We start from the raw sequence: 117402 nt of genomic DNA, 5'->3' as shown, positions 1-117402 counted from the left end.
ACATGGGCACTATTGGTTGTTACTCAAAATAATTTGCAGCATAAAACCCCACTTGGTAATGAGTAATGGGGAGATGTTGATAGTATAAAACAGTGTGAGAACCGGCTCCCTCTGAGATGAAGTAGTTTTCGAGAAAGAAGTAATTTTCCACAAATTTGATTTTGAGACCTCAGTTTGCGAATTGTAGGTCTCGAAATCAAGCATCTGAAAGCACACAACTTTGTGTGACAAGGGTGTTTTTTCTTTCCTAGTAATCTTACAACTTTTCACAGGTTTGTAATTGTATGCATATGTTGAGATACACCAAGTGAGAAGACTGGTCTTTGACAATACATGTATTACCAATAGTGTCCAGAGTCTTTAAAGAAAACAAAAACTAATACTGAACAAAAAATACTATTTATTGCAATAAATAATTTCCCAGTTAAAAAGCAATGCAACAAAAGATGCACAATATACATGTAGATACTTTTTTATTTGAGAAACATTTGCAAAAGAATATTTATTGTAAAGATTGAATATCATCCTGTAGATACCAAATAATTTATATATATACTATTTAAATGTGTTTACTAACAAGAAATACCAATTGCAATAAATTATTTATTATTAAAATAATATGAGATTTACATTGATGGATGTTCAATTTAACGAGAATACTGGTTTAAATTTATCATTTGATTAAAACCACACATTTTGCTTACAGAAGGTTTAGTTTTCATACATAAATCTGCTTTCACTCATGTGGTCCAAAAATCATATCCTAACCATTCCACTGCACAAGGCAAAATCAGGAAACACTTCATTTGTCTCCAACAAGATACATGTAAATGCATACCAAAATGCTAATTTGTTTATGTTGAAATCAAACCTTATTTTCAAAGACCTTGTAGAAATACTTTCAGTTTTTGTTTGGTATACTACCATAGTGAAAGTATTTTTTTTAAATATGTTTTTTCTCTAATGCGGAAGCATGCATGACTAATGCTGTATAAATGTATTTATCTTCAAGTACCACTAAGCCTCCAATCAGATTCGCAGAATGGAGTGGCGATAAAAACCTATGTTGCACGGCTAGTATCACTATCTGCGTCTTGTGTGTTCTATGTCACGCGCCAAGTTTTCTTGAAGATAAATAGTTATCACACGCGCGCTCGTGGAAATACGGAAAATATAGCGCATTTGCGTCCCATATCCAACTTGGCCTTCGGCCTTGTTGGATATGGGACGCAGAAGCGTTATATTTTTCCACATTCAACTCACGCTTGTGTGATAATATAAGTAGTTTGAGCATCTGATTGGTGGTTTAGCACGTACTGACAGATAACTTATAATATTGTATGGGTACTATAATATGTACATAGTTGCCGAGTGAATGTACCAGTAGTAAAAATAAATGTAAATTTGGTTGATATTTAACATTGTAACTGCCTGCATTATTAACAACTAAATCATTTCGGAACAAGGACGCTTTGCAGATTAACTAGCACACCACATAATGTAAACACATGATCGACAATGTCGCTTCGGAGTAATGGAAAATCTCCTTTCAAAATTTGAAACTCCTTCATCCTCCCGATGACCCTTTCAATGTGTATTCGTGAATTAGATACAGCAGCATTAGTTATGTTTGCCTCCTCAGTAAAAACCTTTCCCTTCTTACTAAACAGTGGTATCACCAGTTTACACCCGTGAAGGAGAAAGTCTGACTTGTCTTTGAAACCTTTGTCTGCCAAGACTACATCGCCGTTCTCCAATAAATCAAGCATACCACTCTTTCGTACAATTTCAATATCAGACATGTTTCCCCCTGCAGTTGGTGATAAAAAAGATACTGATCCTCCTGGGGTACATGCTACCAATACTTTGTATGTATGTCGTTGCTTATAGCTCGAGTACAATTTTGAATTGACATCACTTTGGGATGGCCTCTGTGTTTGAACTTCAAAACAATCAATTATTGCTCTAACCTGTCCATGTTTCTTGAAGCATGAAGGAAAGTGATTCTGAACAGCAGAACGACTTGGCCAGTAGATTAAACTTTTGAGCTCGTTAGCAAGAAATGGGAGAAGAGTTGAAATTATGTTTGAAATGACTGACGTACTGACACAGAACCTGACTGCTAGATCTTCATCATTTAGGTTTAGACGAAGTTTCATTAGTGTCAGTAGGAGTTCATGCGCATGAATGCGCATGAATGCGCATGAATGCTGTTCGTCGTGAAATAACGTTCTGAAATTTTAAACTTTGCACGTTGCACGTGAGACTGGAAGATAAATTTGTTATCACACGCACATTTGTTGAAACACATATTGAAAAAATATACATAGCGCGTCTGCGTCCAATATCCAACTCGGCCTTCGGCCTCGTTGGATATGGGACGCGCTATATTTTTTCGTATTCAACTCGCGCTTGTGTGATAATTTATAACATTGCAAATCCACCTACCTATTGATAAGTCTTGTCCATTTTGACTGAAACTGAAGCTTACATTTATAAAACTTTACTCGGTAAGTCTGACCCATACATGTATGTTGATACACGTTGGGCATCACCTTCATCCTGAAAAATGAATAACGGGTTACAAATTGAGCAAAATTGTACCCTACATGTTCTGTTCTTTTCTTCACCAAAGCTTGAACTAAGAGTTGTGTAATGCAGTGTACTAATTTCATCCAACATTTAGGACTACAACCGTTCATTATGACCGTCAGTCTATTTTCTTAATTGCCCTCCATCCCCCTCCCAACCCTATCCAAACATATTTTATCGGGCAATCAAGACTTGGCAATGGCAGCAAGCGCGACGCATTTTATGGACAAAAGGTAGAGTACAAGTTGCACTAAAAATACGCAGTTGTACATGGTACATGGACTAAATATACATGTACACTGTACGTGTATGGTGTATGCGTGTATGTACATGTTATGCGTGAGAGTGTATTTCCTCAACTATTATTACGTCGAAGTACGCATGTGCATGGGAAAATGTATAGTTAACTACGCCCATTTTATGTAAATTGCCCACGTTCGTCCGAGGAAAAAAATACTCTTACGGGGCTCCCACGCCTGACGTCCCTGACGTCACACGGATTTTGACGAGATGGGTGAATCTTACCGAGCAGCTCAGCTGAGTCGTGGTCAGAACAAAACAAAATTCAATTTCGATTGTTTTTTTTCGATGGATTAAGCTAATTACTACAAACTTTTTTTTTCTCGTTCAGATCAGTTAGGTCTTTACAACCTGCACCCGACATTGAAATTCTTTTCAGAGACCTCTGAACTACCAAATCACCTTTCTCGATCTCAACATCTACACAGGCGAACGTTTTCAAAAAGAGGGGTGCGATTTGATACTCGAGTAGCAACGAAAAACGGAGACATTCCAAACGAGATACAAACGGGGTACACACCGAGAAGATTGATAGCAGAAATGACAAAACAGAATTGACCCGTTTCACAGAATCTAATGTTGACCACAGTAATTCAATATTGAGTGCACCACCTAACATCAAGAACGAAGCAAATCCACCACCTCTGGTTTTTATTTTGCCAATTTTCCATCAGATAAAACACTCGAATCTCATACGTGCAAAGGCTGTTCAGTGAATTCCTTCACAACATATTCCAAACCTCCTAAACCTGTTGGCCTATACAAACACAAAATAGCACAAATAACCAACTAATTCGGGCTAGATTGCAATTTGCAAGTTTCAACCAAAGAAAACATAGTCAAAGAAATGGACGAAACGACCTTGCAAATCCTGCTTGACCTACTACAGGAACAAGAGTTTGGGACACAACATTAAACAAATCAGGGCTTGGATCAAGACTAGAATACGTAAATGTTACACAAACAAAAGGATCTCGCTGGATCCTACTCTATTTGCCTAAAAATAAACTAGATTTGATCACCCTTGTTTGATAAAAGCCAAACCCCCCCCCCTCCCCCATCTCTCTTTCTTCCGTGTAGATGCATTAAAACATCAACCATTGGTCTGTTCTAAACATTGCTTTGATTCATTGGGAAAAGGACACATTTTGTCAGGGGGTGGTTTATCACCAGATATCACACCAACATGTGTTTTTCTTTTCAACTTGTTTATTTTGGGCAGTTTCTCTTTCCCGCACACCGTCCCTCATATTCAACACCAAACCCGTACCAACGCCTATTATTTTTGCTTCATACACAAATACGTTTGTGTAAAGCTTTTGTTTCCATACAGTGATTCTATAGGCCAGGGTTGTCAATATGTCTTGAAAGATTGGGAGGGGGACCTCAATAGTCATAACATTTACGGCGTGGGGTCCGGGGCCCGCTTTAGGGCCCGGGAAAATTAAACCGTAGATGCTCTTTAATGCAATTTAGGGAGTCTGAGGGTGATGTGCCCCCCCCCCCCCTCTCAGATGTTGGAATTTAATGCCTATTTGAAGCTATGATCCACCATTTTTTTTTTTTTTTTTGCTATCAAAGTTATTGTACCTAAAAAACAACTCAATTACATAGCTTCGTATCCATATTATTTCTGCATATTTTATAATGCTCAGACGGCGTTTCATCCCTATCATCGGCAGCATCGTCAAGGTGACAAGACAAGAAATGTTAGGGGGGATGTTGGTGGGGCAAATCTATTGAAGATGGAGCATGCTATGAAGCGGAACGCGGGGCCTTTTTATACGGCCTGGGGTCCGGGAAAATTTTGCATTCAAGATGCTCTGTGGTGCAATCTTATGCTAATAAGAGGCATAAAGAATGGGACAGAACATAAAGCCTTTAAAATGTGTGCAGCAGTTGAACATTTTCGGTTAACAGCATCTTTAAGTGCGGATATCTATGACACAAGTTTTAGGGGGCAAATTCTGCCAAAGAGTGAGCACACGCGAGTGTGAAACATTTACGGCATGGGTCCGGGCCCTCTTATAAGGGCCCGGGAAAATTGTGCATTCCATAGATGCTCTGTGGTGCAATTGTGCATTCCATAGATGCTCTGTGGTGCAATTGTGCATTTCATAGATGCTCTGTGGTGCAATTGTGCATTCCATAGATGCTCTGTGATGCAATGTTAGGCCAGTAAGAGGCACACAAATGGAACAGAACATAAACCCTGTAATAAGCAGTAGTAGAACCTTTTGGGTTTAATAACAGCATCTTTAGGTGCGGATATCTATGACACAAGTTTTAGGGGGCAAATCTGTCAAAGGGTGAGTAAGCGAGTGTGAAGCCTTTACATGATTTGCCCCCTAAAACTTGTGTCATAGATATCCGCACCTAAAGATGGCAAACCTGTCAAAAGTGAGCATGCGAGTGTGAAGCCTTTACGGCAGGGGTCCGGGCCCGCTTCAAAGACAGTGGACACTATTGGTAATTGTCAAAGACTACTCTTCACAGTTGGTGTATCTCAAGATAGGCATAAAGTAACAAAGCTGTGAAAATTTGAGCTCAATCGGTCGTCGAAGTTGTGAGATAATAATGAAAGAAAAAACACCATTGTCACACGAAGTTGTGTGCTTTCAGATGCTTGATTTCGAGACCTTTAGTTCTAAATCTGAGATCTTGAAATCAAATTCGCGGAAAATTACTTCTTTCTCGAAAACTACATTACTTCAGAGGGAGCCGTTTCTCACAATGTTTTATACTATCAACCTCTCCCCCTGGTGAGGACTAGGGGCAACGTCCTGGTGTCCAGGGTGGGGGACTAGGGGCGACGTCCTGGTGTCCCTTATGGGGGACTAGGGATGTCCTGGGGTCCAGGGTGGGGGAATAGGGGCGATGTCCTGGGGTCAAGGGTGGGGGACTAGGGGCCAACGTCCTGGTGCCCCTGGTGAGGACTAGGGGCGACGTACTGGTGCCCCTGGTGGGGGACTAGGGGGCGACGTCCTGATGCCCCTGGTGAGGACTAGGGGCATCATGTTGCCCCTGGTGAGGACTAGGGGCAACGTCCTGATGCCCCTGGTGAGGACTAGGGCAACGTCCTGATGTCGAGGGTGGGGACTAGGGGCGACGTCCTGATGCCCCTGGTGAGGACTAGGGGCAACGTCCTGGTGTCCAGGGTGGGGGACTAGGGGCGACGTCCTGGTAGCCCTGGGGGGGACTAGGGGCGATGTCCTGGGGTCCAGGGTGGGGGACTATGGGCAACGTCCTTGTGCCCCTGGTGAGAACTAGGGGCAACGTCCTTGTGTCCAGAGTGAGGGACTATGGGCGACGTCCTGGTGCCCAGGTGGGGGACTAGGGGCGACGGCCCGGTGCCCCAGGTGGGGGACTAGGGGCAACGTCCTGGTGCCCCTGGTGAGGTTAGGGGCAACGTCCTGGTGCCCCTGGTGGGGAACTAGGGGCGACGTCCTGGTGTCCAGAACCGTGATGCATGGACCGCCCCACCCCTACAATTGTGTATTGTGTATTTCTGTATTGGATGATTGATGTGTACTGTGGATTATTTTATGTTTTTGTCGCCACTTTGCATTCTTTCTGCTTCGGTGTATTGCAACTAGTTTTTAGACCTATACAAGGGCGTTTTTATATCCTCAACTCCTCTTCAACACGATGGAGAATCTATTGAAACTCCCCAAAACATCAAAATGTAGAATGTAGCTGCCGTTGTACGATCTTTGATCTCTCAATAGGCCTTTACTGACGGTAGAGATCAGTACTAAATACACACACTTCCTCTTCAGATTTGGCAAGTATACAGTATACACTTACCTCACAAACGGACATTATTGCTTGTAATAAATACGTAGTATCCGGATCTGCGAAAGTGATATGAATTTGTTTCAAGGCACTTGGTACGTTTGTATTTTTGCAGCAACAGTTACTTTGCAGTGAACTACCGTCGAGTGTAACAGCAACGGAAGTTTGGCGTAGCAGAACGAACCACCATAGGAAACCTTTTTACTAGGTTTGCACACAGGTCGACGGTCTCAAAAGGTAAATGCAATATTCCTTCATTTTTCCAGTTTCAAGTAAGCCCTAATTCAGTATAGCAACTTGAAGTTTAATGGGTCGGATGCCAAGTTATTATTATAATAATAATTGTTATTATCATTATGCAGTATCCATTTCTGGAACGTAAAAAAGACATGGGGTGGGACCTCAATATTTTGCAGACACAAGCTTCCAAAAGTAGAACAATGGTGAATCATAAAAGCCTTGGAAGACCTCCGTGGGTCAAGAAAGCAACAATAATGTAGCAACAAACATGTACTGTAATCAAAAGGGTTTTTTTCAGTCAAGTATATAAGCCCTAGCTCAGTCGCCAAGTCTGCGTATTAAATTGAGGCCTTTGAACATGGGTGTGATTGGATATACATCTCAAACTAAGTAGGAAGAAACTATGAATAAATAGTAATTAACTTGCGGGTACAACCATGTGTTATCCCTTTAGTGTGAGTGTTGGCTCTGAAAAGAGCCGGTTGGGTCTCAACGTTTCGAACAGTATATACTCTGCTCGTCCTCGCTCGTACATACAACAACTGAACAGGAAACAAACTGTATTTTAATTAAAAACTAACCTTCCAAAGCATCTACGAACCACTGAGCAGAGATGTCAAGGCCTTGGAAGGTCACAGCTCACCACCGTTTGCCATCGTGGAAAAGATATTTTCTACGCCTGCTTGTATGACGTATCACAGAAGAAACTGTAAATCAAAGGGTTAAATACATTCACCATTTGTTGGATAACACCGAAAAGGGTTAAATCATTAATAAAATCGTCGCCTAATTAGTGGGTTATTGATAATGTATTCAATACCCAGAAAATGGGTAAACAAAAAATTACCCAACTGTTGGTTACCAAAATATACCCAACTATTGATGAGGAAATATTACCCAATTATTTGGCAATCAGAGTGCCTAACTTTGATGGGTAATATTTTGCCCAAAAGTTGGAGGAGTTCACTATTCGCCCTTAATTGGGTAAAAAGTTTAGAATTTTTTACCCAATTTGTTTACAGTGTATGTTCGAAACGGCAAAACTACACCGGCTCTTTTCAGAGAAAGTTATGCATTTATTTATAGTTTCTACCAATCCACACCATGCAAAGCTTCAAACAATACTTAATAATAGTAACGAAAACTTATTTGGCACCAAAGGGCGCCTAAAATACGCTCAAAAAGGCGCTTCACAGAGAAACAATTTAAAAAGCAAAGGCTAAAAAACACAATCTAAGTAATTCAAAAACAGCATAACAATTATAGTTATAAAAACACACTAAAAATGTAAAAATTAATTATTCCCAAAACCTGGACCAGCCAAAAGCAGTTTTAAGCAAACAAATTGCAACTTAAACTTAAAGTCACCTGGAAGTGGTATTTTGTCAAAATAAAGCTTTTGTCACTAAAATATGTGTTTGATGAGTGGAATAAAATAAACAATTAACTAAGGTTTAAAAAAATAAGTTTTCATGTTATTTACAAATTTGAAAATAAGCCCGACCCGAGAGAGCGCTGTTCGTGACGTCAATCGAGGCGCGATGAATCGCATGCAGTGCCAACACAAGATAGTGACGCTTGGCGCAAGCAAAACACATGCCCTCAAAGTTGAAACAATACATGATTTTTTTCAGGTTAGCAAATACTCCTGTTTTGCTGCATCCAGCAGCAATACACCTAGCCGACATTGCTGGAAAAATGTAAAAAAACAAACTTTTTCGAAACGTACAAACTCACGACTAGGACTTGAGTGTACTTGCACGTACGTGTGTTCGATGTTCGATCGAGGCAAAGTCTGCCTCGATTGACTTCACAAAAGGGGTAGGCGGAGTCACCCCACACAACTTTATTTATTTTGTTAAACAAATAAATCGTTAAAAACAATTACTAAAAAAACTATTGTTCAGAAACATATACTCTAATCTTGTTTGAAAAAAAAAAATCTTTTTCCCGGTGACTTTAAACCAAACAGAACTGAACTAATATCAGACTACTTTGACACAGTTTGGTAAACTCCATGAGGGCTATAGGGGTATTGCTTGATCACCCTTTTTGGATAGCCCATCGGATGACCCAAGATTTTGCCAAATTGTGAAAAAAAAAGATTCCTAATCGACTTAATATTCTTCAAGTACAAAATGAAACGAACTCGGTCGACTCGTCTCATATTTTAAAAGAATCAAGTTAAATAAGCTAATGCATTATCGGACTGAATTTTGTTAGCCATGTGGTCAAGGAAGTTGATCACAATCTTGGTTAGTTTATTTTGGCGAAACTTCAGATGTTGTACAAATGAACGTGTACTTGGAACCTTTTATTGTTCTCTTATGGACCTCTACTGCCCGTGCACTAACGGCAGAGATATTGTCCTTGGGCTGGATATCTGCTAGTCTTGAAGTCAACGGTAATTGTTAAGCGCGGTGTGTAGTTACAGCGCGGTGTAGCTGCGGGGACGATACACACACCCTCGATCCCAGACGATACACACACCCTCGATCCCAGTATGTGTGTGTGAGTCAGTCGCAATTAGTTAGAGCTGCCTCGCGCTACCTACGACTGTTGCATGTGTAACATCGCACTGGACAGTGACTGTTGCATGAAAGGCAGACAAATAGGCAGCGCCTAACGACTTGTCATCAAGTCTAGATATCTGCCCGTGCAACGGCAGAGATAGTACATGTATGTATACGGGTGCATTTACAGCGGCGTCTTTTCGTAATGAATAATGCGACTGCCTTTTATTACTTGAGTGAGAAATTACCTCTTTCTCAAAAACTACGTTATACTCAGTTTCTCACAATGTTTTATACTATCAGCAGCTCTCCATTGCTCTTACCAAGGAAGTTTTTATGCTAATAAATTGTTTTAGTATATTTAACCAATAGTGTCCAGTACCTTTCACTAGATAACCGTTTAGTTTGATATGAAAGCAAAAGCAATCACTCGTAACAGGCACCAGAAACAAACGGAATAGACCGCGGAAGTCTAGCGGCGATAAGATCACCATTGAACTTCCGGGGCAGATAAACTTTCTTGAACCCCTACAAAATATATTGGAGGAATGACTACATTTGAACATGGAGGAAGGTTTCTTCATGATTTGAATGACTATAACAGTTTAAAACATAAAACGAAATAAAATCCGGAAGAGATTTAAGAAATAGTACTCGCCCTGGTACAACTGGCTTGAAGTGTCCAATTGCGAATTTACGCCGACCGTGTTGCACTAATAGTTGTACCGATTCGAAGTTATTAAAGGGACACACCGGCTGACCGTTTACGCAATTTGAATGCGAATCTTACGTTAGATTTTTCACCATTATTTACATTTTGTAGCGATAATTTGAATACATGATCTTTTTAGTCAATTACTCGTTAATAATTTTGTATAAAAAAAAAATTAAATTGGTTTGGTAAGTTACTTTTAGACGGCTGGAAGTAAAACTAGCCCGGAAGGTGACGTGATTGTTTGTACCACTTTTTGGTTAGAATAATCACGCGACCTTCGTTTTTTGTTTTAAAATGCTCAAAAACGGCCAAATTTGAAGATTTTTTTTAGGTACTGTTCTTCTTCATTCCTGAAAGACCGTTGAATTCATTTGTAAGTCTATTTAGTAGCCCAAATAGCTCAATTCGGCCGGTGTGTCCCTTTAAGCGACAACGACGTAGTTTCGCGTGGTTTGGGTACCGTGCTACTTCAATAGCCCCGTATAGGGGTTGTTCTAAACAAAACCTCGACCCCCTCGACCCCACGACACACGGCCCCCTCGACCATCGACTTTTGTGCGACTTGTCGTGCGGAAGCGGAGAGTAAATACTCCCAATTATGTGTGGCTGATGCAGATAAATATAACCGCAGTCTCAGACTTGAAGTCAAGCCTAGTCGTGGAAGGAAGTTGCGTCGCGGATCACACACTGTGAATTCTAAATCGGGGACTTAATTCTTACTCGGCCGTAAAGCGACATTTTATGAATTCGGAATTGGGACATTCTTCGAACACGGGGCGGACGTTGGAGGGTCGTGGGTCGTGGGTCGTGGGGGTCGAGGGGGTCGAGGGGGTCGGGGGTCGAGGGGGTTTTAGAACAACCCCCAATATAGAAGGTGAGTTTTGGAGATTCATATTTTAATAAGTGATGTTCGTTCGTAAATTCCGCAGCAAGAGTTGCCCTTGGTACTCTCGTTCATAACCTCGCTTAACGTGGATGCATGGACTCGACATTGTAGGCTAAAAACACTGTGAGGGTTTTGTGTTTTTTTATTGAGTTGCCATAAAACATACAAACCTCATGGCTTTGTTATAATTATATACAGGCGCTGACGTGGCCGAAGAAGGAAATACAGAAAACCAACGAGCAGAGATGGCAACAAACCACCCTGTAAGTTTCATGGAGGTATGGATTGGTGAGGTTGGGGGTTCGTGTGTTTTAAAAGGGGTTGGGTGGGTTGAGGGGTTGGGTGGGTGGGGGTTGGGTAGGCTTAAGGTTAATGGGTGGATGGGGGTTGAGTGTGTTTAGGGGTATATGGTGGGTTTAAGGGGTTGAGTGGGTTAAGGGGTTGGGTGGGTTAAGGGGTTGGGTGGGTTGATGGGTTGGGTGGGTTGATGGGTTGGATGGGTTGATGGGTTGGGTGGGTTGATGGGTTGGGTGGGTTAAGGGGTTGGGTGGGTTGATGGGTTGGGTGGGTTAAGGGGTTGGGTGGGTTGATGGGTTGGGTGGGTTGATGGGTTGGGTGGGTTGATGGGTTGGGTGGGTTAAGGGGTTGGGTGGGTTGATGGGTTGGGTGGGTTAAGGGGTTGGGTGGGTTGATGGGTTGGGTGGGTTGATGGGTTGGATGGGTTGGGTGGGTTGATGGGTTGGGTGGGTTGATGGTTTGGGTGAGTTGATGGGTTGGGTGGGTTGATGGGTTGGGTGGGTTAAGGGGTTGGGTGGGTTGATGGGTTGGGTGGGTTAAGGGGTTGGGTGGGTTGATGGGTTGGGTGGGTTGATGGGTTGGGTGGGTGGTGGCTGGGTGGGTTTTTAAGGGGTATTGGGTGGTTAAGGGGGTGGGTTGGTTAAGGGGTTTGGGTGGGTCAGTGGATGGGTGTGGTGTGTGTTGAGTTGGGTAATGGATTGGGTTTGAGGGAAAGTGGACGATATTTGAATGGTTTGATGTGCGATGAACACGCAACGTATAGTTTTTAGAGTGTTTGCCCGCCATGCTATCCCTTTCTGCCGTGTTCTTAACCAACAGGAGAACATCAGCGATGAAGGACGCAAAGTGTTCCTCCACAATCCGGACGATAAGGAAAATGATGGTGTGTACTTTGGGGTGAACCTCCAGCTACAAGACGGCCGGTTTGTGTTTAAGGACTTCCTTAAGGGTGGACTCGCTTACAAAACTGGCTTCCGGTGAGTTTGATTGTACACGGTTTTATAGGTTGGTGGTTATTTATAGGCATTTGACACTTACTGGTTACTCAAAATAACTGTTGGCATAAAACTTTACTTGCGTAACGAGCACAAGAGAGCTATTTTTATAATAGATTGTGAGAAACGGCTCCCTCTGAAGAAATGATTTTGAGAAAGAGGTAATTATTTCTCACTCAAAATAATAAAAGATCGAGCTGAAGCCTTTATTGGGCATCTGAACAAATTTTGTTGTAAATGAGTGCTGCAATAATTGACAGTTAAACGCATTTTGAGAAACAAACCCCTTATAAGGAGTTGTTTACCCGAGGGCGGCGGAGGGCTTCACCATTGAAAGAAATCATTGAACAATTTGCATTCATTTTACTTTTTGACCAAAAGTGTTGATGTTTTTATACCGAAAAGGTATTTATGATGGGAATCAAAGTGTGTTGAATCGGTTTTCAACTAGTGGTTTAAACCCGCCGAGGCCTGGTTCTTGATAGTTTACCACGACTTCGTATCGGTAAAATTATCAAGAACCAGGCCTCCATTGGGGTTAAACCACTAGTTGAAAACCTCTTCACCACACTTTAATTCCCTTAGTTAATTCGTTATTGTTGTAGGACCAAACCAACAATGTTTCTCCAAATCCGATGCAATTATTACATCAAACGTATTTGGAAACATTTCTTCTTAATTGTTGTTTTACATCAGATCTGGTGATTTGTTAGTCTCGGCAAATTCCATCGACATTGGCAAAGTGGACTTGATGCAGCTGCTGAAAGAGCTTCTTGGCTACAAAGAGTTTAACTACATCATTGTAAGTCAACTATTCTTCACATGGCAATTTTTATTCTGGAGTTTGTAGAAAACCGCGAATTCCCAAAGAGTGTCCAGCGTGTACGCCATTTGAGATTATAAATCCCGATCATCTATAAAGGGAGGTTTAATTAACAATATAATTAATACACTCTAAAACACACAATGTGAATTTTCTTTAATATGATGTTTTTGGCAGGGAATTGAAAGGAAGTTAGACGACGGGACAAACACCTTCATTTGGAAGATTTTCAAAATCACCACAAAGGGTGAGAAAGAGTTTTCGAATATACCCCCCCAAAAAAAAAAAAAAAAAATTAAATAGTAATAGAAATCGTATGCAAAATGTCACTAACATGGTTACATTAAATTCTTGATGTAATTGGGTTTCCCGGCAAGTTTCAGCTTTTGTTTAAACGTTGAATCATTCAACTCATTCGGAAACAAACGCTCCAATAAATTTGTAAGTTGTATGTTACATATTGAGTACATTCACGTTGGACGTGTTACAGCATTCAGTCGAAGGGGTGAAAACAAGCTAAGAGAAAGAACCATAACAACAACAGCAAATAGAGAATCCACCACTCGATGTCAAAAGGTTAACAAAAAACACTTCTAAGCCAGTCATCAAGGGCCTAGCCTATGCCACCCTCTAGTTTGTCACTGTCTCTCCGCTGAGCTTGCTAAATTAAAGCCCATTGATATAGCTACTTTGAACTTGACTATTTTGCATGATGTTTTATTCTTTTCTCAGACGGTGTTCCAGATGTTGCTGTTCTGGAGACCCTCGAAAATGATACAGATTTAATGCCAGATGCCAGCTTCACCCCCTCTACACCAACATATGATTTTATAAGGGTTACTGGCCAACCGTACAACATTTATATTGAAGACGGTCAAGCTCCCACCAAGTATCTGACGATTACTGGCAACAAGCAACTGGTTTTCCAGGATTACGACGAATCCAGTAAGTTTAGCGCCCGTGTACGTCATCATGCGTTGACGTCATCAGGCCGTCATAAACGACGGCTAACAATGGGTCCCCTAAAAATAATTAAGTTATATAAACAAAGATTGTAATGTTTGTAATATCTTCTGAAACCGTTTTCCAATCTCTGTCCGGTTTATATCATCTTATTAAATTTCTTAAGAGTCAATGATGATTCACTCAATTTTAAAATTAAACGATCCCAGCAGAACGGTGTTCGCGGGCTAGAATGATCCAAATATATATTTAAAAAAAACATTCTCTAACTGTTGTGGCGCCCTGGCCTAGCGGCGCACCTTGTGTTGTGCTACATTCCAAGCCCAACATGGGCTATGCATACCAAATTATTTACAAGCTTACGCGCTTGCTAGTGCCCAACACACAATATTTGGCTGCTATACGCTGTAACGCAGGAAAATACATTAATGTGTCTAGCGTGAAAGTTCATCTGTGTTGGTATTTAGATACAATTTGGTTTAACTCTTGATCACAACCCTGAAAATATTTTCAAACCTGAGATTTTCGACCGATACTTCGGTCTTCATCAGCAGGATGACGCGGATGTTGAACCCGTGACCTTGCGGACACGTGATCCCAAGACCGCGTCATAGACTCCTGGGAGCATCCAGATTTTACCGGCTGATAAATGTAGACTTGTAGTTGTTTTGGATACTCTGATGAATATCAACATAAATGTGAAACTTTAATCAATGACAAGGCTACATATAGGAAACTAGGTACCAAAGACCCAACACATCAATACAAGAAAGAACTGGTAGCCATTCTACAAAATATGGAAAAGAAAAAGAGAATTAATTGGATTGATTATCGACAGCTATACCTCACCACACAGACACCGCCAAAATGTTATTGTTTGCCGAAGATACACAAACAAAACATTCCACTCAGGCCTATAGTTAGCAGCATAGGAACCATCAAGTGCATTATACAACCTTGCCAAGCTCCTAGCAGGGACATTGTCACCACTAGTAGGAGACACAGAACATCACATGGTCAACTCAAAACACTTTGCAGGCATCATTAAGAACTACAGAGTGGATGAAGATGAAGAGCTGAGGTCATTATGATGTTCACCCAGCAGTTTACGCTGACGACACACAGCTTTACGTCATACTCAAGCAGAGTGAGCACACTGAGTCCATGAAGCAGCTATCAGGTCAAGCCAGAACGGTCTGCAGCTAAACTCATCTAAGACAAGTACTCCATGTCACCTCACAGTTCCGAACAACACAACCGAACAACACATATCCGTTGTCCACGACAACATCACCCCATCAAAGACGGTTAGAGATCTTGGAGTCACCCTTAACCACCAATTAACCCTACAACAACACATCAAGAAAACATGTCGCTCCGCTGCCTTTGGAATTCACAAGATCGGAAAGCTTAGACGCTACTTGGACCAAAGTACCACTGAACGACTGGTTCATGCTTTCACTACATCTCACATCGATTACTTCAACAGTCTCTACATCAACCTTACTCAATCCCACATTGCTCCCCTCCAACGTATACAGAATTCAGCAGCTTGTCTAGTTTCTCGCACAAAGAAATCAGATCACATCACTCCTGTTCTGCGCTCCTTACACTGGCTCCCTGTGTCTCAAAGGATCCAATTTAAAGTTCTCACTCTTGCCTACAAAGTTAAACATGGTCTAGCCCCTAAATATATCTCAGAATTACTTATTCCCAAAAAGCAACCTACATGTACAACTCGTGTTCTCCGATCATCATCTACCGCCCACCTGGAGTTCAACTCTGGTCCTATCCCCCGCACTCGCTGGGGAAATCGCTCCTTCTCAATCGCCACTCCCACTCTTTGGAACAATCTTCACATCCGTGCCTCAACTACACTGGACTCATTTAAAACCGCTCTAAAGACACACTTATTTAAATCCATCTAGTCTATTCAGTTGCTGCTATTTCATCCCACTTTTAATTGTAATTTTTTGTTTTCTTACACTTCCTGTTCAGCGCTTAGAAACCTTGTATTAAGCGCTATATAAATGCATGTTATTATTATTATTATGACGTCACAGCTCTGTTCACTTCCGTTCCAGTTGACAAAGCACTCCCTGTCAATCAAATTAATTTTGAACAAGATACAAGATTGAGTGAAAGAACATGCCTTTCACCTTGTCAGGTTGTCCAACTCCTCAAAGCATGCCTGTGTTGTACCAGGTTGTCCAACTCCTCAAAGCATGCCTGTCTTGTACCAGGTTGTCCAACTCCTCAAAGCATGCCTGTGTTGTACCAGGTTGTCCAACTCCTCAAAGCATGCCTGTGTTGTACCAGGTTGTCCAACTCCTCAAAGCATGCCTGTGTTGTACCAGGTTGTCCAACTCCTCAAAGCATGCCTGTGTTGTACCAGGTTGTCCAACTCCTCAAAGCATGCCTGTGTTGTACCGATTTTGTGTACAATGGTACGTATCTACGAACAATTACATGGTGTGGCCATGGGATTGCCAGTGTCACCCATCATATGCAAATTCTACATGGAACAGCTAGAACAGTCAGCCATTTCCACAGCCCCCCACCCACCAACCTGGTGGTATAGGTACGTAGACGACATCTTCACCAAACTGAAAAAGCAACACGCTGAGGAATTCAGCATAGAGCATCTCAATTCTCTGGATTCTGACATCAAATTCACCACCGAAACATCAAATTCACCATCGAAAGAGAGGAAAACAAATCTCTTGCATTCCTAGACACACTGACCAAGATTCATGAGGATGGCAGTTAAGAAATACAAATCTACCGCAAACCTACTCACACAGACCAGTATCTACATTTTGGTTCCAACCACCCAGTACAGTTGAACATAAATTGGGTGTCGTCAGAACACTTAATCATGGGGCTGATTCCATCGTCACCAACGAGATCGAGAAGGACAACGAACAGCGTCACATCCACCGATCTCTACAGAAGGATGGTATCCTAAGTGGGCCTTTAAGAGGGTCACCAACCCGAAGAACACTAAAACTAAGAACATCCAACAACCTGTCAAGAAAGAATAAACCACTGGTGGTCCTCCCATACATCAAAGGGACATCAGAAGCCCTTATAAGAATCTTTGCTTCATACAATATTAAAGTCACCTGGAAATAGAATTTGTTTTTCTTCAAACATTAGAGTATATGTTACTGAACAATAAATTGAACTTTTGAGTAATTGTTTTTAACGATTGATATGTTTTAAAAAAAATAGATAAAGTTGTGTGGAGGGTGACTCCGCCTACCCCTTTTGTGACCTCAATCGAGGCAGAATTTGCCTCGATCGAACATCGAATACACGTACGTGCAAGTACATTCAAGTCTAGTCGTGAGTTTGTACGTTTCGAAAAAGGTTTTTCTTGCATTTTTCCGGCAATGTCGACCAGGTGTATTGCTGCTGGATGCAGCAAACAAACTAAGCCGTCGTGCTTCGAGAATCCGGAATACACTACACATTTTGACATGAAGAGAAAAGTTCTTTTCTAAAACATAACGCCATCTTATCTATTTCGAAGAAGGTACCTGAAAGACGTAAAACGAACCTTCAGGGCCATTTGCCTAACCTGAAAAAATCAAGTATTGTTTCAACTTTGAGGGCATGTTTTTAGCTTGCACCAAGCGTCACTATCTTGTGTTTGCACTGCATGCGATTCATCGCGCCTCGATTGACGTCACGAACAGCGCCCTCTCGGGTCGAGCTTATTTTCAAATATGTAAATAACATGGAAACTAATTTTTTTTAAACCTTAGTTAATTGTTTATTCATATTCCACTCATCGAAACACATATTTTAGTGACAAAAGCTTTATTTTGACAAAATACCACTTCCAGGTGACTTTAAAACGTGTTTCCAACCCACAACTACCTTAAGACAACTCCTCGTATCACCTAAGGACAAAACAGCCAAGAAGTGGTCTACGGAAGTGGTCTACCAAATTCCTTGTCAAGGACAGACCAAACAGGGCCAATGTACGGAAACCTACATCGGAGAATTAGAAACCGAGAGATCGCTCAAGAAGAACTGCCGCCCAGTTCGTCCTCTTCGGAGGTTTCCCAACACATATCCATAGGGTCACCTGGCCATCATGTAGACATTTCCAAAGTAACTATTTTAGACAGAGACGCAAGATACTTCCAAATGGGAGTTAAGGAGGCAACCTATACATCAGAGCCTACAAACCCTCCCTGAACCGAGACGGGGGCCGATACAAGCTACCAGGAGTCTATGACGCGGTCTTGGGATCACGTGTCCGCAAGGTCATAGGTTCAACATCCGCGTCAACCTGCTGATGAAGACCGAAGTGTCGGTCGAAAATTTCAGGTATCAAAATATTTTCAGTGTTGTGACCAAATTGTACATTAATGTGTACGTGTGGTGCATATGACGTCACACGCCCCAAAGCGCCCTCAATAAGGTCAAACAGCGTCCTCATTGTAACCCCTGAATGTGCGACTTGGAAGTATCCAAATCAATGATCTCTAATATATAAAACAGCCATTAAAGGATGATCTCAAATATATAGATATTACAGTTTTCTAATAGCTGGAGTCCATAGGAAACATACAAAAAATACAATGAGTCTCTTACCTCACGTTAAAACATGGTAACAATGGGTTTTTCTCTAGAACACTCCAAGCCAAATTTCTGAAAAACGCGGGGTCAAACAAACCCGCGCGACAAAGGAATCGTAACGTCAGTGGCGGCTATTCGATGTAGAAAATAGCGCCCTCAGTTTGCCAAAGCTGGAGAACTGTGTTCAAACCAAAGAGTTACATATAAGAACTAGAGGGCGCACTGGCCTATATACGCGCTCCGGCATGCGCGCAGGCGGCCATTTTCTCAGTTGACAAAAGTGTCATCTCACAGCGTGTGTTTGTGCGGCCATTTTGTAAGTTGAACAAACAGCATCGCGTGAGCGTTCGATAAAAACAAAAATCAAACGTGTATTTCATATTCAATGCGCGTGCAGAATGACGCGCTTGTCATATTGCGGTCCTGTGCACGAAGCATCACTCGTGCACCTAGTTCTTACCCAATTAGGAGAAAATCGTAACTGGCGTCAAGGGGTCATTATAATAGATAAGCTGTTTTTTACTCTCGGCTGAAAAAGCCGCGCGGCCGAGTGCATTTTTGACTCGAGCTATTTATTACTAAATGCAAATTTTGAGAGTAAAATGGTTATTAACGTTTGTATCTACGATGTCTATTTGGCCATAAAAAGGTAACAGTTGAAATATTGAGATCATCCTTTATTGGCTGTTTAAAATGTGTTTTCTGCCTACTGGGCACAGTTTCATCCGTAAAGTTTCGCAGTCAGTTCACACGTACCGCTAGTGAACAAAACAACACCGCATCGAGTATGCAAATGATCGATTGTATACGTTGCGTGCAGCGGTCGAAAGCGCAAGTCGATACAACTCCACCTCGGACCACTCAAAGCACTGATCAAAAAAGGCTAACGTCACAGCATGTTTCCATTTAAATCATTGGGCAGGGGACCAGTCTAGGTAGGGGCCAACTAGCCTGAATAGTTGATGTCACACATCGAGGCTCTTGAATAACGCCACAGAGAGTGGCCGCTAGCGTAGGTCAATCCCCGTCCATCTTCACCTTTCACCTACATTCATTTCACGCAGTCGACTCCTACGTGGCAACAATACATACAAGTACGTGTACTGTACATAGGGTGCGTTCGTTTAGCTTCCCTGGGTCTACCCCGCGGTGCTCACCCGGGTGAGCCCCTGACAAGAGCTAACCGAACGATCACACTCGCCCTCTCGTGGTGACGGCCTGACCTCAGGTCACCCCAAGTGACCCACTCCACAAGCAGGGCACTGGGGGCTGACCCAGGTGAGCCCCGTCAAAGCTATTCGAACATACCGGGGCAGACCGGGGTCGACCCAGGGAAGCTAAACGTACACCCATTGACAGGGGCCCTGTCTAGGGGTGAGTAGACTGGGCCCCTGTCTTTCCGCAAGGATAAAGACAGGTCCATGTCGCTAGATCCAATGATTCCATTGGATACAATGATATGATTAAACGTGCAGTGACATAATGCCCAAATAGTCACTGCGGTCAAGTCCGCAATAGAATTTGACTGCATATATCTGGATGCGTTCGTTTAGCTTCCCTGGGTCTACCCCGCGGTGCTCACTCGGGTGAGCTCCTGACAAGAGCTAAACGAATGACCACTCACCGCTCTCTTTAGTGACGTCTTTTGCCTGGGGTCAGCCCCAAAGTGACCAACTCCACAAGCAGGGCACTTGGGGCTGACCTGGGTGAGCCCCTGAAATGACGTCAAAAGCTATTTGAACGCACCGGGGCAGACCGGGGATGACCCAGGGAAGCTAAACGAACGCACCCCCTATGTGAAATGAATGAAATCGAAGGTTAAACCACACGCAGTTTTTGATGCCGGTCTCTGGCGTTGTTCTCGAGCCTTGAAGAATGACGTCAGACGTTCAGGCTATTGGGGTACGCGAAATGATCTGCCTTCCTTGCCTCGGTGCAAGAGGGCACTGTTTAAGAGTGTGGCGTCATGTGCAGAGAGACTTGAATATTCTTCCTTTCAACTATAATGGAACAGTCCAGAGTTCACCTCGTTATTATTATGCTGTTTGTCTATCATTTCAAATAACCCAACTGAGACAATCGTCGGTTTTCACTAATTTTTTATAATCTCCTATTTATTAAAGAGCTGCGAATTTTTTGCTTTCTGATTGTCCCCCAGGCAAGTTTTTTCGTTACAGCTACACGGATCCAGCAGTCGATCCGAAAAAAGGAGCTGTTATGGCATTATCTTTATATGATTCTTGGCAACAAGGTGTGGTAAGTGGTACTAAAACACGCATGCGTACTACAAGACGCTAGGTGGCAGCATATAGCCTACTTGCCTCTAGTGTTTCTGACAGTGGCTGTTGAATTTGCACCATGCAGTAAGCAATCTTTTAAAGGCAGTGGACACTATTAGTAATTACTCAAAATAATTAGCATAAAACTTTACTTGGTAACGAGTAATGGGGAGAGGTTGATAGTATAAAACATTGTGAGAAACGGCTCCCTATGAAGTTACGTAGTTTTCGAGAAAGAATTAATTTTCAACGAATTTGATTTCGAGACCTCAGAATTAGATTTTGAGGTCTCGAAATCATTCATCTGAAAGCACACAATTTCGTGTGACAAGGGTGTTTTTTCTTTCATTTTTCTCTCGCAATTTCGACGACCAAATGAGCACAAACTTGTTACAGGTTTGTTATTTGATGCATATGTTGAGATAAACCAAGTGAGAATACTGGTCTTTGGCAACTATACCAATATTGTCCAGTGTGCTATGTTGTCTCATAAATCTAATTATAAGGTGCTTCTTGTTGAAAATCAAATAGTGATAAAGTTCTGTACAATAACTCTTTATTATTGCCGTACACTGACTGCCTGCTCACCTTGATGGTGGCATCACAGCCCTTCACCTGGCTGGGGACCTAGCTATTAACTGGCAACGGACTTCAGAACGAGATCAGTTTAGCCTAGGACATTGTCATTGTTATATAAAGCTCTAATCAAAGAGCCAAAGATCTGCATGGCTTTTGAAATTAACGCATTTTTTAAAACTTATTCTTTACAGGAGTCTTCTCCAGCTTCATCTGAAAACTGGACAGATACGGAAGTGCTAGTGAGTCTACAATACCTTGCCCGTTATCAGTTAAAGCCAGAATGTTAAGACTTAAGGGACATTCAGAATGATAGTCATTGATATAATTTTATAATATTGTTGTGTAGTAATAGTAAATTGTACCTGTCAATGGCAGTGTCATGCAAGTACACTACACCGAATCGTAACACTGCAAAACCGCTTTGGTTCCTTCGGGCAAATACTGTAATTAGTTTTTACACGGAGATAGAAATGTTTTTATAACCAGAAATTCCGTTTGAGATTTCCACAAAATATATTGTGAAGTCTTACCTTTTAGGCAATGACTCACAATGTCAATACCGCCCTCTTTAAAATCAACCTCGTTCAGTTCTTGTTATTTCCTATTGGGGGACAACAATTTCAGCGTGACAGACCATGGAGGTAGACTTTCCAAAGACAAAAGGTGACAGTCGAAGAATCTGATGATTGTCCAAACAAAAAACAGTTGTCTTCACTGTTCCTTACAGCAATTTCCACAGTATATGACGGGAAACAACATCCCACCAGATGCTCGCTTTTGGTACACACTGGTTTATCAAGGAGGATTTTCAATGCAAAGCATGATTGCACCAGGTAGGTATATCTTTGTATTTTGGTTTGAGTTATTGAAATTGTTCACCTTGTGTACATTGTGTACATAACATACCTACCTCGGCCCAATCTTTGACTTCCACCTCTGGGCCAAAGTTCCAGGCCCACCGGGGCAATGTGGATTGGGTTTTCAGTCCCTATGTGTGATTTGTATGGCCTACCCTCCGAGGACATTTTTCAATAGGGACAATGGGTCCTCACAAGTCGGTGCTTTGTTTTCATGGGTACTCACTAGTCATTTGTGTACAAAACCAACAGGGATTGCTTCAATACATGAACAACAGAAAGTAAAATAGGTGTCCTCTAACGTAATGGTCAAACACGACTGTGTGTGGGGGTGCTGGGTGGGTGTGTGTGCAGGCAAACACAGAGTTGAGGGGACTTTTACAATGAAAGAATGTCACCCAAAACCTATTTTCTTTGACTGTGTCCCTACATCAGGATTACTATTATTATTATTATTATTATTATTATTATTATTATTATTATTATTATTTAGAAAAGGGAACAATATCAATCAAAGAAAGTCACTGTGTGCACAAAGACGGTGTGGTTTTTTCCGGTTTTTTTCCTGTGTATATAATACGATTGTGTGATTCGATAGGTTTTGACAGGAAATGTGTTCTCGGATGATAAGAAATGTTTCCTCCTGTTTAATATAAACTTTTGATAACAAAAGTTGATCATTAAACGAATTAATTGATCTTTAACGAAATTGGAATTGTTGTTGTAGGAAAATATCTTGGAATTGGGTCTGGCGACAAGGCGATACTGACAACGACTGCAACGCCGCTCCTAATTAGTCGGGATGAAGAAGTTGCCAAGCCAAAACCCGTTGAGTAGGCAAAACAACAAACATCCGTTTCAGACATGCGCACAAGAGTCACGCCGAACCGGGTTATACGATAAGGAGTAAATGGACGCTCTAGCAGTCGAAAAAATTACTCTTGCAGTCGTTGGGAACGACTCTTGAGCGCCTTGGTTCCATACATCGATATTGTCATGAGCCGAACAATGTGTTATGATAAGTTCGCCTGTCTGAACCCAACATTTTATTTGGGTCAACCTCGAGTCGGTTCTAATCTCCTGGTTCGGAGCGACTCTGGCGCGCATGTCTGAAACGGGCCTAAGATTCTTTAAACAATACACACAAAATGTTGCCATGGGTCTATATTCCCCGGCATGACAGTTTTTTTTTTATAGCATGTGTATCCCGACTTGATGTATTAATTGCAAAATAAGTCTTGTTAAACTTTGACAATGTGCGTCAATATTTTTGCTCGTAAGTTAATTTGTTTAGTTTCAAACTAGTTTAATTAGGAGCATATTCATTACTTCACTAAAATGTGTCATTCTGATCGTTTCATTTTCAAAATAGTAATGGGTTAACATTATTTGTTAAATATTCATGATGAAAAGTGCTGTGTGTATACCCGCTACCATACATTGGCAACCGTATCGCCCGCTAGCTTTGTGTAAGTAGTATAGGAAAATGGCGAATTTTCTTCTCTCTTCTTTTTTTTACTTTTTTACATTTTTTTATAAGAAATGTTTAAATGATACAAAGTTTTTTTTTAAGTCAGAATTATTTGCTGTGTAGTTGAAGGCACTAAGACCAGTCTTCTCACTTGGTGTATCTTTGCATAAACTAACAAACCTGTGAAAATTTGAGCTCAATTGGCCGATGAAGTTGCAAAAGATTAATTTGAAGAAGAAATACCCTTGTCGCACGAAGTTGTGTGCTTTCAGGTGCTTGATTTCGAGTTCTCAAATTCAATTCAAATATTTTAGTGAGAAATTAGTTCTTTCTAAAATAAATTACGTTTTATACTATCAACACAATATAATGTTTTATACTATCAACAGGCATCGATTGCTGGTTACCAAGTATTTAACAATAGTGTCCAGTGCCTTTAATTAATAGGAATTAATTTGTCAAAGAAGAGACTCTGGTATTAGTATTTCCAAATCATTCTTAATCTGAGCTGTGAAAGCTAACCAACAAACTGTATGGGTTTACGTTGTAAGAAATAAACATTATATTATTACTGTATTGTAAAACAATTATGTTACAATTCTAAACCACATTATTATAGCATTTAAAAACAGCTATGGAGAGAAACGGACATTCTAATTAAACTTAATATCCCTTGTGGTTTATATTGATAAACTTAATATCATCAAAGTTTGTTATCATTAACGTTTAATTTTGTGTATTTTGTGCACACTGCTGAATTATCGATCAAAAGAATTAGGCCCAAACCTCAAGGTTTAAAAAAACTAGAAACACTTGTTCCCTCGGTTCTTTGTGTTAAAGAACACACACTATTAAAATGAGATAATGTTCACATTGATGTACCGCGAACCTCTCTTGGTGTTACTTCCGCGCAGCAAAGTTTCAAATCATATTGGAAACACTTCTACCCGATTGAAGGCGTGTGTCAAAATGGCAATACTGTGACGTCATTAGCAGGTTGCTTTCATCCGTGTTGCAACATCAAAGCAGCTTTCCAAAACGGAGCTCCCACATAAAAATATGCCGTATGACGTAATATGGCTTTTCGCGAATCTTTTTGGAAAAGCACCGGAGAAGAGTATTCAAAACTATTGCTTTTTACATTTAAATAAAATCTGTTAAATCTCACGTGAACTCTTAACTGATTTTCAGCAAAGGTTCTTCTGCAATTTGATGAGTACTGTAGACACTTAATTCGCTGTTGTATTTTTGTAATTGTAACTTTGTAACTTTTATCTAAAAATGTACATTGAATCTTGACCTTTGGCCATCTGTTTCAATTTGAATGTAAAATAAAATTATTTGAAATAAAAAAATCCTTGTTGCCGTATTTGTTCAAGAGGTATTCATTTACGAAAAGATGTATCGAAGCGACAGAATAAAGTAATGGAGAACCTGGAAAGATCTTTGCAAATTTTGCATTAGGGGTTGCTGCAGTGTTGGTTTTTTTTTAATCAAACGATTAAACATGACTTTTTAAACCTGAATTTTTTTTATTTATTTTTTATTTAATGTGCAAGTATTTTAAAAGTGGTTTTCAAGAGATTAGGGGAACCCACCCCGCCCCTAAAAGGGAGCCTTCATGTGACGTCATGTCGGGAACCCGAGCCGTCGGGCCCCCTGGCTGTGTGCATATAGAGACGTGTGCACTGTGTGGCCTGGTACCTAGGCGCGTGTAGTTAGGGACCAGCTCTTTTTGCCGACGATATGTTTGAATTCCCGACGTGACGTCGATGGTAGGGGGGCGGTAACAATCCACAAAAGGGGGGGATGACTTATTCGCTAATTACGCAAGTGAGATATGTCGGGGGAAAAAACAAAACACATTTTATTGAAGTTCAATACATACATCAGAAATAAATGACAGCAAAATTAACTGTTTTATTTTAATTCACTGCAGCATCCCTTTAACCTTTTCATCAAAGCTAAATACACGCAATGATACAGCTACCTCACTGCGCTGTATGTCAGCATATTAGTGTACGTTTCATAAACGTCCCCGGCTATTACTCAAACTCAAAAATCAAGACTTGCAATATAGAAAGCTAATTCATTAAAGAAGAAGACAACTTCTATTACCAATTTCATCATTCCCGAAAAAAAATACCTTTTCGCAATCACCGAATCATGGTTATCTGGAGATGATCGCGACAGTTGTCCACATGCTGATGTGAAGAGACCATTGCCTCATTTTAATGTCTACCATCAACCTGGTAAACACGGGAAAGGAGGTGGACTGTGCCTTTTTTCTTATCAAGCTGCTGCAGACCGTGGAAGAACAGATTAGCAGATGGGAAGAGTATTCAAAGAAACTGTTTGTCTCTGACAGACAACGCCCCCAAATTCAGCCAAACAATGGGGAATACACCCTTCCAACCATTGAAGAAACAGCAAAAGCCATTGCAGATCTCAACAACAACAAGGCGACTGGATGCGACAATGTCACATCTGAGAGCATTAAGATCTCCGCACAAGAACCACAGATCTTAGATATCCTGCATGAAGCAGTATGCGCCATATGGAATGAAGGGAAATGGCCCACGACCATGACAAATTCAATATACATAGCTCTACACAAGAATAAAGATAGACAGGATTGCAGCAATTATAGAACACTGGCACTCATCAGTCATGCGAGTAAAATTGTACTCAACCTCATCCAGGCAAGACTCGCACAGTTTCAAGTCAACGAAACACAGTGCGGTTTCAGTGAAGGAAAGGGTACAACAGATGCCGCATATCTTCTCAAATCAGTATCGGAAGCCTACTACACTGCCAAAACTCCACTCCATCTGGTCTTTGTGGATTACAAAAAAGCCTTTGACTCAGTTAACCACGAGCTCATGTTTGCAAAACTTAGCGAACTCGGTGTTGAGGGTGATGTACTGAGACTCATTGAAGACCTGTACCTGAATGCAAATGGTCAACTCCGATGGAAGGGCCAACTCACACAGGTTTTTGACACCCCAGCTGGTGTGAGACAAGGCTGCCCACTCTCTCCAACGCTTTTCAGCCTCTACGCAGAGTGCTTGATGAGGGAGTGGTACTTCCGTACAGCACATCTCAGAGCCCCCCGACATGAGTGGTCTCAACATCAAAGAGCTGAGATATGCTGACGATCTGGTCCTGATGGCTCTCTCCAGAAAGCATGCTGAGGACATGCTTGCCATTCTTGGAGATATCTCAGAGGAGTATGGCCTTGTAATACATCCGGGTAAGACAGAGTACCTCGTCATCCAGAAGGTTTTAACAGATTCGACAATCACCTTTCGTGGAGCCATTATACCACGTGTCAGCAAGTTTCGCTATCTTGGCACAACAATAACTCACAATCTCAATGACAGCGAAGAAGTCCGGATAAGAATAGGGATCGGAAAGGCAGCACTTCGGAAGTGCAAATACTTGGCATCTTCGCGTGTTTCCCTTGACACAAAGTTACAGCTAGTACAGTCTTTGGTGATTGCCAAAGTGCTGTAACTCCACCACACTCACCTTCAAAGCAGCTGACCTAAAGCGCTTCGATGCTTTTGGCAGAATGATTTGGCGAACCCTGCTGGCCATAAAGTGGTCAGACTTCATCACAAATGAAAGGCTGGCTGAACTGATTGGTGGACGGTGGTGTCTCACGAGTGATGAGGTCTTAGAGCGGAAGGCGAAATGGTGCGCTCATGTTATGAGACAGGGAGGCCTACCCGGCGCAGCTATAGATGGTCTGCCTACAGGCACAATTCGAAGCAGAAGCCGTCCTAAGCTGCGCTGGATAGACAACGTCACAAAGTGGAGTGGAAGAAGCGTCAAAGAACTGAGACGAGAAGCGATTGAAAGACACCAGGTGATGGCGGCAACTCCAGGAGTGCGCCACCATTAGAACCTGAGGACGAGGCGGCCACGGACGCAAGTCTATGCCGAATGATGATGATGATGAATACATGGCTTTAACCACGTTTCACAGCCCACGATTGTCTGGTGTCACAGTGAATTCTTTCCCCCGCACAACAGTCCGGTCAGAATCTCCTGAGGGAATTTTGTCCACCGGCTAGGGTTTTCTGTCCGCCATGGGGAATTGTCCCTATGTCATTTAAGACTGAATTAAATGAAGTTATATTTGTATAACCATTTGTTTTCCTCTGTGCGACTCTTGTAACCTTTTTACACAACAAAATAAGACATTTGTTGTTCCTTTTCATTAAAAATGCTCTACTTTTGGGGAACTGTGCATTGTAGGCTGCTTGCAAATGTGCGCAGTATATTTCGTGTGAGCCTACAATTACCGACTTGATTCCGAGACTGGGAAATAGGCATAGCTACTTCCCATTAGACTTGGAATCAAGTCGGTAGCCGTAGGGATGGCCGACCGGAACTACCTTTAGTTGTGTACCCACCGTCCGCAACTTTTAGATCGTGAAATTATATTGAAAATAATTTTTATTCTCGAGGTAAAGCTGCAACGTTTAATTATTTTACAGGCCAACATGTGATACATTGGTACACGTCTTCGAATAACATGTGTTTTACTGCTCACAAAATTGCTGTGGAGGGTGAAATTGTGTGTAAAACCCAACGAAATGTCCCACTGAAGTTCCGTCGTCGGTGGACGCTAAATGCATGGGGGACACACTCTCCATTTGGGGGACAAAATCTCCGCCGAGCACGGCGGACAGAATAACCTAACAAGCGACAGTTTCTCATAGGAGACGCTATCTGGGGGACGCTGCACCCTAGACAAGCCAGATAAAGTGGTCCGGGGAATTCACCAGATTCTAGGATTCAACTAGACTGCAGAACTTCACATTTCGAGTATATATGTTCTGAAAGTTGATGACCAGGGTGTGTAAATTGTGTGCGTAAAAGGCAGATTTGATGGGACGATTATTGACGGGAGGAGAGGATGAGGCAGTTGGTGAGCCTTATTGGTGAGCCTGGGAGTGGAGTTGAACCTATAATAATTTGCTCATCCTCTCTTGATTTCGATTTTTTTTCGATGGATTAAACCTGCCAATTTCTACAAACTTTTTTTCTCGTTCAGATCAATTAGGTCTATACAACCTGCACCCGACATTGAAATTCACTTAGAGATCTCTGACAACCAAATCACCTTTCTCGATCTCATAATCTACAAAGACGAACGTTTTCAAAAAGAGGGGTGCGGTTTGATACTCGAGTAGCAACGAAAAACGGACACATTCCAAACGAGATACAAAAGGGGTACACACCGAGAAGATTGATAGCAGAATTGACAAAACAGAATTGACCCGTTTCACAGAATTTAATGTTGACCACAGTAATTCAATGTTGACTGCACCACCTAACATCAAGAACGAAACAAAACAGCCACGTCTGGTTTTTGTTTTGCAAATTTTCCCACGGATAAAACACCTTCACGTGCAAAGGCTGTTCTGCAGTGAATTCCTTCGCAACATAGACACAGACAAAATAGCACAAAATAACCAACTAATTCAGGCTAGATTGCAATTTGCAAGTTTCAACCGAAGAAAACATAGTCAAAGAAATGGACGAAACGACCTTGCAAATCCTGCTTGACCTACTACAGGAACAAGAGTTGGGGACACAACATTAAACAAATCAGGGCTTGGATCAAGACGAGAATACGTAAATGTTACACAAACAAAAGATCTCGCTGGATCCTACTCCATTTGCCTAAAACTAAACTAGATTTGATCACACCTTGTACGATAAAATCCACCCCCCCCCCCCCCCCCATCTCTCCTTCTTCCGTGTAGATGAATTAAAACATCGAATCTAACCATTGCTTTAATTATTTGGAAAAAGGAAACATTTAGTCAGGGGGTGGTTTATCACCAGATATCACACCGACATGTGTTTTTCCTTTTTAATAGCGTGGATTTCCACTTCAATTAAGTTTATTTTGGACAGTCTCTCTTTCCCGCACACCCTCCCTCATACACAACACCCAATCCGTACCAACGCCTGTGATTTTTGCCCCATAACAAGTTCGTTTTTTTAAAGCTTTTGTGTTCCATACAGTGATTATATAAGCCAGGGGCGACATACTGTCTTTAAAAGAGGCGGGAGGGGAAAACATCATTAGTCATAATATTAACGGCGTAGGGTCCGGGGCCCGCTTTAGGGCCCCGGGAAAGTTTTAAGCCGTAGATGCTCTCTAATGCAATTTAGGGAGTCTGAGGGGTGATGGTCCCCCCCCCCCCCCTCAGATGTTGGAATTTAATGCCTATTTCAAGCTATGATGCACCATTTTTTGCTATGATGGTTATTGTATCTATAGACGGCGTTTCATCCCTATCAGCAGCATCGTCAAGGTTACAAGACAAAAAATGTTAGAGGGGGAGTTGGTGGGTTGGTGGCAAATCTATTGAAGATGGAGCATGCTATGAAGCGGAACGCGGGGCCTTTTACGGCCTGGGGCCCTGGGAAATTTTGCATTCTAGATGCTCGGTTGTGCAATCTTAGGCCAATAAGAGGCATAAAGAATGGAACAGAACATAAAGCCTTTAAATTATGAGCAGTTACAGTAGAACGTTTTGGGTTAACAGCATCTTAACATGTGGATCTATACGACACAAGTATTGGGCAAATTCTGGCAAAGAGTGAGCACACGCGAGTGTGAAACATTTACGGCATGGATCCGGTGTGGCGGTCTCGGAGCTCCGGCGGTCTCAGAGCTCCAGATAACCAAATACGGTAGTATTACGTCATGCCGTGCCTGTGTACACCAAGCGAAAGTAGTCAATTTTAGCGCCGTGCCGAGTACACTCTCGTAGTAGACTTAGGGACAAGTCGTTTATTGTCCCACGCGGTGAGATAGTCGAGTTGCAGCGGTGCTCTCCGCGCGCGAACTGCTGGTTGCGCAACTAAAGCTCTGCCCGACTCCAGGCAGCTCGTAGTAGTCGCGCAACCAGCAGTTCGCTGCAACTCAACTATCTCACCGCGTGGGACAATAAACGACTTGTCCCCAAGTCTACTCTCGTAGCTGTCATGGCGACGCCCATAGCGTGTGGTGAACGAGTGGAGCGTATGCGACAATATTGTGAAAAAAGTAATCACGTTTATAATAAGTATTTGAGGAGTGGGAATTACAAAGAAGGTTCTTCTGAAAGCCAGAAAAGGGTTTTGGGTGGCCCCTCGGAAAATCACTCGTACGATAACAAAACAGGTCTCGAAGATTAATTATCCGTGGCGGTAGGGGGGACGGGGACTCACGCCCGCAACGACAGCATGCTACGTGTTCCCGGAGAGCTTGGCACGCCAGAGATCTGAGACCGTGATTACTGCGTGCCAAAATCTCCGGTGACGTCACCCGGAGCTCTAAGACCGCCGGAGCGCTGAGGCCGCCACACCGGGCCCTCTGAAGGGGCTGGGAAAATGTTGCATTCCATAGATGCTCTGTGTTGCAATCTTAGGCCAATAAAAGGCGTACACATGGAACAGAACATAAAGCCTGTGAGCAGTAGTAGAACGTTTTTGGGTTAACAGCATCTTTAGGCGCGGGTATCATTTTTTGACACAAGTTTTAGGGGGCAATTATTCTGTCAAAGGGTGAGTAAGCGAATGTGAAGCCTTTACGGCATGGGACAGGGCCCTCTTACACTGCAAAAACGTTGGTCAAATCATTTGTTGGGCAAAGTAACTTCAACAATTATTGGGCGATAATTGCCCAACAAAACCAATTGGTGTTGGACAAACATTTTGTTTGCCAATTTTTTGGGGGGGGCAAGTGTTGGGCAAATAATTCGTAGAATTTATTATAACTGTTGATTACACTTTTGTTTATTTATTGGAGCAACTTTTTTGGTAATTTTAGTTAATTTCGATTGTTGGTTAAAATGATGCACATAAGTTGGTCAAAATCATCCGATCATGCGCACTACGATCAAAGAGTTGCCCAAAAGTTGGGCAAGGTATAAAAAAACATAACGATATTTTCCAACATGGCGAGTGGAGGAGTGGCTGTGACGAGCGGGGTTTTCCAGTAGATATAGATCAAATTTGAAGGTTAATTTTTAACTAAATATGAAGTTGTGTTTTCTATTCAGTCGTACATAGTCGTGACAGTTGCAGAGGGAGCAACAAAGTGACACTACTGTTGAATTAGTTTCAGTTTTTAGTTTCAGTTTTATCATGCCATTATGTGCAACGCCGGTTGTGGCATGTATGCGTGTGCTTGCGCTGCAACTGTCACGACTGTGTACAACAACTGAACAGGAAACAAACTGTATTTTAGTTAAAAACTAACCTTCCAAAGCATCTACGAACCACTGAGCACCCTCTCGATTTTGAGAGAGATGCCAAGGCCTTGGAAGGTCACAGCTCACCACCGTTTGCCATCGTGGAAAATATATTTTCTACGCCTGCTTGTATGACGTATCACAGAAGAAACTGTAAATCAAAGGGTTAAATACATTCACCATTTGTTGGATAACACCGAAAAGGGTTAAATCATTAATAAAATCATCGCCCAATTAGTGGGTTATTGATAATGTATTCAATACCCAGAAAATGGGTAAACAAAAAATTACCCAACTGTTGGTTACCAAAATATACCCAACTATTGATGAGGAAATATTACCCAATTATTTGGCAATCAGAGTGCCTAACTTTGATGGGTAATATTTTGCCCAAAAGTTGGAGGAGTTCACTATTCGCCCTTAATTGGGTAAAAAGTTTGGAATTTTTTACCCAATTTGTTTACAGTGTAAAGACAGTGGACACTATTGGTAATTGTCAAAGACTACTCTTCACAGTTGGTGTATCTCAAGATATGCATTAAGTAACAAAGCTGTGAAAATTTGAGCTCAATCGGTCGTCGAAGTTGCGAGATAATAATGAAAGAAAAAAACACCCTTGTCACACGAAGTTGTGTGCTTTCAGATGCTTGATTTCGAGACCTCAAATTCTAAATCGTAGGTATTGAAATCAAATTCGCGGAAAATTACTTCTTTCTCGAAAACTACATTACTTCAGAGGGAGCCGTTTCTCACAATGTTTTATACTATCAACCTCTCCCCATTACCTGTAGTCAAGTAGGTTTTATGATGATAATTATTTTCAGTAATTACCCATTGTGTCCACTGCCTTTAAGGGGCCGGGGAAATTTTGCTTTCTATCTAAGGCCAATACCAGGCATACTGAATGGAGCAGCAGTTATAGTAGAACCTTTTGGGAAATAACAGCATCTTCAGGTGCGGATCTATGACACATGTTTTAGTAGTCAAATCTGTACAGGAGTGAGCACGCAAAATATGAAAGCCTTTACGGAATGGGTCCGGGCTCGCTTAAGGGCCCGGACAAATTTTGCATTTTAGATGCTCTGTGGTGCAATCATAGGCCATTTAAAGGCCCAATGGTAAACAAAACGGAACAATGAGCCTTCACAATTTGAGCAGTAGAATTTGGGCCTTTTTGGAATTTGGAAATACTTGAAGTTTCATAAGACCAAAGTGAACAAGATGGGTAAGCCTATGTGTAGTTTATTGTTTGCAATTTTTCGGAAAAAGAAACATTCTCAGAGGTGTCTTAATTGAATATGGTGTCAAATGGAACAGAGTTATACAGCCTTGGGCGTGGAGTTACCTTTGGGTAAAACATGACCAATATCGCTCGAACTATAGGTAGCCATAGAGGCTGCAGAACAGCAATGACAGACAAAGACAGCGCGTCACCGTAAAGTAAACACGGTGAATTTGATATTGTGTCCCCCACCCATTTAATATTTAGTTATTTATTTATTTATTTATTTATTGTTTATCCTGGGAAATCCATTCAGTAAGAAAAACTCACTGATCTCCTATGGATCCCAGCTAATAACAATCTACAGAAGTGCACTTAAGATAAAAGATTAAAAATGTACACAGTAAAACACTGCACATACATTTAAAAAACACTAGATCCACTACAAAATAGCCTTTTTTAAATAGGACGAAGAAAATTAAAGGGGAAAAAATACACATCCATTAAAAACACTCAAAAAAGAAACAGATTAACCACAATGGAGTAATAACAAATGTCAGTAAAAAGGGATTAAGAATGTCAGTAAAACTGGGATTAATTTAGCTGTTGCAGCTGATTTAAAAATTGATTGAGTTCTATGGGCTGCAGAGATTTCAGATTATGCGGCAAGTTGTTCCAAGCCTGGGCACCCCTGAAATTAAACGTTCTTCGTCCTCTTTCTATTCTGGGTGTCACATTTTACCAACAGCGCTATTCCTAGTTTGGTGATGGTGTAATTCACTGACTGGAACAAAAACATTGCTAAGATAATTAAGAACAGTGCCTGTTTAAGTCTATTTTGGAGACAGAGGTTAATACATGGTCAATATGTTCTGTCCATTTCATTTTACAATCAATATGAACACCAAGATATTTATAACTGGTTATATTTGTTCCAGGAAATTATCATTCACAAAAGTATCAAGATTGGGATATTCACATCTGGCAAGTCTTTGGGCTGAACCAATCAACATGCTCTTAGACTTGGTAGTATGCAATTTTAATATATTGTCGTTGATGAGCCAGTTAGATATTTTCTGCAGATCATGATAATTGTTTGCAGATCATTGATCCCATGGGCGTCGATCGGGGGGGACACAGGGGGACAATCATGTGTGTTCCCCCCCCCTCTTTTGGAGGGCGGGGGCCACCATATCAAATGCCCCCCCCCCCTCATCTTTTTGACCACCTTTATCATGAAGCCTAACTTTTGCACTGTGTAAGACCAAACCCTGTGTCCCACCATGGGTATTAATCCTGGGGGCAAAGGATGACACAACTTTTTTGAAGGGTGTGGGACACTAGATCAAAGTCCCCCCATCAAAATTGCCCCAGATTGCATCATAGAGCATCTAAAAGGAACAATTATTTTCCCGGGCCCTTAATCGGGCCCTTACCCCAGGCCGCAAAGGCTTCTCACACGTATGCTCCATCGTTGACAGATTTGCACCTCCCCCTTATTGGCCTATGATTGAACCACAGACAATCTAGAATGCAAATTTTTCCCGGGCCCCTGAGCGGGCCCGGACCCATGCCATAAAGGTTTCACACTCTCGTGCTCACTCTTTGACAGATTTGCTCCCTAAAACCTGTGTCACTGGAGATGCTGTTATTACCCAAAAGGTTCTACTACTGCTCACATTTTAAAGGCTTTATGTTCTATTCCATTCTGTGTGCCTCTTATTGGCCCAAGATTGCACCACAGAGCATCTGAAATGCCAAATTTTCCGGGGCACTTATGCGGGCCCGGACCCATTCCGTAAAGGCTTCAGACTCGCATGCTAACTCCTGTACAGAATATTTGCCCCTACAACTTGTGTCATACATCCACACGTGAAGATGCCGTTAACTCAATATGTTCAGCTGCTGCTCACACTTGAAATGCTTATGTTCTGTTCCGTTCTTTTTGCCTCTTATTGGCCTAAGATTGCACCACAGAGCATCTAGAATGCATAAAAATTCCCGGAACTCCCTAGGCAGGCCCGGACCCATGCCGTAAAGCGTAAAGGCTTCGCGTTCTGCTTTAAAGCAGGCTCCACCTTGAATAGATTTGCCACACCCAATAACCCCCCCCCCCCACTAAAACGTCTTGTCTTGACCCACCATTGACGATGCTGTTGATGATAGTGATGAAACGCCGTCTGAGCATTATAAAGGAGAAACAATAATGATATTACGAAGCTATAATTGAGTTGTTTTTTAGATACAATTTCCATGAAACGCCGTCTGAGCATTATAAAGGAGAAACAATATTGATATTACGAAGCTATAATTGAGTTGTTTTTTAGATACAATTTCCATGCAAAAATAAGTGCATCATAGCTTGAAATAGCTTAAAATATAGCCATTAAATTCCAACATCTGAGAGGGGACACATCACCCCCTCAGACTCCCTGGATTGCACCAGAGAGCATCTACGACCTAAACATTTCCCCGGGCCCAAAAGTAGTCCCGGATCCCACGCCGTAAATGTTATGTGTCCCCCCCCCCAAAAAAAAAAAGCCTTCAAGACGGATTGACGCCCCTGCCAACACCCTTCATAAATGTGGGGGGGGGGCACGTCCCTTGCACTCTTTCAAGGGGGGAGGTGCAAATTTGTCAACGATGGAGCATACGTGTGAAAAGCCCTCACTGCGTGGGACGGTGCGAGCCCGATAAGGGCCCGGGAAAATTGTGCCTTTTTAGATGCTCTGTGATGCGATCTGGGGCCAATTTTGATGGGGGGACTTTGATATAGTGTCCCACACCCTTCAAAAAGTTGTGTCATCCTTTGCCCCCAAGATTAATGCCCATGGCGGGACAGGGTTTGGTCTCACCCAGTGCAACACTTGGGTTTCACGGTATAGGTGGTCAAAAAGATGGGGGACATTTATGATGTCCCCCACCATCCAAAGATAGGGAGACCCCGGGGACATGTCCCCCTGTGCCCCCCCCCCCCCCGATTGACGCACATGTTAAATAAGCCATTTTTGAGCTGTTCCGGCTTTACTTTTTTTCTGTGTTTGTCCTCGAAAAAAAATCTCCATGATGTTATACCCATCAACCATTTGTTCGTGGTTGCAATGTTCTCATCTCCTGGTCTACCTCTGTTCGCACACCTGGCTAGATGTATGATTTTGCTTTGACATGTTGAGAACAAGCATGACCCCACCCACCCGAACGCCACCTAGTCTTGGCCCATGACTATTTATAGTGCTCGATATTGGATAGTGTACTACGCACGGTTGTAAATCGCTTAAGTGCGCCCTCCACAGTATGATTTAATTTACTGACGAGCTTGCTGGCGAGCTTGGAATCTAGACTATACTGGCAAGCTCAATATCAAGCACTATAGTCTTGGGATAAGACTAAACGCCACCACCCGGAACCTCTTCTAATAGCCTGCCCTCTAGTGACCGAGAGAGCGATCACGGGAAACCTAGAAAAGCCAGTACACTCCCACTCTCGCTCCGGTGGTTACGTTGTACATTCGACTGCATTGGACGGACTATACATGTACATGTAGCCAGCTGCGGCCATGATGGTATGTAAATACATTGGGTTTTTTTTTACTTTAAATAAAGCTCTCCGATATCCACCTTATTCTTTACGTTTTATTTAACATTGTGGTTATGACTTCTATTACTATTAGTATTCTGGTCAGTGTGGCCAATATAGAATGTGTATTGTAATTGAAGAATTGGTTCAGAACAAGAACAATACATAAGTTATAACATTACATTTACAATATTTTACATTACATTATTTACAATACATGCACAATTTGAACTTACATTTGTTTTACAATTTGAACTTACATTTGTTTTACAATTTGAACTTACATTTGTTTTACAATTTGAACTTACATTTGTTTTACAATTTGAACTTACATTTGTTTTACAATTTGAACTTACATTTGTTTTACAATTTGAACTTACATTTGTTTTACAATTTGAACTTACATTTGTTTTACAATTTGAACTTACATTTGTTTTACAATTTGAACTTACATTTGTTTTACAATTTGAACTTACATTTGTTTTACAATTTGAACTTACATTTGTTTTACAATTTGAACTTACATTTGTTTTACAATTTGAACTTACATTTGTTTTACAATTTGAACTTACATTTGTTTTACAATTTGAACTTACATTTGTTTTACAATTTGAACTTACATTTGTTTTACAATTTGAACTTACATTTGTTTTACAATTTGAACTTACATTTGTTTTACAATTTGAACTTACATTTGTTTTACAATTTGAACTTACATTTGTTTTACAATTTGAACTTACATGTACATTTGTTTTACAATTTGAACTTACATTTGTTTTACAATTTGAATTTGAACATTACATTGCATTTGTTTGGTGAGAGTGAGACGGGTAAAACTAAACATTAACATTTCATGTTCACAGATTTCCACATAGCCACTGTCAGTGTCATCGTGGAAAACTTCCCTTTTGTTCAAATGCTTTTAAAAATTATAATTTATAGTACATCAGTAGGGCCTATTTTTTTTTTTTACCAGTTTTTGAGAAATGAGTAAAATCAAAAAACAGGTTCATCATTCATGGTGATGGTTTCCTACCTTTTTTCAATAACATCATAACACAACTCTGTATCTTTGGCCCAGCACCATTCGATTCTTCATGATTTTGTTATATTGTATTTTTGGGATGTAGTTTGTGGGGTGATTGCGCGAAGTCGAAATGCCGTCTTTGGAAGTCGCAATTTTTTTTAAATATTTGTTTTATGAAACGGACGGGTGTGTTTTGGTCCACCCCGTTATATTCGGGGAAAGTCCTTTTTGTAAGGATGGGTTAAAAATACAAACCAGAACATTGTCTTTTTTACAACAAAAAATAAAATAAAAAACAGTATAAAAAAAGGATGCGGCCCCAAAAAAGGATGCTGGAGGGAACGATCAATTGTGTTTTTATTTTTTTTTATTTGGCCTTACATGACAAACTCATTGTGTGCCCTCTTGGATCTCTAACTGCAATGATCTGAATCAAGAACATCTTGATTCAATAGCAGGCTTGTGCTGCAGAAGAAAACAAATCACCGACCGCAGTTGGTGAATCTGATTCAATTGCCACTTTTTCATTCATGTCATACTGTACAGTAGGGACTACCCCACAAAAATCGTGTTTCTGAAAATTAAGTATTAACCAAAAAATTTCTTTTGAACAACAAATTCCAAAATACTTATTGTTGTCCTTCCCTTGATAAGTACCTAATAAAAACCTTTTTATTGTGACAACTATTTTTTTCAAAGGAAGAATGTTCACTACAGGTAGGATATGGACGGAAGTGTTCCGTCCCAAATGCCGAACTGTAAGACCTACAATAGACCAAGTTACTGGGGTGCTTTTCTCCCTTTTTTTCTAAACCTATTCATTATCGTTTGTACTAGCACCTCAGATACATTTGTAAGTCACCTGCGAAACCACCATTTTCTAAGATTGTCACACACAAGAATGCCCAAAATTACAAAAACACACAACCAAATAGCTTGACAACCGCCTACTGGCCTCTTCATTGTTTAAGATGCAACATCAGGCATGAAATTGTATTCACTGTAATTTTTATGCTCCAAAATGAGGATGTTTAGGACAGTCGCTGAGACCATCCATCACATTGAGTGGTTATAGATGACTCTCTGATTGGACTGGTGCCCTGCCTACCGTGTGAACACAGTGATGATGCAATAGGAAATAGCGGTTTCACAAGTTTTTACAAAAAGTATCTGGGGCGATAGTGTGACTGATACTGACAAATTTCAAGAAAAAAGGGAGTACAGTGCCCCGGTAACTGGGTCTAGACCTACATGATGAACTTACATGAAGCAAAAATTAGGTTTGAAACTATTCAGATGATATATTTTATTTGTTACTTTGTATGTAACTTGAGAACTGGTTTGAATTATCAGGACGGAATGGAAGATAGCCCTGACCTCTTTGCTGAGGACCAAAGCAAGGTTAGTTTGTCCTTGTACATGTTGGATCATGTATTGATTGACTTTTCATTTCACATTTTAAAATACGTACAAAGGAGAGTGGTAGATTAGTGACTTGTAGAAAATCATTGTTTAAAAATCATTTGGAAGGTTGGCTTACAAAAGTATTAATATTTGTATTAGATTTATATGTAGATATTTTCTTATAAGATACAAGTTACAAAACATAAAAATATACACAGGAGATAATGTTTGTTAGACATCAAATACTGGGTTAATGTGTGAACAAATAAGTTGTTGACAACTGAGCTGTATTGTGATTGGCATAATCATGGAGAAAGGTTCATAGCGTTTTAATTGAACTTCCGGTTTGGACAGGAAACAGATGTTGAATAAGGTCACCTCTGTTGTCGTGGAACCAGATGCTAGCACCACTACATGTATATATTCAGACCAATACGGACAGACAAGACAACTAAAAAAACAAGAAACGAATATACTGAGAAAACATATTAGAAAAACCAAAAGAACGTTGTAACAATGCAGTGGCCTCAATCAATATGTCACTCCAAACCAATTGTTTTTGTGTTTGATGGGTTTCAATGCCCATCACTTCCAATTCACTTTCATTTGATGGAGAAGAGTTGATTACGATACTCAAAATAGTTAATTTGACTCTTATTAACAAGGTTTCAATAGAAATACTACAATACAGACTAAGACAAATACCAATGTTTTGTAACCTGAAATGAGAACTTGGTTGTCAAAGTGTTGTCTAAATGTATATTTTGATGTTGGAAAATTATAGCCAACTCATGGTCATTCATGTACACACTACATGTAGGCTATTTTTGGTGTGACAACAGTTTCCCATTTTAGCCGTTTCTTAACAATCCACATCTACAGTTTCCCATATTAATAACATATGGAATATCCTTTTTATTATCATAACTTATTAATACTCTTTCTTCTCCTGTTTTACAGGGAAGGTCAGACACTGTTGATTTGAACACAGATACTTCATTGGTCGTTGACATCTCTGATGCGCTGAGTGAAAAAGAAAAAGTCAAGTTTACTGTGCATACAAAGGTATTGAGAAATTATTATTATTAATTAATTTATTATTATGTGTACATTTTGGGAAATGACTCAATGCAAGATTAGTATGAATGATACTTCCATATTCCACAGTCTGATAGTAGACTGCAAAAACAGTTCCCTGAACTACACGTATTCATATTATTCTGCCATGCCTCAACTGTCTGATCAGTGTTCCAGTACTGGTCTTGACACTTGTGTTCTTGTTTCCTCACTTGACCAAACATTGTAATTGCTTTGTTGTTATAAGGAACATCTAGGGAAAGAACCTGTATCTGTTGTTGTAATGCACATTCAATAATCCAGTTGTGATATGGAAGCTAGCCCTGGTGGTATCTGTCATGGTTGGATGCAGAATACGCCTCAGTACCTTATATAGACCCCCTTGCAATATGACCTTCACACTCTCAAAAAGCCATCCCTGAGCCCAAAAGCAGGTAGATCATTGGACGATAGCTGTTCTTTCTGCATTAAAACGTGCTAGAAATCTTAGCGTGGGGGTCTATTGATTTCTATAGAATCCTTAGGCCGAACAAAAGAATAGTTGTGTTTCCTATTACACTGTGGCAGGAGAATAGGGTAGGTAGGTAGGCAATAACTTTTTTTTTTGCTTAAAGTTTTTATGGCTCTGAAAATTAGGGTAGGCTAATGTTCCGATATTTTTTTTATTTTGCGCACTCAATTGAAAAACTGACCGTGTCAAATTTGTTATGTAAATATCAATAGTCCCTACATGCAGTACTGTCTATTCACTGATTTGTGAATACATGTATCTGACTTAATTAACACCAGTTGAAATTGGATGGTTTGAGTACAAATCATACACAAGAACATGTAACCATTCTTTCAAGAACAAATAACAACATGTTTTTATTGCAGTTTTTATGTAAAAGTAAATGAATAAATATAAATATGTGAGGTTTGTGGAGACACCATGCTAGATCCCTTGCAGCAATGCGAAGACTCCCCCTGTCCCCAGCTGTGCCGCCATGATGCTGCAGCGAAAAACACTATTTATTTTTACATGCGGTGCCGTGACACATACAGTACACGGCATGCACAAACACACGCCGCACGTACACACATAGTACATGTTTGGTTTAGATGTACATGTTTATGTATATGTACATACTCATGTACAGCACATGCATGCAACGAAAGGAGTTGAGAAGTCTCGATCGATTGCGTCTCGGTGGGGCACCATGCTTGTGTTGACCCTTGTCAAACATTTTCAAAAACACTTTCCTCATTTATATTAATGTATTTTTAAGTCATAAAAACAAAATTGCAAAAAATAACTTTTCAGAAATTGCAATGCTTGACCCCCAACTTTATCTGCAAATAAACGGAGTGACAAATTTCTGAAAACACCCCTGCACTTCTTTTTCGACGAGCCCAAGTACGTCACAGAACCGCGCAAAAAAAGTAATCACGCAAGTTCAATGCGCAATGTTGGAAATGTGCACACTCTCGCAGGTAAAATGTTTTAATTTGCGTAGGCACGTCTTCAATTTGCGCAAGTGTTGCAAGCACACTTCTAGAATATATAAACACAACAACTGAATTTGTCGAGAAGGTCCCGGTGCGTGTGGTGTGTGTGTGTGGACGGACGAAATCATAACGATCCGAAGGACGGGACGACACGCGGCGTGCCGGTGGGTACGTACGATTGAAGTGACCAAGGTACGAAATGACAAAGGTTCGAAGTGTCTGACAATCTTGTTTGGATGAATAAAAAATATAGGAAAAAACATAGAAACATACCAGGACGATGTGCACAAAAATGAGGTTTAGGGTCGGCACCATAATATTTTATTTTATACGTTTTTTTTTCAAATAAAAAGATACAGGGTCGGCGTGATTTTCTAGGGACGGTCGGGTAACCGGAAACACAAAAATTATTTTGTTCAGCCTTACACAACGCAGAATGCACGCGCTCCTCTGTACCATTTCCATCACCTTGGGAGTCTGAGTGTGCTGGTTGTCATGCAAGGGTCTAAAACTCGTACCTGTTATGGAACAATGAGCACTATGAAACACCTGATGAAACACAATATAAATATTGTGTTTTGTGTATTATCCTAATAGACTGACTGTACTGTATTTATTATGCATAATTCCAGACTACTCTGCCAACGTTTAGTGACAGTGAGTTTTCAGTACAACGTGAGCATGAGGAGTTTGTATGGCTACACACAATGTATGTGGAGAATGAGGCGTACGGGGGAATTGTGGTAAGTGTCTACATAAATAATCTTCACTGTTATCAAAATTGTTGGGATTTAAATCATGAATCATACTTTACCATGAAGTAATGTTCACTGTTTTTACAAACTCATTTCATAGCATACAATGCAGTATCATATTAGGATAGTTAGCCCTGACTGATATCAACACTTTTAACTCTCCATGTTGGCCCAGACGAGTCATCCAAAAGTTTGAGTCACCCACCATGTTGATAGAGCGCATGAACACATATGTTTGTAATGGGCGTGCCACCTTCAAAACTGTATCCAGTTCAAACAAAATGGTGAACTTACAGTTCGTGAGGAATCCTGTTTTTACAACATTCACCAAATTTGTGAACAAAAGGATTGCTTTTAGACACAAGACAAGATCCAGCATAACACTGCTATGAACTTTCCCTTTTAAACTACTCAGGTAAATTTTCTTTATGAAGCTGTTATTTTTATGACAAGTGGTGAAGAATACCTTAAGAACAACAACAAAGATTGTGCGGTCAAAGTTTACACCTGACCTGCCCCTGCGCACATTTTTAAATCATGCAAGGGAACAAATTTTGCACCCTAAGAAAATGACAGCTTTCTTGGAAGGCCCTCTATCTGCAAAGGTTGTCGATGTTTGAATAGACTTAGTCCATCGCTTTGTATAGTGCACATAATCTGGATGCCTGCAATGTTATTTTGAGCATGAGCTCGGCGTCAGTTTATACGCGCACACAAAATGCATGGGCGCACTCAAAATTGATACATTTTCAGCGCGCGTACGCGTAAGTGCGCGAAGTTGCAATGAAACTAACAGGGATATAGATAAGCGTGCGAAACAGTGCAACGCGCAAGGTTTACACAATGTATGCTGATTTAGTGGCCACTTATTTGCTATTTTCCAAAGCTGGTCTTTATACCACCGTTAACACTCCCACACGTGACCGGGTTTTGACCAATCAGAGACTTGAAACCGTCCAAGGTATTTAATATTGGCCAATCAAAAGTATGTGGACTGTCAGGCCTGTTGGCTAGCATGCACTTTGGACCTGCTGTATTGTACTGAGAAACAATCTGTGTGTAGATTCTACCAGCAGTTCCTCAATCAGGCTGCAACCTTTAGATATGTTATAGTTTTGGGAAGACTAAACTCATCCAAACACACCAAACAAACAACCAGTGAATATTAAATGAAACTATTTGAGTAAACTAGTTTAAAATTTGGTAGGAATTTTGTAGATGTTCTCATCAGGATTCTCAACCTTAATTTGATTGTTGCAATCATAATAGGCAAAGTTAAGTGATTGTGGTTTTCAATGCCATTTTCTTAACTTTGAAATTCTTTTGGTCTGGAGGATTGGTTCGAGTGTAAACTTCATAGAGAGTGAGTGTTCAGCTGAACACTAATCATTGTTGGAATAATGATGAGCTGTTGTTTGTCTTGAAGTATTAACTGAGTTACAATCTTGTACATGTAGATTCCACCAGCTCCTCCTAAGCCAGACTTTGATGCATCACGAGAGAAGCTTCAGAGGCTTGGAGATGGTGAGGGGACAATGACAAAGGAAGAGTTCACCAAAATGAAACAAGAGCTTGAGGCGTAAGTTCAAAACACTACTCAAAGAAATACGCCCATAAATGCATTGGATCATGTTTGAACAAATAAAAATACAATGTATTTTTGGGCAACTTGATAATTGGAGCTGGGCAAAGCATGCTGATAGATTTATTTTCAAATGGTCAGCTCTTGATGCATATCTTATCTGTCATATCACTCACTCTTGATATTTGATACAAATGGCTTTACAGTTTGAGTATGCAACATTCATCTAAAAACTAGTAACCTTGGCACATACTTGACAACAATATGCAACCATGGTTTTGTTTGCACCCTCATTTCAACATGCCTTGATTTCTGTTTTTTAATTTTTTGTAGGCCTTCCTCAACAACTAAATAAACTGCAGCGCGTCAAAATTTCTGCTGCCAGACTTGCAACCCTTACCCAAGAAACAAGTCACATGACGACACCTGTTCTCGAACCCCTTGAATTTAGCTGGCAAATCGGCTAAAGATATAGCGGACTCGTGGCCCGTTCAATGCCCTGGTTTGGACATTCAATCTTGAGATCACGCATGAATAGCTCTTTAACAAGGGCTTCAGTGTCCTCGTCTGGTGCCTCCAGCATTCCAAAAATAAAAATGTGTTATTTCTTTGAGAATAAGCCTCAGTTTTCTCAATCATTTTTGCATGAATTGGAGCATTTCACTCACGTTTTCTTGTCGTCCCTTTTCACTTTCAACCTGAGTTGTTCTGGTTTAAAGGTTTAGAGAGTTCATCCGCCATCTGGTTTAGGTCAAATTGAATACTTTCATGTCGCTCACTTAACTTTCTATTGATGGTCTCATCTAGTGGCCGTCTCAGATCTTTGCAGAGTTTATCCAGCCTCTCTCCAAAACAGTTTTCCACTGCTTCTATTTGGGTTTTGATCTCCTCAACAGCCTTGAAAACTTCTGCAATGTCAGTAACTCTACCTTTGGTGCCTTTATCTTTCTTGACTTTGCCTGACATGTTGACTTTCCCGCAGTGCTCACCTTATATATCCCTCCCCAACCTGCAATTTAGCACATAGTCTCAGAGACAAATAAAAAACACGTCCTACTTTTTCAATGCCATGAGTTGTAATAATAATAGTGGCTTCTGATATAGCGCACATATCCGTCACTCAGTGACGTATTTTCCTGCAAGGTATGTGGGACTGAGTTTGAATTATGAGACCTACTCCTTTTACATAGCACCATGTAATGGTTGACAAGGTGCTGTGGCGCAATATGCAGCCAATCAAACCAGGAACACCAGTGTGAACTCCTTCAGTGCACTGAGTTCTTTTACAGGCGTTACACAACACAAGGGACCAACGACTTTACGTCCCATCCAAAGGATGAAGCATCATGGATAATGTCTTGCTTAATGACACGGGTGTCACGACTGGGACTGGAACCCAGACTCTGCTGATCAGAAACAGAATTTGAATCCGTTGCTCTTAACCCCTAGGCCATGCTGTGCAATGAATTCTTAAAGGAATTGGCCGTTTAAGAACGAGTCACTACTCTTTTATTCCCATACATAAATGCCTTTTTGGTTAAAAGGTGTCATAAAGTAGGGAACTCTGTAAAACTTGTTCGTTTCCGACATGCTTGAGTCGGTGTGTTGCATTGTTAGGACTGAGACGCCCAGTTTCTGGATCATATCGGTTCGTGCGCATTGTAGTCTTGGTGCAAGACTTTCTCTTTTTTTTTTTTCACACACAGCACGGCAAACTATCGCCTGTAACAAGAAATGTCTTGCACCAAGACTAACCGGTTATAAACAGAGTCCAGCTGGTCATTATCAACCATTTAAACACCCCCACATGACGCTCTCTCCACCAATAGGAATAGCGAAACTGTCTGAGGTATTAATGAATAATGGTGAATGCTGTGCGATGGAAAATTATTGCTGCACAAGCGTGAACATGATAAATGGTTTGGGAAAATTTGTTATTCATTGTTGTACCAAAGTTGTACATGTATGTTCAGTCTTTTTCACATGAGTTCATAACATTTAAAGCCAATTTGTTAGCTTTTATTACTGCACTTTTCTCAAGTTTGAGGTTGAACACACTCTTTAAATAATGAGGGTCAAACATTTTTATTAATCACAAGATACTTGTGTTATACTAATTCCACTTATACCTGAATATTTTCTCCACGTGAATGCTTTAGTGAGTATCTTGCCACATTCAAGAAGACAGTGGCTATGCATGAAGTGTTTCTGCAGAGGTTAGCTGCTCATCCAACACTAAGGAATGATCATAACTTCAAGGTCTTCTTGGAGTACAAAGGAGAGGTGAGAGGTAGCCTCATATAGGGCTTGATTCAGACAGTAGCCCAGTTTGCAAAGAAAATAGTGAATAATGATACACTTAGGTCAATTTAGACACCTACCTGTTTGTAATTAAGATACAATGTGGGGTTCAAGATCATGCCATTTATAAAACTTATTTGGGTTGAACAAAGAAAATTTACTAGAGCAGGATTTGAACCATCAGCCTTTTGGTTTATTTTGCATGAGCTATCTTGCCCCATGTTGGCGGTCTCCCTATTTTTCAGTATCTTTGTTTGGGGATGCCAGTCAGAAGCCATGCAACTGTTTGCTGCCTTGTAGCCAGGGATCACACCCAAGTTTATGATACAACCTGGGAAGAGGCAGCCAGGGGATAACCTGAAGGGGACAACAAAAATTACTACATATTCACCAACAATAAGGATCAAAGGTTATTTTAGTGAAATGTATTTAATCTGTTGACGAAGTCTGACATGTTAACTTTTTTAACAGCTGAATGTTCGTGGGAAGAACAAGAAAGAGAAGCTGGGCAGCCTGGTGAAGTTTGTGACAAAATCTGTAGATGAAGTACTAGTCTCTGGTCAAAAGGTTTGTACAGTGTTTGTTGTTTGCTTTGCAAAATAAGATGTCAATATAAAACACCTATTTTGACAGCCCTGTTTTTGGCAGCCCTGTCTTGACAGCTCCGTTTTTGACAGCCGTATATTGACAGCCCTGTTTTTTGCAGCCCTGTATTGACAGCCCTGTATTGGGCAGCCCTGTTTTTTGCAGCCCTGTATTGGGCAGCCCTGTTTGTTGCAGCCCTGTATTGGGCAGCCCTGTATTGGGCAGCCCTGTTTTTTGCAGCCCTGTATTGAGCAGCCCTGTTTTTTGCAGCCCTGTTTTTGGTAGCCCTGTTTTTTGCAGCCCTGTTTTTTTTTTTTAAGTATTGGCAGCCTTCACTTCATTGCTCGCTACTAAGTAAGTTTGCTAACAACTAGTTTGAGTAATTACCAATAGTGTCCAGTTCCTTAAAGAATCACTCTGTGTTTTTGTTGTTTTTCGGGGTGATTTTTGTTTCTGGTTTTTTTTTTTTTCTGTTTTTTTTTTTTATGGGGGGGGGGTGAGCCAAAGGCTACCTATTCAAAATACTTAACACCAATATGTTTTTGTTAACCCTGAAGGATGTTGATCCCTTTTTTGAGCATGAAAAGAACTTCCTGGTGGAATACCATGCAAAGGTGAGGGATGCGACTACCAAAGCAGACAGGATGACCAGATGCCACAAAGGTAAACTTAATCTGAAGATTTTCACTCAAGACTTCAATTGTTGCTTACTGTTTTGAGTAGGTTAGCTTTTCATTGCTCATTTACATAAACTCTAGTTAAGCAGATAATAGTTAGCATGTCGTGGCCTAGCGGATAAAGAGCACCAAGCTCAAGCTCCTGTGTTTCTGGTCAGCAGAGTGTAGGAAATGGAAGTAAATGGGTTTAGGCCTAAAGGTTTTAGGACCAGGCTACAATATTGATCTTTCGGTTTTTGAAAATCTATAATATGTGTCACTTTAAAGAGTATATATATATTGATGCATGCATGGAAATGTTAAACGATTTCAATATTAACATCATAAAACACAACATAATTTGACCTACGGTGATCTGATACATAATAGTACTGGCTTCTTATATAGCACTTTATCACACCCCTAAGGGGATGATCAAAGCGCACAGTATTATTTGCTGCAAGGTATGTGGTGCTACGATTTGAAGTATGAGACCTATTCCTTTAAAGCACCGTGTACCTGTTTGCAAGGTGCTGTGGCACAATATGCTGCCAATCATACAAGGAACACCGGAGCAAACCCCGTTCTCTTTTTCAAGTGCACTTGGTTCTTTTATGTATGTAACACAAAACACGGGACCAATGGCTTAACTTCCCATCCGAAAGCAATGATTAAGTGTCTTGCTCAAGGACACAAGTGTCACCACTGGGGATTCGAACCCACACTCTGCTGATCAGAAACACCAGAGTTTGAATTTGGTGTTCTTATACGACACTTCAACATACATCATAACTTTGTTGTCACGTGGTCATTGTGTAAATCATCATCAAGCAAAATCATCTCAGCTAGCTGGACCTGCACAGAGCGTGGGTTAAGCCCGGTTCATAATTCTTGCAAATGCGAATGCGAAGCGAATTTTGGTGACGCAATAATCGGTATGCCCTCCATTTCCCTTTGTGACGCACTGACATTCGCTTCGCAGGAAGTATGAACCGGGCTTTACACACTATTCATAAATACCCCCGACAGTTTCTCTACTCCTATTGGTGGAGAGCGCGTCACGTGGGGGTGTTTAAACGGTTGATAAAGACACAGCTGAAGCTGTTTAAGACCGGCTGGCTTCTGCATGTCGGGTGTACGTGCGCAAGATTATCACGCGGAACGCAATTCATTAGTAACAGCTCGTGATATATGTAAGCGCGTAATCTATTTCTAACTGTGTGCGTACACACAACCCCTGCGCATCAAACAGATTCTTCACAAAGTTTTTGAAAAACAATATTTCAAACCTCTAATTTTCAATTTCTAAGTGCTCGCGTACACACAACCCCTGCGCATCAAACAGATTCTTCACAAAGTTTTTGAAAAACAATATTTCAAACCTCGAATTTTCAATTGTCAAAGTGTCTATAATTGTATTTTGTTGAACGTTTTTTAACAAAAGGGCATTTATGAATGGGAATAAAAGAGTAGTGACTCGTTCTTAAACGTCCGTTTCAAACCTTGCAGGGTTGTTGCCGTGCGATAAAGGGCCGATCACACGGCAACGACCCTGCCATTTAAGAACTCGTCGCTACACTTTTATTCCCTTAGTAATATTAATATATATCAATAAAAATCGGAATGAAGGAAACAAAGCATCCTACTTGCGATTCACATTGTACAGTTCTTTACAACTACTGGTGTTCTTATTCTTTGTAGATGTTGCTGCTTCTTACATTAAGATTTCTGGTGGATTACTTGGACTTGCCACTGCAGAAAAATCGGATTTGGACAAGTAAGTGTCTTGACTCCAGTTTATACTTAAAGAACCTACAATGTATATATATAGCCTAATGGTGTCTTTTGGATGGAAATCCATGTTTTCCTCAGCCTTGTTTGTGACCTGTCATTTGTTTCTGTCACTTAATGAAGCGTACTTATTGTTAACAGATTATGCAATCCAGGTACATATAAATAGACCTATTTCGCAAATACCCATTGCACAAGCACTAACTGTTGAATGGGGTGCATGCTGGTCTAGCTAACTTGATCGCTAGATAGACCAGCATGCATCTCATTCCACGCCTACCATATTTGTGATAAGGTCTATGGAAGTATGTCTGTTGTCACGCGAACATTACATTTTTACACTGTATGCACAATGAACATGAATTGAAGGCGTTAAGAAAGAGCCTAACTTTTATTGCCCACATTTTTTTCCGGTGTTGAGACTGTGTTTAATTTGTATTAGCGCTACTAACTGGTTTTATTTACATGTATCTAAATGCTTGTTTTGTTGTTATCTTGTGAACAGATTCTTCATAAAGGTGTCAGAAACACTGGAAAAAGTCAGAGTAAGTTTCACAGACTAAAATTATTCATCTATTTCCTAACTAGCCAATATCAATGGCAGCATGCAATATATGCACTAGAAATGATGAATACCGAGCGTCATTCAACCAGGAAAAGTTTGGTACTACATGTATCTTTTCCAAATGTGTGTACCTGCTATACATAATCCCCTTTCACATGAGAACTGAAAACCAACGACAATCATTTTGGGCGCCAGTTGTCTGTCCCAAAGGTTGCATGTGATTTCATGAAAAACAGTCACACGATCACATATATCTTTCCCGACGCCCTCGTTTAAGCGAGATCTCACTGTTGTTTGTTTATCACAGTTCACTGGTGCTCTTTCAGTGTCCCATTTAGTGTAATGTATTTGTGTTAGGTTACCATTGATTGCTTTCTTGGCGCACCATTCTGACTTTAAAGATAAATGTATCCGAGATTTTTATGTCGGAAATGGCAAGTGGAAAGGCCAAATTTAAGGCTTTCTTGATCGGTCACTTCTTGGTCATAGCATGAGGAGTTTGAGTAAAGCAACTTAAAATAATTTGCAAGAGCATCATTTGTGCCGCCGACGCCATTTTGATGGATACCTGGAATAAACAACTGACCTTTCTCCACCGGGTGATGGCATGTACTGCTTAATAGTTTGTGTATGGCCAAAGGAAAACTTCATCATGCGTGATCGTTGTTCAATCGCTCCAGACCATAGGTCAGCCCGTGTACCAATTAACTATTCCTACTTTTTTTAAAGGACCATTTATCATGCCTGATGTACGCTTAAATAACAGACAGGAATTTTGTCATGAAAGAGAAGGGGATTGCTCTTTTTTATACCGACTCTGAACATCAGAGAATAGAATAGAATCTATGTGGTGCACACTGGAACATAAACTATTTTATACGGAATGTGTGTAAATTAATATAAGTGGTTTAGTATTTTAATGTCAAGAGACGATGTAATGAAAGAGAGCCTAAGTTGTTGTCTATTTGTGTATTTGGATAGAAACTGGAGACAAGGGTTGCATCAGATGAAGATCTGAAATTATCTGATCTGTTACGTTATTACATGAGAGACTCGGCAGCTGCTAAGGTAAGTAGCTATGCCTCGTCACATCACTACACATTCCACATCCACAGTTCTTCAGAGTATTCTCAAAAAACAGTTTGTCCAAATTTTTAGGCAAAAATGAATAATAATAAAAATAGATTGTTATCTAGCGCTTTATAGCGCAAGGACACAAGTGTCACGTCCTGGATTCAAATCAACATCCCGATGAACCACCAGAACTTGAGTTCGATGCCCTTATCCGCTCGACCACAACGCCCCCATATTGAGCACTAAATGTTTTTTATTGAGGATATGTTTTTTTATATATACCAACACAGACCATTTACAGGTTGGTTTTGTTGACCTTATTAGATTTTCTTTTATTAAATTCAAGAAAACTGGAAAGGATAAACAAATTCATTTCTGTCAAATGGTCCATGATAAGATGACAACAAAGGGTAATTGTGTATAGAATGTTATACTTTTGAGGCAGTCTCAAAGAGATAATATTATCCAATTTTAAAGGGTCTTGGAGGAGTCAATTAATTCTCATTCATAACTACAGTAGCTTTCAATAAAAACACAGATTGACTTATTTGTGAAAATGGCATCCAGTTTGATGTACATTATCGGGTATAAACAGTCAATGTTATGTTTGTTTGGTTTTTTTTTTTTTTTGGGGGGGGGGGTTTGGGGGGGGTTCAAATGCTATTTCTATGTACTATTTTGCCTTTAACAAATTGTGTATGTGTTGTTAGGACTTGTTGTATCGTAGGATGCGATCACTAGTTGACTACCAGTCTGCTAATAAGGCATTAGAGAAAGCAAGAGCAAAGAATAAAGAGGTCCAGCAGGCAGAGATGAAACAACAAGAATCATGCGACAAGTTTGAAAAAATATCTGAGGTAAATATATTGAAGGGAATATTTATCATGGTTTAACGTTTACACTCATACTCCGTACAAAGCACCTTGATATAAGGGTCATATCAAGTAATTAGGTCAGCAAAGTGCAAAAGTTTGCTAAGCAGAGCAAATTGTTGCTTAGAAGAAATACAACAATTGTATGAAGAGATTGAGTTATGTAATATGAACTAACCAGCAGTGAAACCCAGATAGAAAGCTGTAATGCTGTGTGGAATTGCTTGCACATGTACAGACATTGATTTGACATCAAACATGTTTGTTTACTTCAGATGTGAATTTGAATTTTCAAACACAGACACAATTTTGCTTTGCTACATGGTGCAGCACATTGGTGTTGCATATGTAGTAAAAAATACTCTTTTTCACTTATTTTTTTTTGCATTTCCTGATGAATATCACACATAATTTTACTAAGTTTATTATACTGTGAGATGGCTTTCCTCGTTGAAACCATCAGTTAATGTATGAGAATTCACTCCAGTAATGGATGGTTTCAATGAGGAATGCAATCTCACAGTATTAGACTCTGTGCACAAAGGTCCCTATAAAGCAGATGCTCAACGCGCAGCGCAAATACACGCACACCTCCTGTTCGCCATTTTGTGTGTGTCAAAACAGGCACAAAAACAATGGACTGCCACAAAAAGGCAGAAAAGGTGGACGCGCATTGTTTGAGGTGCGTAAACACCTGTACCATCTTTTAATGCGTTTTTGACACACAAAATGATGGACAGCAGAGGAGCGTTAAAGAGCGCTGAGCGTTTTGCAAGTGGACGTGATCAGCATAGGCTGATGGTTCAATTGGAGTTGTACAGCATTCCTCAAAATGCCTAAGAGCTGAATGGGTTCTGGTCTTTTGATGTGTTATCTTGTATTTCTACCTCCATGATGTGTCAAAAACATGATTGGAAAGAAGTATTGAGCAAAGCTAAGTTTTTGTGCTAGAGTTTTTCCTGAAAACAAAGGAGTGAAAATGAACTTGTTTAGACCCAGAGGTCATGAGGTGATCTGCATAGCCTTTAACCCAACCATTCTAATTTATTTACAAACAAAGACTTCCATCATGAAAATGACCCCTCATAAGTAGGACATCACTGAAGTATTTATGATACGTGAAAGTCCTTCAGTGCTATGTTATCTTGACTTATAGAGTTCTGGGTTTGATAAATGTCCATTATCTTGGAGTGTAACTGTTTTAATGGTTGTCTGTGTCTAAACTTGTGCAGGTGGCTAAAGTAGAGTTGTCTGATTTTAAGACAAGGAGAGTTACTGCATACCGTAAGCATCTTGTGGAACTTGCTGAGCTAGAATTGAAACATGCAAAGGTAAACATTTCCCACTCTCAGACTAAATGATGATTGGAATCAATCAATAACCTCATTATTGGTGTGAAGCACAGCAATGTACCATACCTCGAAGATATTCAAATTGATCCATCAATGCCCACCAGCCCAAGCAGTGATGTTCACTCGGCCTAATGTTCACATAGATTAACATGTATGTCTCCACCCTTTGGTCATCTCACCAGGTCGACTGGCCCAAGTAAACAAAAACATTTCAGCTACACTGTCTATATGAAGGCAAATTTTATACGTTTTCAATGGGATAAAATATCATACTTGTGTCAGGTTTTGGGGTGCCACGTGGTTGTCAATCTGCTTTATCATTTTCTCTTTTCTTCCCCATACCCCGGTTTTGAGTAATCCTCCCTTTTTGCTTAATTTTGTCTGAGCTAGTTTCAATTTGCATGAGTTTATTTTTACTGGCCTATTTTCATCCTTTGTACACCAAAATAAACCAGATTGGCATGTGCACAAAATCCCATACACTATAAGCTTGGGCGGTTCCAGAAATTTGGGGCTCGGTTCCGGTTCCGAAAAAAAGCTCGGTTCTGAGACATACCCGGTTCCAATTCAATATAAAACATAAGCCGCCCGTCCCGAGCTCACACACACACAATTGAGCCGATCTATTTTAACTGGAAATAACCAAGTCAATCAGACATCGGTCCCGAGCTCACACACACACAATTGGAGCCGATCTATTTTAAACGAAAATACCAGAATACCCACCCCAAGTCAATCAGACATCGTGCCACCGAGCACCTATTCTCCCTGCATTTAACCAAGTCTTTGATTTAGCCGGCAGTACGTCAGTTGTGTAGCAGTACGTCCGTAGTGCAGTATGTCCGTAGTGCAGTACATCCGTAGTGCAGTACGTCCGTAGTGCATGCAGTGTGTCGTCTCTGTACATACAAGTGTACATGCCTGTACATGCATACAGTACTGTGTGTTTTGTGCATGGATGGGGCAAGCTTTTATGAATATGGATATATCGGCAGCCAATCACAACGTGCTGTCTATTTGGACTTTGGACTCTGTACATGTACATGTATATGCATGAGATTTACATGTATAGATGCCTATGCATTGGAGGGGACTGTGCACTGTGTATGCAGCCACACGTGATAGTTGATACTCATGTTGGCTTGAAGCCTTTGCACACTGTATCTGCGGTCACCGCTTTCAACATCAAGCCTCAATTTCTAGAGCCGGTTCGTCGCAGGATCGGCTCCACAGTCTTTTATAGTTGGGACTCGGTCTTTTAAAATCCGAACCGACAAAAGCGGGTACCCGGTTCCACAGAAGAGTGGAACTGCCGGTCCGGTTTTCAATTTGGAACCGGGTTGTTGTTTTGCTTGATTTCACAGTTTGGTTGTATGGTGTGTCTATTAAAAACTAAAGGATGGGGATAAATCCACCCTTTCACAAATCAAGAATGTATTTTGCCTTTAATAAAGTGACATTGTTGGATTTTGATTGTTTTCAGGCCCAGGTACAACTGTTAAGGAACTGTTTGTCCACAATGAACGAGGACCAATCTTAAAGAGTTTACATCTTTGTGACTTCAAACTTAACCTTCAAGATGAGAAGGCCTCAGTATCATCAAATCAAACTTAATATAACCAACACAAATGATGTAAAGTACTGAGCATTGGGTATGACTGAAGAGAAATGAAAGAAACCGATCTTTATTTTGTAGATTGTTTATTGGCAGGGACATATTTGGTGACAGATTTTGATGATTATTAGAAAGTTATGGTATGCTTATAATTCAGACAGCTGTTGGATTGATCCATGTTGAAATAATCATAATTTGTTTTATTCACGTTATGTTTGTAGGCAAGGCTTATAGCCCCTACCTGTAGCTAACATGAAGCATACATTGGTAACAATTATCAATTGTGTGATAATTACCAACAATAATAATTTCATGTAGCCTTTTGATTTTATTCATACACAAAAATGCACATACAAACAGACAATTCAATCTGTAAACCTCACCGAGTATAATAGAAAGCATTGCAGCAGCAGGATTGCATCATGTTTGTGTTCAGGGAATCTGTAAATGTGAATAAGGCCAATTATTATATAACATCAACAGAAAAGTCTTAGTGTGATATGCTAATGAGTTTATGTATGCTACAAATACAAACATGTACAGATCTCCAAATCAACAAGCCAATGTCTGTAGTGTTACTAAAACTACAATATATTGATGTTCAACAAATCAAGTAGGTCCTGATTATGAAGATAATTTTTATTCATATTTAGTATTAATTAGTGATGTATAGTGATGCTATTTGCATAACAGCTTTTGTATGTGTTCTACTGTGTTTTATATATTATCCACTCTAAACGGCAATGTTGTCTTAATTTCTTCCACTGAATTATGTTTCGTTACAAGTTTGTGATGAAATTCAAGAAAGCCATCACGAAATGTGTTTCTTTAACTTAATTCTAGCTTGTCCTGTCACAAGATTCCATTGTGTCATGCCCCATAAAAATGTCCAAAATGTTGCCATTACATTACAAAAGGAAATTGACATTCAAGTTTTGATGAATGGGGCAGACAGTGTGATTTATTGTGTTGTACGATTGTGAATACAAATCTGCTTGTCAATGGTGGAAAGATACAAAGTGTTTGAAGCTCAGTTATTCCTGGACCCAGGTCCAATTTGTCACGGCTGTTATTATAAAGTATAAAGCTGATCATTGTTAAGTGATATGAAAAGTTTCATGCACATTTTGGGTTACTTATTCATTTATATAGGAGCCTAGGGCCTGATCAGAAAATGACTGAAGATTGCCAAGTTGGTACACGTATCTGGATCCAGTACACTCTACACCCCTTTAAAGCGTTGGCCAATCACAACAATGACTCACACCTAAATGTCTGATATGTTATATCTCATAAGCATATTGCGTCATACACATTACCCTAGTAGAAAGTGGGAGGGTGCTTGATTGATCTGTATATTGTCAATTGTTTACCTAATGGTACTATAATACACATTCATAAATACCTCAGACAGTTTCGCTACATGCCTGTTTTAAACGACTGTGAAAGAACTAGTAGCTACCCTATTATTCCCTTATTATGCCTATTATGTAATGTTGACGAGTATTCAACACATTTTGCCATCACTTTAAAAACTAATTAGTTGCAAACAGTCAATGAAAAGCAAACTTGATGTCTTAAAAGTGATACAAATGTAGAACTTCCATTATTATCAAAAACTACTCTTGAAGAAAGTCAACAGTATCTAAACCAAATTAAAATATGTTGCTAGCTTCTATCCGTATAGTTCACTCATGCAGTAAGATATATGGCTTCTAATGATGGATATTTGCTACTAGAGTGTAAATATTATGTTGAGCTGTATCTTTGATGTATGAATGAACCAAACCTGCAATCTTAACCATTGTGAATGATGATAAATATTAGTTGGTTCAAACCTGTTCACATGAAATAGACAACCTTTATGATTCTACTTGTTTTAGGCTGTGATGCAACTCACTCAATATCCATACATATATTTTGTGAATACCTGATGAGAATTCTGATTTCACTTTACTTTTATTTTGTGTTTTATATATTTTCAGAACACAGTATCTTTTAAATCTATTTTCTAAATTGTAACGGTTACTAAAATTTGACGAGTCATTAATAAATGAATTGTTATGGTTCAGACTGATCATTCTTTTGACTTAAATTGTTTCTCCAAGTTGGACCCAGTTTCATAAAGCTTTTCAGCAAAAGATATTGCCAAGCGATGGCTCAATTAACAGGGAACCAGTCTACACCAGTGTACCTTACACATTATTTTAGCTGGTATCCAATTTCTGCTAAGCATGACTTGTCTGTGCTTAGCTTCTTGCCTAACAGCTATTAATATGACATGGGGCAGAGGCATGTATATTATATTGTAAAGCAAACAAATCACATTCCTGTTGATCTAAACATTATTTTGTGAGAATAAAGCAGAAGCATTTATTTGATTAAAATAATCTCTTTTCACAAAGCAAATTTTTATTTAACGGTTGTATAACATCGAAACCTTTAAGGGAAAACTGATGATATTAAGCATTTGTGAAATTTTAACACCAGTGGTCGATTTCACAGAGTTAGGACTAGGATATATACAAATTGCATGGATAGTCCTAAGTTAGGACGAGTATTGGTCCTAACTCGAGATAAGACTAGTCCTAACTCTTTGTGAAATCCACCCCTGCTCATATTCTTAACCTACTAATGAAGTTTTTTGCTCACAGTGTGCTTATACAAGTTCACAGAATTTCTTGCACATTTGCATAATTGAAGTCGCTTGCCAGTTTGTGCTTATACACAGCCAGAGCAAAATGGTACAGTAAGCAGGACAATGTGAAGTTGAATATGTGGTTAAAAGTTTGGATCTGAAAGGGTGCACGTAGTGCAGGTCAAACTTCACACTTTATATATGAACAATCATTGTCGAAAGGAAAATCATTCATATGATCACTCTTAAAAACAATTTATATTAAACAAAATATATATAAATAAAAACACTGTATTAAAGTCATAGAAACGTATGTACAAAAAATGTATTATCCATATGAAATAACTCAAATTTCATAAAGTTTCTATTATAAATTTTTACAAATCTCTCTGTTCAAAATTTAAACATCAAATCGGGCATTTTTATACATTTATTTGTACAAGCATATATATTCATTTTTAAAATACACAACAGAAAGAATTGAACATTGTTGCTACATTGTAGAAAAACAATATAGTAGCCTGGGACAGAGTAGCAGACTTTGGTGACTCGCCTTTTAAAAACACTAGACACTATTGGTGATTGTCAAAGACCAGTCTTCTCACTTGGTGTATCTGAACATATGCATCAAATAACAAACCTGTGAAAATTTTGACTCAATTGGTCGTCGAATTTACGAGATAATGAAAGAAAAAAACACCCTTGTCACATGAAGTTGTGTGCTTTCAGACGCTTGATTTCAAGACCTAAAAATCTTAATCTGACGTCTCGAAATCAAATTTGTGGAAAATAACTTCTTTCTTGAAAACTACGTTACTTCAGAGGGAGCCGTTTCTCACCAACCTCTCCCCATTACTCGTTACCAAGTAAAGGTTTTATGCTAATAATTATTTTGAGTAATTATCAATAGTGTCCATTGCCTTTATTGACATGAGTGAATGGTCTATGCTGTATAGACAGTGACATTTGAGATACTAAATCCAGCGTAATGGTATATCACTAGTAATTCAATGCTATGAGGGTTTGGGAGGTTAGGTAAGTATACACCCCTTGCACAACCTGAAACACGACAAAGACACCGAGTTCAAGCGCAAGGAACAGCTATCGTCAAATTACTATGTGCCTCCTTTGATCCCAGTGAGGGCACTTTTCGACCCCAGCGAGGGCGCTTTATGAGCCCAGTGAGGGCGCTTTATGAGCTTGTGACGTCACATGCAAGGGGTCTACACATGTCGAAGTGGGTATAGGATAGTACATGTACTTCAATGCAATGGGTGACCTGGTTTGCTGTAGGATTCCAGATAGTCCCCAAAGCCAGTGGGTCATCTAGATGGGTTTGGGATAGTACTTCAATGCAATGGGTGACCTGGTTTGCTGTAGGATTCCAGATAGTCCTCAAAGCCAGTGGGTCATCTAGATGGGTTTGGGCGAGTACTTCAATGCAACGGGTGACCTGGTTTGCTGTAGGATTCCAGATAGTCTTTAAAGCCAGTGGGTCATCTAGATGGGTTTGGGATAGTACTTCAATGCAACGGGTGACCTGGTTTGGTGTAGGATTCCAGATAGTCCCCAAAGCCAGTGGGTCATCTAGATGGGTTTGGGATAGTACTTCAATGCAATGGGTGACCTGGTTTGCTGTAGGATTCCAGATAGTCCCCAAAGCCAGTGGGTCATCTAGATGGGTTTGGGATAGTACTTCAATGCAATGGGTGACCTGGTTTGCTGTAGGATTCCAGATAGTCCCCAAAGCCAGTGGGTCATCTAGATGGGTTTGGGATAGTACTTCAATGCAACGGGTGACCTGGTTTGGTGTAGGATTCCAGATAGTCCCCAAAGCCAGTGGGTCATCTAGATGGGTTTGGGATAGTACTTCAATACAATGGGTGACCTGGTTTGCTGTAGGATTCCAGATAGTCCTCAAAGCCAGTGGGTCATCTAGATGGGTTTAGGATAGTACTTCAATGCAATGGGTGACCTGGTTCAGTGCAGGATTCCAGATAGTCCTCAATGCCAGTGGGTCATCTAGATGGGTTTAGGATAGTACTTCTATGCAATCGGTGACCTGGTTTGCTGTAGGACTCCAGATAGTCCTCAAAGCCAGTGGGTCATCTAGATGGGTTTGGGATAGTACTTCAATGCAATCGGTGACCTGGTTTACTGTAGGATTCCAGATAGTCCTCAAGAGCCAGTGGGTCATCTAGATGGGTTTGGGATAGTACTTCAATACAATGGTTGGCCTGGTTAGGTGTAGGATTCCAGATAGTCCTCAAAGCCAGTGGGTTGTCTGGATGGGTTTGGGATAGTACTTCAAGGCAATGGGTGACCTGGTTTGCTGTAGGATTCCAGATAGTCCTCAAAGTCCGTGGGTCATCTAGATGGGTTTAGGATAGTACTTCAATGCAATGGGTGACCTGGTTTGGTGTAGGATTCCAGATAGTCCTCAATGTCAGTGGGTCATCTAGATGGGTTTGGGATAGTACTTCAATGCAATCGGTGACCTGGTTAGGTGTAGGATTCCAGATAGTCCTCAATGTCAGTGGGTCATCTAGATGGGTTTAGGATACTACTTCAATGCAATGGGTGACCTGGTTTGGTGTAGGATTCCAGATAGTCCTCAATGTCAGTGGGTCATCTAGATGGGTTTATGATAGTACTTCAATGCAATGGGTGACCTGGTTTGGTGTAGGATTCCAGATAGTCCTCAATGTCAGTGGGTCATCTAGATGGGTTTGGGATAGTACTTCAAGGCAATGGGTGACCTGGTTTGCTGTAGGATTCCAGATAGTCCTCAAAGTCCGTGGGTCATCTAGATGGGTTTAGGATAGTACTTCAATGCAATGGGTGACCTGGTTTGGTGTAGGATTCCAGATAGTCCTCAATGTCAGTGGGTCATCTAGATGGGTTTGGGATAGTACTTCAATGCAATCGGTGACCTGGTTAGGTGTAGGATTCCAGATAGTCCTCAATGTCAGTGGGTCATCTAGATGGGTTTAGGATACTACTTCAATGCAATGGGTGACCTGGTTTGGTGTAGGATTCCAGATAGTCCTCAATGTCAGTGGGTCATCTAGATGGGTTTATGATAGTACTTCAATGCAATGGGTGACCTGGTTTGGTGTAGGATTCCAGATAGTCCTCAATGTCAGTGGGTCATCTAGATGGGTTTAGGATAGTACTTCAATGCAATGGGTGACCTGGTTTGGTGTAGGATTCCAGATAGTCCTCAATGTCAGTGGGTCATCTAGATGGGTTTATGATAGTTCTTCAATGCAATGGGTGACCTGGTTTGCTGTATGATTCCAGATAGTCCTCAAAATCAGTGGGTCATCTAGATGGGTTTATGATAGTACTTCAATGCAATGGGTGACCTGGTTTGGTGTAGGATTCCAGATAGTCTTTCAATACTGTAGGTGGTCTGGGTGTAGGGGGAGGCTTCTGTCCATGTCTCGTATCTTAAAGAAATTCAAAAATAGATCATTAATATTGGTGGGTTAATTTTCACAGACATGGAATGTGGTTTAACAAACATACGGGTTGCATCTTCATTGTTAGATAATGTAGGCAGCAATGCATCAGTGAGGGATTAGGACCAATGACAAGAATTGAAAGCTCTCAAATTTCAGGACAAATATGGAGCATTTTAAAGCCATTATACATTTTTGGTACAGAAAAAGAAAGAAAAAAATTCACAGATGTACAAATAACTTACAGGGTTTACAGAAGGTAATGGTGAAAGACTACTCTTGAAATATTATTCCATGAAATGCGTTACTTTTTGAGAAAACACTAAAACAATATAAATTCTCGATAGCGAGAATTACAAATTTATGTTAAACACATGTAATAACATGGCGAAACGTGCGGAAACAAGAGTGGGTTTTCCTATTATTTTCTTCCGACTCTGACGACCGATTGAGCCTAAATTTTCACAGGTTTGTTATTTTATATATAAGTTGTGATATACGAAGTGTGGGACTTGGACAATACTGTTTACCGAAAGTGTCCAATGGCTTTAAAGTGGAACTGGAATTAAATCTATGGCTTTTTTTATTGTAATCCCTTGACTGCAAGATTGGTCATTATTGAAAGTTGTCACAAACAGTTCTAAATTTAATGCTTTTGGCAATCATCCATAGCAACACAATGCCATCAAGTTTAGTCCAAACCAAATTGATGGAAGTTTAGCACTTCATGTTGCATGACATATTTTATCTGCAAATATGTCTTTACAGACAAACTTACAGGGGGTGTTTTTTAACACCCCAAAATCTTTAGATGTTCCTCAATTTGTTGCAACCAGCCAGCCAGCCAGACGACTGACATGTCTAATCGAACTTTCCATTCTCAAGTAGCATGCACAGGCAGGCACCTACTTTTTGTGATATGCTTTAACCTGAACAAAGAGGCACAACAGGTTATGGCAAACATGCCTTCTAATATCCCGTTGTGTCATTACATTCAGCTCAATCGGAGGCAAGGCTAAGCCTTCAGAGATTCCAGCAATGATTCAGTGATGGTTCACAGGATTTAGCAAATCCCTGTCAGCGCCTACTCAATGTTCCTGGTGCTAATTATAAGAACCTTTGTTGTCTTTTCTTTGGCAAGTCAGAGTTTCATTGTGGAAATGATATTTTCAGAAGAAAAAGATTCCTCAAAACAAGAAGCTTTGAATAGTTCCACAAACTTTTTAGTATTTTCCTGCAAGGTATGTAGGACTCCGTTTGAATTATGAGACCAAATCCTTTTACATTGCACAGAAAACTCCACCCTACAATCTTTGTAATACTGTAGGAGTGTTCAGCACTACTCAACTAACCACTGAATTCCTTATAATGGTGGGAGGTCACCATACCAATCATGGACAGCTCCTTAAAGCCAGGTCATACATGTATAATATATACAAAGAAATTTTGTTGTTTGTCACTCAAACCTGACCACCTAATTTGCTGAAATGTTCACCGATAATTACTCTGTTGAAAACTAGAGGATGGGGATTAATTTACTCTTCTTCAAATTAATCGTGTCTCAATTTCAATTCCAGAATTTCAATTATACTTACTTTGTGGTCTCCTCTGTGCTACATTACTGAGGAACTGAGCAAGCAGCACTAACTCATGATGAAGTTTCTCCGTAATTTCAGCTATTTTTTGCTCTCTGTTGTCAGTGCGTTCCTGTAATTCAGTAATATCATCCAGTAGTAAACGATCACGATCTGAAGAATCTTTCTGCATACTTTTCTCTCTTTGCCATCCAGCAACAAGTTTATCTGGTTAAAACATTCAGAATATTCAATATCAGTACTCTCACATTTCATTCAAAATATTGTTAATAGCTTATGAATGTTTTTATGATTTTGCGCCTTCTTATTTGACAGAGCTGTTAACATTGTACACACCTTCTAGAAATCTTTGTTCTAATAAGAAAAAGTTGTTTGTTATTCCACCAGTGATGACCAAATCATATGGTGAACGCAGCTTTGTTCACACTGCCTCAACCTTATGGAACAATCTCCGGAGCACATAAAAAACATCGACTCCATTATTAAGTTTAAGATTGCTAAGAGATTGTTAAGATTGCTTTAAAGACACTTATTTAACATTTAATTAATTCATTTTGTCTTTGTATTTTGTTGTGTTTTTCTCAAGACCGCTTAGGGACATGTTTTATTACTATGCGTTTTCAAAAATCGGGGGGGGGGGGGGGGGGGGTCAAACAGTCTAAATATCTGCTGTCAATTCAAAAGTGAAGCATTCAAAGCTATACATGCTTTTTTGTTAAAATGACCTCGATAAAATAGGGAGACCAACAACATTAGGGACCCTTTTGCCCAGCCGCAAAATGAAATTGGAAAAATACACAAATAAAATGGTTCTACAACACAAAATTGACACCAGAACTGAACGAGCCTCAACACTCCATATAGTACCCTGGTTGCTAATGATAGAGTACCATGCCTGTTAATGGTATAGTACATCGCTGTTGGTGCAACTTTCTAGTAAAACTAAGACATATCACCTAAACCAATCACAATGCAGAATATTTATAAGGGGTGTTATATAATAATATATTAACTGAATTATTTCTGCCAAAATTACTGTCAATATTCTTACCTCTTTGAAGTACAAGTTTATCTTGAAGAGAGTCCTTCAACACGAGGTTTACGTCACTCTGATGTCCAATAGATTTACAATCTTCATCCAGTTTGCTGATACCCTGGTAATAGTAATGTACAACACCATTATTGTAAATTTAAATACATAAAAATGCGTACATTTATTAAATAACAGCAATGCTGTTGACCGCCCCCCGCCCCCCAGCGCCATTATCCCCCAACCATGTTCCCATACCTGAGGTATTGACCCGTTAACCTTAAAACAATCTCAAGTTGCTTCATCTCCAGTAAACCTCCTGCAAGTTTTGACACAAAATAGCTCTATTGAATGTTGATGCAGAAAAATGAAATAATTCACCACTGTGACCTCAAGGACAACCCCTGACCACTGACCAAAGACCGTGATCATTAGTAAAATAATCTGTAGTCATTAGAAAACAAGTTAAGGTTTCAAAGGAGCTATTATCTGACATTAGTGTATATGGATTTAATCACGCACCAGGGTCGACCATGTTGTCCACACAGATTAGCACAGTGAATAACATGACAGTTAGCATGACATATGACCTAAACTATATGCCTGTATTCTCTGATGTGCAATCAGCCCTCTTCAGGACTGATCAAATTAGATTTTTTTTTTTTTTTTTCTCTCTTTAATTATTAGTCAGTTGTACTGTAACTCAAAAGAGAAAACAAAGTTTGGCTGTCAACTGAATTCTTGAATAATTTCAGTGTTGGGTTGTTTCCTTTGATGGTGAGATTGTGAACCTCCTACATGTGAAAGACAAACCACAGTGAGCTTTAGCCTGCTTCTTAACTACCATTTCCATGGCCACTACCCTGGGGTTTCTGGAGTTGATAATGCATGATAATAGTAGGACTATAATTAGCAACACACCTTCAAGTTTTTTAATGAGCAACTGAACCATGTAATCTTGTAACCTTCACAGGCTGTTCTGTAATTAACTTATTCTCATCATCCCATATTCCTCATTTATTATGTACATTCAAACTATTTCTTCTTTCTCACTCTATTGATGAAAGTGAAGATTAATTTTTTGAATCTACACTCAACTGTAGATTCGTTTTTAATCTACAGTTGAGTGTACCATGGAGTAAGGAAGAGAAGGAGTTCGAACGAAGAGACTTCAAAAGCTGAACCAATGGTAACGCAGCAGTTTAACGACACCTCGTAATCACCCACATACCTTATACAAACAATGGGCAACCTGGCGTCTGTGAGTTTGCGCGTGCGCACTTGGTTCTTCACCAACTATGGCGTCGTATGTTGTATGGATATAATAAAGAAAAAAATACTTTTTTGAGACCTGATAAAATTTTCCGAAGCTTTCGCCCACCAAAATGAAAAACACAATTTAATACAAACCACCCTTGTGTGCTAATACCCAAATTTTGAACCACTGCCAGTGACTGGTAAGTCACAAAAAATGTAAAAATATGCTATGATATTTTCATAAAAACACCACAAACGGTAAATGAAGAAGTCAATCACAACTCATCACCTTCTGCAACTCCGATTTTCTTGTGAAAAAAAAACACACACAAAAACGGAAAAACAACGGAATCTTTTGTACTATGTGCACATCCATGAAAGACAATGAAAACACACTGCGCATGCCAAAACTGTGTATTTTTGCAATTCTTGTCTCCAATGATTCATCTTTGCACGTACATGCAACAATGCAGAGTGGCGGTACCACTCCTTTTGTACAAAGGGATCTTATCCCGCTCTTTAATCAGCCATCCTGCTGGAGGTCTCCTATCTTTTCCCACTGGTTAGACAGTTGCAAGCACTATATAATAATGCTTGTAGATTTTGCAAAATAGTTATAAAGGTGACTAAATGTTGATTCACAAATACAAAGATTGGTGGAAATAGTTTAAGTCAGAGGATAGACTCAAGTGTAGATTCAAGACTACAACGTACACAAGAATCTACACTTTATTGTCCATTCTCCTAAGGTATTATTCTGTAGTTATTTTGCCAAGAAAGACATACAGAGTGCAGAATACCATTGGGTGGTTTTCTGTCTGCCTAGTGAGTACACTTACTACTTGGAATTTCTGATTTTCCATAATGACTGTATTGAGTTTCCTGCCTGCTTGGTAGATGTCTTCTTCAATCCTTTCTAGCTCCTTGGCTTGCTCCTTCATCTTAGACAGTGCTCTTGTTCTTTGCTGTTTCAGTTCCTGCCGTAGTACCACCTGACAACAAACCATCCAAAATTTGATTATTTTTTCAGGTCAAAGCACGAGTTGTGTACAATATGAAGGAAAGAAACTTCAGGGATTGGGTAGTGAATCAAGTAAATTTGAAGTTGCTGAAGGTACCCAGGTAAGCTTTTTCTGGATCCTTGGATTCATTGTTTGAAATTTAAGTGGTAAACAGCTAGGCCAGCTTTGTCCTTATACACAGCTAGGAAACTTGACAGGTATAAGGAAGGTCAACTCTTTTTCTTACTACTGCCTTTTTTTTTCTCTGAATAAAATTAGAATAATTTAGATCAAAAAATGCTTACAAAATGTGTCTATATCTCTGTTTTTAGGCACACAGAAACTATTTTTTACCCCTCAAAACGCCAAAAGCTCATAGCTCAGACCCCAACTAGGGAAATTTGCCTAGTAAAGTTAGAAGATTGATATGGATCTAAATTGTTTGAAAAGTGTGTCTATTTCTCTGCTTAAAGCCGGCCCCTGTGCACCAACCGTTTAATGGACCACTCCCCCCCAACCACTCCTTGATGTGATATCCTGATGTGCCCCTCCCCCCAATTACAAAATCCTGGATCTGCCCCCTGTAATACACTTACATGTAGTACTTAGGTCTACAAATCACGTATTGACCCTTTGAGAAGATGAAGACCATAATACATATACTGATAACAGTTTGACAGTTAAAACAACCACTGCAGTACATTAAGGGTGCTTTTAAAACAGTTCAGATCTTTACAAACTTTAGATCACAGTCAACATACTTTTGTTACTCACACAATTTAAAATAAATAGAATTAACAAAAGTTGTGCTGATGGAATTAGACAATTAAAGACACTGTTAAATTATATTATCAAACGATTTTTCCAATACTATGAGAATCATAGACCTTTCATGCATTGTATATATTATTGTTATGTGAAATTGGGAGCAAAATTAAGAAATGTGCTGAACGGCAAACATGTTGATACATTTTGGTTGATATTGTTAGTTGTTACTTAGTTGATATTGTTAGTTGTTAGTAGGAATCTTTGGGATAGAAACAAGTAAATATGATCAACCTGTGGTGCCAAGGTTGTAGAACTCTTCTTTCCAAGAGGCTGTATTGCATGAAGGGGTTGTACAATACAATCAATACACAGTACAAGTTAATCTCCAAATATACAATCGGTAATCATCAAATACTAAATCACCACTTTAAGCAGCAACATATAGTGTGTACCTCAGTGTGTTTTATATACATGTAGTTCTTTGATAGATTTTAAAGCAGTTAAAGGAGTAGTTAAATTAATTGACATTAACTTGGTTTTTCTTACAATTATACAGTCCACAACCATTTATCTTTAAAATTGTTTAAGTTCAGGTAGATAGTCCAGAGTTTTACAATGTAAACCACCATTTTAATAATTTAGGGATTTTATTCACCCAATATGAAATATAATTTTCTCACAACCCAAAAGCACCTTTTTTAGATTCATTCATGTATTCAGTGTAGAATAATTAAGTAATTAAATCTTACAAAGAGTGTACTCTGAATCATTCCTGCCATTATCCCTTCGTTCATTACTTGTTTTAAAAAAAAATCCAGTTTGCAGAAACAATAAATAAAATGAAAAAAAAGAACAATTAATTACAGTATGAAACAGAAAAGTTGAAAGATGTAAAACACATTATTAAAACTGATTTGGAACTGCGAGATGGAGGCACATCCCTACGTAACCTTAAGCAGATCGTATCATTGTCAGTCGAGGAATTTAGATTGTTACACTTATCATCATCATTTTCATTTTCATTTATTTCCTGTGATGACCCTTATGAGCACCTAAAAAATCTGTAAAACCAACTAATAAGATTCAATTGGCCTCAGTGGTTTACTACTTATTAAAATATTTGAACACCAACAAAAGCCACCCAAACAATTTTAGCCAGCTTGCATCATCTCTAAAATGAATTCCTCAGTTATGTGCATGCAACAAACATATAGAAGCTTCATACATGCACTTGTGCATCTAGAATCAACAATGTTCAATGGGTAATGTTGTATCTAACAAGAGAGATGCTCTCTACTGCACAGTGCATCATTGTGCATCATACTTACAGTGTTTGACACCACTATAGATTCTAAATACTGGAGACAATATTTGTTCTGTTTGTAATCTTACCGATGGATTGCTGAGTTTGACTATCTCCTTTTTACCTCTGGCCGCTGCATCTTCCAAACTGCTCCTCTGGTTCTTCAATTCTAATAAAGAAATAGAAAAAATCAACAATGCCGATCATAGAGTGCCTAAAATAGCTCTATTACCCCGGGCATGATTGTCATGTTCCCTGACTGATAATGACAATGTGAAATCATATCCTAACGGGGAGCAGACCAGAATGTCCTCCAAGCATCAGTTGGGTACATTGAAACATGAAAGCAATCCTTCATAAGTATCACTGATTAAAAATAAGTTTCCCATAAAACAAACTATTTCCATAAAAAATTGCTGTGAGAAATTAGAAAACAGCATATGATTACTCTAAACGTCACTTTGATGAAATAAGCCTGAAATGAACCAGCACACAAATCCCTGATAAAATGAACTTCAACTGTTTTTGGTTGTGTTCAACATTCAATACCAGAGGATTGGAAATACTTTATTCCCATCACGTAATAAGATTTTAAGTTGAATGGAAGTACAAATTACTTGAGTTCCAGAAATAAACATCTACAAGAAAGACATACAACCTACAATTTTGAGAATGATTTGCACTGAGACATGCAATTTTTTCAAGATTCTTTTTATTTTGCTATAACAATTCTTCTACCCACTTTGAGTTTCTTTTGTAAGCACTTGACACTGGGTCCTGTGTATACAAGCAAACTTTTCAAGGACAAAAACTGTTTGTGTAAGGCAGTCAGTTGATTTGATAACATGCCCAGAACATTATGCGTGGTACAAGGTGAATGGCAGGAACCAGTCTGGACATTACATTGCATGCATTGTTGGTGCTCTGCTTCATTTGGTACAAGGTGAATGGCAGGAACCAGTCTGGACATTACATTGCATGCATTGTTGCGTGGTACAAGGTGAATGGCAGGAACCAGTCTGGACATTACATTGCATGCATTGTTGGTGCTCTGCTTCATTTGTCCCTTATGCGTGGTACAAGGTGAATGGCAGGAACCAGTCTGGACATTACATTGCATGCATTGTTGGTGCTCTGCTTCATTTGTCCCTTATGGGTGGTACAAGGTGAATGGCAGGAACCAGTCTGGACATTACATTGCATGCATTGTTGCGTGGTACAAGGTGAATGGCAGGAACCAGTCTGGACATTACATTGCATGCATTGTTGGTGCTCTGCTTCATTTGGTACAAGGTGAATGGCAGGAACCAGTCTGGACATTACATTGCATGCATTGTTGCGTGGTACAAGGTGAATGGCAGGAACCAGTCTGGACATTACATTGCATGCATTGTTGGTGCTCTGCTTCATTTGGTACAAGGTGAATGGCAGGAACCAGTCTGGACATTACATTGCATGCATTGTTGGTGCTCTGCTTCATTTGTCCCTTATGCGTGGTACAAGGTGAATGGCAGGAACCAGTCTGGACATTACATTGCATGCATTGTTGGTGCTCTGCTTCATTTGTCCCTTATGCGTGGTACAAGGTGAATGGCAGGAACCAGTCTGGACATTACATTGCATGCATTGTTGGTGCTCTGCTTCATTTGTCCCTTATGCGTGGTACAAGGTGAATGGCAGGAACCAGTCTGGACATTACATTGCATGCATTGTTGGTGCTCTGCTTCATTTGTCCCTTATGCGTGGTACAAGGTGAATGGCAGGAACCAGTCTGGACATTACATTGCATGCATTGTTGGTGCTCTGCTTCATTTGTCCCTTATGCGTGGTACAAGGTGAATGGCAGGAACCAGTCTGGACATTACATTGCATGCATTGTTGGTGCTCTGCTTCATTTGGTACAAGGTGAATGGCAGGAACCAGTCTGGACATTACATTGCATGCATTGTTGGTGCTCTGCTTCATTTGTCCCTTATGGGTGGTACAAGGTGAATGGCAGGAACCAGTCTGGACATTACATTGCATGCATTGTTGCGTGGTACAAGGTGAATGGCAGGAACCAGTCTGGACATTACATTGCATGCATTGTTGGTGCTCTGCTTCATTTGGTACAAGGTGAATGGCAAGAACCAGTCTGGACATTACATTGCATGCATTGTTGGTGCTCTGCTTCATTTGGTACAAGGTGAATGGCAGGAACCAGTCTGGACATTACATTGCATGCATTGTTGGTGCTCTGCTTCATTTGGTACAAGGTGAATGGCAGGAACCAGTCTGGACATTACATTGCATGCATTGTTGCGTGGTACAAGGTTAATTCCATATCATTCTCAAACCTCTTCAAGGTTTATTGGTTAATTCCATATCCTTCTCAAACCTCTTCAAGGTTTATTGGTTAATTCCATATCCTTCTCAAACCTCTTCAAGGTTTATTGGTTCATTCCATATCATTCTCAAACCTCTTCAAGGTTTATTGGTTAATTCCATATCCTTCTCAAACCTCTTCAAGGTTTATTGGTTAATTCCATATCCTTCTCAAACCTCTTCAAGGTTTATTGGTTAATTCCATATCCTTCTCAAACCTCTTCAAGGTTTATTGGTTAATTCCATATCCTTCTCAAACCTCTTCAAGGTTTATTGGTTAATTCCATATCCTTCTCAAACCTCTTCAAGGTTTATTGGTTAATTCCATATCCTTCTCAAACCTCTTCAAGGTTTATTGGTTAATTCCATATCCTTCTCAAACCTCTTCAAGGTTTATTGGTTAATTCCATATCCTTCTCAAACCTCTTCAAGGTTTATTGGTTAATTCCATATCCTTCTCAAACCTCTTCAAGGTTTATTGGTTAATTCCATATCCTTCTCAAACCTCTTCAAGGTTTATTGGTTCATTCCATATCATTCTCAAACCTCTTCAAGGTTTATTGGTTAATTCCATATCCTTCTCAAACCTCTTCAAGGTTTATTGGTTAATTCCATATCCTTCTCAAACCTCTTCAAGGTTTATTGGTTAATTCCATATCCTTCTCAAACCTCTTCAAGGTTTATTGGTTAATTCCATATCCTTCTCAAACCTCTTCAAGGTTAATTGGTTAATTCCATATCATTCTCAAACCTCTTCAAGGTTTATTGGTTAATTCCATATCCTTCTCAAACCTCTTCAAGGTTTATTGGTTAATTCCATATCCTTCTCAAACCTCTTCAAGGTTAATTGGTTAATTCCATATCATTCTCAAACCTCTTCAAGGTTTATTGGTTAATTCCATATCCTTCTCAAACCTCTTCAAGGTTTATTGGTTAATTCCATATCATTCTCAAATCTCTTCAAGGTTTATTGGTTAATTCCATATCCTTCTCAAACCTCTTCAAGGTTTATTGGTTCATTCCATATCATTCTCAAACCTCTTCAAGGTTTATTGGTTAATTCCATATCCTTCTCAAACCTCTTCAAGGTTTATTGGTTCATTCCATATCCTTCTCAAACCACTTCAAGGTTTATTGGTTAATTCCATATCCTTCTCAAACCTCTTCAAGGTTTATTGGTTAATTCCATATCCTTCTCAAACCTCTTCAAGGTTTATTGGTTCATTCCGTATCATTCTCAAACCTCTTCAAGGTTTATTGGTTAATTCCATATCCTTCTCAAACCTCTTCAAGGTTTATTGGTTCATTCCATATCCTTCTCAAACCTCTTCAAGGTTTATTGGTTAATTCCATATCCTTCTCAAACCTCTTCAAGGTTTATTGGTTAATTCCATATCCTTCTCAAACCTCTTCAAGGTTTATTGGTTAATTCCATATCATTCTCAAACCTCTTCAAGGTTTATTGGTTAATTCCATATCCTTACCAATAATAATAATAATAATATTAAAAAAGACTTGTAATGCGTCGGACAAGAATTACAAGAGATCATCAATAGGCGGCCCTTACTGTTTGTCACTTTTTATGGCATGGGTGGTAAGTCTGATATTCCAGCATGTCATGACCGTAGCTAATGGCCAAAACTCTGCCTGTTTCACGATGTTCAAAATTCACAAATCCTCAAATGAATACAAAAATACAGTGCATATGATTAAAATAATTCTTATCTTTACTTTGTTTAATCTAGTTTCATTGTCACAATGTTTTTTGTAAAGTAGGATTTCAGAACTATCACAAATGTACTTTAAGGGCTAAGAAGGCGACTATAGGACATTAAGACATTCTGCATTGGGATACTGTACTTACGGACAACACTCTTCTTCTTAGCTTCATACTCCTTTGTCTTCTCGTCAAACAGCTTTTCCAGTTCATCATAACCAGGGGTACTTTCTTCAATTTGATGCGTTTTTTCAGATCGATCTTTTTCAAGACCTTCCTGTGTTTTCTGCAAAAATTGAGATATTTATAATATTTAGAAATGATACAGGGTGTATGAACATCATTGATCAATTCACCCTCTTCCCCCTTAGTTATGCCGTTCTACATTTGCATGGGCAACCTCACTACTAATGTTTTTTGTTTTCTATTTCAATTCAATTCAATAGTCTGAGTTGCTTAAGCCTGTATATAGTGGGCTCCAGGCCAATTGGTTAGAGCATAATGTGAATCATTTCAGGGAGACCACCAACTTTAGGGCTAGATAGCTTAGTTGGTAGAGTGCCTGCCTGCTAATCCCAAAGTCACAACACTAGGGCTAGATAGCTTAGTTGGTAGAGTACCTGCCTGCTAATCCCAAAGTCACAACACTAGGGCTAGATAGCTTAGTTGGTAGAGTGCCTGCCTGCTAATCCCAAAGTCACAACACTAGGGCTAGATAGCTTAGTTGGTAGAGTACCTGCCTGCTAATCCCAAAGTCACAACACTAGGGCTAGATAGCTTAGTTGGTAGAGTGCCTGCCTGCTAATCCCATAGTCACAACACTAGGGCTAGATAGCTTAGTTGGTAGAGTGCCTGCCTGCTAATCCCAAAGTCACAACACTAGGGCTAGATAGCTTAGTTGGTAGAGTGCCTGCCTGCTAATCCCATAGTCACAACACTAGGGCTAGATAGCTTAGTTGGTAGAGTACCTGCCTGCTAATCCCAAAGTCACAACACTAGGGCTAGATAGCTTAGTTGGTAGAGTGCCTGCCTGCTAATCCCAAAGTCACAACACTAGGGCTAGATAGCTTAGTTGGTAGAGTGCCTGCCTGCTAATCCCAAAGTCACAACACTAGGGCTAGATAGCTTAGTTGGTAGAGTGCCTGCCTGCTAATCCCAAAGTCACAACACTAGGGCTAGATAGCTTAGTTGGTAGAGTGCCTGCCTGCTAATCCCAAAGTCGCAACAGAAGAGCTAGATAGCTTAGTTGGTAGAGTGCCTGCTAATCCCATAGTCACAATACTAGGGCTAGATAGCTTAGTTGGTAGAGTGCCTGCCTGCTAATCCCAAAGTCACAACACTAGGGCTAGATATCTTAGTTGGTTGAGTGCCTGCCTGCTAATCCCAAAGTCACAACACTAGGGCTAGATAGCTTAGTTGGTAGAGTGCCTGCTAATCCCAAAGTCACGACACTAGGGCTAGATAGCTTAGTTGGTAGAGTGCCTGCCTGCTAATCACAAAGTCACAACACTAGGGCTAGATAGCTTAGTTGGTAGAGTGCCTGCCTGCTAATCCCAAAGTCACAACACTAGGGCTAGATAGCTTAGTTGGTAGAGTGCCTGCCTGCTAATCCCAAAGTCACAACACTAGGGCTAGATAGCTTAGTTGGTAGAGTGCCTGCCTGCTAATCCCAAAGTCACAGGTTCAAGTTCATTCTAGTAAATTTGTCTTGTTCAACCCAAAACTATTCAAAACTTATAAAACATCCTTCTGTTAAAATACCTTTTTTAAATTCTTGATATTAACAGGTACAATCACCAACACACTCTCTTAATGTTCACCTGTAAATCAAGGAATTATCTTTGTCCACAAAATCAAACCAAAGACATCCTTTTTCAAACCAACCAGATGTTGTTACAGTCATTAGTGTCAATTAGATGACACACTCAAACACACGCAGCTAGTCGTTGCATACTCTCTGCCAAAATTCATTTCTTCTCTACAGCATTTGGAGTCCCACCATTTCGTGCCCCATTTTGTTATGCCCATGCTTTAAACATGTAGCACCTAAACTTGTTTGTCAACTCAGTATTAAAACAAGTACTTCTGTGTGCTCATCAATGTTTTACTCTAATTGTCCCCTTTGTGAGTTTTTTAAAGAATCAAATATGACGTCAGTCTGTCAAACCACCCTGTTCCCTTTTATTTCAATCCTAGGTTGAATAGAGAACTACTAACCTGTAAATGCTTAATGGAGTCATCCAACTTGTTCTTCATTTTAGTAAACTTCTCTTTCATTTGTTTTAACTCGCTCTGTAATTGCTGAGTAGCAGCAGAATCGGACTGAAGCTCTTTCTGTAGCTGAACTCCCTGAAACAAGTCAGAGGTTAAACTTGAAGAATAAATATTTATGCATTTGTTTTACAAAATCTTCAATTCTAAATTGGAAAAAGCGGGAAAAAAGAACAATGACAAATTAAGCACATCTGTAGGAATCGCTACAGGTAAAAAGTGTCACCAGATTTGGAAAACAATTAATGGATTCCCATTCTAGATGTTTCAATATTTTCTATTAACAAACCTTACAACCAACTTTCAAACATTTCATTTCATCTTTTCAAAGGGGAAAAAAACATTTTAAAAAGTGTATATTTTCAGGTTTGTTTTACCTGTCACCTGTCCTAAATTTAGATTGTGGAAATCAAAGTATGAAGCAAGCGTTGAGAAGCAACCTTTGCACATGGCAGAGTTTCAGATGGATATACTTCCCAGGACAATTGTTGTTGGTGTCAAGTCTTGAAAAAGGTAATATTTCAGGTTTTTAATTTCAATAAGAGCATTTATCTTAATCCTCTCATTGTCTAGAATCAAACTATGGAATTAAACCCAATAAATTTTAATTAAATTGGGTGCCTTTCAGCCTGAAATGGACAAATGTCTTTTTGAAAGATGCATAGAAGTTTACTTTGAGAAGCTACATTTTGAGCATTATCAACACTCATTATGAACATCCCTACAACGGAAGGTTAAACTGGGAAAGCATTCACAAAATAGGGTTGTAAATAGCAGACATTGATGCTACTAAAAAGCCACAGAGTTTCAATTTCTTCAGGCCTCACAGTGTACACAGCTAAGTAGAAATAAACACAAAATCTTATATTAAAAGGTGATCACAGAGATGTGCCCCATTTCTTAATATACAAATTATTAAAACAACTTTTATATGAAGAAAGGGGGCACATCTCAAAAGTTGTTTTTGTTATATAAATTTTGAGTTTATGTTGAAAATAAATGCTAAATAAAAAAAATTGTGCATTTTCTTGCCTGCCAGGAAATGCCCTGGAATGCACTAAGTTGCTCCTTTTGTAAACAAGTTGACATTGTCTAGAGGGACAGCCTTAATGGTCAATGCACAGTGTAGTTAATCAATCATATCTTACTTCATTTGACAGATCCGTCTGTTCCTGTTTGGCTTTATTTATTCTCAGATTCATATCAAACATAAACTTGCTGAATGCCAGTTTGAAGTCATCGATTTCCCGAGTCAACTTGTCTCGTTTCTCCTGAAGATCAAAACGCTCCTTCCGCTCCCTTGTCAGGATACTCCTGAAATCAGTGATCTGTTTGCCCAGTAACTGAACAGTCACTCTGATATATAACAATATAAAATAGATACATTAAGGGCATGGTACAGTCATCTCGTTCATATAGCTTTCAATAAACACGAACTTCAAACATCCTTTAAAAATATGTCCAAGTAAGGTGGTCTTGTTTTTGAGGAAACACAGAAAGATAAGGGGTTTGGGTCCAATTGTGTACACAATTATAATTAGGTGTTTATTTTGATTTGGCAAGTAATAATAAAAACTGAGATTTAGTTGACAGTTAAGTTTTCTTGCCTTTAAAAGAATTTTCAGAACTAATTTTATACCTTGTGATGCTTTTCTTTAAAGGCACTAGACACTATTGGTAATTGTCAAAGACCAGTCTTCTCACTTGGTGTATCTCAAAATATGCATAATATAACAAACCAGTGAAAACTTGAACTCAATTGGTCATCAAAGTTGCGTGAGATTTATGGAAGAAAAAACACCCTTGTCGCACTGTGTGCTTGCAGATGCTTGACTTCCAGACCTCAGCTGAGGTCTCAAAATCAATTCAAATATTTGAGTGAGATATTACTTCTTTCTCAAAAACTACGTTACTTCAGAGGGAGCCGTTTGCTATCAACAGCTCTCCATTGCTTGTTACCAAGTAAGTTTTTATGCTAACAATTATTTTGTATTGAATGAATGATTGAATTAACAAAAGGAATATTCAGGCAGTGGTTCACATTACTCAGAATCTTGAGTTTCTACTACCGAGCGCTAAGCTTTCCACTTACTGATGGTTTTCTTCAAGCTGTTTCATGCGAAGTTCCATCTCATCATTTTCTTGTTTCATGCGAGCCGTTTCGTTAGCTTTCTTGGTTAGATCTTCCTTCTTGTTTTGCAGTCTGCAAGAATTACACAAAGGAATGCTTGAGATACAAACAATTTAACCTCAACCTGTGACATCAACATGTTGTTTCCGCTGCTCCATTTATTTGCACAAAATTAGAAATATTTTTCAGCAGTAGAAATCCAAACAATTTGTTGTTTAAGAAGGCACATATCCAATAAGTATAGGTCTTTCAGTCCCAATGACACCGAGAGAAAGCTCTGGTGCAGCACCAATCATCTAATAAGTATAGGTCTTTCAGTCCAAATGACACCGAGAGAAAGCTCTGGTGCAGCACCAATCATCCAATAAGTATAGGTCTTTCAGTCCAAATGACACCGAGAGAAAGCTCTGGTGCAGCACCAATCATCTAATAAGTATAGGTCTTTCAGTCCAAATGACACCGAGAGAAAGCTCTGGTGCAGCACCAATCATCCAATAAGTATAGGTCTTTCAGTCCAAATGACACCGAGAGAAAGCTCTGGTGCAGCACCAATCATCCAATAAGTATAGGTCTTTCAGTCCAAATGACACCGAGAGAAAGCTCTGGTGCAGCACCAATCATCCAATAAGTATAGGTCTTTCAGTCCAAATGACACCGAGAGAAAGCTCTGGTGCAGCACCAATCATCCAATAAGTATAGGTCTTTCAGTCCAAATGACACCGAGAGAAAGCTCTGGTGCAGCACCAATCATCCAATAAGTATAGGTCTTTCAGTCCAAATGACACCGAGAGAAAGCTCTGGTGCAGCACCAATCATCCAATAAGTATAGGTCTTTCAGTCCAAATGACACCGAGAGAAAGCTCTGGTGCAGCACCAATCATCCAATAAGTATAGGTCTTTCAGTCCAAATGACACCGAGAGAAAGCTCTGGTGCAGCACCAATCATCCAATAAGTATAGGTCTTTCAGTCCAAATGACACTGAGAGAAAGCTCTGGTGCAGCACCAATCATCTAATAAGTATAGGTCTTTCAGTCCAAATGACACCGAGAGAAAGCTCTGGTGCAGCACCAATCATCTAATAAGTATAGGTCTTTCAGTCCAAATGACACCGAGAGAAAGCTCTGGTGCAGCACCAATCATCCAACAAGTATAGGTCTTTCAGTCCAAATGACACCGAGAGAAAGCTCTGGTGCAGCACCAATCATCCAATAAGTATAGGTCTTTCAGTCCAAATGACACCGAGAGAAAGCTCTGGTGCAGCACCAATCATCCAATAAGTATAGGTCTTTCAGTCCAAATGACACCGAGAGAAAGCTCTGGTGCAGCACCAATCATCTAATAAGTATAGGTCTTTCAGTCCAAATGACACCGAGAGAAAGCTCTGGTGCAGCACCAATCATCCAATAAGTATAGGTCTTTCAGTCCAAATGACACCGAGAGAAAGCTCTGGTGCAGCACCAATCATCCAATAAGTATAGGTCTTTCAGTCCAAATGACACCAAGAGAAAGCTCTGGTGCAGCACCAATCATCTAATAAGTATAGGTCTTTCAGTCCAAATGACACCGAGAGAAAGCTCTGGTGCAGCACCAATCATCCAATAAGTATAGGTCTTTCAGTCCAAATGACACCGAGAGAAAGCTCTGGTGCAGCACCAATCATCCAATAAGTATAGGTCTTTCAGTCCAAATGACACCAAGAGAAAGCTCTGGTGCAGCACCAATCATCCAATAAGTATAGGTCTTTCAGTCCCAATGACACCGAGAGAAAGCTCTGGTGCAGCACCAATCATCCAATAAGTATAGGTCTTTCAGTCCAAATGACACCGAGAGAAAGCTCTGGTGCAGCACCAATCATCCAATAAGTATAGGTCTTTCAGTCCCAATGACACCGAGAGAAAGCTCTGGTGCAGCACCAATCATCTAATAAGTATAGGTCTTTCAGTCCAAATGACACCGAGAGAAAGCTATTCCAGACAAAGAATCATTGTGTCTGAATGTATTTAGGACACAACACAGTTAATGTCACTAGTTAATGTTGAACACAGTGGAGGGACTATATTCACATTACTGACACACTCAAGCACAAGGTAAAGTATGTAGTTTAAGTCATACAGGAAAGAACACTGGTCCATCTCACTGACTGAGTCTACTACTACAATGATTCAATGGCACGGAAACATAACAATCACAATCAATTTAATACATGTTGCATAGCTGCCAACATTTGAAAATTTCAATTAGTAATAAAACATCGTGGCATATCCCGGCGTTTGACGAGCATACAATTTCTACGAAATTGCGCATCGCGGTGTTTGACATGCACACAATTTGTATGAAATTTCAGTGTTATCCTTTGGGAGTGGCCCCCCTTTCCATGTGATGCAGTCTTTGTTCATTTGAAATGCAAGATAAAAATAAATTGACAATATGCAAGAACAGAATGTCATATATACATGTACCTACAGATCCCTAGAACTGTCATCATTGAGAGCTTTATAAGTAGCTGATTTGGCTCTCTTTAAGAACGAGGTGTCAAATTCTCTAGCATAGCAAGGGCCTTTCTGTTGAGCTTTAGTGACCAGTAGAGCAGACAGAAGATTATTACTCATAGATCCTCTAAAGTCTGTTTTGTTTTTTCTGACCTGACTGAATACTCTCTCGCAATCAGCATTGCTGTGTGGGATGGTGAGAATACCAAGCATGACCTTGGCAAGCCTGTCATAACACAGTTGACCAAAAGGACCTATCACATCAGCCATCAATGCCCACTGCTTATCTGCATCTGTTTGTTCTAGTACTGCTGGTAGAATATCATTCAGCTGGTAAGCGAGAAACTGCTCCTGCAGTGCATCAATGGCATCATGCATGGTTTCAGATTCCTTAGCCAGTACCATACATGGAAATTTATTGATGAAGAATCTCACTGAGGAGAACTTGGCAGCCACTCTAAGGTCCAAGTCAGCTACTTCAGCATGTAGAAGAACATCCGATTTGAGAGGAAACTTGGCCACAATGTAATCACAAGCTTTGAACAATCTGACGATTGAGAGAAACTTCTCACATTCACTCGCTTTTAATTCAGTGGTAATTATTTCCCTTGTTTCACTGCCAATCACAATCTCGCAGTCATCTTTCTGATTCTTTGGATTTCTGTAGTCTAGATTTGTCAAGTTACTACTGACTGCTTTGATGGCATCAGGGATGACAAATTTGCTGTATATGTCTTGTAGCAATCCTTCCAGTTCTCTCTTCAGTTTGTGGATTAAGGGACTTCTTGTCTGAAGAATTACACTTTTCCTGTCAAATGAAGCAATGCTTTGACTTAAAAAATGTGCAAAGGCCAGCTTAAACTTTGATTTTAATGCCTTTACAATTCTTTCCTGCCTGGTGTCTTCATTCTCAGAATCCATTTTGGATTTACCGTTGCTCTGAGTCTGAGTGTTTGAAGCTGGAGTGCTTCCATGAGTGATGGTTTTCTTAGATGTTGGTGTGGATGCTTTACTGGTGGTAGTGATAGTGGATACTCTTTGGGTTGTTTTCTCATTTGTTTTCTCTGTCCGTAGCTTTTTGGTTGGCTTGGCTCCCACTTTTGGTGCATTGTCATTATTTTGTCGTTTTTTCCCCTTACTTCCACTAACATCCACTTTGGATGAGCCTGCAGAAACTTTACTGCTACCTGATGGAGTCTCGTTAGCCAATCTTGGACTTGAAGCCACCTTTGGTATTTGAAAGGCCTCCAGTCTTGGAGATATCTTTACAGTTGCTTTTGCTACTTTTTTCTGTTGTACAATCTCCTCCTCAAAAAAGAGACTCAAAGCTCTCCAATGATGAAGAAAGCGAGGCAAACACTGGCCAAGAGACAACCAACGAGTACAAACATGCTTAAGAATTTTCTGAACTTCATTTCCGCACAGTTGTTGGAATTCTCTCAACTTCAGTTTCCTATTCACGCTGGCCTCAAGATAGTAGAAAACATCAACAAGCAGTGAGTCCATCGAAAATGGTAGAGCAGACGAAGCAGCTTTAGCAGCTAGATCAATAAGGTGATTTGGGCACCCAAGAACAATAATATTTGGTTGACACTCCTTCAAATAACTTCAACTCCTTTCCTGATTCCAACCATCACTGCTGCATTGTCCGAACCTAGTGCTGTACAATTTTTCCATGGAATGTCATGTTTCTCCATTTCTGATGTGAGAAGTTTAGCAATATTTTCCCTTGTTGACTGGGTTTGTAAATTTGGAATGGAAAATAAGGAGCACGAGATTTGCTTTTCCACATCATCATAGAAATTAATGACGATTGGGTACAACTTGCTGTCACTAGTATGGCTTCCATCTGTGGATATTGAAAATGGACTCGTTTTCATAGCTGATATCATCTTATTTTGGGAGTCTCTAGCCATTTCATGCACCAGGCATGTTGTCTTGGTCCGTGCACTTGAGAACTTTTTTACCTCATCGGAATTGGGAAAAGCCTTCCTTAGCAAGGGTCCCACATGACTTGCTGCTGAGAGAGGTATATTATGTTCTAAATAGAAAGCAGTGAATAAACACTCCGCCCGAGTAGTATTGATATCGTGTTGACTTGACATAAATGATGTCAATTTTGTTGTCTGTGCCTCATCTTTAACATTAGTGAGATGGAGTTTTGATTTGGAGTGTGTAACTAATGTCAGACCGTCCACCGTGTGCTACCGATATGTCCCGTCGACATACTTTACAAAATGCATGTTGTTTCCCCTTCTGTGAAACTGTGATAAAGGAAAAGTTATCACTGTATTTCCTACTGTAAAATTGTCCTTTCTGTTTACCTTTGGAAGCCATGAGGAACGATGAATATTCAAACAATTGTAAAAAATTGCAATGTGATGATGACAGAACAAACTCACGGTGTGCTGAATAACGTTAACGTTAGCGAGATGCACTTGTTTTCACGCATTTTCATCATGTCCATACTGTAGATCTTGAGCTGTTTTTCTCCCGCGAAACAACCATAAAATGATAACTTTCTCACGGGCTTTTTAATGGTAAAACTGTCCTTTCTTTCAATCCTGTAAAATTCCGTTCAACAGTCTTGTTTCACGATGCAATCTCAGAAAGTTCCGTACGAATTTTGACAGGTCGCCGAAGCCATCTTGAAAGTACATGTATGCCCGCATCGCGTGCATTCTGTCGCTGGTTTCCAAGCGTTTTCTCATAAATTTACGATGATGCTGGTATCCTGCTGCACAGCGATATTGATACTATTAAAACCGAATGTTTTCATGATTCTTCCAGAGTCGTTGACGGTGGTATAGTGTATATAAATGGCATTTAAATGGCGAGGAATCGATTACTATTTACACAAAATCAAATACCAACAGTTTATTCGACTTTTCAACGCTGAAAAAGAATAAATGCATTACAAAAATACAGGGTTTTTTTTACCATGGCGGGAAAGTTGAAATTCGTAATATTTAATAGGAAATTCGTATTTTTGTAATTCACAGATAAATTCGTAATAATTACGAAAAATTCGTAATAGTTGGCAGCTATGCATGTTGTGATAATGACTATCTTTGTAGTGTATCAGTTTGCTTTAATACATGTTGTGATAATGACTATCTTTGTAGTGTATCAGTTAGTTTAATACATGTTGTGATAATGACTATCTTTGTAGTGCATCAGTTAGCTTTAATACATGTTGTGCTAATGACTATCTTTGTAGTGCATCAGTTAGCTTGAATACATGTTGTGATAATGACTATCTTTGTAGAGTATCAGTTAGCTTTAATACATGTTGTGATAATGACTATCTTTGTAGTGTATCAGTTAGCTTTAATACATGTTGTGATAATGACTATCTTTGTAGTGTATCAGTTAGCTTTAATACATGTTGTGCTAATGACTATCTTTGTAGTGTATCAGTTAGCTTTAATACATGTTGTGCTAATGACTATCTTTGTAGTGCATCAGTTAGCTTTAATACATGTTGTGCTAATGACTATCTTTGTAGTGTATCAGTTAGCTTTAATACATGTTGTGCTAATGACTATCTTTGTAGTGCATCAGTTAGCTTTAATACATGTTGTGCTAATGACTATCTTTGTAGTGCATCAGTTAGCTTTAATACATGTTGTGCTAATGACTATCTTTGTAGTGTATCAGTTAGTTTAATACATGCTGTGCTAATGACTATCTTTGTAGTGTATCAGTTAGTTTTAATACATGTTGTGGTATTGACTATCTTTGTAGTGCATCAGTTAGTTTAATACATGTTGTGCTAATGACTATCTTTGTAGTGTATCAGTTAGCTTTAATACATGTTGTGCTAATGACTATCTTTGTAGTGTATCAGTTAGTTTTAATACATGTTGTGGTATTGACTATCTTTGTAGTGCATCAGTTAGTTTAATACATGTTGTGCTAATGACTATCTTTGTAGTGTATCAGTTAGCTTTAATACATGTTGTGATAATGACTATCTTTGTAGTGTATCAGTTAGTTTTAATACATGTTGTGATAATGACTATCTTTGTAGTGTATCAGTTAGCTTTAATACATGTTGTGGTATTGACTATCTTTGTAGTGTATCAGTTAGCTTTAATACATGTTGTGCTAATGACTATCTTTGTAATGTATCAGTTAGCTTTAATACATGTTGTGCTAATGACTATCTTTGTAGTGTATCAGTTAGCTTTAAAACATGTTGTGATAATGACTATCTTTGTAGTGCATCAGTTAGCTTTAATACATGTTGTGATAATGACTATCTTTGTAGTGCATCAGTTAGCTTTAATACATGTTGTGATAATGACTATCTTTGTAGTGTATCAGTTAGCTTTAATACATGTTGTGCTAATGACTATCTTTGTAGTGTATCAGTTAGTTTTAATACATGTTGTGGTATTGACTATCTTTGTAGTGCATCAGTTAGTTTAATACATGTTGTGCTAATGACTATCTTTGTAGTGTATCAGTTAGCTTTAATACATGTTGTGATAATGACTATCTTTGTAGTGTATCAGTTAGTTTTAATACATGTTGTGATAATGACTATCTTTGTAGTGTATCAGTTAGCTTTAATACATGTTGTGGTATTGACTATCTTTGTAGTGTATCAGTTAGCTTTAATACATGTTGTGCTAATGACTATCTTTGTAGTGTATCAGTTAGCTTTAATACATGTTGAGCTAATGACTATCTTTGTAGTGTATCAGTTAGCTTTAATACATGTTGTGATAATGACTATCTTTGTAGTGCATCAGTTAGCTTTAATACATGTTGTGATAATGACTATCTTTGTAGTGTATCAGTTAGCTTTAATACATGTTGTGCTAATGACTATCTTTGTAGTGCATCAGTTAGCTTTAATACATGTTGTGATAATGACTATCTTTGTAGTGTATCAGTTAGCTTTAATACATGTTGTGATAATGACTATCTTTGTAGTGTATCAGTTAGTTTTAATACATGTTGTGCTAATGACTATCTTTGTAGTGCATCAGTTAGCTTTAATACATGTTGTGCTAATGACTATCTTTGTAGTGTATCAGTTAGCTTTAATACATGTTGTGATAATGACTATCTTTGTAGTGTATCAGTTAGCTTTAATACATGTTGTGATAATGACTATCTTTGTAGTGTATCAGTTAGCTTTAATACATGTTGTGATAATGACTATCTTTGTAGTGTATCAGTTAGTTTTAATACATGTTGTGATAATGACTATCTTTGTAGTGTATCAGTTAGTTTTAATACATGTTGTGCTATTGACTATCTTTGTAGTGCCTCAGTTAGCTTTAATACATGTTGTGATAATGACTATCTTTGTAGTGTATCAGTTAGCTTTAATACATGTTGTGATAATGACTATCTTTGTAGTGTATCAGTTAGCTTTAATACATGTTGTGATAATGACTATCTTTGTAGTGTATCAGTTAGCTTTAATACATGTTGTGATAATGACTATCTTTGTAGTGTATCAGTTAGCTTTAATACATGTTGTGCTTATGACTATCTTTGTAGTGTATCAGTTAGCTTTAATACATGTTGTGATAATGACTATCTTTGTAGTGTATCAGTTAGCTTTACTTACACTGTATCAAGGTCATTCACTTTTGTGCTATCCATCTCACGATTCTCTGTTGCTACTGCAATATCTAAAATTGAAAAACAACAATAACTCTTTTTTGCACAGCACATTTAATAAAACTGGTATGAAGTGCAGAACTGCATGGAAAAGCAACGTCATGTAATTTGACCCTTGTACTACACTAGTACTAAACTTATCGTTCAGGTGTTCAAATGAACCACAGAGGTGTAATGTTTTCTCTTAACTAAGTTGGGTATCTGTCATTGAAACATTTATACTGAAAATACAGGAAATGATTGGTTGTGTGTGCCTAAAGTTAGGACTAAGAATGTTTTAACAAAGCATTTCAAACAAGTCTCTTTTTTATGGCACATTTTGTCGAAAGATTGAAGAATTAGCATACATGAACACATTTATAAAAAAATAAAATCACTGAATTCCTACTGGATTTTGAACCTCATTGATCCAAACTTTGCCAACTGGATCTATCCCTGCATTAACAATACTAACCTTCCTTAAGTGTATCCCACTGTCCTTCCAGTCTGTCATAATCATCATTGGTTTGGGTTATTTCAATGTCAAGCTGTAGTAAATAACATTGCTCACAATTAATAGTCAAGTGAATAGTCCACCTCATAATGAACACATTTAATTGAAATCGAATTTATCCCTGAAGGATTTCTCTTTGCCCAAATATAAGTTGATAATTTTAAAAAAAACAAGAAAGAGAAAGTAAAAAAAAATTATTTTCATAAGATTTCAATCTGGCTGGAAATACTTGCAGATCTAAATATACAAAATATTTTGGGGGACAAAAGACTGGTTCTCGGAAAAGCGTTTTAAGGTAAAATTTACCTTAAGAAAGACCTTGAATGACATGCATGACCTAGTGTACATATAGTGCAGGGTCTAAAACAAGACACTTTGTATTTCTCTCCTACGATCAAACGGTTTCACATTAACCATCTTTCTGAAACACATAGAAATGTTATTAAAACAAAAACATGTCATCAAGAAGACCTCCATGTTGAAACTACGGTACTATAGTATTGTAGTTTGATACGTCTCAAAGGATTTGGGTAAGTAGAGCTGAGAATTCAACTATTATTTCGCTACCCCGGTCAATGCAACCTTACTTGGACATGTTCAGTGCTCACAGCATTTCAAAGAACGCTTTCAAATCTTCCACTGAATACATAAGTTTATGTGCAATAAAGATTAGTTTAAGGTTACTTAAGTGCAAAACTCTTCTGGATTGCAGTTCATGGTCTTACTATTTGTATCAACACACCTCAATAACTAGCGATCAGATTCACACTTATTATAATAAGTATATTGCATTGGGACAAAAACAATGTCATTAAAATTGTATACTTTTCCCATACATAAACAAGCCAGTCAAATGATTTCCTGATTTGATCCCAACCTTTCATTCATTAAACAGCAACCATAAGTTATCCAATAAGCATTCACAACATCACATGAATGTTTCTCCAATGAATGTTTCTCCAATGAATGTTCCGCATAGGTTTGCCAGTGATGGCAGCATGTAGCCCACTCTTTCCCAATATACTGTTCTTATGTACTGGTCACACAATGTTCTTTATACCCATTGCATTTTTTACATTATTTCAAATTCAATTATTTGCAAGTTACAACTGCCAAGTACAGCAACTCAAACTCTGAAGACATTTGATCTAGAATATGCAAAGGTGTGTATTCTAATACCACCTATTAGATTCCTAACTCGGAAAGCAGCGAGTATACAGCGCTTCTTACATACAGAGGTTTATTGCAAGTGAACTAAATAAGCCCTACCTCCATTAATGTCTGCTCCAATTGAGCTTTCTTCAAGAGGTGTTGTTTCTCCATCTGCAGTAAATGCTGCCCAAGCTCAATCCTGTAAGAAACCAATGTGATGATTTGTGTATTCAAGGATTTGGGTAATTTTTGTAACACAAAACACATTACCTACACAGGTTGAAGATATTAATGGTAGAAAGCTTCCCTTAAAATATTACTTACTGAGGTACTGTAGTTTTTGAGAAATGAGTAAGTAAAACAATGTCACGAAAATCCATTTTACATGCTAAAATAATTTGTGTGACTTGTTTTACTCATTTCTCAAAAACTGCAGCACCTCACCAAGTAACATTTCCAGGGAAGCTTTCTATTATCATAATCTACAAATGTTGTAAGTTTATTGTAAATCTGTGGACATTGTGTTTTGTGTCCTACAAAAAATACCCAGACCCTTTAATATGGTTGGATGAATAGTGCTTGGCATGTAGGATCAGGCATGCAACTGCCCGATGAAAAAAAAAGAGGAAACTTTTCGAGACCCACAATGGTACCCTAAAAAGTGTTGAGGTTTTTTATGCTCTTAGGATCAATCTTAGCATGTATGACAAAGACAAAGTGAAGTGTTTTATACAACTAAAATAACATGGAAAAACACCTTGCCTATGTATGCACCGTAATTCTAAGGTGGCAAAGCATCAGGAGTTGATTAAGTTGAGGAAAACTAACTATTGTTTCCCAGGCAGTTATGAAATTTACATAAAATTATTATTGTTGGGGGGGGGAAATAATAATTTTATGCAAATTTCATAACTGCCTGGGAAACAATAGTTAGTTTTCCTCAACTTAATCAACTCCTGATGCTTTGCCGCCTTACAATGGTCGGTGAGAGCCACTTGTCCCCGCTTGCCGTCTTGCACATCACACAATATGCCATTCCTGGCTTGTCCACTTTCCGGACGGTTTCGGAGAGCAGTTTACAGTCTACGTCTTATTTTTCCAACCAGAACCACTTCCAGGTATTTTTTACTCCTTTATCTATGGCTTTAATTTGGCCAGGTACCACTCGGTCCCGCTCTAAAATATCATTTCTTTTGGATGTCATTTTGACGGTCGTTTGAAGATGCGACTGTTTCGTAGCGCAATATGCCATTCCTGGCTTGTCCACTTTCCGGACGGTTTCGGAGAGCAGTTTACCGTCTACGTCTTATTTTTCCAACCAGAACCACTTCCAGGTATTTTTTACTCCTTTATCTATGGCTTTAATTTGGCCAGGTACCACTCGGTCCCGCTCTAAAATATCATTTCTTTTGGATGTCATTTTGACGGTCGTTTGAAGATGCGACTGTTTCGTAGCGCAATGTGAGACTCGCACACAGCAGCAGTATACATGTACGTTTGGTAACTAACTCACACACACACACACACACCCCTACATACATGTACAATATGTGTATACTATTGCAAAATAGCGGGACCAGACGAAGACATGACCTTAGACTCATTTCAAGGCTGTATAATAACTTGGTTTAGCACACAACTCGCCTGCGCCACGGGGTGCGTTCCACTGTTCCAGATTTTTCGACCGTACACACGACTATAAATGACCGCACGCAGTGTGTAAACGTATGCATTGCTTGCTGTGGGCTTTAGATTGACCATGCAGTAGAATGGATTGCGTGCCGCGGCAGAGGCCAGACCATGCGTTACGATGCATTTTTGTAAATTGTCTTAATCGCGCTAACCGCGGAATGTTTTTCTTAGCGCTAATCAGTTTTTTTAAAACGCGGAATTCCGCGGAAACGCGGAAGAGTTGCATGCCTGTAGGATGTAGTGAAGAAGCAATCTTAGTCATGGGACAACCCCCGGATCATCATGCTCGTTGTATGACAGTAACAATATTGAATAATAATAATAACTAGTTATTATATAGTTATGCACTTGACATTGGCCATACTCAATGCATTTGACATTGGCCCTGGTAATTGGGCCAATAAAATTCCATTAATATTTCTCAGCTCCCTGCGAGTATACAGTATTCCCTTGGAAGTGTCGTGGCTGAGCGTTTAAGATAATCAAATTCAAACTCTGGTGTTTCTGATCAGTGTGGGTTCCGGTCCCCGTCGTGACACTTGCTACCACATGTGCGCAGACGACATCCAACTCTTATCTCAAATTTGACCCTTCTGATCACGCTTCGATCCAATCTGCATTATCCAGACTCAGAACATGTATCGCAGAAGTTAAACAGTGGATGACAAACAACCTGCTCAAATTAAACGACAATTAAACTGAATTCTTTGTAGCCATCTCTGCTCACAACAAACGCAACATGCCCTCTGATGTCCACCTGCAAATTGGTACTGAAATTGTCCATCCTTCTGAAACTGTCCGCAATCTAGGTGTTATCTTTGACAGCCAAATGTCTATGTCCCCACAGATCACAAGCTTGTGCAGCAGTGTAACCTTTCATCTTCGTAACATCACCCGTATACGTCGGTTTCTTGACAAAGACACATGCAACCACATAGTAAGATCTCTGGTGTTATCACGACGTTACTATGGAAATACATTGCTTCTGGGATCAACTACATCTGACAAACTTAAACTTCAGCGTCTTAAAAACTGGGCTTCTAAACTCATTCACTGCGCTAACAAATATGATCATGCAACGCCATTTCTGAAGCAACTCCATTGGCTGCCTGTCAAGCAACGTTTCCAATATAAAACCCTGTGCTTTGTCTACAAATGCCTTAATGATCTGGGGCCAGCATATTTTAAATCGTGCTTGGTTTTGTACACACCGGGAAGAGTCAGCCTGCGGTCATCAAACGACACTACTCGTCTTGTCGAACACAAAATAAACCACAGATCTTTTGCTTCAGCTGCTGAAAAATCCTTCTCTTTTGCCGCGCCTAAACTTTGGAATAGTTTCCCCCAGTCTCTGCGCTCTGCTCATTCGATTATTCGACCCACACTCAGATGATTTAACCGCCAGAACTTGAATTTGATGCTCTACACCATTCAGCCATGACACTGTACAAAGTTTGGAACAGTCTCTCAAGCAAGCTATTCCTGCTGAAGAAAACTTACCCTTTTTCTTTTAAGTCAGCATTTTCCTTGTTTTCTCGATCTAGTTGATCTTGAAAGGTTATTTCCTGGTTCTCATATCTTGCTTTGTTGGCCTCATGTCTACGAATAATCTATTCAAATGCCAAACAGCAAACTACACTTAAACAGAGACTCAACAGTGTGTTTCAGTTTTGAGTTACTGTAATTTTCCAATAAATAGAAGTAAAACAAACTTAAAGGCATCGGACACTATTGGTAGTTGTCAACGACCAGTCGTCTCACTTGGTGTATCTCAACATGCATAAAATAACAAACCTGTGAAAAATTTGACCTCAATTGGTGAAAATTTGAGCTCAATTGGTCGTCGAAGTTGTGAGATATGAATGAAAAAAAAACACCCTTGTCACACGAAGTTGTGTGCTTTCAGATACTTGATTTTGAGACCTCAAATTCTAAATCTGAGGTCTCCAAATCAAATTCGTGGAAAATTACTTCTTTCTCGCAAAACAACGTCACTTCAGAGGGAGTCATTTCTCATAATATTTTATACTATCAATCTCTCCCCCCATTACTTGTTAACAAGTAAGGTTTTGTGATCATAATTATTTTGAGTAAATACCAATATTGTCCACTGCCTTTACAACAAAGTTAAACAAATATTGTAACTTTTCAAACTCAGATGAAAAGAGTAAAAGATAATTTTTCTCAGAAATATGAAAACATATGGTCAAGTCAAGTAATTCAGAGGACTGTGTAAATTAAGGCCAAATTATAATTGGTGCAAGTGTTGAATGCTGATAAAACTGGGTTTTTTATGATCAGGCAATAAGTTTTAGTCGCGTGACCAGCAATAAACTGGCCCTTAAACCTTAGACCTTAGACCTAGAAAGTCAGTATGAAACTGCTTGGGGTCGATGCAAGGGACGCGACAGACAGGGCCAAGTGGAGAGGAGCCATAGGGAGAAAGCAGGCCACCCAGAATAGACATGACAAAGGCCTTCAAATCAACATGATGATGTTCAGATCTTCAATGAGAGATCTTTCATTTGTGAATGTTTACTTATTTATTTATTTATTGAATTATAAAACCAACCTTTCTGATGTCAGACAGATCATTTTCGCTGATGACCAGCTCCTCTTGAAGTACATCCAACTCTTTCTTTTTGGCTATGTTTGTTTCTTTTTGCCTTTTGGTCTTCTTTGTTGTATCATGCTGAAATCAAATCACACTTCAAACTACAAGTTCCATTTTCTTGATTTCAAACAGAGAAAAGGTGTGCACAAACTTTGATACGTGCAGTACATTATCCATTCAGAGACTGCTCATAGCTTTACAACCATCCCTCCCCACATGCCCGAGCATGGCTGATTGTTATAGGTTAGTTATAGTTTCAGTTATTGTGCTGGGGCTTTCTTTGCAAACCCTTCTTTGTGAACAATTAAAGCCATTGGACACTTTCGGTAAACAGTAATATCCAAAGGCCCACACTTCGTGTATCGCAACTTATATATAAAATAACAAACCTGTGAAAATTTAGGCTCAATCGGTCATCGGAGTCAGGAGAAAATAAAGGGAAAACCCACCCTTGTTTCCGCACGTTTCGCCGTGTCATGACATGTGTTTACATGTACTATAATCCGTAATTCTCAATGTCGAGAATTGATAATTGTTTTAATGTTTTCTCAAAAAGTAAAGTATTTCATGGAATAATATTTCAAGAGAAGTCTTTTACCATTACCTACCGTAAACCCTGTAAGTTATTAGTAAATCTGTGAACTTTTTTGTTTCGAAAGTGTACAATGGCTTTAAAGAAACGATGATATGTAAGAAGCATAGGAAATTGTCAACTCAGTACATGACCTTTACAATGAGCTTTTGGGGTGAATAAAATGTTACGGCACTTTGCTGCTGTCCTTCTGCTACAAGCTGCTGGCAGTAGCAACAACTTTACGTATGTAATGTTTTTGGACACTTAGTCATCTTGGAGACAAATATCTGCACTTTATTCAAAAATAAGTACGATGTCCTAGAAATTGTCTGAAAATCTAAATATTTCTTTGTGGAGATTGCCTGGAACTGGGAGCCCGTATGGCTCATGTGACATAGCCCTTAAAAGCACAGTCACATGATCATATACAATTCAAATTGTGTTTACAGTTAAACCTGACCCAGTACTAACTATTTGTAGTGACAAGAAAATAGAATTAGCCGATGCAAACAACTGACCAACAAAATGGACCGATGGTATACATGCAAAAAATAATTAATGGCCTGATGTTTTTAACCTATCAGAGTATTTTAACTCTATTGACCTCAGTTGGAATCTTATCCGGCAGTTTTTAGACCCAACCTGATGATTGGCTGGGTTTTCCCCCCACGTCTAAAAATGTCATTTTCTCTTTTATGTTCATGCTAACAACCTATAGTTAGTTTCCTTACATGCCATATAGTGATGTAGAATATTCACTATATACTTTCTTAGTCCTCAAGGAAAAACATCCACAAGCTACTTGGGTGGGATATGAATATTTTCTCATATTAATGTCACATATTATTTGTCTTACCACACATTGCTTTAAATGTTTCTTTTCTCTTCTTGCATCAGCTCTCTCTTGAATCATATCCTCCTTCAGAATCATAATTCCTGTTTCTAGGTCCACGATCTACAAACAAACAGCATTACATACTACATCAATGTCAGAAGCTTCACAATACATCACTTGTTTTAGAAGAAAAAAGTCATTCCAATGCTCCAGTTTTCAAAAACTAAACCAACCTTTGAACAAATGTTACAACATTTTACTGAAAGCAACCAAAACCCTTTTAGTGTGATAAGTTTTGTGTACGTTGTGAAGCCGGTTATTTCAAATGATGTGCAATGTAAATAAGCGATAGTGGGTTTCAAAATTCCATCTACTCAATTTTGACAGTTTTTAAGATTCACAGAAATATTTGACAGGAAGAAAAAAAAGTATCCTTACAAGCTTGGAAATTTAAATAATAGCTGTACTCCAATAATAAATTAAAGCACTTGTCTCAAGTCAAGCAATACAATTGATTGTGGAGTACAAAAAAAAGAACAAGTAATTAAGTTCAAAGTCACCTCTGGAATCATCTGCCTACCATAAGCAAAGAATCGGCGCTTACAGAAGCAGGGATTTCTGTTCTTACCTCAAGTGTATTTCACTGGTTAGCGGGGAATTTTGGCTTGTGCTCGCGCGTACTGTATGTTACTTACTAAGCATTCTACGCTTACACAGCTAGTGTAGAACTTTTGCGTTTGCACGTAAGCGGAGAATGGTGATCCCAAGCACAGAATGTGGTGGTAAGCAGAGCCATGAAATTGATTGGCTGTGATTGTGGAGGTATTTATAAATAAGGGAATAAATTTGAAGCGACTAGTTCTTTCACAGCCGTTTAAAACAGGCAGGGTCGAATTGCCGTGTGATAAAGGCCCAAGCTGAAGACGAGGGCCTTTATCTCACGGCAATGCGACCCTGCAAGGTTTTAAACGGCCGTGAAAGAACTAGTCGCTACCCTTTTATTCCTATTCATAAATACCTTTTTGGTTAAAATGCGTAATAAAGTATCAAACTCTGTAAAACTTATCCATTTCCTGACGTCATTGAGCTCTGTAGTGTGTTGCACTTTTATGACTGAGACAGTTTTCGTATATGCATTGTGCGCGTAGTATGCATCTAAACATATCCGAAAACAAACGGTTATAAACAGCTCCAGCCAGTCATTATCAACCGTTTAAACACCCCAATGTGACATGCTCTCCACCAATAGGAATAGCGAAACTGTCTGAGGTATTTATAAATATAACATAAAATTCAATACACTGACCTTCTGGTTAGTATCTCGTAGTTCATCTCTAGTTTCATTCAAGGTTATCTGCTTGCTGTATCAACAAAAAAATGCAGACAGTTGGTAAAAATATTACGCACAATTTAATTCCATTGATCAGTTGTGGATGCCTTCTGGGGTCAATGCTATTAAAAAACGATGCACAATACTAATAATAAATATGTTGGTCAAAGTGAAGTCCATGGTTGTGTTTCCCTCACAGGTTAAAAGAGTTAACATGGGAAATAAAAGTTCACCACCACGACCATACCTGCAAATGTGTAAGCTATACACAGAGATGAATAAATATAACAAATACTGACAAAGGTCTCTTCAGTAAACCATTTTAGGAACAGAAGCAGAGTCTTCAAGTTGTGAATATTACAAGTTCTTATTTTATTTAGCACCTGACTAAAAACAACGTCTTCTGGCAACATAAATAAACAATCTCTGGACTAGTCTACATTGTTGTAGGCTAGTCAAATATGAAGTAACCATTACTTGTAAACTTGCAGGTACAATGTATACATCTCTGATGACATTTCAAACAAGATACTCTTCTCCTCAAGATAAGCAGGGTATATGTTCCAAACATCCAGATTACCAGAGATTTATACAAAGTTTCACCATCAAGTAGTAATAGTTACTTCCAAACAAGTTTTGCTAAACTGTTTTTTAAAGCTTTCTGTTTCTTTTCTTTTTATTTTTGCTCATGAACTGTAGAAGGCATACCTTGCTTTGTCTGCCATACGTTGATTTAATTGAGAAATGACTTCTTCATGTTGTGTTCGAACCATATCACGTTCAGGACTGTAAATACAAAAAACTTTGTTTTTAATTTCCTCACAGAGAGGTAACTGATAGCAATATGAACAATTTTAAATTAAATTGGTCTTCAGCAAGTTGTGCCAAACAAACTGATTTTGACAACACTATTTTCCAGCGAGCTGACCAACATTTGTAACCATTCAACTGTACAAGTTGCATATGGTGCCATGTCTGTATGCACAGTATACAAACCATGACCGCTCCAGTGCTATGGCTGAAAGACACTGGACACCTTTGGTATTTGTCAAAGACCAGTCTTCTCACTTGGTGTATTTCAACATTTGCATAAAATAACAAACCTGTGAAAATTTGAAATCAATTGGTCGTTGAAGTTGCGAGATAATAATAGAAGATAAAACATCCTTGTCACACAAAGTTGCGTGCTTTCTGATGCTTGATTTCGGGACCTCAAAATCTAATTCTGAGGTCTCAAAATCAAATTCAAATATTTTAGTGGCTAAAATTATTTCTTTCTCAAATACTGCGTACTTCAGAGGGAGCTTTTTCTCACAATGTTTTATACTCCCCATTGCCTGTTACCAAGTAAGTTTTTATGCTAACAATTATTTTGAGTATTTACCAATAGTGTCCACTGCCTTTAAACTAAATAACTCCCGAGGTGATCCTGGGCACGTTTTATATTCTGGAGGGGAAGCTTCAGGAAAGCAAAACACTCCAGAGCCAGAGTTGTTTAACCATAGCACGAGTACAAGCAGTCATTATTTATTGTATTACACCTGTACATGTAATGTATGTGCTGTACTGAAAAAAGGCTCAAGTTCATAAATTATCACAATCATAATTCCAAGTATGAAGCTTGTTCGTACATCAGAAAGCTAAAAGAAATGATATTCAAAGAATGGAAGTGAAGTATTTGTTTCCTTTTAGTTTCAACACAAACTCACAACCACATTTAATTTGAGGTAAACAGTCTGATCCACTGAGTACTTCAAGCCTATTACTTACTGTAATATAGCATTCTGCTTGTTGAGTTTTCTTTGCTTATCATCAAGGAATCCAATATCTTCATTGAGAGATTTCAGTTGATCCTGTGCAAAAAATATGACAATGTTACCTTTCATCAATAGACCGTATTGAATATGACGTCACCGTTCAAATATCTGCCCAACAAGATGGCATATGTGCGCGTGTGCGTGCATGTGCTGTAGAAATCAAACCGGGAATGCTGCATGATGCGTGCTTCTTTGATGTATGCATGTAGACGCGCATATGCTTCTCAACGTGCTCTCACACGTTATTGCCCTGGTGTGCACTTTCCAATACGGCTGTCCAACAAAGACTAGTTCGCTCCCAGATGCAACACCTGCCACAACGACACTACTGAGTTTGATTGGCCCTACTCTCCGAAGACCTGAGGTGCCTCTCTCTGCCTTCTTAAATCCACAAAACCAACCTTTCGTCAGGGTTGAAGCGTCTGCTGCACCTACATATATCACAGGTTATAGACGACCTCAACGCCATCGCCCTACAATATGATCAGGCTGTGATCGTGCTGCCCAGTATCATCCTGGATGGCAAAAACAATTTCTAACACTGAAAACCTGTGGTAAGCCCAATTAGTGTCTAATATATATGATGTGCAAGGTAAAGTAATATAAGTACAACAAATCATATTTGATTTGGGTTATGAACTACTTATTATGGAAAACGTACTTCTGGTTATAAGGGTAGAACAAATTCTGGGATAATTAACCTGTAATGCTTTAAGTTCCTCCGCATTGGACTGCCTTGCTGACTCTACAGCTGAACTGATTTCACTGTGGATGCTTGCTGGGAAAAACTGCAACTGATGTCGTAGAATACTGGAGTTGATAGTCTCTGTCTCAAGGATCAGGTGAACTCCAGAGCGCTCTTCATCCTGAAATAAAACACAAAACATTGAGGTTTGTTAATTAAATGTAATAACACTGAATAGGATCATCAATCAAATGAAATGAGCAACTTACTAAGAACCAACAAGCCATTGTTCAGCTGGTAGTTATGCACTCCAAATTCTTTGGAATTAAACAACTTTGAAGTGAGAACAAATAATTGACTTACAATTCATACTTACCAATTGTTTGATTGCTTCAGTCACATTTCCAACAATATCAATATCCTTGTCTTGGAAGGGAAACTCTATAGCTTTCATTCGGTTTGCTGTGGATTTTAAAATAAACATTAATGTAAGAAATAAAATGCATGAATTCTTTGTAATGCGCCACAAGTTTCTGAATATCTACCATCACCAAAGTCATTTATCATGAACAACAGGCCCACTGCACTCACCAAGTACAATAATAATAATAATAATAATAAGACTTGGAATGCGCACATATCCACCAAGCTGGGTGTTCAAGGCGCAGTAAAACCACAAACAAAAGCAAAAACAAAAACACAACACAAAGAAAAACAGACACAACAAAATTAGTCATTTAAAACCTGTAACATAAGATAAGTTTTGAGAAGAGACTTGAATTTCGCGGTACAAAGACAAGATCGAAGATTAAGTGGTAGAGAGTTCCACATGCGTGGCGCGGCTGAAGAAAAAGACCTGTCACCCCATGAGTGTAGAGACTTGGGTTCAATGAGGAGAAGCATAGACCTTGATCGAAGATTCCTTGAAAGAGTGTAAACTTGAAGCAGTTCAGAAATATAGTGGGGAGCCTTGCCATCAAGAGCTTTGTGGACAATGAGCATCAGCTTGAAGATGATTCGTTGAGAGATAGGGAGCCAGTGTAATTGTTTCAGAATGGGGGTGATAGAACAGGATTTTCTAGACAGTGTCACAATGCGGGCAGCAGTATTTTGGAGCCATTGAAGTCGGGAAATCTGGTTGTTAGGAAGACTGTAGAGAAGAGCATTGCCGTTGTCAAGACGAGAAGTAACAAATGCGTGAATGACCTTTTCAGTGGCACTTTATGTTAAATACAATGACAATGTACATGTAGTATACCCCTACTATCGGTGCACTTTTCTGTCCAGCCTTCTCTTTTAACCTGAGTCCACAGAACCTCAGTCCACAGTACACAAGCCATGGGGATTCCAATTAATATCAGCTATTTCAGAAACCCACATCCTATGCTAGACTAGAAGTCTTACTTTTTCCCATGTGCAGGAGGATTTAAAAACGTAGAATAACACTTTTGTCAGTTATAACAAGTCCACTAATAAAGGTACATGTTGACTGTTTTACATCACTCATAATGCCTTGTTAGCAACTGGTTTATTTTCAAATAGACAGAACCACAACACTGGTTCGTATAATAAAAGTAGTTTGGGTTATAAAGAAACTAATATAAAGCAAACTGAGTTATCACAGTGAGACTAATCATTAAACAATATTCAATCACGTTTTTTGTTTTGAAGACAGGCTTTTAGCATGTTTACTGAAGACATGTACCCTAAGATAGAACATACATGTACGATGAAACTCTAGCTGATACACGTACAAACTACCTTGGCTTTGATTATATACATACCTAAGTCCTGTAAATGTTGCAGACCATTGGTTACTCTAATGCCATCATCACCACGTCCAACATTAGGAACAGCCATGGTGTTAGTTTAACTGTAGCAGCCCAGCACTCTATGACACAAAGTTAGAAATACATGTTTTCAATTACTTAAGGTGTTGTTTTCTATTCATAATTACAAAAGATAGTTCATCCATTCTCAAAGGAAAACGAGTTCCAGAACCTTTAGGTAACATTTGTCCACCAGTTTTTCTGGTCCTCTGTACAGTTTTGTGTAAACCAAGTTGTTATGGAGTGTCACTAAATGGAACAGTGCCATCAGTTTAACTACTAAATCCCGTCTTTCACAACACATGGACTCTTACCGATTCTTTTAGAATCACTCATGATGCCAAAAAGGCATGAAAACATCCTTATTGCTGCAAAGAGAGAGATGATCTGAAAGCAAATCATCCTCGCAGTCACCCCTACAAAATCCATTTATTGACACATTTGTCAATCAGTTCCTCTGGTCCTTGTTTGTAAAGTAATAATAATAATATTAATAATAATAATAATAATAAGACTTGTAATGCGCACGTATCCACCCTGCTGGGTGTTCAAGGCGCAGTAAAACCAACAACAAACAAAACAAGACAAAACAAAAACAAAACAAAGAAAAATAGACACAACAAAAATTAGTCCTACCCCTATTGACCTGACAAAAATACAAACATAATACCCAGACATCACCCCAACCCATTAAACTTGTAAACAAATAAATTTTAAGTTTAAAATATGAATATTTCGGAGATATTATGCTAAAAATCAACGATGCTGGTACTGAACTGTATGCGAAGCCGTATATTGTTAATCATTAGAAACTCATCATTGGGCGATTCCGGCGCGTGCGCACTGGGATTGCGAAAAGGCTTATGAGTGACAATAAAACAAAATAAATTAATAAGTTATAACGCGAATTACAATTTGATGTTTTTACTTTTGGACATTATATAGCATATAACATGTATGTAGGTGTATCAATGGGGTCCAGTCGCCAGTAGGACTCTATCCAGGGCAGTTCAGATTTCCTACCCATACATCCTTTCCTATCGACGGTCGCACTTAAACTTAAACTTAAAAGCCGACATCTGATGACGACAACAAACTTTAAATGTATTTTAACAGCACGCTTGAACTTTTAATCCTTTGAAAAAAATGATTTTTTTTTAAATATAAACTTTAAAAGTATTTTTTTACCCCAAAAGTTCGCAATATTGTTTTTGAACCGTACTTTGTTTGATGATACCGATTATTAGAAAGACTTGCCGTTTCCTCATTACTTTACTCACCTATTTTTACAAAAAGAATATTCATCATATCTAATTTGAGAAGATTGTATTACTTTGTATTACTATTACTAATACCTTGTTGTTGTTAATTTAGTTCATTGTCATAACGAATGAACAACAAGTGGTGGCACAGAGGGTACAGAAATTATTCCCATTATGAAAATGTTTCTTGTGAATGACCCAGGGCAATACTATAAGTATTACTACCAGTTTCTAGAAGTAACCTAGCCATACTACTAAACTATTTCGGTTTCGTTCCGCTATCGTCTCCCGTAACAGGAGACGATAGCAGAACGAAACCGAAATAGTTCTAGGAGTAACCTAGCCATAGCCCATGTGTGTGAAGGTGAACTCATGTTGTTAGACCCACTGTCAGACTGCGATGCGAGTCACTGTAGCCCACCTTCATGACCTTGTTCCTGTGCATTGGTTTTTTTTTCAAATCATCTATCCAACCTTTTTACAATGACACTTGCACTTCATCGCGTGTTGAAATCTTAAAAGTTTTGGTTTTACGTTACGAGAGATAGTCCACCATTTACAGTGCTAATGCATGCGCGACATTGGAGCAATGCCATTATGTTTTCATTATTTTCATTGGTTGGTATTTTATTGAATACTCAGAAGCTAGTATGCCGTGCAAAATAAATCACAAATCTCATTCAATTAATATTAAACAAATTTAATTAAATTTTTGTCCTAAGACAATGGCTACGACTAGATTAGAATCGGGAGATATCACAAGGCATGACAGTAAAACAACCCACCCCCTTGAAGCACAAACACTTCATAACAATCTGGTTTTCCCCTGTCACAGACAAACAATGTTTGGTTTCAGGAGATAACCATGTTCTTAATGCTCCATACCACAGGGCTCTGTTATAGGACCACAGGGATTTATCATGTACACTCATCCCATTGGCGATATCATCAGATACCACAATATTAATTTCCATGTCTATGCCGATGACACCCAACTTTATACTGAGTTTGACCCCAAGGTTCTAGGTGATTGCCAACGTGCCCTTAGAAATCTTTCTACTGAGTTTGACCCCAAGGTTCTAGGCGATTGCCAACGTGCCCTTAGAAATCTTTATACTGAGTTTGACCCCAAGGTTCTAGGTGATTGCCAACGTGCCCTTAGAAATCTTTCTACTGAGTTTGACCCCAAGGTTCTAGGTGATTGCCAACAGGCCCTTAGAAATCTGTCTACCTACATCTCTCAAATCAACACCTGGATGAGTAATAATCAGTTGCAACTAAATCAAGCCAAAACTGAATTATTGTGTTTGCATCTCCCAAGGTTCTTAAAACACTTCCCAACATCCAGCTCAATTTGGATGACATATCCATCAACCCCTCTACTACTTTTAAAAATTTGGGTGTAAATCTCAACTCATCCCTCTTCGCTATCGTTACGGGAGACGGTAGCAGACGAAACCGAAATAGTTCTACTTCTAGCAACCACATCACGTGATCTATCTAGTGACTAAAGGAGAATGAAACTAAATCTAGCAGATGATAATTTTGTTGTGAAATTTTAAGATTGGATGTTGTTCGTTGACTCAAATCTGATTGTTGCCATAGTAATGCACTACACTAGTGATTTAATACCAAAAATTCATCTTTTTGTAATGACCTTTACCTTTGCCACTTGTACCCTCGGAACACTTCGTACTGCAACCAAATTGGTAATTTTGTACCGTGGGTGGGGTACGAAGTAACTATCAGCTGAGTCACTTCGTACCCTCAGTCGTGTCACTTCGTACCTTCATTAAAATGTGTATTCCTCAATAATTTAATGTTCGTTGAGATAAAAAATAATAACACATGATGATGTATAATTTTTGTTTGAGTTAAGTGTGAATGCTTTTTTTTTAATGTGAAATTAATATTTTGTATAAGTTAATTACCGACAAGGACAACATCTTCCGCCAATATTATTTACAAATATTTTAAAGTCAAACAATCACGCAACCATCAAAATGGCTCCTTGGTCCCAAGAAAATAGTAACAGTTGGTTTGATTTCTTCCTCCATCCATGGTTTTTTGATTTGCTTTTATTTCACAATTATCCGATCATCACAAAGTAGTTGCGATAACGTAACCCTCCTGCCGATTGCGGAGGGTTCAGTGCTTGGTGACCAAAAAATAAAGCATTGGACATATCGGGAAGTCACAAAATGGCGATGCGACATATCAACCTGGGACATTTGTGACTGTTTCGCTACGGGATCTGGTAAGTTTTTGTACTTTTTTTCAAGATATTTTCTCAGTTGGTGTTTTGAGTGTTATTCATTGGATATTGAGGATTTAAGGTCGTGTTCATAGAATTTGTGCCATGATTTTCAAAAGTGGTAAAAATTGAGCAAATCTGTTGACTGGCTGTCAAATTGTATGCGTTTGACCATTGCGCCCTGCACGAAAGTTCAAAATAATCATAACCGATGCAGAAATCCCAAATTAATTCGTACGAAGGTAGGAAGTGTCTTGTATAAGAAGATACGAAGTGTCCAGGGTAAAAAGTGGCAAGGTACGAAGTGTCCTGACACCATGTTTGAGCATAGCCTACGACAAGAAACTTGATGATCAGCTAGCATAAGCCTGACGAAGAAACAGACAGTAAACAGCATAGCTTCTGTCACTGGTGGAGCTTGCACAGTGTCGCGGTAAACGGGAATCAAAGTTAGGGTTCGAAACATTATAAGGGTTGATATAATTATAATTGATAACATTATAAGTTATAATATAACTAAAACCCTACGTCCGAATACGATGTTATAATATTATTTATAAAATCAAATATATACAACTTACTTCTAGAAACTATATAAGGCTCCCGGCTCACAGGGGAGCCTTATAAGTTATAATATAGTTTCTAGAAGTATCAACAACTGTTTTTGGTCCAACGTGTTTTTATACTTTTTTTTATAGCTCTGCAGAATGCAAGCACACAAGTCTGTTTTGGAAAGTGTGCTGTAATTTTAAAAAACTTACGTTTCCGTTTCAATATCCAGACAGAACGAACGGAATCTCTACTTTCACTTTCAGCTCGTTGAGGTTATTTCTATCTTCACGGTTTCACCACCATCATTATGTCCCTCTCTCTCTACTGCTGCTAGTGCTCTAGCTGTAAACAACAGCTCGAAATTATACGGCGGGGGGGGGGGCGGGATGTACGTACACCACTGATCTCTATATACTATAGGTCAGTTACATACACATGTACCTGTACATGTTTTACGGGTTATGCGCAGCCAGCTCGTCGTGCCGAGTTACCAAGTGGAATCAATCATGACAATTAAGGAGCCAGACTAGACGCACGGACGGTAGCTATGCAGCTTTATCGACGCGCTGATTGGCCCCTGAAAGCGAATGCTTTAGCCCTCTACGTTATGTCTCATAACTGGCTGTTTATTGTTCCTTCAGGTGTTTTTTTTGTCAGAACTTATGTACGTATACATTTGCTTGAAAATTATTGACCGTACTTAGGACTACTAACCCTTAATGCTGGTCGCGAGTTAAATATTAGGAACTACTGGCTCCCCGTGGAGAAGCGCATCCAATTCAAAACTATTGTATCTGTTTTTAGATGTTTAAATGGCCTTGCTCCACCTTATCTGTCTAATAATGTTTCTTCTTCGCCATCACCGTCCAGGACCCCGTTCTTCTTCCGATAAAACTCAGCTTAACACTCATGAGTCTAGATTAGCTTATGGCAAACATGCCTTCTCACACTCTGCCAATTAATATCCGTAAATCTTCTTGTGTTGTTACTTTAAAGAAAACAACAATTTGTTTCTTGCAAGTGTTAGTTTATCATTTTCTTTGATATGCGCTTTGATCAAGTTTGAAAAAGTGCATTAATACCTTTCAATATTGTATTATTTATTTCTTGTCTTGAATTTGTTTCTTGTTAGATCCCTATAGGAGAACTTGAAATAGGCCATGTTCTGACTGACCTTGTCTGGACGATGAAACCGTAAAATCTTGTTTAGTCTACTCAACTTCTCCGTAGTGGTTGTTAGTTTCTGAATGGGCGACATTATACTGAAATATATGCACATGGTTACCTATATTTTACAGAGGCGTTAAAAGCGCTAATATTCTATTGTGCAAAGACGGACTTTGGGTGCCTTTTATCATTGCATTTCTTGTCGAGGGGTTCGGGTGAAGTGGTTGGGATGGGGAGGGACTTACATCATTGGGGATGAGATAAGATTGAGTGCTATACCCCCTCCACCATTACCAGCACATTGTCGTAAACAGTGGGACCTATTTAACCCTATGGGAAAACCTCAAGCAAACATAAGAAGGTATCAATTTCAAATTCACACTTTACACCACGCAGCTAGCTTTTAAACCAAATCCTGTTTCAAAAAAATTGCATCCCTTTTGGAAACCATTTCCCATAACAAAATTTAAGTGAACAAAATTTTTTTTTTTAAACGCAGCAAGAATTTCAATTGAACCTGAACTCATTTTGAAGAACTCGCATCCCTTTTTGAAACCTTCTCATAAAACAATGCGGCAAGAATGTCATTTCGAACATGCATCCTACTTTAATAATTGAGAAAAAGTTTCATATCCTTGGGAAAACCGTACACGTTTGGGACTGGACTGCAAAACCGCATCCCCTTGAACAATAAGTCGCATCCCCTTCTTGAGAAAACCCTAACACGTTTGGGACTGGGTATAATACTGCAATATAGAATATGCATGCCCTTGAAAAAAGTCGCATCCCCATCATGAGAAAACCCTTACACGTGTGGGACTGTGTTTAATACTGCAATATAAAATCCGCATCCCCTTGAAGATAAGTCGCATCCCCTTCTTGAGAAAACCCTTACACGTTTTAGACTGGGTATAATACTGTAATATAGAATCCGCATCCCCTTGAAGATAAGTCGCATCCCCTTCTTGAGAAAACCCTTACACGTTTTGGATTGGGTATAATACTGTAATATTGCTACTCTCACACTAGGGAGAATATGCTAGCGAATGTGCTTACGAACGGAAATATTTGGCAATCGCTCAAACTTCGCAACATTCGCAAACTCCACCTCCTTACGAAGATCGGTCACTTTATGCTGCTCTCACACGGCGAATATGCTAGCGAATATGCTATCGGAAGGACATTATTATTTGACAATCGCTCAAACTTCGCAGCATTCGCCGTGTCTTTGTTAGCGTTGGTAACAAATTCGGAACATTCACAAATTATTCCCCACCTCCTTACGAAGATCGCTCAATTTACAAACCGGTTTGTAAATTTCAGCGAATGTTGCGAAGACGGTCATTCGGCGTGATTTTCGTAAGCATTGGTAACGTTGGTAAAGCGTGCGTAAGCGTTTGCAACGTTCGTATAAAGGTATTGGCAAGCGTTGGTAAGCATTCGTAATATATTCGTAAGATATTGGTAAGGAGAGAGCCGACCGAGGACGATCGAGGGGTGAGACCGAGATGAAAATATTCACTATCCAACCGCCATTTTGGACGAATTCTACGCGCAGTTCAAATAATTCATGTTTGCAAGAACATTCGCCACTCTGTGAGAGGTTCAATACGAAGCACTTCCGTACATTCAGCGAATGTTGTGAAGACGGTAATTCGCCATCGATTTGCGTAAGCATTTGGTAAGCCATTGGTACTGTTGGTAAAGCGTATGTAAATTTATTATGCGTAAGATATTGGTAAGGAGAGGTTTAAGGACGACAGAGAACATAATTATTATTCTCTATCAAATCGCAACTTTTGGGCGAATTCGTTGCGAATTTCAAACATTCGTATTCGCAAGATATTCGCCCAAGTGTGAGAGTAGTATAAGAAAACCCCTTAATTGGGACTGGAAGTAATACTCCAAATAAAATTCGCATCCACTTTCATCAGTGCATACCTCATGTATTTCATTTTGGAATCCCCTAATTGAAACTTTCCTTAAAACAATGCAGCAAGAAAATTATCCTGGCCCTGCATGAAGAAATCGCACCCTTTTGGGAACCTTATTAGCATTATTATAAAACAATGCAGCTAGCTTTGAAACCAAATCCTGTTTCGAAAAAGATTGCATCCCTTTTGGAAACCATTTCCCATTAAAAAAAAAAAAAAAAAAAAACGCAGCAAGAATTTTATTTGAACCCGAACTAAAATTCTGAAGAACTCGCATCCCTTTTTGAAACCTTCTCATAAAAAAACAATGCAGCCAAAATGTCATTTTGAACATGCATCCTACTTTGTTTAATTGAGAAAAAGTTGCATATCCTTGGGGAAACCGTACACGTTTGGTACTGAGTATACTGCAATATTATACTGAAAAAAAAGTCGCACCACCTTGAAAAAACAGTCGTATCCCCTTCTTGAGAAAACCCATACGTTTGGGACTGTGTTTAATATGCAATATAGAATCCGCAATTCGCATCCCCTTGTACTTGTCAAAAAAGTCGCATCCCGCTTCTTGAGAAAACCCATAATATACAATTGGGACTGTGTTTAATATGCAATATAGAATCTGCAATTCACATCCCCTTGTCAAAAAAGTCGTATCCCCTTCTTGAGAAAACCCTAATACACGTTTGGGACTGCGGGTATAATACTGCAAAATATAATCTGCATCCCCTTGAAACAAAGTCGCATCCCCTTCTTGAGAAAACCCTCACGTTTGGGACTGGGTGTAATTACTGCAAAATAGAATCCGCATCCCCATGAAACAAAGTCGCATCGCCTTCTTGAGAAAACCTTTACACGTTTGGGACTGGGTGTAATACTACACCCAGGTTTGTTAATGTATGCATATGTTGAGATACACCAAGTGAGAAGACTGGTCTTTGACAATAACCAATAGTGTCCAGTGTCTTTAATGCTCTCGAAAATAAATACCTGCACTCAACAATCTGCATTCGAAAACAAAATTAACACTTTAAATTAGTGCGTACAATTTTATAATGGTCCAACTGTTGGTATTTGTTTATGCACCAGTAGTAACAAGATATACATTTAGCCTAAATGTAATGATGCATTTCGTTTTTAATCGCTACGATCTCTGACGATTTTCTGGCGGTTGTCATCGTCCGTCACGCATCTTCACTACACCGCTCCGCGGAGTACTAGCCCGCCTATCTTCTATCCGCGCTGGCACACAGACACCGAGCGCCACCTACGTTGAAATTAATCTCATTCGACTCTCGCGACGTACACTGCACGGTCACACACAGTTGACTCGTTGTGTGTAAAGTCAGCCACGAAATGCAAGTAAAAATACGACCCAACTACAAACTCATCTTTGTGTCATTCTTCTTCCTTGTGACGGCACTTCTAGTATTTTTGTCTTTTCACGATGCTTCATTGTTTAGCTGGAACTCAAATAAAGAAACTGACAAGAACAAACTCGTGTCCTTCCGTCAAGATTATCAACCATTTGATGATGACGTGTACAGCAGTGCCATTAATATTGGCATTGACAATGTTGATGATGATGTTAGCAATAATAATATCTTAAACTGGTTGCAGGAAGATAAGCAACTCGCTGCCAACAAGGATGACTTTTATGGAGTGATGTTTGATGCTGGCAGTACTGGAAGTAGGATACATGTTTATCACTTTAGAAACCGTTCGCAAGGTCAGTTTTTGCATCGCAACTGAACTATGAATGATGTATGTAGGACAATATTGGTTATATTAATTATTATTAACCCTTAATAAGGTTTATCGCGAATCAGAAACGCAATGCATTGTGGGAAGGAATATGGGGCTGTTTCTACGACTTGCGCACTCAACGCCTTTACCTTTGTGTGGATTCAACAGCGCCCTCTCTGGCTGCACGGCGCTGGATTTTTTCTTCTCTGGTGATGTCTTGCTTAGGCTTAGTATGAGGGCTCCAGACAGTGCTACAGTACTCTAAATGAGGTGTGACGAGGCCAGTGATGCTTTTCCCTTGATCTTTTGTGAGCAGCTCCACAAGTTGCGATGAAGCAGGCCTAGAATTTTATTGGCTTTGCATGTAACCGTGTCAATGTGTTTCTGCCAAGACATGTCGTTCGAGAGTGTAAGGCTGAAATAAGGGTATTCTGAGACAGAAGATAGACAGTCGTCTCCCAGTTGGTATTGTGTATTTGTAATCTTGCGCCGACGGGTGAACCTCATGATGTGACATTTTTTAATGTTGAACTGCATCTGCTAGTCTACTGACCATTGATGAATACGATCGAGATCCTGCTGTAAGATATCACTGTCATTGATGGATGAGGTGGATCTATAAATTAGGGCAAACAGACGTAGTTTAGAGGTGATCCTGGTTGGCAGGTCATTGATGAAAATGAGGGAAAGGAGTGGTCCAAGAACAGTTCCCTGTGGAACCCCCGATGTTACTGGGGCCCAGTCTAAAGACTGGCCATCTTGTGACAACACGTTGGGAGCGCTGTGTCAAGGAGTCTTGTGAACAAAAAAGTGGCATGTTACTCAGGTGGGATTCAAAACCACGACCCTTGCAATTCTAGAGCAGTGTCTTACCAACTAGACTACCGAGGTTGCCTGGTAGCTAGAGGCTGGAAGCAGTTTGAATCCTAATTGTACACATCGGTCACCGGTGTAAAAATGGGTAAAAACCAAAATCAATAATATTCATTATCCCCGATGCAAATTTAACATCTCTTATCATTGCGGTACCCGCTGCCAAAACTTACGATTGGAACTGCCTCTAGCTACCGGGAAACATCAGTAGTCTAGTTGGTAAGACACTTCTGTAGAATGGCAAGGGTTGTGGGTTCGAATTCCACCTGAGTAACATGCCTAAGTAAGGCCCAAAAATTAAAAAATACCAGTTGATTGCCAATTTTTTTTTTTTCAGAGGAGGATGAGGGCCTTTTTATTTATTATTTTATTTATTTTTTCCAAGATGGCCGCTTAGTATGCAAATCAAATAGGCCACAAATTCTTCAGTTTGAAACACTGCAAACTTATTTTATATCTATTTGCATTTAAAGACCTGTGTTAACAGTGTCGGATTATTACACTAAAAAGATTGGCTAGTATCTGGTAGGCATTCACTAATGTTGTTTTATGAAACAGACGGTTACACATATTTTGAAAGCATAACATTAGATTAAAGAAAAGCTCCTGGAGACGATCAACTGGTATTTTTTTTTATTTGGCCTAACATGCCTGTGATATTTTTTTCACAGGACTCGGGAAAGTACTGAGTATACAGTGCTAACACACATCAGTGTATGGGTAAAAACCAAAATTAATATTCTTTATCCCCGCTGCCAAAACTTAGGGTACAAACTGCCTCTAGCCTCCGGGCAATCTCGGTAGTCTAGTTGGTAAGACACTGCTCTGTCCTCATTAGTTTTGCCACATAAAATGACCAAAATCGTTTGGGTTGTTCCATCAAGCTGCCTCCAATGTGATATTGTTGACATAGTAACTGTGGGCATTATTATGAACACACTTTTAGTGACATGGTTGCGAAATTTGCTCCAGAACCGTCACCTGTGTGTGTACATGTACTTCTAGCTTTTTTGTATAGACTTTATCATACAAGCTGTTTTGGACATTAGTCCAATTCTTGTTAACTGAGTTTTGTTCAGGATTTGAATTCAGGAACTCCTTCGTTAGATTTTTTACTCTATTGCTTGAAGTTTTCAGGGTCAGCTTTGTTGAAGTTGTATACCTTTCTTGGTGGTTCATGGCGTGTTGTTGCTCTCATGTTTGTCTGATATCTCTTGGTTGCTTTGCACACCACAAATGAGCTGCAGAAAGGTACATATGACTAAATCCAAGATGCTATTCAAAAAAGGTCTGGTGACTGAACCAACCAGCTGGCAAAGAGAATTGTCTACCAACATATTCAAGACATTCTGGTGGACGCTGGATGTTCTTGAGCTGGTTAGGGTTCATGTTTCCCAATTAACTGGAAAGTTATAAAAGTCTACGATGATGTTATATGGTAATTTGCCTCAGTATTTAGGTAGTAATTTTACTAGATGAAGACTAAGGTAAGTCTGTTGATATTATGGTATCTTTAGTTGCCAAAAATTTGACTTGCGTGAGGACATCTATTTATCTTCCAATAAGTACATCCCTCCAGAGTATAGTCGTACTTGGGTGTAAATGTGCTTGGTCACGAGAATATATATTAACAAAATGTATTTTTTATCTCCTCCTATGCAACCGTCAGGAGGTGGGTCACGTTATTGCAACTACAAAAGGTGCAAACTGAAAATAAGGTGCAAGTAAAAAGATGTCTCTGGAATAAACTTCCAAATCACATCAGGGACACAACATCCTTCATCACATTCAAGGCACTTTTGAAAGCCCACTTGTTTTAGGAGGCCTACATGTACCATCAATGACTATTTCTCCTGTGATTTAGCGACTTTGAGCAAACCTTTGATTTAGGCGCTATGTAAATTTATTATGATTGATTGATTGATCGATTGATCTGTGTGGTAGACATTCGGAGGGTGAGTGGATTCAGGTGGTTCCGGATGATCTCCAGTGACTGAGCTGAAACCACGGTGGCTGGTAGGGCATTCAAGATGCGGATGACACTTGGGAAGAAGCAATGCTAGTATGAAAGTATTCTACAGTGATGTGTGAATTGTAGATAGTGGCCTCTAGTGTTCTTCCTTAGTAGTACGGATCGCCAGCGGCGTATTACCTACTGTGTGATGTGTGTACTGTGTGCTTGCATGGCGTATTACCTACTGTGTGATGTGTGTACTGTGTGCTTGCATGGCGTATTACCTACTGTGTGATGTGTGTACTGTGTGCTTGCATGGTGCAGACCAACATGACCAATATGTACAGTGCAGTGTGAGCTTAAAACAGCTGAGAGGACTGCATCTGCCGTCTGAAACAGTACAGGGAGGTGCTGTCAACAAGTTGTGAGTCAGTGCATTCCAGAGCCTAACGCATCTAGAAAAAAATGATCTTTGGTAGATTTGTGTTCTGGCAAACGGAACCAAGTATTAATGAGTACGACCACGAATCGTTAAAGTTGGTATTATAAGGAAGGACGTAGGGATGTCAACAAGTCCATTCACGATGCGGAGCATTATTTCAGCTTTGGCATGGGCCCTTCTTTCCTGCAGGGATTGCCATCGCAGCTGTTCAAGCATAGCTGTTACACTGCTCGTTGTTCTAGAGGACAAACCTGGCATCCCTGCGCTGGACCATTTCCAGCTTGCTGATGTTGGCAGTGGTGTGAGGGTCCCAGATGACACTAGCATACTCAATTATTGGATGAAGAAGGGTCATAGCACAGTACCTTGGTTGCTCTTGGACATTGGTGGATGTTCCTTTGCAAGAAAGCCCGGGTTGAGTTTGTTTAAGCAACTTTTGTGATGAATACGATCCGTCGCAGCCTCTTCTAGGGTGTGACTATGGATGTTATATGGCACATTGATGATTTTTCTTTTATTTGTGACGTGGAGAACTTTTTTTTAATGAAATTCCATCTGCTAGTCATCCTCCCAATACTGTAACTGGTTAAGGTCTTACTGGAGTTTGATGGTACCGTCCTCACACTTGATCTTTTGACAAAGGACACAGTCATCAGCAAACAACTTGACTTATGATTCTGCTGATATTGAGTCGGGCAAAGAGATGGAGATTACCGTAGTGATGTTGATTTGTATTGTGACATCACACTTAACTTAGCAACTAAGATCAATTGGCAGTTAATATCAATCTTAGCTCTTTGTGAAATCAGTCACAGAGGTAGAGGGTGCACCAGTTCAAGCAGCCAACATTTTGTGCAGGAAATTTTGTATGTAGTTTACCAAACGTAATACAGGGGAGTCGAACCCAGTGGGACAACACGTGTTGTTAGAGTGCTCCCGCTAGTTCTGTGTGACACTTACAGTGTTTCTTTTTTAACTTACAAGGTCTGATTGTACTGCACATGCTCTGTGTAAGTGTTGGCATTTTATTCCAGCCTGAAGAAAGATGGAGCAGCAAATTTCTCTCTGGAAACAAATTATATGAATAAGTATTGATGCAAATCGTTGTCATGTTGTTTGTATCAAGAATATTGCAAAAAACATCGCCAGCTGTATCGCAGTTGTTGCAAACCACTTTTTAAAAATTACTTTGCCAACCATACAAGTTGCCTCATGATATGTGATGCAATAGGCCTACATGGTAAGTCACTCAGTGCACATTGTTTAACCATAGTTTGACCATCTATGCTTTTTCTTGCGGACAATCGACAGCGAGAAGAATAAGAAAAAAAGAAAGAAAAAAAATGAATAAGATCAAAGAGTTGTTCGGGCTGTTGCCCGAACACCTAATAAATAAATGCATTATTCTTTGTCTGTATACTACAGGAAAGCCACCATTACTGAAATCAGAAGTCTTCAATAACACCAAGCATGGACTGGCAGATTTTGCAGATTCGCCAAAAGAGGTGCACTATTATTCATTTGAACAAAAAACAATGTGTTTTTTGTTTCTCTGTGTACATTTATCTGCCAAGTCTTTTTAACTAAAATTTTAATCTCTACCAAACAATAGATAAATTGTATTTTTTTATGTGTTCCCAAATCTTGTTTTTTCCCCAAAGATATTGTTAGAAATAAACTTGTATTTAAAAAAAAATGATGATATGTGAATGATTTGTGAATTTTAACTACTCGAGCATTCCCAAGCAAACATTTTGGGATTAGTTTGGCAACAGTTGAAAACAGAAACATACAATGTACAAGGAAAATGCACTCCAAATCATACACAGTGTAGATATGTAAAAGAGAACTTTCCATTCATGGCAGGCCTGGAATACATGCCATTGTCTCCGCTGCCCATGGTCTTGGCAGGCCTGGAATGCATGCCATTGTCTCCGCTGCCCATGGTCTTGGCATTGGTGCCCTTCAAAAGTTTCCCATTGACTTTTATATTTTCAAATGAAAGTGCCCTTTGCAAAATGAAAATGGCCTTGCCCTTTCAACATGTTTAAAGATGAAATTCCAGGTCTGTAGTCATGGCTTGGGGATAACTAGGCAGTTAACCAATGGAGGAAGGAAGAGAAGGAGCTCGAACGATCGGCAAAACCGCAGAGTAACAAAAGAATACCCTGACATTGCTCCTGTCTGACCAGTTGGAAAAAGATAGGAGACCTCCAGCTGGACGGCCGATTAACGAGCAGGATTAGATCTCTTTGTACAGAAGGTGTGGTACCGCCAGAGTGCGCCGTTGCCTTCTTGTAAAGTTGAATCATTGGAGACAAGAATTGTGAATATACACGTTTTCATTTACCGTTTGTGGTGTGTCACGGAAACATTTTTTGTGACTAGCGGTGGTTCAAAATTTGGGTGTTGTACGACACCATAGTTGAGTGAAGAACCAAGTGCGCACGCGCAAACTCACATATATGCGCCTGGTCGCCCATTGTCTGTATAAGGTATGTCTGTATAAGGTATGTGGGTGATTACGAGGTGTCATTTAACAACCGTGGTACCTTTGTCCCGAAGTCCCTTTGTTCGAGCTCCTTCTCTTCCTTCCTCCATGGTTAACCAAAGATACCAAAGGTGTGAGGTCTGGCAATTGACATTGTATGTCCAGCCCTAGATATCTTCAACCCAATCACTTAGTTATTAGTAGATGTACATATTATGCTACATGCTATGAGCAGTATACACTACACATTGCTGTTTGTTCCTTTATCTTGACTACAACATTTTTCTGGTAGGCTGTAGAGGTCGTTCGTAATCTACTAGACATTGGAATGAAGAGTATCCCAACAGAGTTATGGTCGTCAACCCCAGTAGCCCTTAAAGCTACTGCTGGACTAAGACTAATCCCTCCTGAGAAAGCACAGCGCTTACTGGATGGTGTAAGTATCTTACAGTAGGTCATTTCTAATTAGGATAGACATGTTTCAGAAAATAGCAACAACAAAAACGTTCATATATTTTTACTATAAAACAGTCAAACAGCAATGTGGAACAAGAAGAATTTGTCCCAATGGGAATACACAATCTGAAAAACCTATTGTCGTAATGCTTCTCTCATTAAAAGTTTTGAATAAAACTTATATTTTTGACATTATTGTAAACACGTGACCTTGAAGTGCTAAAATTGTATTGTAATGTTATACTATCGAAAGCTGCTGATTTCTGTTGAAAACATTCTGCTCAAGTAGTTGTTAAATATCAGTACCCAAAAAGTACACAAACCCTTTAAAGAGTGATTACCAAACGTATACCTTCCCAAGTCTCATCATTTTGGGACTGGGACAGAATTGACTTAAGAGCTGCACTCAAATAATTTATGTGATAATAATTCTGGCACAGCAATTAGTGTTTAAGCACATAAATGCTTATGAACATTTTTTGTTAATGGTTGTAAAAATGTAACCATGACTTAAACCAAGTAAGATTATAAAAAATGTTCTACAAGTATACTGATGTGATCTATTTTTTTTTATTTTAAGCTACAACCAATTATCTGCCATTGTGTGCTGAAATCTTGGATATGCTAAGAAAAAGTGGAAACAATCATGACAGGCTATCAGTCTCTCATAATCCTCATTTGTCAGACAAAATCATCAGGACTGAACTGGGATATTATGTAATAATTATAGTGAAAGGATGGTTTCACGCATAAATTCCAGCACCTCTATACAAGGCAAACAGAGCATTTAACAAGGAGTGCTCAATAGATATGTGCAATAGGCATGTTATTAAGTCACCCATTATTGACTTCATGCCACACTGCATATTGCAGACATGTTATCTCATCAAACTTGTGGCATCTAAAGGACATTTTTAAAATGGGTTGACCAACTTTCTGCAAGTTGCAGTGCAACAGTGTCTTTGATAATTGTGCTTAATAAGGAGTGGTTAGAGTTGATTTTGGTTTGTTTTTACATGTACAGGTCTATGAGCTACTTTTACATTCAGGTCTTCACACGGAGAGTAAAAAACATACTGTGGCTATAATAGATGGAATACATGAAGGGGAGTTCATCTGGCTAACAGTCAACTTCCTTAGAGGTTAGGCTGCTTATTGCAATGTCGGCAGGCATATCACAAATCTGGTTTCAGTTCGTAGCTGTTATATAATTCTAAATGCTGTTTGTGAGTACAGTGTATGTGGCAACAAAAACTGTTTCCCACTTTAATAACTTAACCATTGCTTTACCACTGACACCTAAGACATTGGTTTACAATCCTACTTTTTTCTAACAACTGTGCAATGTTACAGATAGGGTTGTGCATCCTCTGTTTAAACAGAACCTGACTGTGCAATGTTACAGATAGAGTTGTGCATCCTCTATTTAAACAGAACCTGACTGTGCAATGTTACAGATAGGGTTGTGCATCCTCTGTTTAAACAGAACCTGACTGTGCAATGTTACAGATAGAGCTGTGCATCCTCTGTTTAAACAGAACCTGACTGTGCAATGTTACAGATAGAGCTGTGCATCCTCTGTTTAAACAGAACCTGACTGTGCAATGTTACAGATAGAGTTGTGCATCCTCTGTTTAAACAGAACCTGACTGTGCAATGTTACAGATAGAGCTGTGCATCCTCTGTTTAAACAGAACCTGACTGTGCAATGTTACAGATAGGGTTGTGCATCCTCTGTTTAAACAGAACCTGACTGTGCAATGTGACAGATAGAGTTGTACATCCTCTGTTTACACAGAACCTGACTGTGCAATGTTACAGATAGAGCTGTGCATCCTCTGTTTAAACAGAACCTGACTGTGCAATGTTACAGATAGGGTTGTGCATCCTCTGTTTAAACAGAACCTGACTGTGCAATGTTACAGATAGAGTTGTGCATCCTCTGTTTAAACAGAACCTGACTGTGCAATGTTACAGATAGAGTTGTGCATCCTCTGTTTAAACAGAACCTGACTGTGCAATGTTACAGATAGGGCTGTGCATCCTCTGTTTAAACAGAACCTGAGCCTTTCAGTTCCATTGATTTCAATCCAAATTGAGAATTGGAACAAAGGTGCAGGGTACCTGGGATTGTCTGTGCCAGTAAGTGTTTTAGGTCTTAAGACTGAAACCAGTGTATTTTTTGTAGTCTGTCTCCGTCTCGGTCTCGGCCTGCAAAAGTCTTGGTCTTGGAAGGGTTGGGTCTCTGTCTCAGGATGACTGGTCTTATGTATTATTTGCTTATTTTTTCTTGTTTAACCAGAGAAGCCCCATCTGTTAACTGTTCTCTAGGGGCCCTGCAGCTGGTTTCACGAAACTTTACACAACTGCGCAAGTCCACTTGCGCAACATTTATGGTGCAACTTACGCCATAAACATTGGGCAAGTGAACTTACGCAGTTGCCTAAAGTTTCGTGAAATCGGCCTCTGGTCTTGGTCTTGACTGTCAATGTCCTGGTTGGACAATTAAGATTCATCCTGACCACAACAAACAAAGTGATTTTATGCACAGAAGGGACCTACTCGGCCAGTTTTTGGCATAGCGCCCTGTTACTTAAAATTAAACTTCTTTATCTCACTAACACCCACACCATACACACGTGCATGCAAAGAAACACTGCATGTAGTTGGTCTTTGTTCAGGGTATAAACGAACTTGGGGTACAAGCTTTTGAGATGAAGGGGGAGTGGGGGGGTACTGACACTTGAATAAGACCAGCTTGCCTATTCAGCTATTTCATTTATTACAGGCTGTTTGGTCTATGTGTGCACTTGCCAATGTACACTAACACCATTTGAGAATTGCACAATCGAACAATCCTCATCATTCAGAGTCATCATATTGTTTTCTGTGTTAACCTTCATCTTTTGGTATCTACATGTACATGTTAACAGATCAATCAGAATACCAACAAACAGTGTACAATCACCTGCTGCAGTATGTTTACATGACTTTTTTTCTTTGGTGATATTTAATGCTCAAAATTTGCAAAAAAGGGCTGTTATGGTGCATTCAGTTAAAATATCTTTGAAAGGATCCTTCTGTAAAGTTTTCATGTTCATCATTCATCCTTGAGCTGTTTAAATCTTTTGATTTTAGCAGTGCATTACAGCATGACATTGGCACCGCAGCTTCACAGAATGCAAAAGTCTTTGTCTTGTAGTGGGACGTTTTGGTTTTGGTCTCAGACTTCCAGGTCTGACTACAACACGGGTGCTCTATTCTCTTTGTGTATGCTAGACAACCTTTTGAGGAGGAGCAGCTATACTTAGAAATAAAAGCTATACCCAGTCCCATAGTCACAAACCAACAGTGGTGGCACATTCCCTTGTATGCTGGTGGGTTACACCATGTACAAAGCAGTGTGTCACAATGAAGGTTTAACAATTTCCACCAACAAAAGAGATGTCAATCATTCTGCATGAATGCTGTCTTAGTCTAGGGCAAACATATTTTTACAAAAACTTTTCAGTAAACTGGTCAAACATGTAGCAATCTACAATCCTACCCAATAAACTTATTTACCCTGTCCACTGTTCCCTCTATTTTGTTTGCACGCCATTTCCCCCCCCCCTATTTAGATAAGTAATTTTAAGTGCCATTTTTAACCTTTGCTACATGTGTACCTTTTCTGCATTTTCTTTTGAGGCAGAGCCCATAGATGAATATCACTTTCAGCATGCACATTTTCTACAGCAGACTATGAAGAAGAAAAAATCACTGAATAAGTACTCAATATTTCATTTGTCAGGAGTTCTGGGGTCATTGGATCATGCCACTAACACCATGGGGGTGTTGGACCTTGGTGGAGGGTCGACACAGATAACATTTGCACCTCGGTTTGAGGAAACAATCTTGCAAGGGATGCCACTGGGATTGATCAAGACATTCCGATTTATGAAAGAGTCTTTCCAACTCTACACACACAGGTTTGATATGTTGATTAATTTCTACGATGCTGTCATGTACTATGAACAAATACAATGCACTATATATAATTTCATAGTCTGAAAAGTTTTGAAGTCATAATAAAAGTAACCTTCCTATAAACATGGTTACATTTTCTAGCAAGTTGACCATCTATTTGAAAGCATTAATCTGCATGGATGAGTATAGTGGAGCATAGAGTGTTCTTCACTTGTTGGTTTTTGGAGGGCCCGCCTAAAATTGAAGGCTGCCCTGCCAAAGAATTGGCCGCCCAAAGTATTTGGCAAATCATGGATGAACACAATTTGAATCCGAGCGCGAAAGACTAGTTAATATAAGTTCTAAAATGAGTTACTGTGTTACTGAGCTTGCTGACTGTCAAACCGCTGCATTGCGATTACATGCCTAGACCAACCAGTCGACCGAGAACATACATAGCCCGGTTAACAGTACATGTGTTGCCTGTGTAGCCTAAATCAAAGAACCTTATTGGTCCACTTCACAACAAGAT

At 39.4% G+C, this 117402-nt stretch overlaps 5 protein-coding genes across 7 annotated transcripts in view; 3 read left to right on the top strand and 2 right to left on the bottom strand.

Annotated features, from left to right (window-relative positions):
* Positions 1-1162: 1162 nt before the first annotated feature.
* On the bottom strand, positions 1163-2195 carry LOC117292007. The gene has a single exon (XM_033773996.1). The coding sequence runs from the start codon at positions 2193-2195 to the stop codon at positions 1452-1454; it is 744 nt and encodes a 247-aa protein (XP_033629887.1). The 3' UTR covers positions 1163-1451.
* Positions 2196-6808: 4613 nt separating this feature from the next.
* LOC117293103 lies at positions 6809-24107 on the top strand. 2 transcript variants are annotated; one of them, XM_033775330.1, is made up of 10 exons: positions 6809-6924; positions 11240-11304; positions 12158-12315; positions 13030-13135; positions 13334-13403; positions 13889-14101; positions 20871-20968; positions 21762-21809; positions 22298-22403; positions 23155-24107. In XM_033775330.1, the coding sequence occupies exons 2-10, from the start codon at positions 11287-11289 to the stop codon at positions 23262-23264; spliced, it is 927 nt and encodes a 308-aa protein (XP_033631221.1). In that variant the 5' UTR covers positions 6809-6924; positions 11240-11286; the 3' UTR covers positions 23265-24107. The 2 variants fall into 2 exon arrangements, with proteins under 2 accessions (XP_033631221.1, XP_033631215.1); XM_033775324.1 differs by having other exon boundaries at positions 11240-11319.
* Positions 24108-36815: 12708 nt separating this feature from the next.
* Positions 36816-57494, top strand: LOC117290998 (sorting nexin-6-like). The gene is made up of 14 exons (XM_033772598.1): positions 36816-36946; positions 39341-39388; positions 40352-40456; positions 42589-42699; positions 44169-44290; positions 46453-46576; positions 47066-47161; positions 47737-47842; positions 49537-49612; positions 50132-50171; positions 51173-51259; positions 51976-52122; positions 53370-53468; positions 54973-57494. The coding sequence occupies exons 1-14, from the start codon at positions 36941-36943 to the stop codon at positions 55027-55029; spliced, it is 1224 nt and encodes a 407-aa protein (XP_033628489.1). The 5' UTR covers positions 36816-36940; the 3' UTR covers positions 55030-57494.
* Positions 57495-59680: 2186 nt separating this feature from the next.
* On the bottom strand, positions 59681-102183 carry LOC117293070 (desmoplakin-like). Of its 2 annotated transcripts, XM_033775286.1 has the most exons (23): positions 102075-102183; positions 97753-97857; positions 96345-96430; positions 95985-96149; positions 95237-95319; positions 94175-94252; positions 93443-93497; positions 92158-92256; positions 90686-90805; positions 89614-89723; positions 86539-86620; positions 85231-85303; positions 84724-84787; positions 76605-76715; positions 75661-75868; positions 74459-74590; positions 72389-72527; positions 68250-68329; positions 67149-67187; positions 65928-66080; positions 63853-63955; positions 62802-63008; positions 59681-61194 (listed from the first exon to the last, which is right to left on the bottom strand). In XM_033775286.1, the coding sequence occupies exons 2-23, from the start codon at positions 97826-97828 to the stop codon at positions 61094-61096; spliced, it is 2364 nt and encodes a 787-aa protein (XP_033631177.1). In that variant the 5' UTR covers positions 97829-97857; positions 102075-102183; the 3' UTR covers positions 59681-61093. The 2 variants fall into 2 exon arrangements, with proteins under 2 accessions (XP_033631177.1, XP_033631184.1); XM_033775293.1 differs by lacking the exon at positions 67149-67187 and having other exon boundaries at positions 97753-97859.
* A 4088-nt stretch (positions 102184-106271) lies between these two features.
* LOC117294352 (ectonucleoside triphosphate diphosphohydrolase 5-like) overlaps positions 106272-117402 on the top strand; it is a 14458-nt gene continuing 3327 nt past the window's right edge. Inside the window, exons 1-5 of the mRNA XM_033776723.1 lie at positions 106272-106692; positions 111404-111483; positions 112762-112905; positions 113950-114067; positions 116716-116893. Coding sequence (XP_033632614.1) covers positions 106320-106692; positions 111404-111483; positions 112762-112905; positions 113950-114067; positions 116716-116893 — 893 coding nt within the window. The 5' untranslated portion in view covers positions 106272-106319. The remainder of the gene's footprint in view (positions 106693-111403; positions 111484-112761; positions 112906-113949; positions 114068-116715; positions 116894-117402) is intronic.

Source organism: Asterias rubens, chromosome 1 (assembly GCF_902459465.1).
Source record: "Asterias rubens chromosome 1, eAstRub1.3, whole genome shotgun sequence".
In the NCBI taxonomy this organism is placed as follows: domain Eukaryota; kingdom Metazoa; phylum Echinodermata; class Asteroidea; order Forcipulatida; family Asteriidae; genus Asterias; species Asterias rubens.
The sequence above is the reverse complement of the archived record's forward strand: the minus strand, read 5'-3'. Positions and strand labels throughout refer to the sequence as shown.

What these genes read in the sequence shown, in the direction of transcription:
- LOC117293070 (XM_033775286.1), bottom strand. Translation starts at nt 97,828, where the DNA reads ATGGCTGTTCCTAATGTTGGACGTGGTGATGATGGCATTAGAGTAACC. An exon ending in CGTATGGCAGACAAAGCAAG is followed by an intron (nt 93,498 to 94,174) that starts GTATGCCTTCTA and finishes TTGTTGATACAG; the next exon opens with CAAGCAGATAACCTTGAATG. An exon ending in TCAAACTCAGCAATCCATCG is followed by an intron (nt 67,188 to 68,249) that starts GTAAGATTACAA and finishes CATGCAATACAG; the next exon opens with CCTCTTGGAAAGAAGAGTTC.
- LOC117293103 (XM_033775324.1), top strand. Translation starts at nt 11,287, where the DNA reads ATGGCAACAAACCACCCTGTAAGTTTCATGGAG. An exon ending in ACCCTGTAAGTTTCATGGAG is followed by an intron (nt 11,320 to 12,157) that starts GTATGGATTGGT and finishes CTTAACCAACAG; the next exon opens with GAGAACATCAGCGATGAAGG. An exon ending in AAGAGTTTAACTACATCATT is followed by an intron (nt 13,136 to 13,333) that starts GTAAGTCAACTA and finishes TGTTTTTGGCAG; the next exon opens with GGAATTGAAAGGAAGTTAGA.
- LOC117290998 (XM_033772598.1), top strand. An exon ending in GAAAAATCGGATTTGGACAA is followed by an intron (nt 49,613 to 50,131) that starts GTAAGTGTCTTG and finishes TCTTGTGAACAG; the next exon opens with ATTCTTCATAAAGGTGTCAG. An exon ending in GAGACTCGGCAGCTGCTAAG is followed by an intron (nt 51,260 to 51,975) that starts GTAAGTAGCTAT and finishes ATGTGTTGTTAG; the next exon opens with GACTTGTTGTATCGTAGGAT.
- LOC117292007 (XM_033773996.1), bottom strand. Translation starts at nt 2,195, where the DNA reads ATGCGCATTCATGCGCATGAACTCCTACTGACACTAATGAAACTTCGT.